A 133,507-nucleotide genomic window follows, 5' to 3' on the forward strand; every position below is an offset into this window, starting at 1 on the left:
GTCTGAGAAATCACCTGAAATATCACGCTTGACATTTGAATTCCCTGGTTACTGATCAAGAGGTAATAAGTATAATCCAAGCAATGACATTAGACTTATCATAGATCCTAGAATTTATCTTGATGTCCACCAGTAGGAATAAGACGCTGGTAGATAGTTGTTACTCTGTCTAAATCTTAGGATAGAAAACATTATAGGCAGAGACAGAAGGTAGCAGAGTGCAGTTCAATCAGAGAAGACACAAAATGATGATGATGCACAAAACCAGATGTTCATTAAAATTTATGAGACAAGAGCTCCTGTCTTGTCTTGCGTTGATGCATTCATAGGAGCTAGGAGCTTTCATAGGAGCTTAGCATAGGAGATAAAATCCTATCAAACTCTATAAATCAACTTCTGATGATGAACTTTTTCTGATGAAAGCCCCAGCTCATTGCCAAGAGTCTTCATTGGATGACAATAATGATGAGCCAGAGACCCGGTGGGCGAAAGGGATCGTCTTCCTGCTGGAACTTGCGCTGATGTGAGCGATGTGAGCATGTGAGCGACAGACAGACTGACATGAAACCTGTCAGGTGGTCCATAAAAAACCTTACGCCTGACCGAACCTGTTATGCCTCTTCCACCTGAGGGGCCCCACAGTCAGTATCTATATCCACAATACACATTCACTTCTTATGGGCAGGTTACAGCTCACCGTTCTGTACCTACAAGTCAGTTTACGCCACATCATTAATCCTGTGGAACATTCAGCTTTTTCTCAAAGCCAGTCGGGACGCATCAGGCTTATAATGTGATTGCATTTGCATATGGTGCCTCTTGAATTCTGAGTCATGCCATTGTGCAGATACCTGACTACTATATCATCCTAATCAGAATCCATTTAAGAAGTGCATTAATCTGCGTCATGCTTATACACTGGACAGACAGTCATTTCTAGTTAACCAAGGACACATAAACGCAGGCTTTATACGAACAAAACGATGTCAAATAAAATATTCAGTAGGAGCCTTTGCTATGGTGATACATTGCAGTGTAATGATATACAGCATGTGCTTGGTGTAGTCTCCGCAGTCGGCACTGTAGCTGACACATAAGCAGAGGTTTGCAATTTAGAAATACAAGGAAGTGAAAATTGCTGTTAACTTCAGTAGCGCTCTCTGTTAACTGGTAAATCTCTGAATCTCTGAAGAGCAAATTCAGCTGCACTTGGAGGCCGACGGAAGCTGGATGATGGATGGACTGTCTTTATTGGTGCAGAAAATCCAATGTGTTTCAGCAGAGAGACAAAGAGACAATGGATCTGAAATACTTGTCTAAAAATCTCCTTATGCGAACACATATTCCTCTCCTCGCTCTCTGCGTGCTTATTGGATAACGGTGAAGGACTTTTCTCTGAGGGTCCGCTATCCTGGCAAGCATTGTGAATGTCTTCACATTGCTATGCAGTAACTCCAGAGGAAGACTGTGTGGTGTCTCACTCGCTTTCCTCTACTCTCTGCTTTGCCATGTGACAGGCCCAATCTGCCAATTGAGCACCACCATGGCAACAGTCCTTTGTATACAAATGATTATCTTCTGTATAAAAAAAAGTGCTTCAAACAACTGAAAACATACAAAGTTATCACAGTGTGAATCATGGTTCATACATTATTGCTTGCTATTGCTATTGAGTTTCATATGCATCTAGGCTTTGGATGGATACTCTTTTTAATAAGACAGTTGCTGTCCAAATGATTGTATGTCATTATTACTGTGAGAATATTTTCCTCTCTGTCTGAAGGTTAGGGCGTGTCAGTGGGAGCTGGTAGAGGCATTTCATTCTGTGGTTGATTCATCGTCCCAGTCTGGCCCCGGCAGCGCTGAGGTACACTCAGAGCGTGGGCAACAAAATGCAAACCTCAATGTGAAGATGACCTTGAGAGGAAAGCCAAAACCCTTAGTCATCCACTGCCAAGTTAATTTTATCTGCGATGAAAAAGGATTTCAGAATCTTTCAGCTGTTAGAGGGCTGATAATGGGTTTCTGTCGTTTCTGCAGATTCACAGGAGCCAAACTTTGGTAATAAGAGGAAGTTGGGCTTGGAAGTTACTGTCATTGTCTAAGTGCACGCACACACACACACACACACACACACACACACACCCCCCACACACAACCAGTCATCATGCCACCAGGAATTTCAACACAATCCAATGAGGCCGATAAGCTGCGGCCAGCAGTCGGAGCTCTTCAGAGGCCGCTCCTTCATGTGGCCGAGAGCTTTCTCTCTCCTGAGCTGGATATGTGAATGTGCTGATGGCCGGCGAGCTGGCAGCGAACACTCGCCGCTCTCTGAAAGCAATCTTTGTGCTGGAGAGATTTGGCCAGATCGAGACTGGCTTCTTCTAGGTCACACTGCCGAATGATCCGTTTGGAGCACAGGAAATTATACGGCTCCGTGTGGTTCATCAAGTGCCAGCTACTACCAAAAGGCTTTGTTGCCTGTTGTAATCAAAGTTAGCATCAGAATCACCATATTCGCCAAGGACAATAGTCCAAGCAAGCATGTGCTGTGCCATGGAAGAGTCTGCAGTGTTTCAGCGGATTGCACTGGTTTCACTGGCTCCTTGTTTTGAGAATCTCAAAATTGTAAAGGTAATGATAAAAATATGTATATAGTATAATTTATCACCATATTCCTATATGAAGGGGGAAAAGGCTTAGTATGGATCCTTCGTGTTTTCCCCGGCACCCATGTGCAGGACTTAAACTTACCTGATGTTGGATTTCTCCTTAATAGGTCAGGCAAATCATATCAAGGACAGAAATGATGGACAGAATCAGCCATAATTAGGAATAAATGAATAAATAAATCTATTAAATCTCTCTAAAATACAGACATACTGTAAATAGGCCTAAATGTCAAATAGACATGCATATAAATTTTGACATAAATAAATAACAGTGAGCATAAATAAATAAATGAGTAATATAAGTAAGAAAAATAATCTATATAGTGTATAGTAAGATATTTCCCTATTTATTTATGTCTGTATATGTGTCAGTCAAACACATGTGGGTGATGTGTAACACACTGCTGGTTCATCATTGTCGTAGTGCCTTACTCGGTTGGATTTGCCTTACTTGGCTGACAACAAAACAACTTTGTCTGCTACAAAGTTCACACACAGTTAGGCAACAAGTTGGCCGCTGCTGAGAAGAATTAGGCTATAAGCTGGTTACTGCCAAGAAGCCTGGCCAGGCCAATGGGAGCCACGATTAAAGCTGCAATATCCAGATAATTAAGAGATTTGGCTGCTACTGCAGAGGAGAACGATGCTTCCCCTGATTACCTGCTTTTCCATAGAGACAATAATCAATAACTTCAGTCACAGCGGTCAGTGAACTAGTTTGATTGTTACACCTTGGAACATCTTATTAGCATATTATGATGCAGTAAATATAGAAATAAATCAGTAGAGAAATAAATAAAATAAGGAAATGTATGTATTTTATGTTGATTACACATCAGTTTACTGATTTATCTACTGAATTATTTTAACTTTTATTTTTCATTTATTTTTTGACATTGAGATTGATTCCTTGGCATATTATTTGATACATGTATTTATTTTTGTATTTATTTATAGGTTTATTTATTGAATCATTTATTTCCAATTATGGCCGATTCTGTCCTCCATAAAGGAGCCAAGTCAACCACAAGGTGGCAATACATACAAATCAGACACAGTGGAGGATGCTCATGTTAAGTGTCTGTTGGTAATGTTTTAGTCACAATGATACAAAAAACTAAAGAAACATTTTTACATCTTGTATTATCTAATCTCTCCTAAGGGGCGACACTCAAACTAAATGCTGATGCAGCCCAGACTGAAGCACCAATATCATGTTACTGCTGGAGAGGCACTTCATCCCAGCATGCACCTGCAGTAGAGCTACACTCCACTGATACACTGTGATGATATTATCAATGACATTCAGGGATACATAGGCTAAAGGGTTTATCTTTTAGAATGCTGCTTTATTAATGTTGATTTAACTGATTGATCTGACTTAGCTGTTTTGTTAGAGAAATCCAAATGTTAATAAACCTACCAACAGCTGTACATAATTATTGTTTGGATGTCAGTCACTGTCAATACAACTCTTTCTTCTCTGATAGGTGACAAAGATCTGGTGAGCTTGCATTAAAGTTATCTATACTAGTGTCCACTTGTCCTGTGCATAAAACACAGCCAACATAATTATATTTCATCTCCTCAGGATGAATCAGATGTTCCACTAACAGAGAGAGACTACGGCAGGAGAAGGCCTCATCCCAACTTCAAAAACCACAGAAATCTGGAGAAAAAAAACGGGTAGAGCTGTAATGAAGCCTCTGAACAGTTCAGTATAGACTATCTCCTACAGTATATTTTCCTCACTGGCAATGCTCTGGTCGCACTGCACCGTACAGCTTTCTGGCGGAAGACGCTGCTTGCTACCGTAGGGTGACCAGAGCATTGTCAGTGAGGAAAATATAGGAGATAATGAGGTAAATACTGGAATTTTGGACTTTTGGACCCACAGTGCAATCATTTGGCTGCAAAATACTTACAAAGAAATTTGATGGACATTTTATGTGTTTCTTGAGCTGTAAAAAGTGTAACTTAATAGTTTGTAAGAAGGCTGAGATAGAACTACTAACTGTGAACTAACTCACTCTGTGTTTGGTGATCCTACAACCTTTGGGTAAATAATGACTGAATTTTCATGTAATTTTGGGGTGACCTTTTCCTTTGAGAAGGTCATCAATACACTGGGCAGCTTTTCCAGTAACTCTGCTGGGTGAGAGTGATCAAGAGTTGTTCCAAAATTGTTGTTTCAATCTGATAGCAGCATAGGCCCACTGCTGCCAGGATCTGAATAGATTTCATCTCACTTTGCTGCCTGTTAGTGATAGTGTTGCTCATCTACAGGGTTCTAATAATTGCCTAGTGTATCACCATGTCAATAGTACCATGTTCAACACTTGCCTTATAACTCTTGCACACACTTGTTGACATCCCAGGATTTGGTAAGTGTGCTGCAACTAAGAAATATGCAACTCTAACTATGAAACTCACACATTAATAGGGCATAAAGGTTGTTTTGGGTCCAGGCCAAAACTGTCATCCATCCCGTGCTATTGGTGATGTCAGCACCTGTGCTTTCATCATACAGTAGCAGGAGTTGGCCGGGCTTGATGTGCCGGGACGGCTTGTACACAACCCAATGCTGTAATGTCTGGCCCCATGTGGAGTGGGGCTGTAATCCTTTGCTTGGAAGACCTAGGCATGGGAAGGGGACTAACAGGTCAACTCCACCCCCGACTGCTTGGGCCAATCACCCACCCAGCCGTAAACCAAGATTACTGAAACCGAAACTGGAAGCAATTATTCTCACTTGAATCAAGCAGGCCACCCTAGTAAGGGACGGATGAGATCCTTGGGCCAAACCCCTAGGGAATCCCAAGGGTGGAAAAGCCTGTTCCAGTTCAAGTCCAAGACCAGACTGGGATGCTGGAATGTGAGAACTCTATATCAGGCAGGGAAGCTAGTGCAACTAGCCAAGGAGATGAGAAGATACAATGTCAGTGTAATAGGAGTTAGCGAATGTAGGTGGAACACCTTTGGGGAAGTCACCACAGCCACAGGAGAGAGGTTTCTGTACTCGTGGAAGGAGAGAGAAGAGGATCCACATATGCAGGGTGTTGGCTTAATTCTCTCCAAAGTCACTGCCAGAAGCCTTCTTGAGTGGGAACCAGTTTCAGACAGGATCATCACTGCTAGATTTGCATCCAAGGGTCGAAATATCACCATCATCCAGTGCTACGCACCAATAAACTTGGCTGAAACTGAAGAGAAGGAGAAGTTCTACCAACAACTGCAAGCGTCAATGCAGAAGACCCCAAGGAGAGACATCCAGATAGTCATGGGAGACATGAATACCAAGGTGGGGAGGGACAACGAGAACTGGAAGGGTACCATGGGGACAGAAGGGCTTGGGGAAATTAATGAGAATGGAACTCTCTTTGCGGACTTCTGTGCCTTCAATGAACTGGTAATTGGAGGGAGCTTATTCCCACACAAGCCCACACACAAAGCCACATGGATCTCTCCCGATCTAAACACAGAGAACCAGATTGACCATATAACCATAGCAAGAAAATGGAGGAAGCTACTCCTCGATGTGAGGGTAAAGAGGGGAGCAGAAATCGACTCTGACCACCACCTGCTGATAGGGGAGTTTAGACTAAAGCTAACTGCTAAGACGAGGGCACGTAGTAGGGCACAGAGAAGGTTCAACATCAGAAAGCTAAGGGATCCACAGGTCAAGCAGGATGCGGGGCTCACACTGAAAAACAGATTTCTTGTATTAGCAGGAGCAGGAGAGGTTGAGGAAGAATGGGGGAACTGCAAGAAAGCCTTCACAGAAACATGCGAACATGTTTTGGGGTATACTAAAAGGGAAAGAAAAGACTGGATCTCGGATGACACTTGGCAATCCATAGAGGAAAGAAGGGACCTCAAGCACAAGTGCAACAAGACAAGAAGGGATAAGAGAAGACATGTTAACGAACTAGCATGTGAGGCAGAAGTGGCAGTTAGAGAGCGGAACATGAAAGAACTTTACAAGATCACGAGACAACTGGCAGGGAAGAACAGGACCGCCAGCCAACCAGTAAAAGACAAACAGGGCAAAGTCCTCACCAAGGAATTCCAACAGCTGGACCGCTGGAGAGAACACTTCGAAGAACTCCTGAACAGACCTCCCCCAGAAATAAGACCAGAGATCAGCATGGAATCAGCTGAAACCCTAAAGGTCAACTGTGGGAGGATCTCAAAGGACAAAATCACAAGAGCCATCAAAAAGCTGAAGGTGGGCAAAGCACCGGGAGCTGACAACATTCCCCCTGACATTCTGAAAGCTGACACAAAAGCAACCACTGAGGTTCTGTACCACCTCCTTAACAAGATCTGGGATACGGAAGTAATCCCGGCAGAATGGAAGACGGGCTTAATGGTCACCATTCCTAAAAGAGGAAACCTCAGTGAGAGCAACAACTGGAGAGGCATAATGCTACTGTCCATCCCCAGCAAAGTTTTCTGTAGAATCATTTTAGACAGGATATAATCGGCCCTGGACAAGCAGTTAAGGAAAGAGCAAGCTGGATTCAGGAAGGATAAATCATGCACAGATCATATTGCCACACTTAGAATCATTGTGGAACAGTGTATAGAAAGGCAAGCCCCCCTTTATGTTAATTTTGTGGACTTTGAAAAAGCCTTTGACAGCCTGGACAGGGAAACGTTGTGGAAACTCCTAGGTCACTATAGTCTACCCTCTAAAATCATAAATTTAATAAAGAACATGTACCAAGATTTCAATGGCCATGTCATCTGCAGGGGCAAGCTGTCAGACACCTTTGCCATCACAACAGGAGTATGGCAAGGTTGTCTCTTTTCTCCTATGATTTTCCTGGCCACCATTGACTGGATCATGAGGAGAACAACCCAAAACCAACAGACAGGAATCCAGTGGCCCTTGTTCACCCAGCTCGAGGACTTGGATTTTGCAGATGACCTAGCATTAGTCTCCGAAAACCACACACACATGCAGCAGAAGACAGATAGACTACAGGATAGCAGTGAGCAGCTTGGACTTAAGATCAATACGGGAAAAACTAAGACCATGAGAATAAACCCGAAAATACTCGATCCCATCACACTCAGGGGGGAGGCCATAGAGGACATGGAGCATTTCACCTACTTAGGGAGCAATATCAGCAGGGATGGAGCAGACAAGGACATAGAGCTATACGCACTGGTAAAGCACAACAGGCATTCAAGATACTACGGCCAATCTGGTTATCAAACCAGCTCTCCAACAACACCAAGCTACGTATCTTCAATACCAACGTGAAGACTGTCCTGCTCTACGGTTCTGAGTCGTGGAAAACCACCAAGGCACTCACAAGCAAGATACAGGTGTTTGTCAACAAATGCCTACGCTACATCCTAAAGCTATGGTGTCCCATCAAAATCACAAATGAGGAACCTTGGAGGAATACCATCCAGGAAAACATAGCTACCACAATCAAAAGAAGAAAGTGGAAATTGATAGGCCACACCCTTAGGAAGGACACAAATAACATCACAAGACAAGCCCTAGACTACAATCCACAGGGAAAGAGGAAACAGGGTAGGCTGAGAAACACCTGGAGACGTTCCACGCTTCAAGACTTGAAGGAAATCAAAGTAAGCTGGCAGGTAGCAAAAGAAGGTTTAAGTCAAGTAAGTCAAGTCCAAAACTGTCATTACTCATGCATAAACCACATATCTGGTTTATCTATTTATTCCTGCAGCCAATTAGAATGAGCCTCCCTGGACCTCCAGCTGTGGGTGAAACGACCGCTGTGGAGACGCTCTGCCAGCACCACCATGTGCACCACATCAAGCTCAAAGAAGTCACTGTGGAAAAGATCACACAGGCAAAGACACTCATTTACCTGCCTGATGGATTTCATTTGTCAGTCACCTGCTGTGATACAGTGGGAGAAAATGTGCTGCCCTCTTGTGGAAATATACTGCCATCTTCCTCTGTGAGGACAATGTCTATTTGGCAGAGAAGTTGTGATTAATCATAGTTCTTACCTCCTAAATGTCAATGTGGTGGAAGTTTTCTGTAATAAGAGAGACTTGGAGATGAGAAGTTGTCTTTCTGTCGTCTTTATTGCTTGCAAGCAAGGCATGATGCATTCACAACAGGTGTGATCAGCAAAGGGCGAGAAACCAAGCCTTTGTCTCTGTCTTAGGGCTGAATCCCCAGAAAGCCTGGCCCATCCCTATCTTAGGTATCTTCTGATAAGAAGTTTCGGTGCATAACAAAATCCAGTTTGTACTGGACACTCAAGGCCATCTCTGGGCAGAACTTTTGTTTATCTCAAACTGGTGGAGAATAGAAAATTACTGAAGGCAGAGACAGCATTCAACTGAGAAATGGTATCATGCTTGATACATGATGAATAGAATGGCCAGGTTTCGGAGATAAAAGATTTCCAGTGCAAACAAGGACCAATTCAACTAGCCACTGTCTTATCTGTCTCAGGTCAGGTCAAAGGCATGTGCTCAACAGCAGTTTGTAAATTTCCACACAGAGATGAGCTCTCATAATAATACAAAGAGAGTACAGTACAGATATTAAAGACATAATAGTATAATAGTGTAATTTCCTCCACAGTCAGCTTCAGTAATTCTTATTTTTCAATCCCCAAGTATTTCTCCAATAATAATGGGTTTAATGAGCTCGAGGGTCATGAAACATACATGGGCACATGAAATATGAATATGAAAAAAGTGAAAAAAAACACTACAATTTGAGATTTTCACATGACAGCAGCATGTCATGCACATTAATTGCTGAGCCCACATTCATTTTTCCAGGATCATATGCTGCAGGAGGAGATACTGAGTAGAGGTACTCTTTTTTTTTTTCTAATTACTTACTGTATTTAATTAGGTAGTAGAGGAACTATTGGCAACAGCACGAGAAAGATTGCAGGTTAGCTGTAGATCCACATGGTGATGCTGCCAGTCTCTCTTAACCATAAAATGGGGCATGTCTTTGAAAATGAAATGTCAAATGCCTTTTCAATAGCCTACAATTTTAATATTGCCTCCGAATGTGCATACAGAAATTGGATTATTGCATTTAAATGGTAATTTTGGTCCAAATAATGCATAAACAAGTGGAAAATGAGTGGAAAATGTGGGAAAACAGGTTGTGGGACTGCATTTTCATTTTCCAATTTGCATTAACATTTAAAGATTTCCATACTGAATGAGCTTCCTCATTCCATGTTCACTTTGTTTTTAAATCACTTGGACAAGTATTTTTATAATATTTTGAAATTATTTAAATTTTTCTCCTTATTTATGTTTGTCTCATTGTTCCTGTTTTATCTTTTCTATGTTCTCTCCTTGCATAAATGTATGAAGTTAGTGCTTTTTGTACTTAATTCCAATGTTACACTAGATTTTATCTTGTGGTAGGGCCACATGTGAATTTTTTTTTCTCAGAACTCAAATTTTTCACATGGCCCTTATCCTCTTCCGCATTATCTTTCATAAAAATCTGAAAATTAAAGAAAAAAAATATCTTCGTCAAACTTCCAGAGATTGCCTGGCGGTTTGGTCTTCAAAATAAAGCCGCAACAGTTGTAATTTTAAAAAAAGAATAATGAATATTGAGGTCTAGAAAACAACTTTTTGAAGAGATAAAATCAATTGTATTTGACAATATTTCAAATTTCTCCTTAAACATATTCTTCATTTTCACTGTGGTGTTTATGTAATACACGAAAACGTTGCAGCACATGCACGTTCTTAAGGGTTTTTATTTTGAAAGTTAACACAGGAAGTACAGATTTGTATTCAGTCTAGCTTGATGCTGGTAACTGGAGACGTAAAACGGGGAAAAAGTCAGTCTCGGTCTACTTTACAGGTGGAAAGGGAAGCTTGCGGAGTTTCACAGCTCTGACAACATTCACAAATATGTCCGACAAAGGGGAGATTAATCTAACTGGAATCAAACAAAGTCAAGGTGTATGGCTTGTAAAGGTTCGCCCAAAATTAACCTTCTATCCCGGTTGGTAACGTCAAGCCATTCAAGAATCTGGCAGTTTGATGGTAATGTTGCTTATCGGCAAACGCACACACCTGGTAGAATATGACTTCAGAGTTTATAAATCTTCACAGTCGTCTGGTAAATTCGGCATACATATAATCCATCAAGCAACCCTTCAGTACAGTAAAATCTACTTTTAGAAACGGTTCAGCCTGTTCGCCTCCACTCTCCACGGTGTGTTTTGGTAGAAGAAGATGGAGTGAATAGGCTAACAGCCGAACGAACTCTAAAAGTTGACATTTTATTGAAATAAGTGCTACTTGGTGTATTAGATATAGCTGTTACGTGCCGAATTGAAGATTTGCCCCAAATGATTCGTAAAAGCTCTACCAGGTGTGTTGTGTGTGCTTTTGCGATAAACAAGGCAGCATTGATTGGATTGGTTGATTTAATTTATTCGCTGTATCTTAAAAACAACTAGGCTACATGAAAATGATTCAGCCAGAAAATAAATTCACGTACAGTTAAGAAAAAAATCATCAAGTATAACACAATAAAGCTCAGGAGCTTATTTCAATTAAACTGTCAGATTTTTTAATAGAGATTGGCTTGACGCGCTCTTCATATGAGAACGGAACATGTAGGGGCTAAGGTGTGTGTGGGTGTGTGTGTAAACTACCTGTTCTATGATAATATCCCACAACTTTACCTAACCACTTTTGTGGTTTTATCTCCATCAGGTTCCCAAGTATTTATCTCAGCAATGGGAAAAAGCCACAGAAAAGGGAGAAGTTGGGAAGCTTACAATTGTAAAGTATGCATATACCTTATTCAATCTTCTTATTGAAGTGTTAAATTGAACAGCCTGCAGTTTTAAGACATGACACTGTAGCATTGTGGGAACATGCTTGAAACATCCATCTGATTATCATGAAAATTATAAATATTTTCTATCCTGTCTGGCTTGACAGGAAACAAGGCAAAGCAGAGGTGAGCCTGCTTCACCTACTGCACATAATACTTTGTAGTAGGCTACAAGTTAAAGTCTGTGGGTTAGTGGGAGTGACATTCTCCTTGCACACTTCTAATGGTGGTTAAGATCTTTCAAGCCCTTTTACATTTGATTCAGCATAAGAATTTAAGAAATTTTCACTCATTTCATACTGCATACATTCCATATTTTTTTATATATTTTCACATTTTTTTCCTGTCAGTATGTTCTTCTGCTCTTATTTTGCACATCCTCCTAATGCTGTAATTCATATTTTTTCATACTTATTATTCATACATTTCTACCTAACACATTCTAGTGTTGAAAAAATGTAGCTTTTATGTTAAATTCCACCCCATTTGTTATGTTATATTCTATTTTTATTCTTATGTATCTTATCACTGTTTGGCTGCTGCAACGACCCAATTTCCTCACAGGGATCAATAACGTTTCATCTTATCTAATTTCATTTCACCTTATCTTGACAAATGAAGTAAAGCGCAGGTTGTCTAAAGGACTGCTGTATTCCTCAGGTGTGTTTCACCCTGAAGGAGGAGCTGACCAGCCTGAGCTCTCTGGGAGAGAAGGCTGCATTGCTGAAGGTCCCTAAGGATCACCCCTTCACCATGCACACAGTGGGTGGGCAGACCCTGGCCGTCTTCACCCAGAGCAACACAGGTCAGTCTCCAAACTAGCCACTCCAGCCGTCTTCTCTGTATTTTCTCCAGTTTGAATGTAAAAGCTCAAACAGACATGGGGCCCCCAGAGCCCGTCTCCATTTATTGTCAGTGGAGGAACTCCATCCCCAGATGACTTGGCATCACAGATTAAAGTCTTAGTTCTTCTAACCTCCCTGCTTTTCTAGCTTCGGAAGAAAGTTAACATTCACCCATTGATTGTACTGTAAACTTCACGGGAATAACTTGACTGACTTCTGTTTTGCGGTGGAATTTTGCCTCAAGGCATGGTGTGTCATGCCGCTTTCTGAGCCAGAGGGATTTGCAGGGATTTGCATCAGACCCTGAGCATAAAAATAACTGTAACCGTATGGTGGGTGTCTACATGAGCTTGCCAGGGGAATTAGGCGATTGCTTTCTTTTGTGATGATTCTGTTTGATGGCATGCATGTACCAGACCGATAAAAGTAAATAATAACAAGTTTTATTTAATTAGCTCTTCAAAAACATAAGAGGAGGGGATTTGTAGAAAAAAAATATATCAGCAAGTAAGATTAAATTAAACAAAGTAGAATGGAAAAGATCAGTAGAATGGAATAAAATACAATAGATTAAGAAATGATGAAAAAACAAAAACATGATAAATATGCTAAAGTTATATAAGGTAAAACTGCCCCCATAAAGTCAATAAGAGAAGCAGGAGAGTTTTTCAAATGGCCTTAAAAGACAACACTGATTTATAGCCTTATCCAAAGCCCAGGGGGGGAAATGGAAAATGCAGAATCACTGTTAGGATTCAGTCTAAACTTTAATTTGATGAAAAGGTATGTGATATAGTCAGGGGCCGTATGAGTCAGTAAAACCTCAGAATCACTTGTGAGGATCCCAGGGAGCCGGTGCTCAAGTAAGGGTGAAATGACTGCTTCTCATCGTGCTGGTTAAAGGCTCGGCAGGATGCAAATAGCTGAGCTGCTGGCATAAAAATGAAAGTGGATGTTGTGTGTTTGAATGATGCGGGAACATGTTTAGAAAGAAAAGGACGAGGTTCAAAATTGATGCCTCGGGGGATACTGCAAATAATTTGTAATGATGATAATGACAAATGTCAAGCAAAAAGGATTAAAACCGAACATTTGTCAGTGTCTCCTGCTGAAAAGGTCAAGTGCAACGTGCCGTGCTGTGAAGTCTGCTTAGAATTTAGTTTGGACTATTAAGGATGAGTGGATTCAAGGCTGCTTTCTGTAAAACCAGTTTGGAGGTAGTCTTAAGGGTTCTCACCAAGCATGATTGAACAGAGAAAGAAAAGAACGCCACCTACAGAAAGTCACATCATCAACCGAAAATCCAAGGAAAAACAAACTCAGGAAGGCAAGCGTGCTAAACTGGAATATGACTCTCCAAGATGAGAACGGACTGAGCGACGCAGATGTGGCTCTTTTCCTTATTGGCCGCTAGGTCTCCCTATTGTTTATTGGCCATAGTCTACATTGATTAACTTTATTATCATGTTTGGCCAGTGCCTAAATTGAGTTGCAAGTTAGCCAACTTTTGAAAGTCAAAAGGGAATTTGTTGGTAGTCAAACATCTGTGAAACGTTTCACAGCTAATTGGAATAACGGCAAATTTGTCTGTTTATCTTGGTTTCGTAAGTTTTATGGTAGCTCAGTTACCAGGTTAAAAGTACTAATATAGGTCTGTTGCTAACATTACTGTGATCTTTCACTGTCTTTTGTCGATATAACATTATCAGATGAGGATTTGCTAGCGCCTATTAATGTATATGCAATAATAATATAACTAAATAGTTATAACATCATCTTATATGTGTTTGTGATACTTATGTAGTGTAGATATTACTGTCTTTGACAAAATTCAGTTGTTCCATTATTTGTAGTTGCTTGACCAGTCTCAGCAGACTAGCCAAGCTGACATTTGATATTCAAGTGCATTAAAAGCCAATACTTTGATATTTTTTACATTCATTTCATTCATGGAAACCTTGCTATGTGCACCACACTGCACGTTGAAAACGTGAACTGGGTTATCCAGAGTTATCACAGTCTGCGTTTGGTGAATGAAAAATACATCAGATTTGGAGCCACATGTTAAAGTGATTTGCATGCCATTCCTGATTGGATCTATTTGTTAATTTCTATAGTTGTTAATGTGCATTGTAGATGTTTTGCAATTACGCTTTGTTGTTAAAATGGCCAAATGCTTCTTTGACCTGGTTTGGATGATTAGATCTTCAGTGCATCTTGAGTTCATTTACACCTGGAGTTGGTTTGTTTTTTTCTCTGTCTGAATACAATGAAAAAGTACATTGATTTAAGTGGTGAGAAGCAGCTAAAAGAAACAGGAATAATTTCTTATTAAACAGTTACTCGAGCACCACAACTGGGATGAGCTGCACAGGTGGAAGGGATAGAAATTCAAGAGGTAGCTTCAGTAAAAGGGACAGCTATATGTCTGTATTCATGGAAAAATCAATTTCTTCTTCAGCAAATAATACTCTCACAGAGGTCAAAGTTAACAGTTTTTGTCAAGAACGCGGAACAAGGTGCAAGCAAACAGGAATATATGAATTAGATTATTTCTGTTACTGGATTCATTGGAGTTGAGTACAGTCACTATAAAATGTATTCACCCCCTTGACTTTTTGGTTGTAATATTCTTGTGCTGCAAAATTAGTTCAAAATACGTTGCTTTGGGATTATTGGTCTAAAATCCCTCCATCACTATACACCAAAGTACAAATGGTGCATGATCAGTGTGTTTTTTCTTCTCTAATTTTACTATGGAATTCAATGGACGGAAAAAAATGAAAACTGAAAAGTGCTCCTTATGTCCTTTATATGTAGTGATGGAAGGATGCTAGTTTATTTTTAGCCCCACGACAGCAGGGGCTCTATGGATGGCATCGTCGGTCGGTCGGTAGCCACTGTATATCCAGAAATTTAATTAGGATACGTTGAATGGTGAGTTGGACTTCTGCAACATAATAAACATGTAAGATTTCCCAGAAACAGTTTCAAGGTCCCATATCGTGTAAAACAGGATTCCCATTGCCTCTTTGGTTATAAAGGAGTTGGATGTGCTGTCTAAATATGGTGAAAGTATCAAAACGCACGGTCGCCATCTAAATCCACACAATCCATATTAGAAAAGCGAGCCTCTAAACGAGCAGCTTGGACTTCCGTAACTTTGTGGCGTCACAAAGGTTCGCTCATTATCATTTTTGTAAGAAATAATAGATGATAGATATAATAGAAATAATAGATTTTCAAAGCAGTTGAGCGGTTGTCATTGTTTATTACCGGAGAGTTTTCCCTACCTGTCGCGCTGGGCTGCAGTGTCTCACATTTCACTTTTGAAACGGTTAGCCAAGGAGAACAGAGGGGTCATTAATATTAATGAGCCTTAAAAGCACAGCAACAGAAACAGCCTGTTCTTGGTAAGGCTCAGAGAGATGCTGGGAAATGAACGTGTAAAAATGGATTGAGAGTGTTTTTGGTACATGACGCCACACAAACGGCTTTGAATGGACCTCAAGACAGAAAATAAAACACTGGAAAGTGTAGAATATGGGACCTTTAACATCTGTTTTATGTGTCAGCTTGGTTTCCACCACAGGGGTAGAAATCAACTACAGTATGCCCAAAGCTATATTTAGTCCATATCACTATGCTAATGTCTCACCACGCACCATTTAATCAGGAATGCTCAAATGGTGATTTGATTCTCTGCAGGCTACTGTCATGGCAACATTGACGTTTTCCCAGCAACTGTTGCACATCAACTACATCCCCTCTGTCGTTTGTAGCCTCCCTCCACCAAACTGTGCCAAATAACATGAAGAGAAATTTCAAATCGAAGCTTTCTGTTGATCAGGGCGCACTCTGCGGCCACAAGGCTTATTCTCTTACCACCCTCATGTACTTTCGCTGCACCCACTCTTACATGTGCATTAATACCTCCTACATGCGATAATGGATTTCTTTCTGTCTGTGTCTCTTTCGTAAGCGTTTTTTTTTCTATCATGTTAGTGTTCTCTCACCACCCAAAACCAGTTAAACCTTACAAAACATTGTTCCCAGCTCACATGTTAGGAATAAACAAATTACTTACTTACTGAAAATACTAGTATTTTTAAGTATTGGCTGTTAATGCACTTGAATATCAAATGTCAGAGTAGATGATTGGTATAACGTCTTTGTGTTTGTGTGTGTGGAAGCGTGGCATTTACGCAGCATCAAACCTCTCCTATCTTAAAGGTGTCAGCGGTCCAGTCGGTTGGCTCAACTGTGAAAGTGCGCCGGATAAATATGCTGAAATAAAAAGTCAGATAATGTCCTCGGAGGTGTAGTGGGTACTTAGTTACCATTTACCTGACAGTCGTTCAGCTCCTCCCACACTCGCCCACAGGAAGATGTACTGTATGACACCGTTTGCCCACACACTCCCATACACACACACACACACGCAGGCTCTGGCTCACTTACCTGCACTCGCATACCTGAACTCGCTTGATCTGCACTTGCACTCTCATCCTCACACACTTTTTTTTTTTCCCTGTCAAACACACACACACACACACACACACACACCTACCTCCTCACACCCACTCACATTTCACTGATTCTTGAGAACCGGGATGAAGCAGGTGTGACGTTTGAAAAAAATGAGATTTACCATATGAGGGAATTTAATCAGATGTGTTTTATAGGACGAGTTCTCAACTGTCAATCTCCCGATTTTACCTTTTTTCTTTTCCACAAAATACATCTTCTTCATGTCACTACTTGGTTTGTGTCTACATCATCAGACAGAATAAAAAACACTGTACTTTTATTTATTGTGTTTAACACAGCTTTAGAGCCTCAACATCTTCTTTCCACATCGACTTTTGTTCATTTATCATATTACCCTAAATTCCTTTTAAAAAATCTCCCCTTAATCTTCCCCTTAATTTATCTCTAGTATTAAAGGTATAAGAAGATCATTTTGGACATCAACAATCAAGTTTAGAGAAATTAATGCTTTAATAGAGCACATTTATTTAAAATCAAGGTCCATCTGCACATCTGACGGACGTGGCAGTGGGCTGTCGCATTATTTTAACCACTCAGTTGATTCTTGTTCAATCCGAAGGACTGCAAATACCTTCAAATGAAATAAACCACTTGAAAATCACCTAGAGTAGGTGAGGAGTTGACATAACAGCAGTGATAATCTTTAATATCAAGAAAATAACAATTTATATAAAAATGAAGTGAAGAGAAAAAACTGAAACTTGCATGAAAAATACATGTGCCTACATGGTGGTTTAGGAGTTAACAGCATCTACAGCAGGATGGTCTGTCTCCTGTAGACATACTGTAGTTCTTCAGTCATTTCTGCTGCTGCTCAGACAGATTTTCTGAACCATCTGAGTCACAGAGAAATCACTGTCCTTCACACAATGAACTCAACATGATGGCATACAGTACAATATTGCTACATTACTACTGCTGCTACTACTACTGTTTATACTGCTACTACTACTGCTGCTACTACTACTACTACTACTACTGTTAATACTGCTGCTACTGCTACTGTGGAAGAAAACTTTGTCTTCACCCTGTTTGTTTGGCTTTGCTATGTATCTTTATTCTTGCGAGATAGTGAGCTTACATAAACAGCAGGTAGCAGTCAGTAAGTCACAGAAGAGGAAACAAAATAGTGCAGCTTATATACTCTTTCTATGCATAGGTAATTAGTCAAGCCTTAGCAGCACATCTCGTTGGTTAGTACTCTGCTTCAAGGTTATTACTTCATTCTAAGGAGACAAGTTACATACAATATCTTCTAAAACTCATTGTCTTGTTCTGATAACTGTGGAAACAGCACAGCTGCAGTTAAAGACTACTGATTGTCTCAAGGACAAACTCTGCTACTGGGCCGCATCCCATAGCTAGTAATATTCCATTCTTCTACACTACTAGTACTACTGCTACTACTATGGGTCTATTACAGTAATACTTCGCTACTACTACTACTACTACTACACTACTACTACTAGTCCCGTGTTTCTTGATATCTAACCAAATATCCAGATCAACATTAGATTGCAGGGGTCGGTAATTCTCTGCTGGTTTTGGATTTTCACAGAATAAACTTTTTCCTTCAGGGAGCCCCAGAAAGCAAAATGGAGCTGATTCAAATCAGAAAACCCTCCTCCATATGTGTTAGGAAATGTGTAATCCAGCCAGCCACACACTGGCTCATCCTTGTGATCCAGACAGTTCTGACAGCCTGTATAATGCTTTTCTCTAACGCTCTTATACATGTATTCAATGAGCTAACAAGTGCTATGTGCTGCTAATGGTGACCGCCAGTGATTTGACGCACACATGAATGGTGCGTTGACACGGCTTTTGTAATGTAACGCTGCTAGCTAAGTCTTCCTCCATTATTTTTCCTCTCTTTGTTCTGCTTTGTCCCAGCGAGGACCAGGTATTGATTAAGAGGTTGCTAAGCAACAGGCATAGTTGCCACAGAAGCTGGCAGAGGAGAACAGAAAGCCAGATGTAATGTACTGTTCTGTTGCAGCCCATCCTTCCTCTAGCTACCTCTATGGGAGCTTTTCACAACAACTTATCCATTGAAATTACTCAAAGCTCTCATCCCTGCCTGTGTTCCTGGATTTCCTGCAGGTAAAAACACTAAAGGTGAGTCACAGAGCAAAATGTTTGGAGGTTTCAGAAAGCCAAATTTAAGACTTTTTAAAGGAAAAACCCACCTGTGGATATTCTTACACTGGTAGATATCATCATTTTGTGATGGTCAGTGCATTCCAGGAGCTATTTTGTGATGGAGTGCTGTAATGTACTTTTTGTTGTACCCACTTTTCCCTCAACCTGCCTCATCCACTTCTACTTCAGGGTATCTGAATGCCGCTAGCTAGTTAGCATACTAGTCGACCCAAAGAGCTTACACTGAAAATCATTTTTGGCCAAACTAACTGATATGTTAGCGGCTACAATATTTACACCATAATAAAGCAATGTTATTGCCAAACGACACTGCTTGCTACACCTTCTTTGATAATATAATGCTTACATGGTTGTTTGGTTGTAGTCCAAACATTGGGCCTCATGCAGCAACATTCTCTTAAATTTATCTTATATTTTCTCTTAATTTTCTGTTAAGAGAAAAAATAAGAGAAGTCAACTCCAGATGCACCAAACGTTCTTAACCATCCAAATCTGCTCTTACCCAGGTGTGCTTAATGATGAATCCCACTTGATTATAAATTGGAGGCACGAGGACAGTTGTTTGTTATTAGCATAGGTAACGCCCCCCCAAACACCATATAAGGGCAGGTGTTGTGCCGTGTGCAAATACTCTGGCACATGGACAAGAATTGGAGAGGCGCTCTTGGCAATCTGAAACGGCTCAGCAGCCATTCATCCGTCTCATCAAATAGATCTGTGCGATCTCTAAAAACACGTTCTCTGCTTAAGGCCTGGATGGCCAAAGCATCTAAGAGCAGTATGTAAGCCATTCAGAGGCTGAACACATGCAATATCATCCAAGGGTTTTTATAGTCTTAATTGGGATCAATGGACCAATAGTATTTCTTTAGCCCACAAATTTAATAATCCAATCATTATAATTACTCTAAAACATAAAATAATCTAAATTTGATCATTTTTTTATGTTCCTCAAATTTAAAACTTATGTTTCCTTGCATTGGACAAACAATTTGTGGACTGTGAAACGAGATGTTTTTTTTCTTATCTTGGTAAGAGTGCTCTCGACCACTCGTAAAATTTTCTCTTACCTAAGAGAAGAGCAAAAATAAGAAAACATTGGTGAATCCCAGAAATCAATGGGTACTAACAAAATAAGAACAAATCGTGGATACGAACAAAAATAAGAGAAAATTTGTTCGTATATCGCTTCCTGCATGAGGCCCAGTGTTTCAAATACTTTTCGCTGCCAGAGGGAGAGACAAAGCGGGGAGATCAGGGAAATCCCAGATTTCAGCTTTAAGACCAATTTAACAACCAATAAAGAAAAGAAGGCTGGAAAAAACAGGATGTTTCTAATCGAACATAGCCTTTGAAAATTCTGGATGAATGATGAAAACTTGTTTATGTTTTGCATGTTTTAACCCTGTTCTATAAGGGTCAACATACATGTGGGTCAAACTTACTGTTAAGTGCAAGTAATGTAATACAACTTGAGAAAATAAAACTGACACTACTGCCGGTCATATCTTCTGGTGAAACCATCTTCATGGCAATTGCCTTATTTAATTTGCATCTCTGCTTTGACTAGATATTATTGAATATTAAAAAATCTGTCAGTACAACTATTGAATTTCATCTTTGTATCAAAATGAAACTTAAAAAATGGTGATGGTATGTATTTAAGACATTTTGATGTTTTTAAGCCCTTAGAATTATATAATTGAAGGTGTTTTCAGACTTTTTAAGGGCTTGCAGATACCCTCCAGCAACCTGAACCATATTGCTATGCCATGTGTGGTCCTGTTCAGACACCCAGATGTAATGTACTGTACTAATAGAGCACAGTGCTCTTCTCTCGATTTTTCTCTCTGAATGCCGAGAGCTTTTCACACCAAATCATTAGGTGAAATTGCTCAGGGTCAAAGCTTATAGCTCTCTGCTCTCGTTCCGGGTTTTTTTGAAGGCAAAAACCCTTGAGGTGAGTCACAGAAAGAGGAAAATATTGAAAAGAAACCTCCTAAATTTAACCTAGTCTTCCTGAATTCAGTATCGTGTTGTTTGAAAACCTCCCTCTGAATGAAAAAATACAACATATCCTAGGAGGAAAACAAATAGTGTGCAACACTTGCAGCAAAATATGTATTAAGCTGTCACAATTTCATACAGTAGGGATGTTGACAATGGGGGGGGGGGGGGGGGATGTAGCAGATCATCATGTCCTTTGATAAATTTGTCTATTGATTGAATGATTTGATAACCATTTGTTGTTAATGTCTCATTGTCATGGCTGCTAACTGAATCTGGTTATATTGGTTGGTTTTGCTTTGGCAATAAGTACTTTTAATATTTCTGCCAATAAAGCACCTTTTAAATAGAAATAGAAAATTGAGTTAGATATCACCTGAACTGTGATGTTACTGGAGACAAACTGTGAGAGGACGGTTCTTTTTCTCACAGAGGGAAATTGTATTTAATTCAGGTAGAAAAGCGTTAAACACCTGAAAAGTGATATTTTTGAGTGGTGGTGATGATGGAAACGATCCATCTGAGGTGAGATTAGGTGTGTGTGTGTGTGTGTGTGTGTGTGTGTGTGTGTGTGTGTGTGTGTGTGTGTGTGTGTGTGTGTGTGTGTGTGTGTGTGTGTGTGTGTGTGTGTGTGTGTGTGTGTGTGTGTGTGTGTGTGTGTCAGCCTGGGTAGAAATCAGCTATGCACAGTATGGCTAACGAGGACTACGTTTGGTCCATATCGTGATGTTAATATCACACCATGCTCCAGCAGATGAATTATTGTGGGCATTAACATGCAGTAAGGTGTCACATTGGTTTTCTCATGTGTGAATAGAGATGAGGCATAGAGATGAAGCAAAGCCTAGTCAGCCCAACTGTCAGAACCAGGGTTTGACCCATATTGGTTTTTGGCTGATATTGATAGTTTTTGGATCAAAGCTGATGTTTTGTGGCGATATTCAGTATTTTTACATTTGACAATTTTCATGCCCAGAAAATTACAAAAAATGATTCAGTGTTTCCTCCAGCATTTTATTCTTGCCAGGGTGGAAAAGCCTCTGAAACACCTTTTAGACTAAGGGACACTAAAACTCTCCATTGAAACTCAGGATAATAATGATAGTAACAACAACATATTCATGTCACATTACAATCTGTTCAGCTTAAGGGCTTCCCATAGACAACCAGTGTAGTATTGATTCTACAATACATATTGCTGCATCATATCCATCATATCAGAGGTGGACGACACTGACTGGACTAGATCCTGTTCTTAATAAAGGATCCACCAAACCGATATATTGTTCTAACCCTAGTCGTAACTACGCTGTTGATTTCATAAAGGCCAGACGTGCTGTTCACGGGTGTCAGGGGCTGATTTGACAGCATGAGATTGTATTTAAACTTGTGTCGTCCTCACAATAGTGTTATTGTTTTAAATCCCCAGTGGGTAGTAGCATCATGCACAAAACCTTTAGAACTGTGCAGGCTGTGTGATGGATCCTGGGCAGACTGTCGTAGGTGTTTTATTGAAGGAGTGTGGCTGGCTCAGCTTTGTGGGCTCATTCCAAAACCGTGGCTCATGAATCGCTGAGAGTTTAAAGAGGAATATCTCTTGACTGGATGCCTCTTGAAAAGCATGACTTTCACAGTAAAACCAGACTTTGTAGTCAGAGGACGCTAACACATGTTTCCAGGACTATCAAACTTCATTCACAAGGATTCAGTAGGATTCAGTCCCACGCTGTGAAAGGGAGTCGTTGGCATTCATCTCCGGCATTCAGCAGTTCCTCTCGCCACACTGCTGTTCACTGATGAGCTTGAGCTCGGGCTATTTTCACGGCTGACGTCAAGGAGCCGTCTCGGTATTGTGCTCAGAGAGTGAAGGCAGAGACGTTGTTCTGCTACATTTACCCAGGGGCAGGCTTCAGAGTTCCTGCTGTCGGAGAGAGCCGGCCTCTTAGGCATATTTACCGTCAGAGCTGGTTGGAGCTGTCAGCTCTGTCATGTTGCAGCGCTCTCTGCTCTCACAGCACTGTCAGAAATGGCATGGAAAAATCTCAAAGTGCCTTGCTCAAGAGCTCCTTGATGATAGCTGTTGAGGATAGAGTGTTACTCACAGTTTCTACACCCGGAGACCAGCAGCACCTGTCACTTAGCATCACTGAAACACTGGAGATGTCTGGAGGTTTTTCCAGCACCCAGAGAGCCTGATTGTCTATTCAGAAAGGCCAGACGGCTGGTTTGTTGCCATTCTCCACCTCCTCTCTCGGCAGCAACACACTCTGGCTTTACACCCTTCCCATCATTAAAGGAAAAAACCTGCTGTGCTTTACCAGATCACACGAGCCTGAATTTATCGATGGAAGACTGGTGTGTGTGGGCAGACAGCCCAGGACTGCTCTGCATCAGGTTTCGAGAATCGGTTTTTGCCTTTCAGTCATTTTGATTGTGATGTTAAAGGGGATGAATTGTCTGTATCTTCTCGGAGATGCTTGGTCGTCCTGGACCAAGGTGAAAACGGAGAGAGAGCCAGCTATTTTTCAGCCGCGCTCTCATTTCTGTTTTGCTCCTTGAAACAGAGGTTTGTCCAAGCCCTGCTGTGCTCCCACAAAAGAGACACGTGACATCCAGAATAATGATAGAGGGCTGAGACATTGTGCTCTGTCTCCAATACATTCTTACTGGAGACTGTACCATCAGCCTTCATCAGAGACTGGAGAGGTTCTAGTGAAGCACAATGGAGAATATTTTCTAGATTATTGTATGAAGCGAAACTGTGATGGCAATAAGCTCTAGTAAATCATATTCTCTCTTTCAGCTATGAGACATGTCACATGTCACAAATTTCCATTGCATTCTATTCTATAAATAGAGACCAGTTTACTTTACAGGCAGTGCTTTTGTTTTTGGCTTCTTGTTTGATTGTGTATCAATTCCTATGGGTCCTTAATGCTTATAATAGAGGCACAGAGATTCCTGAAATAATAAGCAAACGATCTGCGGAAATGTCCAAATGAGAGAATGTTTTTCTCGTTCATATCTGTACCATGGGGAGATGAATACAGTCGACACCAAGCACTGTCAACTAGACAAAGACTGCTATAGAGAGTGATGAAAAGCTGTGGACATTTGCCATTTCTCTTATATTTTCTTGCATATCTCTTCTACTCGTGACCAAGCCTCTAATAGCTTTCATAGCATAGTGTTACTGGCTAATATTTAATCATTTTTGCATTAAAGTCAGAGATGGGATTTGAAGGCCTACAGGGCAGCTTGCGCTCTTTTTTTTCTCCCTTCACCATTGTGTTTCAAATGAGGAGGAATCCAATTTACTCTTAACAGCCCATTTCTGAGTTTGACATCCAGAAGCTCAGCAGGCCAGCACAGTTTGTCTCTAGATATAGATTTAAATGGGCTTGTGCATGTGTAGAGACTCTTGCACGCCAACACTCACTTGGGTACACACCAGAGTTAGACCAGTACATCATTATGCCGATAAATCAGGCTGATTTTGGACGTTTCAGAGGCGTTTCCACCCTGACAAGAGCAAAATTCTGGAGGAAACACTGAATCCTTTTCGGATTGTTTTGGTATGGAAATGGTCAAATTCAAAGATACTGGCACAAAATATCTGTTATTAGCAGCTTGAATCCAAAAATACTGGCATTGACTTTTAAAAAACTTATCTAAATGTCAAAAACAAGTTTCTACACTCACTGTTTCACTGTGCCCCCTGTGTCTCTCTCTGTCTGTATCTATGCGTCGCGTCCCTCTCGCTCTGTGGCTGTATAATTATTGCTCCTGGCTCTTTTGTCTGAGCCGAGAGTGGAAGGGCCCCAACCTCTCCGGCTCTCCTCCTCCTCCTCCCTCTCCTCTTCATCATCTTCTCCCTCCTCCCCCTCTGCCACGTCTTCTCATTCTGGAGTTTGACGGGAGAAATCTGAGGTATATTAGTCATCCGCTGGGCGAGCGGCAGCGGTACACGGCCATGGCAACATGTCAAGGAGGGGTGTGCGAGAGACAGAGAGAGTGAGCAGCTTGCAAGTGTGCGATGTAGGAGTTGAATTTGCCTGGCAACAGGTGAAGAGAGTAAGACCAATCTGAGCTTTTCTGACTGCTTTTTGCAAAATGAAATATGTTACCATATGTTACCTGTACCTCCTGCTCCCTCCCTCCCCCATTATCCCTTGCATCACTCAGAGCAAACAACTAATAAGTAAAGCAGTCCTCATCATCAAAAATGCATGGAGCTGATCTGCAATTAAAAAGGCCTCAGGTTTGATGTCGCTGACAGCAAACTATCAGCGCAAGGCGTCTCCTTTGTGTGTGTGTGTGTGTGTGTGTGTGCATGTGTTTTCTGAACAGCAGCAGGTTCAGTGAGTTTATCCCCACCCCCTCAGGTGTGTGCGTTTTTTGATTGCACAAGGTGTGCATGCGTGTGTGTGTTGTATGTTGTCTGTGTTTTTTTGTTTGTGAGAAGTGGGCTGAAGATGAGCTTTGCCCTTCTGATGTCAGGAGTGCGTGTGGGTGTATGAATCATGATGGGGGCGGGGACGGTGGTGGTGGTTGTGAGGGTAACGGGTCGACGACAGTGCCTGCTATAGCAGATGGTTTCAGTCGGCAGGGAGGGGGAATACAGAGAGAGCTACAGCGAGAGATACAGAACGTGCAGAGCTAGCCAATTGTTGCTCTCCATGTGGTTAAGCCTGGCAACTTAAAGCTGCACTAGGCAACTTTGCCCCGTCGACTTGACGCTTCCAGATGGCAGCGAGTGGTAATTGTTTGAAAGACTTGAAATCATTAAGTGTTGTCAGTAAACTGCACACAGCACGCTCATGTTTACCCACTTTTACCCATCCATGATCACTTTACACCAACTTATACCAAAGGAACCAGAGGCAAAACATGAAATGTTGGAGAGTCCAGCTTTCTCTGGACGGAGCGCTCATTCACTGCTGTTTAGTTTGTTTAGTAAATACAGTTTGTAGATGTGAGCACACCCAACACCAGAATTTCATTTCATCAAATAGGGTGAATATGGGGATGGGACATTTGTCTCTGTTGCAGCCCTACTTTGTGATTTAGACTGATAAGGCAGGTGTAATTTTACATGAAAATATTGCCTAGTGCTGCTTTATAAGTAAGGTTACATAAGCTTGCACTGATATGGGTTTTTGAAGCCTGATACTGATAATGTTTTTGGAGTGAAGCTGCCAATTTGCAATATAATTAAATTTGGCCATTCCAAACATTTAAAAGGATTCAGGTTCCCCAGAATTTTATTCTTGGCAGAGTGGAAAAGCCTCTGAAACAGCATTTAGATCATGTGACACTAAAACTCTCCTTTTGAAACCCAGGATGATAATAATATTTATAATGATAAAACATATTCATGCTTACTTGCGTTGAGTCTGATCAAAACGTCTCATTCGAATCTGTTTAGGTTGAGATCTTTCCTATAGACAACCAGTGTGGTACTGAGCAATTCTACAATAAATACGTAATCAATCAAACTGCATCATATCAGAGGTGGACGACACTGACTGGACCAGATCTGATTTTTAATTAAAGGCCAATATTGGCCCCATATCATCTTTCTAACCCCACATAAAGTTTCTATTCTGAAGCAATCCACTGTGCTGCATTGTCTAATAACTATTTTGGCATTGATGGTTAATAGTAAACTTGACAGAGAGCGGCAAAGCAATTCAAATGGGAAGAGGGAATAGCAGTTTATACTGAAATCAGACATCCTATCGTATGAAGAGAGCATTAATTAATTAGTAGTCTTTTGGAAGGAAAACACAGAACAACCTATTGTTGGCTTTGCTGATGGTGAACGGTGGTGGTGTACATTGATCAGTGTTGGGCTCGGCACTCAAAGTATTGTATTACTCATTACTCATTTCAAAAGTAATATGATTATTTTACTCATTACTCCCTGGGAGCATTATTGATTACATCACTTATTATATTATAGTATATTATTTTTGATTCCTCTTCCTTTTTTCCAGTCAAAGATTGGGATAACTCAGTTTCCTCTACTGTGATCGATCAGCAAATGAACTGTTGATGTCTGACTGTTTCCTTTTATTGGATGAAATCAAATTAGTGGGAATACTTCCACCCAGAGAAAATCAACTTCACTGCCATCCTCTCATCTAAACTAGTTCATAGAGGTGTAGCTCAGGGCATTCTTGCATCAACTAATTATGATGAAAACAAATCAGGAGAGGGGAATAATAATAGTTTTTGGATAATTCAACTTAAGTCTGATATTTGGAGAGGGTGATAACAAAAATAACTTTTTTTATTTGTAACTAATATTATTACTGAAATATAGTAAAATAGTAATTGATCACACTGCTCATTACCTAATTGTGGTGTTGATGACACACATGTGAGAGCAATGCAGAGAGATGAAAAGAGGTCCTCCTTTAGGGAAGAGGGAAGGATTTGTCTCACTGACTGGCCCACTTTTAAAATACCAAGAGTCTCGACTAGAACTGGGCGGGTAGGAGCGGGCTCCCTAAGGAGGTTCTGGAGCCGGGACTGTTGCAGTGTGGAGGCAACATGCCAGTACAACTTATCACTCTCTTTTAGCAGATGGTGGGAAAGCTGGAGTCTATCTATCCAGGGGGCTGTTTGTTACTACAGGGTATCTGAAAAGACTGGAATCACATGGAAACCACCAGCTAAGCCAAAATCAAACCCTCATGTCTTACGTGGGATTCAAACCCAGGGCTTCATTCAGAAAACCCTAGTGCCTTAAACCAGTGTGTGTAACAAAAAGAAATATACAGTATATGGTGTTACTGTTATCCCTCTGATTCCTGACTTTTTACCCTATAGAATGTTCTGCTCATAAAGAATGGTATTTAACACATATAGAGAAGTGTAAATTTAGTCATTTATTGCAAATAAAACCATCTGTTTCCTGACCAAAGCCAATGTGATTACAGTGTGAGCCAGTCCAGCATGTCTCTCCCAGCTGTTTCTATCAGAAGATTCTGGAAAGATAGCGGCTCCCTGCCTGCTTAGTGATAGCGATCTCATACAGAAGTTAGCAGCTGGGTCGGGATTTAATGGTTTTTATCTAAGAAACATTAGTGGGTGATGAAGAAGTGAGGCTTAAGCTTTTAGAGGCAAGCAAACCAGCTTTGATTCCAGTATATTACCAAGACTTAACAGAGCTTACTGAGGCTTTCTCATGTTTTATGCCATTGATGCCAAGTAGATTCTCAAGAGTTCATACAAACCATTAGTGTTCACATGATATTTGATAGATATAGAACATATAGACTTGATTAAGACATTCAGCCCATTTTTTTTAACTCACATGTGAAACACCCACATAGACTTTTGCAGATAAATTTCAAAACATTCTCCGCCATGAGTTCCACTTTCACTTTTATTTGTAAAATATTCACATTGAAAAGTAATAGGCATTGTTGTGGCACTTACTTCACAGAGGCTCACAGCACTAACAAACACACAGTGGTTCATTTAGTGCACATGCATCATGCTAGATTCAAAGCCCTTACATTGATCATGGTTCCTCAAACTCACACTGAACTTATGGGACAATCGGGCGTGATCCGAGAAGCAGTTTGTATTGTTCCTGTCTGATTTGGTGGACGCTTTATCAGTCCGTCCACTACGCCTGTAACACACACTGTGGCTTTCTCTTCAGGCTCCAGAGAGAGGCATTAGTCACGGAAATCCAAGTAGCTAATACACCAACTAAACACAATGTACACCGTGTACAGCAACATGACACACACACACACGCACACACACACACACACACACGCACACTGTAGTAAAAGCTCACTGGCACAATGGTGCACATCACGGCTGGTTGTGGAGGCTTTTGCAGCCAGGATTGACAAAGCATTAGAAGCAGTTCTTGTACAGGGACACATCCACTGGTAAAGCGGTGTGTGTTCAGTCAGAATCTTAATTTTATCCCTAGGTTTTACCTATAGCTGCTGTTGGCTTGTCTCCCATTTGACAGTATGGTACTTTTTGTGGTACTTTCTGTTTGATACCTATTCAGATACAATTTAGATACTGCTATGCTAAGTTGATCTGGATCATTCTGAGTTCTATAGATACTAGTGTACAAAATGGTGCAAAAGATTAATGCCAAAATACCAGTCTGTTGATTATAGCTGTAGAATAGCCCAAACTTATCAAAATCCTGGGTTTGTAAGCCAACATTGTGCAGTAAAGACGTGAATAGTGTCCAATCCACCTGTCCTCCTTTCCCTATCCATAATACATTACAGCTCGGCACACATTACAAGCTCTTCAAGCCAGTACCTTACGGTTAGCGATGTCGGGTTGGATTTGGAATCAGGCACTGCTCTCTCCTCCCCCCACCCCTCCCTGTCTCCCCTCTCCTCCTCTCTCCTCCCTCCTCTTCCCCTCCGTCCTACTTGACGAAGTGCAGGGCCTCGGCCGCCACCACAGAGCCCTTGCTGCTGTCCAGGCTGGTGATGAGCTTGAAGCCTCCCCGCAGCGCTAGCATCACTGTCTCCAGCTTCAGACAGTCAAGCGTGCACAGGAAGGTGCTGTCCTCCTTCAGGACGAGCCGCGAGCCCGGCTCCGACTTGATGAAGTGCCGGAACTGGATCACGTTGGACGACACCTCGAACTCCTCCGGGAAGCCGTCCAGCCGGCTCTTGGAAATCTGCACCAGCCGGCCCTTCACCTTGTCGATGAAGGCGGGGTCGCTGCAGTACACCTTGAGGCCCTGCGACCTCTCGTGGCTGTCCGTCACCTCCAGGAAGGCGGGCTCCCGCTGGGCCGCCCTCTGGCCTTCCCACTCCAGCACGGCCTCCACCAGTTCGCTCAGGCGGTAAAACTCAGCCTCCCTCCTGAGGAGCCCCGCCTCCCGGAAGTCGTCGGGCAGCTGGAGGTCTCCGGTCCGGAGGTAGTTGAGCACGTGGCGGAAAACCGGACCGTCTCTGTCGATGAAGGGGTTGCCCATGGAGTCGGTGTGCTGCACTGGCTTCTTGCCATTGGCCAGCTCTTCTAGGAAGGAGCCCTGGTGCTTGACGAGGGTGGTCCGGTGCGCCGCGTACAGGAAGCCCCCCACGTTCAGGGTAATGGTGCCCGACGAGGGCTTCTTGAAGCTCTTGCTGGGCTGCAGCAAGTCCGGGTTGATGTGCCTCAGTTCACTTTCCATCCTTCTGAGGTTCCATTCCATTCTCCGATCACCCTCTCCTGCGACAACCCAGCCTCCTCCAAGCCGGAGTGTGTGTGTGTGTTCGCGCGTGTGTCTCTGTGGGTGTGCAGCTCAAAGAAAACCTTTTTTGTTTCTTTTCACTTGTGTATGTGGTGCCGGGTGCGTGAGAGCCTTTGGTGCTGTCCAGAAAATGAAAAGGTGCTGTCAGCTGTCGCACAGTGAGAGCAAGTGTGTTGGAGAGAGTGTGTGATAGTGGTGGATGGGTGAGTGCTGTCTAGCAGACGAGCTACAGAGAGCACTGGGAGCTGAAAACAAACTGTCTCTCTGTGCTTCTCTCTGTCTGTCCCTCCCCCCTCTCTCTCTCTCTCTCTCTCTCTCTCTCTTGCTCTCTGTCTCTCTCTCTCTTTCTCTCAGGAGGGGGTGGGCGGACGCCGTCACATGGAGGGAGGAGAGAGAGGGAATGAGAGAGCAAACACCAGAATAGCATGGACTCCAGGTGCTCTCTCTCTCTCTCTCTCTCTCTCTCTTTCTCTTTCTTGCTCTCTTTCCCTAATTAGCTTTGATGAAAAAGGTATTGAGTTGAGCTTCAGCGCACACGCACACACACGCACGCACACACACCACCCCCCAGTCTCCAGATGGAGGGGGGTTGCTTCTGTAATCTTGGTGGTGTGAAAGTGTCTCAGCTAGTGTGAGTCTGAATGTGAAACTCCTTTTGCAGCCAAACCCATCTGTTTACCGCACAGAATTAGATGTGAATTGGAGTCTCAGTTTGAATAGGAATGCCTGTTTAACCCAGGCTAATTCTGGGGCTTACAGTCACGCTTTTTTTTTTTTTTTCTTTCTTTCTTTCTTTTTTCCGCATCTCATCTCTGGATATGACAGGGAGGGGAGACAGGGAGACAGGGAGACGCGGGCAATTACCCTGTACTTATGTAAATGGCAGCAACAGGGAATGCGTTTATGTAAATAGCCTGTTTCCTCTCTACCGAGGTAACAAGCAGTTGGCCAAGACCTCCATGTCATTTGAACACAAAAACGAGTTGTCTGTCTGTCTGTGCACATGTTGCATGGATTGTGTGTGTGTGTGTGTGTGTGTGTCTGCAAGTCTTTTGTGCAGGTTTTCGGGTTCTTGCCGAGGAAATGGACCAATTATAGTCAGTGGTTGGCTGGTTGTGAGGGAATGGTTTTTGAATTGGCCAGTGCTTCGCCCTCTGTCTTCCCACAGGGGGATTGCACTAGGCTGGTAATTGGGTCTGGATGCCTACTAGCTGTGCTGTAGCCTGGGGTCGGTGTGTGTGTGTGTATGTGTGTGTGTGTGTGCATGATTGTGTCTCTCCTAGTGCAACTGCTCTTGTGTAAAAATGCACAAGAGCAACCAGAGGGCGAAGAGGGTTCGATTCCCTGTGGCCATACCTGTGTCCTTGAGCAAGATGCTTAAAGGAGTTTTTGGCAGATTGTCCCAATGGTCAACTTGCCCCATAAGTGATGAGAATCCAAAGTGATAGTGATAAGGCACCAAAATGATCCAAGTGTTCAAGGTAGGTCTTTAGCCTCGGTGCTCCATGCTAACACTATGTTGAGTGATGGACTATTTTCCATGTTTCTATTGTCCTCTCAAGTGTTGTTGTCATTGCGGGCCTTTCAGATTCTTTCATGATCCAATTTTTTTTGCCTATAGTGAAAATGAATGGGATATTTGGATCATGTTTGCCAATCATTCTGTTCTTAAAATAGGTTAAATAATTAAGTTATTACATATTTTTAAAGCGTTCCAGAATTTAAAAAAAGATTTTTTGCGAACAACCACAGTGCGGATGTTGTGTTATCCTCGCTTCACAAACTACAAACAAATGAAACGCTGGAATGCTAAGCTAAGTATGGCAAAGTATTTTTCATTGCAGCTGCAAAACCCATCAGAATCCACCTCAACAAATAAAGAAATAGGGGAACCCTTGAAAGCAAAAATAGTCAATATTAGCGTGCAACATAGTTAAAGGCATTAACATCATTTTCCACATTTATTTACACCACATTTTACAAAAAGTGATGTCCCGCTTGAGAGGAAGGAATAGTAAGTGAGGGTAGTGGACCCTGGATTTTAAATCACTGAATGAATACGCGGTTGTTCACCTGAAATAGTTCCAGTGTTCTTGCTTTGGATAATGCTCATCACCTACTAGTTGGGGTTATTTCAAGTGTCCTAAGTAACCACCACTATCTATCATTTTGCCATCATTATCATTTTTAATGTCTCTGTCTTCATTTAACACTTTTGTGAACAGATTCAACAACAGATCCCGCTTTTAAGACAACAAAGCCGTCATTGGTCCGTCACCATTTTGCATTTCTATTCTTGGTTTACTCTAAAATTAGTATTTAAAAAGGAAAGTAGATCTGGTCTCCCAAACAGGAACTATCTCTCCAAAATGGTATCCCTTCGCTATGTTCTCTTCTATCAATAAAAATGCTATTTGGCAAAATTATGTTGTAAAACATTGGACCAACAGTCAGTTGAAAATCACAGCAGCAGGATCTGTTGTTGAATCTGTTCACCAATGTGTTAAATGTCAGTTTTCAGTTTATTTTCATGGCTCATTCAAATGAATGGGAAGTAAAAATCAGAATGCTACAAACTCGTCCAGCTGCATCTGATCTTGGTGAGTAGTTTATATTCTGGCTTTTATTGCAGTCTAATGCCAAATAACCCCTGTGTTAAAACGAAGTGGAATATTGCTTTAACCTCTAATGATGTCACACACACAGACACACACACACACACACACACACAGACAAATCCACAAACACTTGGGAAGATAACCCTGTCCTCTCACAACTGTCTGTTTATACTCGATTCTGTCCAGCACATTTCTGCTACAGAAATATCCCAGTCCAGACGGTTTGTAGTGTACTGTAGATGTGGGGTTTTTTTACGCCTACGGGGAGGCAAAGCCAATCAATATGCATAATTTAACAGTGCCTGTACAGAAGTCTGGCATTGACAAAATACCTGGAAGCTGGCAGCATTTGTCATTGCTGGACAGCAGACGCGGTGTGTTTGCTTTGCAGTGGTGTTTGTGTCTCCCTCTGCCCCTTCACACAGTACTGCTTATTAAAGTTAGGTGTTTCGTTGCATTCAGTATGGTGGGAGGACAGACGCAGGATGACTTGGCTGTGCTGAACACAGTAGGCAAGAGCAGCAGTGTCCTGGGATGGTGAAGTAGAGGAGATCGGATCATTATGAAAAGGTGGAGAATGACAAATATATTGTATATACTATATATAGTATGAGAAAAGACAGCATGTGGAAGATTACAGCATGTAGGACAAGTCTTCCCTGCTCTCTGTCCGTCAGTCAATGAATAAATAAGATCAAAATAAATGAAAGAGACTTTGTGGACCGCCTGCTCTTCAGTTAAAAAGTGAGCCACAGGTGTGTTGCATTTGTGCAACAGGTTATCAGCCAGTTGCAACTTGGACCTAAATGGAAGTGCAGTGCACAGAGCAAGTTAAGCATTCATTTAAACAGTGTCACTCCATTCAAATGCAGTGACAGCAATAATTGCGGTGGGGTATTGGCAGGGATTCTGAACCCTGTGTGTGTGTGGGCCTTTCCCTTCCTTCCTGTGTGTGTTTATCTGGTTAAAGATCCCAGAGTGACAGCTCTCTCTGTCTCTGCAGCGATTTTCTAATCATAACGTGATTAGCGGTATCATCATCAACAGCACTCCATTAGAATTGCAAACGAGGCCGCGATACGGCAGAGAGGATTGTGGGAGGTTTGACCTGCTTTCTGCCTCTCGATCATTAAAACCGCTTCATCAAGGATGATCATTATCTCCAAATTCAACGCAAGAGTCTGTTTCAGTTACAGCTGTTGGGTCTCATTATGAAACTGACAGCCGGGACGATTGGATTAAATTTCCCCAAATGCTGCCTGCAAGGACTCTCCTTTCCTCTTAAAGGTGTTGAATTATTCATGGAGCTGCTCTCGGAGCTTGTGGTGTAACATGGAGTCACTGACTGCTGTGAAGCTGGCATGACAACCACTTAAAATAGAGTCTTGTATGAGCGGAGAGCTGTCAATCTCTCTTCATCATGCAAGCCTATTTATGTAGTGTGTGTGTGTGTGTGTGTTGGGGCTAAAGTTAGTCTGATATGTCGGGGCGATATTGGGTTTTTATTAAAAATCTGATCTGGTCCGGTCAGTGTCATCCAGCTCTGATGTGATGCAGTTTGATTGATTTATTGTAGAATTGATCAACGCTACACTGGCTGACTATGAGAAGAGCTTAACCTGTTTTATTGGTTTCATCCTGGGTGTCATTGTAGAGTTTTAGTGTCCCATGGTCTAAATGCTGATTCAGAGGCTTTTCCACCCTGAAACGAAATCAAATTCTGTAAGAATCGCTGAATCCATTCCTATTTTTTAGTCAGTATCAGCCTTCTAAAACCCATACCGGCTCAAAACCTAGTTGGAGCATGTGGCTGGTAACATAGGTGCTAACCCATGTGAACATCACAGCCAGTGGGCCAAACAGAGTCATAGGCATTGGAAAATAATTTCCACCTTAATGAATAACATCATTAAATTGCCTTAATGAAGCCTCCCTCTGGGCTTGGTTGAGATGAGCTCTAATGGAAAATTATATTTGGAGATTCAATCAGTGAATTTTTTCCCCCTCTCCTATCCCTTCCAGTTGTAATCATGTAAGTAAAAGTTTATTTAGTATAGCACCTTTCACAGGTTCATAAATGCTTCACAAGAGTAAAATTGTTAAAATAAAAATAAGTCCATAAATACAGTAAAAAGAAACAAACAATAAAACATAACACACAAAATACAAACACTAGACAGCACGAGGCGAGACAAAGGCCAGTTTGAATAAATTAGTCTTCAGCTGCTTTTTAAAGGCATCAACAGAGACCTCAGATGGTATTTCTATAGGAAGAGCGTTCCACAGTGTCGGAGCCGCCACTTCAAAGGCACGATCACCTTTTGTTTTCAGTCGGGCACGAGGGACAGCCAGTAAGCCCTGGTCAGAGGACCTAAGTGACCTACTGGTGATATATAAATGTATAGACAAGACTCTGTCACTACTGTGTGTGTGTGTGTGTGTGTGTGTGTGTGTGTGTGTATTCACATACATGGCAGTCATATGCAAGGATTCAAATGGGGTTGTCTGGATTAGCAACAGTGATTTCCTACATTTCCCAGAATGACTTTCAACACCCACCAGAGAGGGGATGAGCTTGTTGGATTCAGATGATGGTTTTGGTGGAGAGAGCAGTAGCGATGGTGGAGCGAGAGTTTTTCCAGTCGAGAAAAGAGTGTTGTGTCCCTTCCTCAAAACACAACATGTCTTATGGCTGCATTGCATTCTGGTCTATTGAGGCTGCTGTTGGTGGAGAAATTGGTCTCTCTCCTCTTCTACAATGGATTCCTCCCTGTGTGATTGTTGAACGTTGGTGCAAAATGAGTCTAAAAAGAAGCCCTCGCTCTTTAATTCTGAGGGACTGACACCAAAACCTGATGTTTACCATTGGTGTTTTAGATTACTGAAACATTTTCTGATATCCATTTCCATGTTTGGCCAGTTATCCACAGGAATAATAACAAACAAAGCAACATGGGCAAAATGAATAAAAGCCACAGAGTAGGCTTTATGATAAAAGTTTGTTTTAAGAAGAGATTACAAAGATGATACTGACTCTGGCAGCCTCAGATCCAAAAGCCCGCTCACCTTTAGTCTTGAAACCTAAGGAAGATCTAGTATTTGCAGTGTTCCTGACATTGGAAGAGACAATATGTTTTATTGTCCAACACTTCTAGAACTTGCTGGATGTAACCTTCTCCAGGATTTCAGAGATGATGGATAATTTCCAAATTAGCCTTAAATTGTTGAGAGCAGAAGGATTTTTTTTTTTTGCAAGAAGCTTGAACACTAGTTGTCTTAAAATAGTCTGGAACACAAAGGACAGAGAGCTGTTGACGGTCAAGAGCTAAATTAAAATCTAGGATTATGCTGATTGGTAGAGATTAGCTCAGAAACATATTGTGCTCTTGCATCTTTAATTTTTGGATTATAGGACAGTAATAAACTGGATGGACCATAAGCTTAGTGCTCTTCCACTTTCATTCAGCTCTTCTACAATCCCTTTTTAGACAACGGATGCTTTCATTTATCCAAGGAGATACACCAACGAAAGATTTGGATCTCCTTTTTGGGGAGCTGTAGCATATAAGGCTGATGAGGAAAGTTTATTGAAGAAATTTGACAGATCATTAGTGGGAAAGCTGAGCCAAAATTTTACCAGAAAAAAATAGACCATTAAAGAAGCAAGAGTGAACACTTTTCTGACAACTTGAAATAGAGATCTAAAGGTCCCATATTATTCAGTTTTCATGATCTTGTTTTTCAGTCAACTTTGGCTCAGCATAAGAACAATGTTCTTCATGATGTTTTGACCAGAATATGAGGCAGATCTTCTTGAGGCAGCCATTGTGTAAATCTCCCCTTTAGTGACAATTCACCAGCACTCGGAGCCATACAGTAGGATAGACTTGACAAGGTTATTGTACAGTCATATCTCGGACCTGAGGCTATACCAGACCTCGCAGAGTTGCCCATGGCGCTGCACACTTTCCCCAGTCGTTGCTTTTTCATCCTTTTGTGCTCCATTATCTTGACTGATTAGGCTTCCCACATACACAAAGTGCTCAACAACCTCAAGTGGTTCACAATTTATGGTGATTGGTGCAGAGGAGGTGGCATTGATGCACACCATGTGGGGTTTGGTGGTGTTTATCTTGAAGCCTGTTTTGTGTATTTGTCAAGTCGTTCAGTCTTCTCATGCAGATGTTGTGTTGAGGATGAGGCAGGTAGGTCATCAGAAAAAACTAGATCTTCAAGTTGGAAAAAAGGGGTCCATTGGATGCCTCTGGGTTTGTCAGCTGTTGTTTGGTGCATGATCCAGTTGATGGTAGTCAGGAAGAGGATGGGGGAATGAATGCAGCCTTGTCTTAGACCGGACTTTACAAGGAGGATGACTCTTCACTCGAAACGTTCAGAGAACTTTCCTATTAATGTGACCATCTTAGGAGGGACTCCATAAGATAGTAAGATCTTCCATAGGATATCACGATGTACACTGCTGAAAGCCTTCTTGAAATCGATGTAGTTCATGTAGAGAGGTACATCCCATTCCAGGCACGGTTCAAAGACTGTTGCTGCTGCAGTGAGGGATCAACAGCTGTCTCTATTCAGTCCAATAGGACTCTGCAGGAAACTTTGCTGGGTGATGGAAAGGAGTGTAATTTCGTACCAGCTGTTGCATTTCTGGAGGTTGCCTTTCTTAGGGATCTGAACAATCAGGCCTGTGGTCCAGTCTTTTGGGGATGGTTTCTCTATCCCAGATACTACGGAATACTAAGGTCAGCTTTTAGCATCTCAGCATGGATGGAGTCTATGCCTGCCGCTTTGCTGGTTTTCATGGTTTTTATGGCACTTTGGACTTCTTCTATAGTAGAGGATTCCAAGTGGAGGGTAAGGATGAGTATCATTTTGTCTGTCTCCTCCCCCTCCCCCGGTCCACCATGGTTGCACCTGTCAGGAGCATAAACTCCATACAGCATAGCCTTTGAGATTGTAAAAGAACTCAAACATCCTCACCATGTTAAGGTACATACTCATGAGGAGGGGCACAATATAGTGACAATCAGAGACAAAAATGTCCTCAGTATATTTATTCCAAGGGCTAAAACTAAATCTACGATGTGGCCACAGTTATGGGCTGGATGAGACACATGCTGCTTTAAATGAAAACACTCTAATTTGAAATTCAGCAATGAGGCCGTTTCATGTATCATCATCATTTTCAGAAGCAATGAAATCATTAAAAGTGAATCATAAAAGTCTTGCTGGAGAGTGAGCTGACAATGAGAAGAGCCAGCGTCACATCAACAGTCTGAGGGACGGTAACAGAAGGGGCTTATGCAAGAGGTCGAAGGTTATAGAAAGAGGTTTATAGAAAAGGTTTTTGTAGACATTGAATGGAGTGAAAGGCCTGACACTAATAAAAACTGTAAGTTAGTGGGAAATTGAATTAACAAGAGGACTGTAAAGGGGGGAAAGTGAAGAACTACAGCCAAATCCTACCTCATGCAGCGAGGTGTTGGTGGCTCGTTGGAATATGTTGAAATGTAGATGAAGAGGGAGAGCGATCGAGAGGCGGTGATGGTGGATGGAGGCAGGGTGGGCGGTGAGCTGTTTATTGTGTTTAACATTAGGGAGGTCAGAGCTTTGAGGAAAGGGCCTCGGAGCAGATGGAGGATGAGGGGGCGGATGAGAGACCTCCTCACCCTCGCATCTCTCCTGCTCTATCGTCTTCATTTGGCCCTTTCTCTTTATCAACTGAAATTCTGAAGATTTATCTAAATTTAAAGTCTTACGAAGCCTTAAAATGTCTTCGGTACAGTTAGTCTTATTCTTATTGCCATGGAATGACAGGTTTCTTTGCACTGCATGTCCACTCTTAGATTTGTACAGAACACAGTTTGTAGTGCAATAAACTTTTTTCTTTTGGTTTTTAAATTGGTCTTAATTTCTTTCCATAGCATTAGAAAGTCTTACATATGGCTTTCTGAAACCTGATGATACCCATGATCTCTCCCTCTATTTATCTCTGGCACTCTACGAGCAGCTTCTTTACTTCCTTACTCTGCTAGTCTATTTTATGTCTAGAGATGTTACATCATGAAAGGATAAAAATGAAACAGAATTGTGTCGTTAGAGGAGAAGTATGCCCATATTGCCATAAAGTCACCCTGGGTGCTGTCCAATGGGGATATGGGTGGATTGTCTCTTTTTGACTTAACAGCACTGCATTGGAATAAAGCTCATCTGTCGTGAACAAATATTTGGCTTGAACAGATACGGCTTGACTCTTCAATCAACCTCCAATTCGTTGTCCGTGGAATATCTTTAGTTTTTTTCCTCTTGATGGCATATTGGAGAACAGATTGGGGAATTGGTTTTATGTCTTTTGGAGCCGGTTCTTCATTTTCGTAAATAATGATGCCCTAAGAGAATAGGATAATGTAGGAATAGGATTTTTTTTTTTTTTTTGCAATAAAGTGATGTTAAATCTCTTTCAATCTTTGAACTTTTCCTCCTCCGCACAGAAGCCTGGAGCTTCACTCTCTATGGTCAGTGCACATTCCATCCTGGCCTCCTGCCTCTCTCTCTGCCTCTCTCCATGTGCAGCAGGGCATTTCTCTCATACATAGGCCGATCCCTGTGGATCCCGGAGAGAGGAAATATGAAGCCTTGAGTGGCAGGAGGAAGGCGGTCCTTGCTCCCTCGTGGCCGCGAGCCTGGTTGACCGTAGCCTATAGCTACTGCATGGCGAGGATGATAGGGTAGGACTGTAAGTGTTTGAGTGTGTGTGTATGTGCGTGTGCGCGCGTGCATATGTTTGCGCACATTTTTTGTGCGTGGGTGTTTTAGTCGAGTTGCTGGCAAGTGCTCTGGCACTCATCAGCCAATAATTGCACATAATTGCATCCATTTGTGGAAAAGGCAAAGATGGACATCAGTGAGATCTATAACCTGCTTCAAAGTGTTTTTTCTATTCGACTTTGTGTTCGTGTGTGTGGTTTTACTACTTTTTATTCATTTATTTATGTATTTATTTTTTACATCTTTGATTTTACTCACTCAAACACACAACTCACACAGGGAGTTAGTGATGCACCTTTCTAATGTTTGCACCCCGTCTGGACAGACAAGTGTTCTGGTAAAATACATAGAGGATTTACTGTTCTTGCCCCTATCTCATTTTCATTGCTTACCTGCTCTGTGCAGGATTACATACCTGAGAATTCTCAACTGTTGTCTTTTGGGAAATTAGAAAAGCCTCTCTCCCACTTCCACTGGCAATCTGGGCTATGTCAGTCCATCATTATCAATGTTGTCACCCATTTGTTGACTTCTCCAGCTCCTCAAGGGCTCGGACGGAGATCTGCTCTCTCTCCGTGTCTGTTTGCCCTGTGAGCTTCTCTCTCAGTGCTTTCAGATAATGTTTTTGATAATTGATAGCTGCGAGATGGAGTGACTTCTTGGTTCTCAGACATGTTATTTTATGTGGCCAGATACAAACCCAGCCAGATCATCCAACAATGCAGAATGAAACCAAGCTGTCACCAACAAAACGCCAACACTCACCAAATGGACTCCACTGTTTCCTGGACAAAAAGGCAATGAATGCAATTCACACTGACTATCGGGGATGAAGAGAAGAGGCATAGAAATGGTTCAGAAAAAAATGTTGTGGGTTGGACAGTTGAAATTTACCAAACAACATCAATAAACAACTAGAGCACAATATGAAAAAAATATAGAACAAAAGAAATGGCTCCATACAAGGTGAATCAGAAATGTGTGAAAACGTCAAGCTGCTGGGTTGAGAGGAGTGGCAGGTTATGAATGGCTTGTGGAGTTTATTTCTGCCGTTATCTGTACTGACTTGGTCAATCTGTTTTTTTCTGATCTGATATTCAGGACCATATGAATTTTTAGAGCTGAACAGAACGAATCTGAAGAGGATTAAATAACAGCCCTATTTGTCCTCCTCTTTGCATTCAAATGTAGATTGAATTTTACACCACCATGAAAAGTTTGACATTGTTTCAGAAGAGTGTACGTGTGTATGCCATGGTCTATAATGTATACTGTATGTGCATGTGTATTCCTCTCTCTGTGTGTATGCATATCTATCTGTGTGTGTGTGTGTGTGTGTGAGAATCATGGTCTTTGTTTCAGATGAGATCAGCCTGGAGGGGATGGTGGTGCAGAGAGCTGAATGCAGACCGGCTGTCAATGACAACTACATGAAGCTGAAGAAGTGAGTGAACTTTCCAGTGGTTCAGCTTGGAAAGGCAGCAGTTTGGAGTGGCTGAGTGCACTAGACAGGCCTTTGAGCTACTTTAGATGAGATGAGATGAAGCTTTAATGATCCCTATGGGGAAGTTGGGTTGCAGTAACAGGATTCAGCAAAAGAGAGGATATGAATAAGAATAGAGCACATGGGGGATGTATAAACAAACTCAACTCACAATTCCAACACATGTATGAGTGAAAATATGAATGAAATGTGGAATGCCTGGATTCCAGCATTGGTAGCATAAGTAGCAGCAGTGGTGTCAGAAACAGAACCTACTAACTTGTGTGTGTGTGTGTGTGTGTGTGTGTGTGTGTGTGTATCACTGTTGTCATGTGAAAACCTTCTATCTGCAGTTTTGGTGATTTTCATGTTTTAACTTCAATTGAAGGATTACATGGTCTTCTTTGGGTTGATCCAGGCTTATGAAACTCTTTCAAGCTTAAAACAAGGCTCTTTTTCTTAGTTCCTGCCAAGCTGGTATTGTGGAGATAGAGGGTTTTCACCCGACAGCAATGATTATGTATGAGAAATGTATGAGTATGAGAAAAGGCAACGTGCAGGATTGCAGCGTACATACTGGGTGTGCAAAGTGTGCTGGTATTCTGTAGCTGGAGGGGCAAGTGCCACCACAGTAGACATTTCCACTACAGTAAAGGGGCTGACTGACTACTGATGAATGATTCATAAATGTTTAGGAGTGATTAATAAATGACGAGCTGCCAAATGAGTGGAAATACCAAATACACAAAGCAGCTTCCTCTATAGCAGCGATGCTAACGTCCACCAGAGAAACAGTCAAGATGTTCTCATTCTCTCTGTTAAATTTGCTTTTATCTAGGGCTGAACGATTTTGAAAAAATATCTAATTGCGATTATTTTGACTGATATTGCAATTGTGATATGATTTGCGATATTAGAGGGAATGATAATTTTTACATCATTATTCTCATTTTCATTGAAAAACGTATTAAAATGATTATGGTGTGATTTTTGTGGGGATCTGTACCAAACAAAGATGTTTTCTTAAGTCTGTAGAATATGATGTGTAGGCCAGGACATCTCTGCAGCACCACAATATTTGATTTAAAATGGTATTTTGACACACATTTAGCATTTAACAAATATTGCACCAATTGAAAATTGCAGTAGGCCATATTACAATTTTGATCAAATTTCGATTAATTGTTCAGCCCTACTTTTATCTTAGTTTTGTACATAATTAGTGACAAAATCTATACTAATGTGCTGAATTAATTCCGCTGTAGCTTCACTGTAAATGTGTATATACACATTTACAATGAAGTGTCTCCTTTTTTTTTACAGTCTGCGGTATACACTAAACACTTATATGCACTCTGCCTTGTAACTGGTTTCTGACACTGTCTCCTCTCCATTTGAATCCATGATAGCAGCCAGAGTTGAAGGATGGTATCGCTATAGCAACTGCATCCAATGTGCGCTCTGTGGCAGATGAAATGCTACGATACAACCCCAGGCAAACACACAAGACAGTTTGCATTGTACATGCACCATTTCTGTACCAACTGTCAGCAGTCATTGACATTACAGGCACACACCTCTGTGCAGACTGTCATGTAAAAGCAGTAATCCCTCCTAAATAGTTTTCTGGTGCTGGATGAAGTGGAATGGTTCAGCACTCTAGTCTTTTCAGGTTTCTGTGCTCAGATTCTCTTTAGACATGACTGGATGGTAATATTTGTGTAGAAGAATACATACTCAACACCTGTCCAATCCGGTTTCATCTCAGAATTCACAATGCGAGCCTTCTCTTTTCACTTTTCACGTTTTGTCATCTTCCATTTTTACATCCCTCCACCATGGCACCTGGTATGCGTAACATTATGTCGTCATGGTGACGTCTGTGCGTGTCTGTGTGTTTGTGACACATTCTTCAGTCAAAAGCAATACATGATAGAAACTTCATATTTACACCACAGGTTCCCCCACTATAGAGTAGATGATCTGATATAATTTTGTATAAATTTGCATATTAATGAGGAAAAACTGATTTTCTTGATTAATGTATTGCTGAGCTTCATTGATGGCCTCATTAGCATAACTGGTTATGTTTAATATATCATGGTGATTATAGTGGGACAGTAGGCAGCTCAAGTGCCTCTTGTTTAATAGTCATTCCAAGGCCTGTAACCTTCCCAGTGTAGCGAGGTCATCATTCTAACTAGGAATTTGTTCAAATTTGATCTGCCTAGTCGAATAAAGATGAGATGAAACCAACAAAGAGTAAATAAAAAGTGGAATAGCTTTGAACAAAGCAGCTGCCGTTCCTTGTTAGTTTAGTTTGACCTTGGTGTGCTGACAGCTGCTTGCATGCCAACAAAACCGTCTGTCTGCGGCGGTGAAGTTAGATCAGACAATGCACAAGAAACTTTAGAGAATAGATTGTATTTAAACTCTGTGTGTGTGTGTGTGTGTGTGTGTGTGTGTCAGACTGCAGATCGAGGAGTCCACCAGGCCTCAGCGTCTGTCACAGCAGCTGGAGAAAGCCGTCACTACCATCTTTAAACCTGTAGCCAACCACGTCGTCAATGTAAGATCTCATAACGGGAAGGCTGTCTGTGTGTGTGTGTGTGTGTGTGGGTGGGTGGATGTGTGTGTGCATGGCTGTCACTGAGAGCTTGGCATGGCCTTGTGTGCAACTAGTTTAATTCCAAAATGTGATGTCCCCCATTTGAGGAAAAGTAATATTTACTGTTACAGTGATGGATAGTACAGTACCAATTCTAGCACAGTTTTAAGTTGTTTGGCAAGACAAACACACTTTTACAGACAAAATTGTCAATATTTTGGCAATATTGATTGATGAATTTCAGGTACAGGTGTTTTTTTAATGCATGTATTGTGTTTTGGAATAGAAGTCTGTTGGTGTATTGAGCTCTGTGCACTAGTTTGACTGATATAGGTTTTTGATGGTAAAGTTGAAGGTCTTGTCAGGGTGGAAAAGCCTCCGAAGCAGCATTTAGACCATCATGGGACACTAAAACTCTCCACTGAAACCCAGAACCGAACAGAGGTGGTCTAACCCCGGTGTGCACATGCAGGTGGAGTATGAGAAGAAGAAGAAGCAGGAGGGGAAGATGGTGCGGGCTGAGCGGCAGGTCGTGTTGGACATGCTGTTCTCTGCCTTCGAGAGACACCAGTATTACAACATCAAGGACTTGGTGGACATCACCAAACAACCTGTGGTGAGCAGGAACACACACACACACGCACACACACACGCACACACACACACACACACACAGGGGAACAAAAAAACAAAACAATATACCTGCCCACTATCCACCTTGCATTGTTAAATTTGAACAAATCGCCCACAGCATGACATTCCGGCTCACACTCTCATCTTTTGTGGCTCAAATTTGGGTGCACCACACGCACGCTTACACACACACACACACACACACACACACACACACACACACACACACAAAGGGGATGGATCGATTCAGTGCAGTGGATCCGTTCCAACTAGCAGAGAACAGCAGTGTGTAGGTGCTGATGAGACCTCGAGGTCCTCCTCTCCCTCTGATTGCATCTGATTGCATAACCGTTTGGCTGAGTAGGAGTTAAACGCCGCAATACACTCCGCTGCATCATCTCTCTCCCGAAGCACTTGGCGATCGCTCAAAAAAAACTGAACTGAAGTAACCGAAATGCCCGTTGTCGAAAGTCTCCCCAACACAGCGCCCTGTTGCTATTCAGCAGGTACGGTGGCAAGCCCCAATACTGGCTCAACAGAGACCTCTAGTGGCCAGTGGAGAGCAGGAGCAGCTTCCACACACGCCTGTTGAATGCTCTGCTGTGTCGTTTCCAGAACGCCTTCCAATGCTGCGGTTCAAGTTCTAAATTTTGCACGACCGCTGTACAGAAAGGAAAGACACAGAGAAAATATGGGGGGGAAAAAAGCTGTCTGGGTGTGCCATAATAAAGCAGGGTGTGGCATCTCAGGGAAACTAAACGAGTATGAAAACTGCTCGCCACGACTTGGACTGAACCTCATGGCTCCGTTCGGAGAGCAGAGACCCCGGCACCTGGTGGCTGTTTTTGAATTGTAGAATGAAAATGTCTCGGCTTTCAAAATGTTCCTCCCTGCCTTTTCTCAGACCAACTTTCTACAGTGTTGTTAATTTTTGAAAATCATGCATTGGAATAGTAATTCTAACTATACGGTATTCACCCCCTTCAGTTGAGGGTTTGTTGCTCCTTTCTCCATTGGCCTTTCTAGTTAAACCACTCATCTATCCCGACAGCTAGTGTGTCCAACAAGAAAAACGTATTCGTATGATTCCAGACTTTTTGGACACCCTGTACATATGGGAGAACAGCAAAACAGGGTGCTTTTTAAATTTGTTTTTGAGACTCCCTGTATTTACTTCTCCCTCCTCTCGCTCCAGACCTACCTGAAGGAGATCATGAGGGAAATAGGGGTGTACAACACCCGGGGAGCCCACAAGAGCACCTGGGAGCTGAAGCCAGAGTATTGCCACTACCGGTCTGCTGACGAAGAGGAGGAGATGAAGACCGACTAGCCTCAACAAGGCCCTCCGAACCTGGGTGCTGATGCTGCACTCGCGTCACATGGGAAAGAGTAGATAGGTGAAAACATACTGCTCTCTAGTGTGGTAATGAACTTGGGTTTTTGGTGATTTCCTGAGTATTGATGTCATCAACAAGGAAAAACCTGAATACCATTGAACACACATGTACTTTATATGATGCATTTGAGTTCCTGTTTTAGTTCCCAAGTAGTCTTTACAATCTGAAAGCTGAGGTGAGCAGTAGGAAGTTTGTATCTACCGGTTTTCCCACATGACATGAATGCAGCATTGTATCTGGACCTTCTGTTGTGGCTGGACGGGCAGCGGCTATGTGTTTATTATGCTAGTGGAGTCAGATTATGTTGACAACTTTTTTGTTTTGTCCTACTTTGAGTTACTTTATCGGGGGAATGGTAATGTGATTGGCACTGCAAACCACATTTAATTGTGGTGGCGGTGCATTTCTGTGTAGGATTTAATGCTGAAGAGCTGCTGCAGTCGACAGCCAAGAGATCTGTTGGGAAGGTTGAACACTTTTGCACAAATGAATTGTACAGCAAGTATTAAAATAATATTGTCGATATGTTCTGTGCAATGTCATTTTTTTTATGTACTCCACAGAATAGACATCCTCACCTAAACTGAGGGAAATGTCAGTGAATTTCAATGGTAGAACTGATACTCTGAAGCAAAGGAATTGCGTTAAGACCAAAATTACTTGATATTGCATATATATTATTGTAGAAATCATCTCTAGTGTCACTATGGCAACTGCTCTCAGTATTTACTTGGTAAATGACAATGTGTCTGATGTTACAGTGGGATGGGTGCAGTGGATATCATCAGGGGGGGTAGAAAGGCCCTGGACAAAGGTGGAGATGGTGACAATAGGATAGTTTTGTGGAATCAGGGTATTTTCAGGTCCGGGACAGATCGAGTTCAGGGCTCCATTGTTAGTGGAGCTGGCTATACATCGACTGGATCAGATTACAAGTATCTGCAGCTTTACACGTCAGTATACCAACACCAAACTGAATAGCATTTCCCTTTAAGAAGTGCATAAAGTGTACGCTTTGGAGTAAAACAAAGTACTCACAGAATAACTGCAAAACTGGAGATGATGTTACCGGGTTTTATTTTCACAATTTAAACCAGAATCCTACACTGTCTTTTCAAGGTAGATGGAATCGTATTTAATGCAACCATAAACCACACAAAAGAGGTCTAAGAGAGTCAACCCATTGATGGATCATTGCTAAAACAGTGTCCTGATAGGAAGATAGAAATCATCTTCCTGGAGCGTTGTTGACAGAACGTGAAGAGCAGAACCGCATTCTGGAAAGGGTTAGAGTGTTCTTTCACTTTCCTTCACTTTGTTTTGTTCTTGGGGAATAATCCCTTAAACTGGCCCACCCTTGGGACAAGATAAAACATGGCAAAGAAAACAAAAGCTAATTTAAAAACTGCTTTCAGTGATCAATCATATTTGACTCAACACTTTCAGGCAGCCTCGAACTGATGTTCAGGGCCATAATGTGAATATACAATGGATTGTACAGGAATGCTCCCATTCAGGCATGATGCAGAAGAGTGTTCAGGTTTCAGTCTGTGCTCTTGGGTCCATTCAGAACCAGCAGCCAGTTGAAAAGCAGATGTGGTTCCAGGTTGTTACTAGAGGAGGAGAGGGAGGTACAAGTTAACATTCATTTACCTGGCATCAAAACTAAGCAAGTGAACAAAGACTGGTGTTTTATATCTATGAGCTGAAGTCAAGAGGGTGAGTACGCCAATTTTCATCTCGACCGACGCAAAGAACGCTATGGAACATTTGGAAAAGCCAAAGTTTTTGTAGACTTGAGCAGAGTACTTACACATTTCTCGATCTCAAGACCGTCTTTGAAGAAGATCATGTATGGCGTGATACCGTCCTCGCGAAAGTCCAGCAGGCCCACCATGCCATCGGGGTTCATGGACTCCCCCGTGAAAAACTGCAGGGAGAGAAAGACAGCGGGTTAAAAAAACAAAAAAAACAAAAGGAAAATCCCACAAAGTCTCTCTGGGAAGATTAAGTCAGCAGTACAGATCCCGCTCTGTCTCACCTGTGTCTTACAGATCTGGACCATGTTTGCTAAAAGCATCTTAAGGCTAAGATGACCCTAACATCCATCTCTTTAGTTTAGGAGGTGTTTCCGAAAAGCATCTTAAGACGCTGTTAAAATGATCACAGATAACAACTGCCTCTGTCGGATCATAGAACAGTCTTGAGAAGGGAAAAAAAAAATAAACAACTCCACTGTGTCACCTGCATTAGGCTATGTTTTTACATTATCCAAGTTACTCTCATCTTCTACATTTAATTAATGTATTAGACCTATATATTTTCCCACTAATGACCTCTGTATAAAATGGATGGGTGTGGTGAGCCCCGGGACAGGGGAAAGCTGAATTATAAAATTATATACATACAGTATATTTTTAAAAAGTCTTTGCGTGCCGAGGGAACCGTGAAAAAAAAGGAGACAAAACACAAAACGGGTGCCGTCGGCAACCGCTCACTGCAACTGGAGCACAGAGCTTCTGGATAAGGGAAGGGGGAAAATATATATTCAAAGGAAACATTCAATAACATGAAGTAAAACCGGTCATGTGTTGAGTGTCCCTTAGCTGATGCAGACCTGCCGATCTCTTGCCCTCCTCAGTCGTGTGGCGGTGCTGTCGCCCCAACAGCAATGCTGTGATAACATCTGAATAACTCTTGTAACAAAAGTCAGCACTCCTAAATCTGAGGCTAGTTCTTAATTTTTGCTTGAGGGCAAGTATCTCAAACAACAGAAAAAAAATCAATCAAAACCAACATTAAACCCAAGAAATATGCTTCTGAGACAGTTAGCTGTAAGCTCTCCACAGGTGGCGTTTCAATAATTTAGTGTCCGATGAGTCTAAGCATATATAATTGTTTTGTGCGTTTCATTTGTCCTGTAACTTAGGCAGTTAGATTAATCAGCTATTATGAAACCAAGTCAACAGACATTTCAGCAATTCAATGATATTTTTAATGCATAACTGAATGCATAACTGAAATCTGGATTTAAAAAGGGTACTGGAAAACAGGTCTGTGTGACATTCTGTAACTAATAAAAAAGACAGGTGGGCAGTGTAGATTAGGGCTGCAACTAACGATTATTTTCATTGTCAATTAATCTGTTGTTTATTTTCTCGATTAATCGATTAGTTGTTTGGTCTATAAAATGTCAGAAAATGGTGAAAAATGTCAATCAGTGTTTCCCAAAGCCCAAGATGACGTCCTCAAATGTCTTGTTTTGTCCACAACCCAAAGATATTCAGTTTACTGTCACCTGTTTTGTGCTTCGATCTGTTTTTAACTGTATCTCTGTTTGTTTGTGCGTTTTTAGTAGTACCCGTCTACCTCATATATTACCTTTTATGCCTATTTTCTTTTATTGCTGCTGTTGGATTTTATTGTATGTAAAGCACTTTGTAAACATTGTTTTTAGAAACGTGCTATACAAATAAAGTTATTATTATTATAGAGGAGTAAAGAAACCAGAAAATATTCACATTTAAGAAGCTGGAATCAGAGAATTTTGACTTATTTTTCTTAAAACAATTACTCAAATCGATTGTCAAAATAGTTGGCAATTAATTTAATAGTTGACAACTAATCGATTAATCGACAAACTGAACTCCTGTACAGTAAACCTGGGACAGAGAATGATGAGTATTGTAATACAGCTCAGGATTTTATGTTGACTGTGGTTGAGACCAGCAGTAGCCTGTTCTGATTGATGTGAAGTCCGAGCCTAGAAGTCTAGTTTCATGTTTTGCAGTAGACCGATAACTCAGGCAGTGAGTCACCACAGTGAGATGGGCGTGGCCGGGGCAGCATCATGACAGAGGTGAGAACTTGTTTAAATGATGGAAAACGCTCCAAATGAATTCAACACCAGGAAAGGTCTACATGAATAAACATGTAGACTAGACTAATCAAAGCCATGTTACTAGGCGCTGTTACACAACCAGAGCTGCGAGCAGTTGGGACAGGCCGTCCTCATGACACCGACATACAAGACAGTATGCTACAGAATGATGCAACGACTCATTCAAGGAACACATCTGTGGAAATGTCTATACACCCATTCATACCAGGTGACTCACTCAATGACGGCACAGAGTTTGGGTGCGGCAGCATTGTGGGGAATGCTTGGAATCAGTACCAGTAACAACTGCCATGCTTCAGTGCCCGTTTACAACTGAAGCAGGTTGGTAAATACTCCTGAAAGATACCAAGACCCAGAGTCTGCACGGTTTCCATTGCAACCATTAGCACAACTTGAGAAGAGACGTGTGCTTGTGTACCAAATGCGTCGTTTCTGTGTAGCTACCTGGACGTTCTTGATATTTCCCATGATTTTCTTCATCTCTGTCTGGGCATCTTTCACGAAGGCCTGCACTCTATCTGGGTTGGTCTCAGACAGCTTGGTCTTGATCCTGCAGAGACAGACACACACTCCCGTTAGCATTTGCCATTTTCTTCTACCATCCAGCATACCCCGCACACGCTTAGCTGGAGCTAGGCTGTTTCCTGAGCACAGGGCATCCGCGGGGTCATGGAAGCTGAATTACTAAAATGCTATCTGGAATTTGATTTAAGACCAATTTGACAACCTAAATAACTAAAACCAGCCTATTTCTGTTTGAACATAGGCACGTTGTGAAACTATAAATGGGCACAGAAAGAAAAAGGACACCAGGAAAATGATTAAGGGACATTAAGTCAAACTGCGTTTAACAAAGCAGATTGGTAAAAAACAATGTTTGGATACTGTACTACTAACCCTGTTCTAAGAGTGGACAGGCAGCGCAAGGAAACCTGTCATTGCATGGTGAAAATAATAAGACCTCTACCAACTAGATACTGTAATACTTTTAAAAGCCTTAAATTTAGATGCTTTCCAGACTTCTGAAGGTCCCGCAGATACCATGCGAGTCCATTTTGTCTCGCACCCACCCACCATCGTCGATACTCACGTTTTCATGTATTCCTTGATGTAGGCCCTGTACGTGTCCTTTGTGAAGGCGGTCTCCTGCAGCTTGTGGTTGAGGACGATGTCCACGCCGCTGACCGTACTGCCCTCGCAGGCCTCCGTCTGCTCCTCGGCTGAGGCGTTGGCCCCGATCAATGAACCATCAATGTCTTCCTTACGGCTGGTCATCTGGCCACACCAAGCAGGGACGGAGGGACAGGGGAGGAAAATCAGAGAGAGAAGAAAGTGGTTGTCCCGAGGTGACCGGGTGGGTCGGAGAGAGAGGACGAGAGGGCAAGAGGAGAGAGTGTAGGTGGGTAAAGGGATGGCGAGGGAGAGCCGAGGTGAGGGACAGAACGATAGGAAAAGATTGTAAAGGAGATGTGAGGACAGATTGAGTAAACCAAAGAGGATGAACAGGGAGAGGGGTTAGAAACAAAGTGAGCACTACTGCTACTGCATCTGTTCCCACTTGAATCCCATACAATTAATGCCCAAAAAGCCATAAAGTGAAAGTGCCAAATTGAAATTTACTAGCCATTGTGGACTGAAATAAAGCAGAATAAATATGTTTTCCACATTGCAGAGGTGATGGACATTAGCCCTGGATAACAGTTTGGTTACAAACTGTGCCGTCACTGAAACTGGTCTGAGGAGATTCCATCTGTTCAGAGTTTAGCTCTTGGACAGTAGTGACTGCCCTTGATCTAGACTCTGCCTCAACTAGGACTTTGTTTTGATTGTGATGTTCTTGGCTATAATTCTGTTACAAAATGTTAAATCAGCAGATAGTAAATGTTATTGCCATTTTCATTGGTCTTTAAATTGTCATTCACTAAATTACCTATACAATTACACTTCAAATCAGTATAGCTGTCAGCTGAAGGCCATCTGCATTCACTAGAATGTGGTGGTAGGGTCAGCACTACAATGAATATTTTACCTTATCAAAACAAAATGCTCACTGGATATGAATATAATACATGTTTACATTGTACCCCTGCTGTCCATGACCACCACAACCAGGATGGAGTTGGCCAGGGGCTCAAGTTGCTCAGCGGTCTCAGCTTAGTGTAGCACTGATACCATACCAAACTCCTTTCAAATTCTGTCAGTTTAATGATGCCTTGCTCATCGCTACATGTACTTATCTGGTACAACAACTTATGAGATTTTACGAATTGTTAGGGTCTTCTGGTAAATTCGGCATACATGCGATGCACAAAGCAGAACTCTATTTCAATGAAATCTAGACTTTTATAAGTGGTTAACATGTTCTCACTACCGCCCTCCGCAGTGTTTTGGTGGAACAAGATTGTGGGAATATCAAGCGAACCAAGTCTAAAAGTTCAAATCTAATGTTCAGTAGTGTTGTTTGTGTGCTGGATGTATGCCGAAATGAAAACTGGATCCTAACGTTTCATAAGTCTAAAAAAATTGTACTACCGGATATGTTGTTTTGCCGATAATCAAGGCAGCTGAATTAGCAGATTTTTTTAATTGAGTCTGGTATAACGGTCTCTCCGTACTAGCTTAGCCTAGCCTAGCCTGAGGCCAAACAGATGGGAACTCCCAGGTCTGACGCCACACACACAGATCCCATCTACCTGTACCGTTGACTCACCTTTCCTTCGACTTCGATGATGATCCCGTTTTCAGATTCTTTGATTTTGTAAATGTCCGAGAACATCTCGTCACCTGCGGAAGCAAAAGTAATGGACGGCATGTTTAGTTTCTTCACTGTGACTCAACCAGCGGAAGCCCCAGTGTAGGCTACCGGAACGGTGATGTTAACTTACCGAAAATCTGAAGTAGCGAGCTGGGCATGCGACTAAACTTTAACACCATTATAACTCTGATGCTAAGTGGTCCCTAACGTTACTCCATCATGACTAACGTTATATTTTTACCCCCCAGACCAACTTCCTGTATCAAATTATCCCGCTGCCGGCACCCTAACATGGTGCGGTGTTTAGCATATTGGTACCGCATGGTTAGCGGACTTCCCCGACATGCATTTTAACCAACAATGAAGCTAAAAAGGTAGCTGGGCTCGTCGTGGTTAGTTGGCAGGGCGGCTAACGCTAGGTAGAAAGTCAAATTAGGTTTATGTCACCATTTCACAGCCATTTAGTTAGTTAGCTCATGACTTCTTCTGCGGCTATACTAATTAGCAGGGCCTCTATTGAACAGTCTAACACGAGTTAGCCCTGGCAACTCTAAAATAACAAGATAAAAACCACCACCGCTACCACACAAACATGAAGGTCGACACAAAATATGAATCCGTACCGGTGATGATGCACTTGTAGATGATCATTTTGTCGTTTCGGTGTTAATGGTATCAGCGACAAACTGCAGGCCTCCCAACCTAACGGGACGGTAGAAGAAAAAGACTGTTCGGGCCTCGAGACGGTCCCTTTACGTGCTGATGACGTCAATACAGGGGCCTGAACCGCCTGAACGGGCCCTTTCCAGCAGACCACCGCGCCCTCTATTGGTGTGCAGTGAGACATGCTGCACGTTAGTGGCGGGTTCTCCTAGGTGTGTTTTTATATCCTGATTTAAAGTTTGAAGCCACGTCATCTGTGTCATCCAAACAAGCTTTTCTCTATCAGACAGCAAAGGTTCAGTCGTTTCTCTATCCAAGTGATACAGAAAGACCAATGCATGCTTTTATTACCAGCAGACTTGATTTTTGTCATTCTCTCCATTCTGGTCTTCCTAAGAAATCTCTCAGTATACTGCAACTTTTTTTGTATTCTGTTTGAAGTCTAGTGTTGCCATAGATTCATTTTACATCTTTCAATCAGGTGAATTCAGATTCTTCCTTTTCTCCCCAAAAGCACTGAGCCCCATCCAGTGGTGGAAAGTAACTAAGTACATTTACTCAAGTACTGTACTTAAGTACAATTTTGAGGTACTTGTACTTTACTTGAGTATTTCCATTTTATGCTACTTTGTACTTCACTACATTTTAGAGGGAAATATTGTACTTTTTACTCCATTACATTTATATTACAGCTATAGTTACTAGTTACTTTTCAGATCAATATTTTATATTTAAAACATTTGATCATCTTTATAAAATAACTATAAAATAGCATTGGTATAGATTAGACTACCCAAAAGTATAGCTAAATTGTTAAGATTAAATTCACGTTGACAACTTTAAAATGCTGCTTACATGTACATGTATGTCAATAAATCAGTATTAATATTAAAATAATTTATGAAAAATATAACTCTCTAAATGGGGACAGTTTGCATAATGAGTACGTTTACTTTGATACTCTAAGTACATTTTGCTGCCAATACTTATGTACTTTTACTTAAGTAAGATTTTGATCTCAGTACTTCTTCCACCACTGGCCCCATCTCCCCAATGTGGAGCAGGGCAGTCAATTGACTGTAAGTCAATAGGAGGATTTTGCTGTGAATCCAGTCTGATACAGGAAAGTAGAATACATTTTTGAGAGATAAAACTGGTTTCCCCCCTATTTTTTTTTTGTTTTCCCCAAATTCAAACCTGTGGAATCTTTCTAAATAAATGGTAAACAGCGGGGCTGTTTTCCACTACTTTATATACTGCTGGGTAGCTTACAGTAATCTATAATAATACATCACAATTTATTAGTTGATTATATTTTGTATTAATAATCTGAATCTGCAAAGTAACTAGTAACTTAAGTTATCAAATAAAGGTAGTGGAGTAAAAAGTACAATATTTCCCTCTGAAATGTAGTGGAGTAGAAGTATAAAGTAGCATAAAATGGAAATACTCAAGTAAAGTACAAGTACCTCAAAATTGTACTTAAGTACAGCATTCGAGTAAATGTACTTAGTTACTTTCCACCTCTGAAAATCATTAAGACATAGTTTCCTTATGTTGACTGTCAAAAAAATGCGTTTGTTGGATCATTAGCCTACTTTTGGTTTGTATTGTTTATTGGTACTTAAATGTATTATTTAAAATATTTGTCAGGTAAATGTTGTACTCATCCGGAATCCTGAAATCTTACCGGCCACATTGGCTGGCAAAAAAAATGTCTAACGGAAACCCTGGGCATGGCCTGCATTGTGTTTCCACGTATCTAGTACTCTATTTATAAAAGTAAGTAGGTTTCTGAAGGGTCTGATAGCAATGCCTATGTGCAGAAGTGTAATTTACAGAACTCTCTTGTTGTATCTTCATATATCTGCTTCACACAGGGATGGAGATTCTGCAGAGTTTGAAGAAAGTCTCACAGGGCAGTTTTCAAAACTGAGGAGGATGGAGGAGGGTTTGACCTCTTAAAATCAGTTGGTGGAAATAGTAGAGCCTTGGAAGTTGTCAGATGCCCAGACTCTTGTAGAAGTACTTGAGAGAGCAGGCTTTTGTCAGATCTGGAGTCATCTACATCCTTCCTCTTCAACAATGCATGTAGTGTGTGTGTGTGTGTGTGTGTGTGTGTGTGTGTGTGTGTGTGTGGGTGTGCATGCATGTACTGTATATGTATGCATGTTCAGGAGAGGAGTGCCAAATAGTTGCAATAGTCATGGTAGGGGTGTGTCCATATTATCACTGGACTCTCTCAGAAACCTATATCCGTTCATCTGTGATTGGATGAATATCATCATCTTTGGTTCCAGGAATAGCTCATTCCAGTGATGCCCACCCCACTAGTAAACTCAACTAACAGAGAAATTAATTATATTATAGGTTCAGACAACTTGTACAGTGAGGCGCATACATTGCATGGAATATTTCCAGAGAAATGCAATCCGCCAACATGCTTCAACTTGTCAAATGAAGCAACCAATGTATGAACAAATTTGCTTCCTCCTCAAGCCCAGCAATATTGAAATTTGATATTTGGATCAGTTAACTAATGGGTCACTGACAGTGACAACATGGACCAACAAAGCAGTGGTGAGAGGAGCTCTGGGTTAGGTCATTCAATGAGGAGTAGAAGTATTGCATGGATTTTGTGTTTTTCCAATGGTGTTGTTTAAATTATGTTAAAAGTGCCAAAGTCAAAGTACATGCTATCAACCTCAAACAATGTGTGATTAATATTGAATATTGTCAGTCTTTACAATTTGGCTGTAGTAATTAAGAACCAAATAAATAATTTGCCACATTCATCCAGTTTTGTGATTACTAACTAGAATTTGATTGTTAAACTAAACCATGCAGTTACTTTTGTTGTCATTAAGAGGCAGAAATACTGGCAGTGCCTCTACTACTATTGGGCAAATATCACTAAAATTCTCTTTTGGATGCAACAGGTACCAAAGGTCCCAGCTTGGGTTAAAGTTGAATCACTCACCCAAATTTCACTTCCCTCCCTGTCATGCTCATAACTTCCAAATTCCTCCAGTTAAATGTAGCTCCACTCCTGTTGTTCAGAGCACTTTGAAAATATGGTCTCAGTTCAGAAACCATTTTGGTTTACAGGCACCTTCCATTTACGCCCCCATATATTCTAATCATGCCTTTGCACCATCCCATTCAGATAAAGTATTTCACAAGTGGCGTAAGAGTGGGATCAAGACCATAAAAGACAAAATATTCAGCTCTTTTGAGCAACTCTCTCAAGCTTATAACTTACCTCGTTCTCATTTTTAGCGCTATTTGCAAATACATAATTTTACCCCAAAACAATTCCCCACATTTCCAAACTTACCACCATCAAATGACATTGATAGATTGCTTGTTTTTAGTCTTGGCCTTCACCCTACAAAACCACAGCAGCCATCCATTACTTATAAAGCAACTTTATTTCTCCTTTACCAGCATATTATTTTGGTACAATAAGCACCATTTCAACTTCAACTGTGATAATCTCGATTTACTATAATAGAGGGTTTCAAAGCCCAAACCAGATGCAATAATAGTATCTATCCACCCTCCCTCCATTGGACAAGGCTATATTAAGATGACTCTAAAGAGTTTATGTGGGCAAGTATAAACTCCAATTGTGAAATCCATGTACACAAAGAAAAATCACTGGGGGAAAATTACATCCACAGTAAAAGTACACAGAGGCATCATTTGGAGAGAAGGCAGGAATATGGTTACAAACTGATAGGTGCTTTCAATAAACAACCTCTCCTTTCAATTACAATTGTTTAAGACTTATTCAAAAGGAAAAACCTACTCAAGTGGAGCTTATGAAGAAGACCAGCACGTTCAATTGGAACACATGCAAGACAAAACACAAAAAAAGACATTAAAAAAAAATAGTCCATGTACAATTATACACACAAAATAAACAGTTTGAGGAAACAATGAGCATTCCTTTGAGGGTTAAAGATGTAAGTGCAATAGAGCAAGAGTAGATTGGATTTGCTCCAAATGCCTCCTCCCATATACTACATCATATTCCCTATGAAGTGCACTGCTTGAGGCCTTGTAAAAAGGATAGCAAAATAAGAATTCCCCTTCTAAGGAACCTCGAACAGGCCACCCTGAGGTCAGGTTTATACGCTCCAGTCCCTTGACCAGTGATCCTATAATCAGTGTTTAATTCTCAGATGCTTAATGTCTATGAATTCAGTTTTGGCAGAAAGCCATGCACTGCACAGGGAACAGATCATTATTGAAATGGTCTTTGTAGTCTGAACAGTCCTTTAGAACCCTATCCCAGCTGTAAGCCATGAGCTTAAAGTTTGAAAAGCTAGAGCTGTCCACAGTCCGTGATGACAATGTTCTTGCTGGGCTTGCCAGTCTTGTTGCCTAGCTCGCCCATCTGTCGCACCACATCCATGCCGTCCCGGACCCAGCCGAAGGCCACATGTTTGAAGTCCAGGTGCTCGGCCTTCTTCAACGTGATGAAGAACTGCGAGTTGTTGGTGTCGCGCCCGCGGTTGGCCATGGACAGCAGGCCTGGGCCCGTGTGGCGCACGTCAAAGTTCTCATCCTCAAACTTGCCACCGTAGATGGACTTGCCTCCTGTGCCGTCCTGGTTGGTGATGTCACCGCCCTGAAACACCAGAGAGGAGTACTTGTGACTGGTGTTGCATGGAGTTCTGCTACTGATAAAGTCCCATGAATATTGAAAATCAGGGTTTGTGATATTTTAAATAAACATTGTATGACCAACACCCCAAATTGCTGCTCGTGGCTTCAAAATCGGCTTAGAATTGGGTGAAATTTTTGACGTAAAATACATCAAGAATTATGGTAAGTGTCATTGGTTGTATTTTTGTACCACCTTTCCTAATCCCAGTAAACGCACCACCCTTGTTCTCACCGTGACCGTAACAACACAGTCTTATTTAATGTTATTTTAGGTTGTTTTATTATTTAAATTCAATACATTTTGTGGTATCGTTTTAGAATGAAAACTGTTAAAGGAACAAACTTGCACAAAATGATCATCATGTATTGGCAGAGCGATGTGGAGTTGGCCTGACATTGACAGGGTTGGGTATCGTTTTAAAAAATTACGATACCAGTACCAATACCAGTACCCTTAAAGTGATACCGATACCAATAGAGTACTTCATTCGATACCTTTTTTTTTTTTTTAATGTTTTGGTGGCATCTCGGCACGCTGAACTGCCAACTCTGTCACACACAACGTGCTCGACTTCACCACCACAGACTGTATGGGTTGTAGCTGCTGCGGTAGTGGGCCAATCACACGTCGCGTTAAATCGAAGAACGCTTGCAGTGATTGGCTGCGAGCAAAACCATACAAATAGTAATTTTTTTTCTAGATCTGTGTAGAAAAAGTATCGAATGCAGGTATCGTTTGACTGGAGAAGTTTCGATACTACTTGGTAGTGGGTTATTTCGGGCGATACCTTAAAGGTATCGAGTACCGATACCCAGCCCTGCCTATGATGGACCCAACATTAGACACAGAAGCTAGTTAGCTAACATTTTGCGTTGTTCCAATTGGTCTCAGGTAAAATATTGGCATGGTGACTATAAGCAATTAATCTAATCTCACTCTGGGACATGTGTAGAAACAAAAAGGCCATTTCACATTCCATTTTAAATTGGTCAGAATGTGCATACTAGGACAGAACATGAACAATCAAATGCAAATTGAATTACTGAAATGAAGTTTCATGATGACTCAAATTACCTACTTGTGATTTGTATTAAGATTTGAATAAAGTTAACTGTATGGTTCTACAACAATTTAGCTCTGTACAAGTTTAACATTTTAATCATTTACATCTGTGAAACTGTCATCTAATCTTGACAATAAAGTGCACCTCTCCTCCTCCTCACCTGACACATGAAGTCTGGTATGACCCTGTGGAAGATGGAGTTCCGCAGCCCAAAGCCTTTCTCGCCGGTGCAGAGGACCCGGAAGTTCTCCGCCGTCTTGGGGACGATATGGGAGAACAGCTCTATGGTGACGGTGCCCAGGGTTTCGCCGTCGGCTGCGACGGTGAGGAACACCCGGGGGTTTGATTCTCTGGAGTGCTCTTGGGCTCTGGACTTCTGTGGTGAGGAGATGGAGGCATCGTCGCTGGATTGGCCCATGTGGCTCTGACACTCGCAGAAGGTCTTCTTGAAGGCCTCGGCTAGCTCGGGGGTTTTGAACTTAGCGGCCAGCTGCTCCACTTTGCCCTCGCCCTCTGGAAAGATATGAAGAGAGGACCATTAAACAGTCAGCAAGTGGAGAGCAAAAAGCATTCGGTTCAAATCAGTATATGGGGCCTTTTATTAAAAAATTGCTATCAGTCATATTAATATGAATATTTAAAAAATATTAAATGTCAGCACAAAATATTGTCTGTCAGCAGCTTCAACACAAAAAATATCATCAGCCTTCTGTTGAACACTATCCACCACTATTAAAAAAGCTATTTGTTTGACCTTGTGCATCCAAAAAAACAAAACACACAAACAACCACTGGGTTCTCTTTTGCAATGCAGAGAATTAGTCCCCCGAAGTCTCCAGTCCATAGAAAAAACGATTCCAGTTGATGGACGTTTTGAGAAAGGTCTTAAGACTGAAACATCAACCAACAATAAAACAATGCAGACGTGATCCTGTGTGTGCATGAATTAACTTTTTGTATGGACAGTGCGCATGCCAAGTGTACCTGCGTAGTCAGTGGCGGTCCAGACCAGGGCGTTGGCTGAAGTGTTCATGGGTTTGAGCTCCATGGCCTGAGAGATGGTGTGGTTGGCACAAACCCTCAGCACCTGCTCCCTCCTCATCAGGATGCGGTAGAAGCGTTTGACTGGGTGGTAGAGGATCTTGATGTCACCAACGCCACGCTCCTTCCACTGGCCGAGGTCCCGATCCCAGCGGTAAAGCTTGGTGCGCTCCTTAAACAGGATTTCCTCGTCCTCCTCGCCTGACTTGGTCTCCACCTGACAGACAGTTAGCCAGAGAAGATGAGTGGTGTGATCCTGTAGCTCTCTCAGTTGAGCATGATCTGATAACATGCCTTCCCCTTCAGCATATCAAAACAAATAGAGATGTTCCGATACCATTTTTTCTTTCCCGATACTGATTCCGATATCTGGACTTGCGTATTGGCCAATACCGAGTACCGATCCGATACCAGCGCATTAAAAAAAAAAATATATATATATATATATATATTATTATTATTATTTTTTAATAGCTGTATACTACTAACCCTGTATGGATGTGACATGATTGCTATCATTGTTGTATGGCCTGTGTATGGCCATTGTTATAAACCCTTTGTAAAACATGAACAAATACATACAGAGAATGAATGCCATAGAACTTTATTATCTAGTTTGACAGTCAGTCATAACTGAAAAAGAACATGAATAAATAAATCTAGGAATAAATAACAATTCCTTTAAAAAACTGTTAAAGTGCAGCCACAATTTAGTAAAATAAAAGATATTTAAAATTTTAAATAGTAGAGTAACAGTATAAATTTAGTATACAAGTATAGATTTCCGGGAAAACGGACGTTTTATCCGGGTGAAACTACTTTAAAGTTGATTTTTTTCGGGGCTAATAAATTACGTGATATCGGATCGGTGCATAGACTCCGATCCGATCCAGCATTTTAGGCTGTATCGGAGGCATTTCCGATACTGGTATCGGTATCGGAACAACTCTAAAAACAAATACAGTATAATGTGTAAAAACAGACAATCAAAAGTTTGATTTCATTGTCAAAATCAACTTAGAAAGTCTCAGAAAGTGCTCCATGTCCAGGTTCACCATTTGGCCATGTTTGGACTCAAGCTGCTATAAAATACGAATGAGTAGCAGCAACATCATCAGGCCATTCCGGCTACAGCAGACAAAAGCGTCCACCAGATGGCAGATGCCATGTTAAGATGTTACGATGAGATATTTTACTCTCCCAGAAGGAGAATGGTGTCCTTCTACCTTTGATTTTGTTTATTTTATTGCACAGGAGATGACAGTGGGAGGGGCACACCCACAAGGAATTCATAGTCCTGACAAAAAGTTTGGCTGCATACATGACACTGGACCCAATGAGGGTGTCCTCCAAACTTCAGAGGGAAAATCACAGTTTTTAGAACCCTGGAGCACATTAATCTGGAAAATTTAAGTTTATGATACATTTTTAAAGGGATGGGAACTATGCTTAGTCTCGGTGATGTTTAAATGATAGATATGAAACTGTTGAAATGACAAGTCTAAAAATAGAAGTTCACCTAAGGAGACATAGCTGACGCCTGTTTCTAGACAAACCAGCCTGTCTGGCCCCGAGCAACTGGACTGGGTTTCAGCTCTGCTCAATATGAGCGGCCAATCAGCACTACGGGGCGGGTTAGCTGATGACAGAGAAAGGAACGCGCTGCAGAATTTCAACAAACAACAATGGCGGCTCTTAAGGATAGTTTAAATGATGCAGCTCTGTTAGTGTCTAACGGAGCTAATCGGGACATCGTCAAACTTTACTACGCTTACATGGTCAAGACAAAACTCTTCTGTATCTTGCACTGACATCAACCTTTGTTTTAACGTGTGAAGGACCCATCATGCTACGTTGGCTGTAATAGGCTAATGTCTTTTTTTTTTTTTATCATTTAAGTATAATAAATACAAAATATAATTTACAGATATATAAAATCTATGAATAGAAATGTTATCTATATTTATGCACCTTTATCGGGGATGCAGCCTTTGTCAATTATGCCCCAAAGCTATGGAACACACTACCCATAGATATCAGGGAAGCCAGCTCGCTAAATATTTTTTAAAAGAAAGCTAAAACTTATCTCTTCACTTTAGCCTTTAACTAGCTATGACTTTCCTGATACAGGCCTGAAACTCTTTTTTATTTTTTGCACTTGCTTCGCACTTATGCACTGCTGCACTTCTTTTAAAATGTTGTATTTTACTTGATTTTATGCATTCTATGTACTCTATTTCTTAACTTTATTTTTATTATTCAGTGGGTTTTATTTTCCATCTTATGTTATGCTCATTCTATGTCTATTTTCATGCATGTAATTTCTTTGTTGTAAAGCACTTTGAGCTGCATTTCTTGTATGAAAGGTGCTATACAAATAAAGTTTATTATTATTATTATATTTAGTTTTACAGACTAGTGTTTCCATTAACAACAGTGTTAAAAAGACTGATTGTTTCACTTTGTTTCCACTTCAGGTAATTTGGAGTTAAATTATTCACGACATGTACTCATGTAAATTCTTGTAATATGCAACTCCTCTAAGGGAAATATCAATTAAGTGGATACCTAATTTATTATTATTATTATTTAATGGCTTATTTTCCCATTTTATTAAAATCAGTAAGTTACCTCTGGTAGTGACACTATTGGCTCGAAGTGAATATCCACATTATTAGCCTCCTCTTCATCACTCCCCTCCTCCTCTCCATTGTTCTTTGGTGCTGAGCACACTGCGGGTCCAAACACTGTTGCTCCGGCGTTTGCCCACGAGAAGTTAGAGTCTACAGAAGAGGGGAAAATATGAAAATATGACATAAGAAATGTAATAAAATATAATGCTACTGCCTTGCTTGGGACATGCTAAGTCACCTGGACTTGACAAAAATGAGGATGTAAGAGCATTTCATTATTTCTATCAGTCAAGGAGACAAAGCCGACCTTTCTGTCCAAAAGCAAATTCTCCTGTGGTATTGGCCAGGTCAGCGAAGGAGAAGCCTCCTAATGAGTTGAAGCCAAAGGATGCGTCTGTAGGGAGAGGAACATGAAGCCAAAGTTATTGGTAAATAGTGAATTGTACGCAATTGATGTTATACTTCATTATTGTGCACGGGATTCCTACATTAATTTATAAAAAACAGAAAAGAAAAAAAAGAAAACAGGGATGTTTGAGCTTGTATCTCGAATTTAAAATACCCCGTGTCCCCCCACACAGAAGGGATAGCCCGTCAAGGAGGCAGAGAATGGTCTTCCTTGTGTAATAAGGGACAGGAGGTAGTGTATACCTTGACTAGTAGTTGTAGTAGTAACTGCAGCAGCAGTAGCGTTATTGGAATCAGGCTCAGGGCTCTTCTTGGTTGACAGGTCAATGGGAGAGCTGCTGCTAGGAGCTTCATTCTGGGTCTCTGATGGCTGGTCTGAGGTCTGGTCCTCTGGCGTGGAGGCGCTGCCTGCAACTTCCGCGGTGCTGGATGCCTGGTCTGAGGTCAGCTCTTCTGGAGTCTCGGCAGGGCTGCTGGAAGCTTCCACTGCTGTGTTTAACTGGGCATCCTGAAACAGTCAAGGAATCAATTCCATTTTAATAATTTGACAGTATAGAAGGTTTCAGGTGCCCTCTGGCAGCCATGTTGGAGGTCCTCAGCTCTTGGCAACAGCAGCTGAGAACAGCTGATTGCATATCGAAACTTGTGACCTGGCCATCTCAACAGTATGAAAAAGAAATGGTTAATTTCTGTGCCGGTTTTGGATTGAGGCTTGTCAATTCACCACTGACACATCTGATCTATTGTATCTAGTGTCAGCTTGTTAGCTAGCTAACCATATCCGATATCAGATACCATAACCGTATCTGGTCTTCTTGTAAGCACGTGACTTGTACAATAGTTAACGTTACATGTCTGGCTTTGTATATAGTGGCGGCAAGTAGTTAAAATTAGCTGCTTTGTTAAATTAGCGTGCTAGCTAGTTAGCTAACTAATAAAGCCAAAAAACAACTGTTGTTCAGGTTAACTGAGCTGACACTTCAAACTATATCTCAGCATGTTTTGGAGTAGATGAAGTATACCTCTGGTATGATGGATATGATGCAGTGTGTTTGATTACATATTTATTGTAGAAATGCTCAATATCAAACTGGTTGCATATGTGAAGCCTTTAACCAGAATGGATTCTAGTGCAATATTTGGATCAGATTCCAAGTATGCATGAATATCTCGTTTCAGAGGCTTTTCCACTCCGACAGGAATGCAGTTCCGGGTGAAACACTGAATACTCGGAATATTTTGGCATGAAAATTGTCAAATTTCAAGATACTGAATATTAGCACAAAATAATGTTTAACTGCAGCTTCAATCCAAAAACTGGTATCAGCCTTAAAAGCCATTTTGGTCAAACCCTAATGGGAACCCCATTTTAGATTTCAAAGTCTTGTGTCCATAACGCAAACTGCATACCAAGTCCTGCTGTGCTTTGCGGACTTCCGTGTCAAAGTCTTCAGACTTGTTGTGGTCCGGGTCGCTGTCACCGGTGCCCAGGCCACAGAAGAAGGTGGGGGGAAGCTGGAGGCTTTTGGCCTTCTCTTCCTCCTCCGGCGTGGGCTTCTTCTCCCAGACCACCTGGCAGTCTGGCTCTGAAGCTGCCTCTGCCTGGAGGGTTGAGACTGGATGGAGGACACACAAAGTTAGGGGTAGAGAATGACTGGTAGCTGAGCTGAGTGCTACTTTTAATTAACCTGATCAATAAACTGGGTAGAAGCAGTTTCACAAGCAATATGGTTGAAGAGAAAAGAGAGAAAAAGACAAGGGAATAGAGATAAAAGGAGAGAGTGGGAGGAAGGGGGGGATAAGAGTGAGAGGAGAGAAAGCAAGAGAGTGATGGGCCAGAGGAATGACAAAAATCTATCTATACATATAGAGAGGATACATCTATATCTATCTCTAGGTATAAGCACACACACACACACACACACACACACACACACACAACATAATACAGATCTCAAAATATCAAGGAGATAAATCAAACCAATATGGTAACTGTCAAAGGATAAGGGAGACGCTGAGGTATTTGTTATAATGGAATAGCAGTGTGTGACGTACCATCACCACACGCTGCAGCATTTCTCTCAGGAAGATCAGGGTAGAGCTTTCCATTCAAGGCTTTCACCGCTGACTCATAGTCCTCATCTGAAAATTCACATCAAATTCAACTTGTCTTCTTTGCCTAAATGACATTGCTTTGATTAAGGAGGATATGTTGATTGCATGGTTTCTATCTCGGGCACCAGAAGAGCTGACCTCAGCTAAATTAAACAATTTGTAAGACCTTGTTGATGCCATTGAGAATGAATGAAATGAAATAAACATGAAAATGAAAACAACTATAGACTTATCAGAATATGGATCTGTGTGATTGGGCTGATTTTGCAATGAAAAAAACAAAGAAATAAAACAGAAAGGGCAAATTTTTCAAGACTCTCTGAAACTGAAGTTACTTAAAAATTCTACATTCAGCTTTATTCAAGACCTTAAGGCCTTGAGCTTAGACAATATAATTCATATTTTAAGATTTCTTCAGGACCTGCAGACACCCTGGAAAATTCCTTGCTGCTATGTTTACCATTTTTCAGCTAAGAACAATTCTAAAGTGATAGGCTAGTTAGTATGGTTTCCAGTTACCATGACAGGGCCAAATTGTGCTAGCCAGTGACAACTTGCTCCAATCCAACAATCCAATTTCCCCATGGGTTCATTTAAGCTTCATCTTATCTTAAAAACAGAAGAGGGAAACTAGAGGGTTGTTTCTCATCTTTCTGGTCTCACCGTCAGTTTGGTCATCGCTGGTGTAGCCGGGTTCATTCTGGTAGCAGAAGAAGGTCAGGGGCAGCAGCAGTTTCCTGGCTAAAGCAGCCTGTTCGGCGGTGGGCTCCCTGACATACACAACCTCCACCTCAGAGTCCGAGTCTGAGCATGCACTGCCTTCTTCTGCCTGGGGGGGTGCTACAACACAGACATGTGGATTAAAAACAGTCAGGCTGGGAAGGGACTGCTTAAAGAAGGTAGAATAGCAGAAATGAAGTTGCTTTCTTTATACCAATGGAGTTCCCTGTATACCCAAAGGTGTTAGTTCCACACACAAAAAAAAAACACATCATGCATTGCACAAACGAATGGCATGCATTTCTCCTTGTGTAAATTACTGCAAAACTACTTAGGATGTTCACTGAAAAACCTCAATCACGCAATCAAGTATTTAATTCAAATACATAGTCTGTAAGCTAATATGCATTGAGAGAATATTTAATTCAGAATGTATTTCCTGGTGCTTTGTAATCCAATTGATAGACCGCAGTCCACTGACAACCCACATTTTCCATTTGCAACAGAGGAGCATTGTACCCGAGTTTGAACCCCAATCTCGTTTCACTGAGGTATAAATCACTGGTGAGGACCAGATTGGACAGGGAATTGCATTTCATGCTGTTGCTACACATCCTGCACTAAAAATGGCGTATGTGACGTTTGCACAGTGCATTCCTCTCAGAGGGAATGCTCTCAGAGGAATCTCCTCAGCTCACCTTTCAAAAGAGGGAGGAGAACATTGGCTGTGGCCAATGTGCCCCTTGTTGCTATCCAGAACATAGTTGTATCTTTCCTCTATCAATTCACAGGTCAATTGCCCATTCAAGGTTAGCAAACATCACTGCAGTTGTTATCACTGCATTACCACACCACAAATTTGACCATAGCTTGAGATCCTCTGGCAAGGCACTTTTGACTGTGACTCAATCTAGACTCAAGACTTAAGATGATCAGGCATCCGCCATCTGGGTGCCTACTTTGTGGAACTGGACCTGCTTGAGGTACTTAGGCTAAATCTATATCGTTTTTTAAATCTCTGCTCTAAACAAATTTTCATACACTGGCTTTCCTGTAATGATTTATTTATTTTGTTTTCTTTTTATTTCTTTTTATCTTTTTTTTTTTATTTATTTTGGTTCCTTGTTTTATTTATTTTTAATTCTATAGCTTGTACCATTTTCTCTTTTTTAGATGAAGCACGTGCTCAACTTTTTTGAGATATGTGCTATAGGCTATAAGTTGACTATTATTACAACTCTTGGTACAAGTCAAAACTGCCACCTCCATTTGGTAACACACACTGGACATGCAAGACGTTAGCTTCTTGGTTTGTATTTTCCACTCCGTGCAGCCAGGTTATGTCTTTCTGGTGGTGAGGGCCAGCCAGGTGACAGCTGAGAAGGTGACAACACACATTGCAGTGATAAGAGTACCTGGGGGCTCAAATTGGGTGGTTGATGTGCTGGTCCAAAAAGCCATTGGGTTATCTTTGAAAAGCCTAAAATCCAACCCTAAAAGATAATGGGTTGTTGGGTGAAAAGAAACTAATTGTGAGGCTGGGATTATAATCACACAAACAAGAAGGCTAAAATTATTAAAATAAGAATGTGAAATACTATACTAATGTGAGTAGATGCGGCATAGTTATGTAAAAATGTGTTTATAATGTAATCAGACAATCTCTTTGAGGGTATGCATCATTTGAATGGTCATTAAAGGGCAATTCCGGTTATATTGAACCTGGGTATTAGTGATGCGCGGATCAGGTCTGAAGCCACCCGAATCTAAAAATAAAATCTCAGATTTTTTCACACCTACATCAGATTTACGATTTTGATTGATTTTCTTTTTCTTACAAACTAAAAAAGACAAAGGCATTATTCAAATAAGGAAGTGGCTTTACAACTGAATTGTTCCCCCGAGTGCTGCTCAGTGGGTGCCCACTGCTCCTAATAGTTAGTATGGGTAAAAGTGCAAAGGATGAATTTCCCCATGGCAATCAATAAAGTGTAAACAAATAAAAATTTTTAAACATAAAATAATGATGCCGCTAATGTTACCTGCTTTTTAGCAGGCATTTGGGGGCTGCCGCTAGCTTGTGCATGTCACAGTGCCCACTCAGCTGCGTGCCTCTGTTGGAGACGCTGGAATAAATCTGTTGCGCTGCTACCTTTAGTTGCCACAGACTTTAGACAAACTTTACAACGGACAGTGGTTCGCTCGGCGTCGAAACCAAACCGCTTCCAAACGACTGAGGAGACACTGCCTTTTTTTGGAAACGAGCTCCTCACTTGTAGCGTGTGCTGCCGTCTTGATACTGTGTTTGTGTCTGAGGGGAAATCTCGGTGGGCGTTCTTGTCAACTGCAGAAGCTCAGGGAAGCGGTGGGGCTTGATTGAGAGAGAGCAGTTCCGTGCCGTATTTACCCAGGTTAAAGTGAAACTCAATTTTCATTTTTACACATCGTCCTGAACCATGAATTTGAATAAATTGATAAAATCGATTTATCGCCCAGCCCTACGATTGTTTAAAATTTTGTCACTTCACTGTAGAGCTTGATGTAGCTTCAGTTAGCGATTATAACACATCCTTTCAACACAGTAGCACTCACACTGCAATGGCACCTGCCTACATCCAATTTCTGATTATCCATTGCCTGAAAATAAGATATTAAACATGTTATTTTAACTAGCATGAGTTAGACCACAAAAGTACTCTGATGCTGCATTCAGTACATATCGGATGCTCTGTGAATTCTCCAACCTGGCATCACATAATTAAGAAGTGTGTCAACACAAGTAGTAAACATAGCAGGGAGTCCACCAAAATCGGCAGTCCAGATTAAATATCAAAATCATCAGTTATATTCACTTCCCAATACAATCACCCGTACCTAAGAAAAGCGAGAAATCTCTACTGTAGTTCTTTTATGGTTGCTTTTAAATTCTTAAAGACAAATTGAAATTTTGGATGTGGCTATTACAAACACGGCAAGAAAGCTACTAAGCTGAAGTAATCAAAGCCCGTTCTTCCAATATAACCTGAACGCAACAGAAAACCAGCAGCTAGTAAAGTAAATAAGAAAGTGTGTGAGCAACGCTAAAAAAAAGTATCAAATGCGCAATCATAACCGACATGTTGTGGTAATGGTTCAATTGCAGCTAGCCTATTTAAATATATGTTCAACTGCAGTGTGATATGTTGAAAGGACGTGTTTTAATGGCTTTTTGGTTCAACCGTTGGCCCTGTATTTGTGTGTTGGACAGCAGTGCTCCCCACGAACTGAAGCTATGATGAACTGAATCACTGAAGTGATGAAATTTTCATGATCAAAAACTAGAAAAAAAAGGCCCAGGTTGAAAATAACCAGAATTATCCTTTAAAACCCAATGTGGCTTATTTATTATTTGCATTGTTACTCAATGTATATGTTAAGTATGATTAAACATAATCTTAAGTGCTGCAAGTCACTGCAGCACAATGACTTCAATACCATTTCTGTCCTGTCAAAAAACTGTGCATAGGCTGGGTCACCTAAGGGTGCTTTCACACTGGCCTTTTAGTCAGAATTTGGGTACGGTTCGTGTCAAAAGTTGGTAATGGGGAAGCTTTTTTCGAACTCGGGTCCGGACCCAGGAACCGCACCAGAGTTCACCAGTGCGAGGCGGTTCCACGAGAACAGTGGTACGGTTCGCATCAGTGGGAACGCAGTCCATACTCATTCAGGAAATAAAAACAATGAGCACATGCGCTTCTGCTGCAATGTGATGGAAAATAAATCTGTAAAGTCTGGCCAGTAGTGAGGCTGTCGTGTTGAGGTCACCTCCGTGAGGCGAATATTTTTCTGAATTTGTGGCATTTCCACCAATAAAGTGCATCTGACGTACTCACATGATGACGAATGTTTTACGCAAACATACTGCGGTTCGGCAGAATTATAATAGTGTGAAACCAGACCAGTGACGCCTGGGGGCCTGGGAGCAATCGAACTCGGGTTCGGACTCAAGCAAATCTACCAAGTGTGAAAACGACCTAAGTAGATGATGGACTAATGAGATGCAGATGGGACAAGACAATGGGGTAAACATCAACTGATGGAGAAAAACATTGTCATGATGTTGTCAATCAAAAACAAGCATTTGAAAACAAATTGTGTCAACAGAATCAGACAAATGTGGTCTACTTGAAGAGATAGTCTTACCTTTCTCTGGGATTCTGAATGCAGGTGTTGCAGATGAAGCCTGGGAAGGCCGTCCACCATCTTTGGCTTTGAAGTTGGATGCAGAATCCTCAACCTCAGAGGAAGATTTGGGAGTGCCAAAGATCTTCTGAAGGCTATCGGTGCCAAAGACAAACTTAGGAGGTGACACCACTGCCTTGGAGGGGTTGGCTGGGCTGTGTGTCCCAGCTGCAGGGGTCTTACTGTCAGGGGGAAGCTCTGTGCATTCCCTGGTGGTCTCCTCCAGAACAGCGATGGCTTCTGTCCCACACACTGTGGTGGCTGTGGTTGCTGCAGATCCTGTGGCTACAGTGCCTTGAGGAGTAACCACCCTAGATGTTACAGGGGTCAATAGTATCCCTTTTTCTTGTGCGTTCTTGGCCTCTTCAAAGACCTCTTTGAATGTGTTAGCTACGTCCTGCAGCTTGAACCTCACAGCTAATTGTTCAACTTTACCCTCACTCCCTTCAGCAAAGTCCCAGGCGCTCCAGACCCAGGCCTTCTCAGCACCCTTCATAGGTTCCAACTTCATGGCTGTTGTGATCCAGTGGTTTGCACAGATCTTGAGTACCTGGTCTCTCCTCATAATCAACCTCACCCGTTTGGTGTCGTAATTCTGCAGGATCTTGAGGTCTCCAATGCCCCTCTCCTTCCACTGACTCAGGTCTTTATCATAGCGATACAGTTTGGCCCTGTGACTGAAGACTACCTGCTCGTTTTCCTCCCCCGTGGAAATCTCCACCAGGTCAGGCAAGGGGACGACAGGTTCAAAGTACTGGCCATCCCTTTCCTCATCCTGAGTCACATCCTGCTCGTCATCAGTACCCACTGAGGCTCTGCTCTGGTTAAGCTTAGCAGGAGACTTGGACGGACTGATGCCAGGCTGGAAACTGAAGCTGAAGCCAACAGTGGGTTCCCCAAAACGGAAAAGGTTCTTTCTAATGGGACTGCTGGCAATGGGAGAGGCATAGACAGATGTGTCAGCAGTATCATCTAAGGCCTCCTCTCTAAGGTCATAGTTGTCCCACTCCAAGGTGGGGCCAGTGCTCTCAGCATGAGGCTTGATTACCAGGCCCGAAACATTGCTGGATGCTGTGATGTCTGCCTGGCTATCATTATCCTTGATCTTTGTTTTCTCGTCTGTCAGGAAAAATTTCAGGTCTTTCAAACCAGACTTCATTTCTTCAGCTTTCTGAATGAGTTGCGCTGTTCTGCCTGAGTCAATAAGTTTGTGAGGGGTTTGCAGCGGGATATCCAAAAGAAGTCTCTGACACTCCTCAAATTTCTGCTTAAACTCCTCAGCCAGCTCTGGGGTTTTGAACTTGGCAGCCAGCTGTTCCAGTTTGGCATCTCCATCAGAGAAATCATTAGCCAGCCACATCCATGCCTTGTCGGAGCCTGCTAGGGGCTTAAGGTTCATGGTGGTGGTGATCCAGTGGTTGGCGCATACCTTTAGAACCTGCTCTCTTCTCATCAGCACCCTCAGCCTGCCATTGGTACTGTTTTTCAGGAATTTGAGGATTCCCACCCCACGCTCTTTCCACTGACTGGTGCTGGGGTCAAATCTGAACAGCTTCACACGCTGGGAGTAAAGAACCTGTTCATCCTCCTCCCCTGTCACCAAGTCCACCTTCTCAGGCATCTGGACCACTGGCTCAAACTGGATGTCATCGTTCTCCTCCGTCTTATACATATCCTCTTCCTCCTGTTCAGCTAAGCCGTCTGCCTTGTTGGGCGTTGCGTGTAATGATAAGAATAGCTGCTCACCAGCCCGAGAAAAACCTTTGAAATTGGGGTCTTTCTGGCCAAACTGGAAGTCGCCTCCAGAGGACTGGGCCAAGTCTGCAAAACTGAACGTATTGGGTTTTCCAGTAAACAGTGGATTTTGATCTTGCTCTGTTTCACCCACTGATGGTGTAGACTCATTTTCTTTCTCTCTGTGTTGATCAGCTATGCTTTTCAGGAACATGGAGGCAGACCCTGATGCAGGTGTTTGAGTGTCAGTAGAAGGAGTTTCTTTTGCAGTGTCCTGAATGCCAAACTTGAAGCCACCAGCTGGAATGGGCATTGAGAATGAGAAGCCTGAAGAACTTGTGGTACTACATGCAGATTGGGGAACCTCAAACTTGAAGGAAGCAGCAGAGCCTTTGTCTTTGTTTTGACCAAACTGAAAAGTACTGTCAGTTCCGAGGGCTGTTGTAAATCCAGTTCCAGTAGGTTCACTCGATGAACTCTTACTTCCGAAGCTAAAGCTGAAGGTGGAGGCTGAGGGAGCATTGCTGGTTGTGGTTTTAGCACTGGGGTTAGGCGTCTGACAGGACACACACTGACTGGCAGAGGCATCGTTCCTCACCAGACAAGTGTCACAGTCCCATTGTCCATCCTTCTTGGCAAACATGGCTCCTAAGGAGGGGTTGGGGCACGGGGTCTGGCAGGAAACACATTTAGAGGCTGATGCATCGTTTCTGACTAGGCATGTATCGCAGTCCCACTGCCCATCTTTCTTTGCAAAAGCAGCCCCAAAACCTGACCCAATTGACACAGTTGATTGTTTTGATGCTGCTGGAGCCTTCACTGTTGATTTAGCTGCAGGGTTGGGATTTTGACAGGAGACACAACTGTTAGCAGCAGCTTCATTTCTTACACAACATATGTCACAGTCCCACTGTCCTGGCTTCTTGCTAAACTGGGCACCAAACTCAGAGCCAAAAGCAGAATTTGAGGGCTTTGCTGCTGGTGCAGCTGCTGTGGCAGTTGTTTTAGCTGAGGGGTTAAGAGTCTGACAAGAAACACAACTGTTTGCAGAGGCCTCATTTCTCACAGAACATGTGTCACAGTCCCACTGCCCTGGCTTCTTGCTAAACTGTGCACCAAACCCAGAGCCAAAAGCAGAGGTTGAGGGCTTTGCTGCTGGTGCAGCTGCTGCAGTGGCAGTTGTTTTAGCTGAGGGGTTAAGAGCTTGACAAGAAACACAACTGTTTGCAGAAGCCTCATTTCTCACAGAACATGTGTCACAGTCCCATTGCCCTGGTTTCTTGCCAAACTGAGTTCCAAAGCCAGAACCAAATGCACTGGTTGCTGTGTTAGCAGGTGTTGTTGAAGTGCTTGTGCCAAATGTAAATGAAGATGGTATAGAAGCTCCAAATGCCCCAAATCCTGTAAATGTAGAGCCTTCATTACTGGGTTTTGATGAATCTGTCCCAAATTTGAAGGTAAAGCCACCTGCTGAAGTTGGCCCTCCAGCAAGGCCTTTGGTTTCACTACCATCTATACAATCTGGCTGTGATGAAGAATTTGGATTGGCACTCTGACAAGCGACACACTGCACAGCCGTGGCCTTATTTCTTACAGCACACACATTGCAGTCCCATTCCCCTTCTTTAATTGCAAACTGGGCTCCAAACATTGCCAGAGGTTCAGAGGGTTTTAGACTTGCTTCTTTCTTCTCCTGCTGGTCATGCTTCTCTGGTGACTTGGGCACAATTTTCTGGGCTTCCTCAAACTTGGTTTTGAAAAGTGATGCCTCATCTGCCGTTTTGAAGCGGATGGCCAGCTGCTCCGGCTTAGGCTGTTCATCTGCATAGTCAATGGCATTCCAGACCCAGGACTTGTCTGAGCCAGCATTTGGTTTCAGTAGCATATCAGCAGTGATGTAGTGGTTGGCACAGATCTTAAGGACTTGTTCCCTCCTCATCAAGAGGCGGACCTTCCCTGAAGTGCTGTGTTTTAGGATTTTAATGTTGCCGATGCCCCGCTCCTTCCATTCTTTTGTCTCTGTGTCAAATCGGAACAGCTTCGACCTGTTGCAGAACATCTCCTCCTCCTCCTCCTCACCTGTTTTCACATCTACTTTATCAGGAAGGGGTACAATGGGTTCAAAGTGAGGGCCATCCTCATCTTCCTCCACATGAGTGCTGTCATTGTCGCTCTCCACTGCCCTTTCTTCTTCTGCAGACTTGGCCATCCCAAATGCAGGCTTGGTAACATCTCCAAATTTAAAAGGCTGCTCCACTTTTCCAAACAGGCCTCCAGTGCCTGTGCTCTGTGCAGCGTCAGCAAAAGAGAAGCCAGTGACGTTTTTACTGCCAAAGGTAAAGATGCCTGTTTGGCTGGGGGTCTGCTCCTGAGCCAGAGGCTTCTGCTCAGGAACTATATCTGTTTTAGTGGGAATGTCTGACGTCAAAAGACCAAGCAGGTTCTCGCTATGCTTGGCCTGAGAGGCCGAGAAGGTGAAGTCTCCATCGTTGGATTTGAAGTTGGAGTTGAATTTAAAAGCAGCTGAAGGTGTGGGCTGGGCAACTGTCCCTGCTCCAAAACTAGGCACTTTGGGGACTTCGGCAGGTGCCTGCTGGCCGAAAGAGATCTTCCCAAAGTCCATGGGCTTCCCCTCAATGCTCTTTGGTGGCTGAACAGGGACTACAGATGGCTTGGTGAAATAGCCAGGCTCAGGCAGGGGAGGGTTGGTGGTTGGTTGAGTGACGCTATGTCCATAATATTCCTCACTGTATGGGGAAAGGAGGCTAGTGGCTGGTGACTCAAAGCGGAGAGGGGTACCAAAGACTTGGTCTTGAGGAGGATAGATGCAGGCTGGAGCCGTCTGCAAGGGAGGTGTATGAGTGGGCTGCTGGTAGGCATACATATGCTGCTGTGGTGGCATACGGTTCATGCCATACATTGGGCCCTGTAAAAAAAGAAACAAATCAAGATTCACTCATTAACATTAAGGCCTGTTGACAAAAATACCCATTAAAAATCTCTTAGAAGTAATAATTACCTTGGTAGGGGTTACATTTGCTGCTGTGCGAAGGAGATATTGAGAGTTATAAGCAGGAGATTGGTTGTAGTATACAGATGGACCTGTGGTGGAAACTGAAAGTAAAAATATAAAAACTGTTAATTTATAAATTATATTTTCATTCATAAGATCTTTTAACAAAATCTGGCACAACACATTTTTTGGTAGAAACAGTCATAGGGTTCTATGTGGTATGCTGACCTGTTAGGGGGGCCCCATGGAAGGACTGGACTGGGGTGAAGGGCTCCTGTAGGCCCTCCGCCCCATAGCTCTCCCCATACATCCTGTGGTGAGGAGAGCCCGTGTTCCCAGTGGAGTTGTGTCTCAGATCATGGACCTCATTCTAAAAAACAAAGCTTAGTGAGAACTAACTCCAGTTACTACGACCATATAGAGCATTTTATCAGATTCTAAAAATACACATAACATTGATTTAACTATACAGTTCAGTATACCCAAAATGTGCAAAGGTAAAGAATAAAGACGATTTTATTTGGAGTTGTTTGAACTCTAAGCCTGACCTTGAGGGCCTCTACTTGCTGGCAGAGCATCTGGAGGAGGGTTTTTTGGTCCTCCACCCAATGGGGTGGTGTCTTGGGAGAAATCTGGATGACAGGAGAAAAAAAATTGTGAAAAAGTCAATCACTTATGATTGATGATTTTTTGTGATAAATATAATCAAATGCACTTCTGCAGCCATAAAACCATGTCAATTGGCCTTCTGAATAACCAACCTACCAAGTGTCTTTTGGAAGGAGAGACAATGCTTTTGTTAGGGGAGGGAGTGGAGAACTTGATGTGGGATATGGTGGCGGCAGTTTCAGTGAGACGAGCAGGGCTGGAGTGGGCTGGTCCTCCTCGGCCCTCCTCCTCCTCCTCATCCATGGCCTCGCCGCTCTCCCCCAGCTGCTGGTTCACCTCATTCAGGAGGTCCATAACCTCCTCCATGGACACAGGCAGCTAGGGCAGAAAATACAGTCAATGGTTTGATAGTTATGAAGTCATTAACATTTACAAACAAATAAGAACATGTTTTCTCTGAGCCCAGAGGGTCCCTGTTGTCTCATCTGTGAAGTTTCCTTTTTCTTCCGTTTTACTGTGTCTGTGAAACACTTTGTGTTACATTTGTTTGTATGAAAAGTGCTATACAAATAAAGTCTGGTTGATTGATTGATTAGTAAGGGATGCAAATGTGCAAAACAGATTTATTAAGGGTTCTAGAGTAGTAAACTGTCATCTCCCCCATGATACCTCATGTTGGCTGTCACGTGTCACTGTCATTAAAAAGAGTGAAATAAGCAACTTGTTTTGCTTTGGATGTTTTGGAAGTCAGCTGGCTTAGAGCTATGAGAAACAGGACTCACCTTCTCTATATCATCTGCATTGGCATTGTAGATCTTGGACAGGTAGGTCCTGAACTTCCTGAGGAACATGATGCACCTGTCCTGGGTCTCCTCAACCCCGTTGCCTGCCTCCTCAGACAGCCGCTGGTAGATCTGCCATGAAAATCCATTATAGCAAACCACCACCAACAATAATTAAATGCGTTGGAACATCTACCAATAGCATAATCTATTATTACCTATTTTATTTGTTATTATCATTTAGCATTTTTTTTTCTTTTATTTGATTAAGGATTGTTAAAATGGTCAGTGCATAAATTGATCAAAATAGTAAACAAAGACACTTGTTCCTTTAATTATTTTATAATAGGCCAATACTAGGTGGCATGAATGACAGTTTATTAAGTAGTACTTAGACTGGTACTTGTGTTGGTACAGAAAAAAATGGCACTGGTACATTTCTATGAAGATGATAAAAATAGACAGCCATTGTCGAAGTCAGATGCTGAAAGAGGAACGTGTTGTGAATCCCATCCCAGCCCCTGACCTACCCGGGCCAGATGCCAGATGGATGACATGTTATTGATAGTTTCAAGAGTAGCAATGGCCTCCTCCGTCTTGCCTTCGATGTCAAGGAGATCAGCAAACACTATCATGGCTTCCTCTTCATAGCCCTTCACTGCTGAGATCTGAAAATGGACACACACACACACACACACACACATATTTAAGTACATCATAAGCCTACATGCGGCAACGTACATCTGCAATTTGGCAAATACTTTCATCCAAAACACACGTTTTGCATGGGTGGCCCCTGTGGGAATCAAACCCCTAACCCTGGCAGTGGCATGCAGATGCCATGCTCTACCCTTTGAGGTACAGAAGCACACAATATACATAATAGTGCGAAGCACATTTTAGAAAAGTTTACAAAGTTATTTAACAATCAAATAAAGTAAAACATCATAGTTGTAAAATGAATTAAAAAGACAATACCACAAGATAAAAGGATAACAATAGAGAGTCTGAACGGTAGTAAAGGTAAAGTAAATAGGATAAAACACATGACTGCAAATCTATAAAAAAAAATAGGTTTTAAGAGGTGATTTCAAAGATGATAGTGATTCCCCTAGTCTACCCTCCTCAGGCAGGTCATTCCAGAACCAAAAGCTCGGTCACCTACAGTCTTAGGACTGCCTGAGGATCAAGGCTACAAACTAACAGAAGAACAATGAATACCACTGAAGTCTTAACTTTCATTGATAACAAAATAAGAAATGAAATTCTGACAGCAGTATTGACCTGGATATCTTTGGAGGGGAAGTGCATGAAGAGGGGGTCAAGGGGCTCGGGGATACTGCGCCTGTTTTTGATCTTGTCCAAAAGCGGAAGGGCAACTTTCCAGTAGTGGACGCTGCGGCCGATGTACTCCTTCTGGTCATAGTATGAGTTCACTCCAACCCCCTGAATTATTCAACATACAAACACAGCTGAATGTCAAGGAGAATAGGTGTGCCACGTTAGTTTAGGGCAGGGATGACATACACCCTGTATATACTCTTTTGTAAGACAGCAATAATCACTTCAGTTCAAATCGTTAATGATTCGAATATGACAGCTATTAAAAAACAGATGGACAACAACATATGGCTGTTTTGGAGCTGACACTAATATTGATATCACAGAAAATTGGAGTTATAATTGTCGTACACTAAAACTGTCAGTGTGTAGGGGCGGGCAATTATATCAGACCTTGACCCTATCATATTTAGCAGTTGTGAAGTGAGTGACAGAAAGGGGCAGGTGTAAAGGCATGTGTGTCTACACAGTGTCTGGCTAAGGTGCTGAGTAAGTGCTGCCTATCTGTGCACTTATTAATCTAGGCCTGCGTGCATGTGTGTGCACATGACCACCAGCCAGATAGGGGATTACTTACTCTTTTCCAGCCAGCTACCTTAGTAACAGTAATTTTTGTTTTTAATGTGGGATATTCTCTTGAGTTTGACCGTCATATTGCTGGTCACGCATCAGATGGATCTATCGATCTCCACACTTGGCTTCACTTTGGTTTAGTGCTGTGCCAGTGCTGGAGAATGGAGCTTCTGATCTTGCTGCATCTCATTCAATCTGACAGAGTCTCTTACTATATACCAATTCTCAATGCTCCACACCACAATTCCTAGTTAAACTGGAACTAAAACCGTACAATTTTGGTGTCACAATGCATTTAAAGACATCAAAATAAAGCTTGTTCATTGAAAAGAACCTTTTTCCTTGGACTCAGCTGGCTACATTTTCTCTTTGGTTGGCTCACTGAGCTTGTGGAAAACACTGTGTGTGTGTGTGTGTGTGTGTGTGTGTGTGTGTGTGTGTGTGTGTGTGTGTGTGTGTACCGTCTGGCTGAGATATTGAGCCCAGTGGATGGGCAGTGCTGGTTGGAGACCATGTTTCTCTCCAGCTCTCAGAGTATTCAGTCCATGCTGCACAATCATCCGCAGTTTGGCAGACATGCCAGGCCTGCAAACAGACATACACCAAATACCGAGTAACATTCAATATTTAATCATGCACCTTAAAAACACATGCCGAATGCTGCCAACACAAAACTCTGTATCGGCCTGCTCATACCACAGAACAGGACAACAGACAGACAATGAAAAGAAGACTAAGGTTGAATACTGAAGTTAAATAGTTAAGTCTAGTGACTCAGTAATTTATAAATGAGAGAGAAGGCACAGACCTCCAACAATTCTCCAACTTACTCTTACACCTATCATCATTCCTATCACTTAAATAAATTTATTGACCCTGCAAACATATCCTTAGGATTTGGAATAAAGTCTGCAGCGTCATTAGTTTTTGAAATATCCTGCTGAAAGACAGACAAAACTGGGGCGAAAACATAATCTCCTTGGCAGAGATAATAAATAAGTAATCAAACTGCATCACATCCGATTTTTAATTAAAGGCCAATATCAGCAAACCCATATATTGGCCTAACGCTAGTTTTGCTATGGGATTCCTGAAGGTGTTTTTGAACTACTAAGGCATCATCATCTTTTATCTGGATCCCAACGGTTGTCCCCGGACTCACGCAGCTTGTTTGTGGATGAGGCTGTAGATGGCGTCCCACCACTCCCTCTGTCTGTCGGTGGACAGGAGGCGCAGGAGGGGAAGGGGGAGGCAGCGAGGCTCATAGAGCTGCTGCTGTTGTTGCTGCTGCTGGACTCCACTGCTGATCCTCGCTGTCTCCTGGAGCTGACTGTGGCTGCAGAACACCACACCACATACAAACACCTGGAGGGAGTGAACAAGACAAGAAATAGATACGTTTACATATGGGCTGAAAATCAGAGGTGCAATGATACCAATATTTTAGAAGCAAGTACTGAGTAGTGAGTGTGTTGTTTATTAAGTAGATGGACTGATACGAGTACCAATCCAAGCACTACTTAATTTAGTCATTCACACACCTAGTATTGGCCTAGTATAAAATCATTTCAAGAATAAGTGTATGTCCATGAATTGCATTTATTCATTTTAGCAAATTATGCCATGACCATTGTAAAACAACTCTCAATCAAATACATGAGTAATATGAAAAATAGAAAAAAGGCTACACAAGACAGGCTGGAAGCTCTAGCTTCTCTTGTTCTAACAGCTCATTCAAAATTGTTTAACAGATAAAACCCACTTATTCAGAATAGAGCAGAATAGAATAGAACAGATAAAGAACAGTGTGGTAGGTTAGGTCTAATAAAGCAGAAGGCATTCATCCTGCATAGCCTAGGCTCCTCTTCTAAACAATATGTGTTTGCCTATCAACTTCACAAATAGCACCATTTCAGCATTTTCACTTTAGCAGTCATTTTTCCACCTGCTGGAAAATGTTGATGTTGCATCAAAGTGCATTGTCATTAGAGCATGCATATTAGGACAGCTTCATTTGTCAATCCAAGCACAATTTAGTATTTGAGAACTGGATTTGTGCCCGACACCACAGATACCATTGGTGCACCTCTGCCAATAATCTATTAGGACTGATTTCGGTGGGTGCATTTTTCCTTTAAACTTCCATCTTTATCTACCCACCAGCCCAGACAGTCCCACCTACCTCCATGTCCAACAGGCAGATGGACTCAGGTGCATTGGTGTCCAGCTTGGATGTTTCCAGGGAGAGCCTGGGGAAGAGCTGCTTCAGCCAGTCCCGCAGGGCCGGCTTCTGGGCCAGCAGGGCCCACTGCAGCCCCAGCCAGCTCAGATGCTGCAAGTCGCCTCCATGCAGCAGGATGGAGCCTGCAGAGGATGCACAAAAGCCGTTAGTGTTTTTGTTTTTAGCTGCGACAGGTACCTAGCATAAAATCACAATGTCAGTTGTCACGCAGCCATGTTATAGAGTGTTGCTGTGTGCACTGGGAGCGGCGCGGGAGCCAGACGGGAGGCGCGCAGCGTTTTCTGCCATTTTCTATGTTTCATATCTATTTTTGCCAGAGCTGCTTGTGTCTGTGAAGCGTGGAAAAACACTATTTTTGACTTGTGGGTCTCTCTACACACAATAAAGAAATAGAAAAAAATATATATATATAATAAATATATAAAAATATCTCTTTAATTATTGCACCAAAATTCCCTGAAGTAAAACTATAGGGATATTGGTTATTTTAGCTGTGTTTTTAGGCTGAATTGTACCTTTTTTTTCTGGGTTTGATTGCTCTATAGCCTAGTTTATTATCTGTCTTGTCAGCTCTGTGCCTATAAATGAATATATAACCTAAAGTAACCTTTTTATTGTGCCAGGAGTTCAGCTTCCTGATTGAGGCCACTGACTGAAATGAAAAAATGTGACATGACCGCCACACCTTCTCAAAGCGGCAAGCTGGTATCATGCTGCAGTATCATAAATATGAGTTAACATCTCTCATTGTCTTGTTGCTAAACAGTGGTGCAGTGGTCTACTAGAAATCAATTATTAGAATTAATCTACCAGTATCAACTAAGTATATAAAAATATTTTTAAAAGTTGATTTAGTGGCTGTAACACTCAACTGCTGAAAAATACAGCCATCATATAACACAAACAATATAACAAAAATTAGGTATTTAGAACAGCTATACCTCTAATAAATGCAATATTAGTAATAATTACCATTTATAAATATATTTTTTACAAGGTATTGTATTTTTTTTGTACTTGATCAATATTGTCCATGTTGATATCACAATTTCAATATCAAATCCATTAATGGTACAGCCCTGGAAGGCATAAGACCAGGATGTGAATGCCCATTTAACACATGGACCTAACGAATGGCAGTCAGCAGCTTAATGGCCATACTCAGCAAGTCAACTTTAGGACTATTATTATTATTATTATATTATTGGTTTCATACCATTATCCCACTTGGCCAGGTGGGAGAGCTCTGGAGCCAGTGTGTTGATGGAGCGAATGTCATCATTGGCAATGAAGGAGGCTCCAGTGGAGGCCCGCGGTCCAAACAGGACTTCAAACAGAGAGCCCTGACCGCTACGGTTCCCAAACGCCTCCACCACCTACACACACACATCCACAAAATTAAGGTTAGACCAGTATAATCACTTTGTTGACATATGGGTCCAATATTGACCTTTTACAAAAAATCTAATATCTGATATGATGTAGTATGCATGAAAAGGTTTTATGTTAGTCTTAGGGCTTTAATAGAGTTTTAGTGTCCCATGGTCTGAAAGCTATGAATAGCTTTGAATATAGGCAAAAGAAAATGAAGCTATTGGTAGTTGGACTTCAAAAATGGGCCCATCGGTCAACCCACTGACAAACCACCTAAGACTTTGTGCAATTTTGATTCTAGGGTCAAATCGGCAAACTTCTATCAACTCTCAGAGAACAACAATAAGTCCGTTCAGACTGCATGGACGGACCTCTCTGATGAAGGTGTGTGTGTCGGTGCTGAGGTTGAGCAGCATGTGGCCGGCCTGGCTCTGCCGGTCGTTGGCCAGCAGCTCTAGCAGCTGGGGGGCCGACTGGTCTCCTTTGGTCACCTTAGCCTTTGGTCTGGGGACCTGGTGGAAGGACAAAAAAAACACATATACAATTTAAAAAGCTGTAAAACTGAATGATCATTGGATTTTTTAAATGCCTCTACTGATTCTGTTTTTAATTCCTAGATTGATATCGTTACTAAGCAATTTTATCCAAAACTCCTGCTTATTGGCTGAAATTGTATTTGCTGTCTGACAATATCAATTCATACGTAAGCACTGAGAATGCCAGGAACCTTGCTGATTTCAATGACAGAACTTTTTCTACATAGATACTAGCAAAACGTATAAAAAGGGGAAGATAATGAATTGCACATTTCTCGCTATGTGACTTTAAAGCTGAATCCCTACATTTTTAATCGAGAAGCACTGAGGACAGATTAATGATAGAAGACATAGATAGATGATACGTGATGATACTTGCAAAAACTACCTCACCCCTGTACAAAAATGACAGCACTGTGTGATAACAATCATTTTCTGCTCTGTGAAATCCTGGAGGGCTGTAATATGTTCCAAGCTATGGTTCTTGATGTCACTGTATTCTGCATGGAAGAGATTAAGGCAGCTGTCCAACTAGGGAGCCAGAGAGCTGAGATCACCTTCGAATAAACTGATCACTAATTTATCAAATTAATTCATCAGGTCTACATGTCATGGTGGGACTGAACAGGTACTGGTTATATTTGTGTTAGTTGCTGTGCAAGTACCTGGTATGCCAGCAGGTAGCAGAGTGCAGCCAGGTCGATGATGGCCCTCCAGGTCTGTTGGCGTTCCTGGGCCAGCTTTAACAGCAGGGCGGCGGTATGCAGGTAGAGGTGACCTCGCATCTCCACAAACACCTCACACAGATCGTCTGTCTGGCTGCCCGCCACGCTGCTCAGCGCCTGCATAGCCTGGTCAAAACTATGTACACACACACACACGTGAAGTTAAACATACAGTTTCCCACAGGTTGGCAGGTTGCTTTGACAGGTAGGGGGTGCTCTGTGCAAAAGGTCCTCCTGCACTGGTTGGCACCCAGGAGAACAGTACCGCTGTGCACAACTTCTACTTTTATTTACTCAAGGAGTGTTTTTACATGCACACAAATAATTTGATCTTAACCTGATGGCAATACTCTGAATATTGAAATTGTCATGTAAAACACCTTTATCCGATTGCCTTAATAAGAGTACGGTCATAATCAGAGTAAGGATAATCCAGTTAACACACCTAGATTTTTGCTCAATCTTTCAATTTACAACAAACAACAAAATTGGAATTATGGGTATTATCAAGTATAAAAATAAAAATATAAAACCCTGAATCAGGGGGAAAATCCAAATCCAAACATGAGAAAAAAATAAACCGGAATTTGGGATTAAATTTGGGGCCTTGTTACAGTCTTACACATAACCCCAACACCACACTCACCCACCCTACCACCCTACCTTCTAAGGGCATCAAGGCTGGGCTGCACTCCACTCCCAGACAGAGTGATTCTCAGCAGGCTGCAGTGGGCCAATAGCAGCTCTCTCTGCAGACGTCGACACATCTTCTCATTGCTGGAGACGCGGGGCTGGGCCAGGTACTCCTGAAACACATGACAGCCAGGGGTCAACAGACAACTTTATACAGGACTGGTTCACAAAACTGAACTCTCTCTGGGTGGACACTGGTTAGGTTGATCACAGAACAAAAACTTTATATAGAATCCCTACAAAGTATACGCTACTGCCCTTCTACAGAATCCATGCTGACCTGCAGGGTGTGCACCACCACGGTGTACCAGTCCAGGCTGTGGCGCAGCATGCCCCTTCGCTCTGCAGCCAGACAGTGATTGACAGCCTCGTCCAACCGGCCATCCTGAGAGTATAGCTGTACCAGCTTCACATTGACATGGGCATCAGCCGGCCTTGCTACCAGCTCGGCCTGGAGGAGATCAAACAGCCGGTTCCAACCCTGCTGACCCTGACGACTCAACAAACGCTCCTGGATGGGGGGGGGCAGAGATGGACAAGGAAGTGTCAGTATGGCCTTTCCACCTGACATCAACATGCATCTCCTGCCTGGATTGTGTTTAGATATGATTTAGCTGGGTTACAATTACCACAGAAATGGAAAGAGTCTTTCAAGAATTGGTTAGTATTGGGCAAACTGTTCTTTAGTGTCAGCTAATGTCATTGAAAATGAAATGGCAATATTCTAATGTATCATCTAATGGTTATACAAGCACGACAGGGCAGCTTATATATGGGAAAGACAGCACATATGACATTTCTGGAAGGGTGTGATAGACAGATATTTTACAGGGTTTGTCCTGCATTGTATAATCTTGAGCAGGCCACTTAAGGAAAATGTTGAATTTAAATTGGATCAGAAGTTGCATTTGAATAAAAGCCCATTTAAGAGGGGCGCAAGGGTGAATTATGATGTGAAGTCGTCCACTGACAGAGGGCACATGTCATTCTATCAGTACTGACGAGAGGGGAAGCCAGTTGGAGCGACAGGTGGCTGGTGGAGTGAGTCCAAGTCAAGTGTGTGTAGAACAGGGTTCCCACACCTTCTTAAACATCAAATTCAATGACTTTTCAAGGACTTTCCAGGCCCAATTCCCTCAAATTCAAGGACTAAACACGGCATAGTTTGAGACACGGATCAAGGTTAGTTACTGTTACAACACTGAGAATATTCGACTTCAATCACTCATCACTCGTGACCGTCGCACTTTCTCAAGGCAGGTGGCGCGTGAAACAAGGACGCACAGGCGGCAGGAGACACACATATGCAGACAGCGGAACGTAGCCTATTTACTAACGTTAAGTAAAAAAATATAAAAAGAACTTCAATTTCTATTCTTGCACAAAATATATAAATTCAAGCACTTTCAATGACCCATGTCTATTTATGTCTATTTTCTAGAAGTGTACGATTTACAACCTATTTCAACCTTTGAAGAAACGAGTGGTGAATGAAAGTGAAAAGCCAAGGTAATGTTGGAAGTGCCAAGATAACATCTGTAAGGTTACGGGCAGACATCATCCTGTGTCTGCTGTAACAAGCTCCCACTACACAGTCAGGAGAAAACACACTGACCAAATTAAAACACAACAGCAGCTACGCCATCAGCTTAGCTCTTTGGATGAGCAAGGTTACGATCTTACTTGCACACATCGGGCACAAGTTTTCCTGAAAATAATTGATTCCATTACTTTCTGTATTTCTGTTTATCACAATGACATTGAGGAGTCACTTTTCACTGCTCCATATAGGTTACATGTGTCCCAGTTCACCTGAGTAAATAATTAGACGCTGAAGAATTTCTATTATGCATTCATTGTTTCCCAAATGAGTCAAAAGAAAAAGAAAAAAATTAGTAAAAAGGATTTTCTACAAGTCTGATTTATCATAGCGTAATGAGATCTGATTCAATTTTAAAATTTGTAGGCCTATTAATCATAATACAAAATTGGACTAATCTTGTCATAACAGTAAATGCTTGAAATTGTGAAGGCAATAACAATAATTTTTCATGGAATCAAAGCATGATATTGCAGTCACTTATAAAGATCCCTGTTAGGAACAAATGGAGTGATTAATTAATACTGACAAACTTATGCATCTGTTGCCTGTTGTCCTATTAACCACAGAAATATTAATAAAATTGGATTTCTAAAGCTGAAGAATGCCTCAACTAGGACAGTGTTATGCAAGTCTATGCCGAAAACGTGTGTCTATAAAAGCCTAAAATTGGAATAGAAGGGATTTTGGTGTTCAACTGGCCACAATGACAAAGCCTGACTGGCCATGCTGAGGCACAACCTAAGCCTCTTTTTGAACCAGGAAAACCCCTGCTTGCAGAATACCCAAAGTCATTTTTTAACTGTTTTGCAATGAGATTGAACAAACCTACGTCATTATTTATTCAACAAACTACATACTTTCTTAAATCAACAAAAAACTTTTGCAATATTGAGAACATATTATCAATATTTTATGTTTCCGTCTAGCTTTTATAATTCAATACACTGTAATTTGCATTAAAATTCTTGGATGGGAACCCAGCTAGTGAAAGACGACCAGAGGAGAAAACTGAAGTTATGCACAACAGATAAAGCCAATGAGAGCCAGAGAATCAAATGGACTGTGGAGACAGAGATAGTGGGAGGGACAGGGTGGGCTGTGATCCAGGCAGCTGTTGGTTCAACACATGGTAAAGTAGCATGTGTTGTTATGAGGTGGGGGGTGTGGGGGTAAGTATACACATGCAGTATGTAAACACTCTTGAACCCTGATAAACACCACGCTGGCTAGTCTACAGTGTTGGATGGCAATGTATTACAGAAACGTTATTACTCGCAGTAAAACGTACAAATTACTATTTAAACTGAAGTAATAATATTAGTTACAAATACAAAAATAAGTTGTTAGTTTTGTTATCACCCCGGCTAAATATCAGATTGAAGTTGAATTATCCAAAACTATATCCCATTTTGGTTTTGGGGGTAAAAGTAAAAAAAGAGGCATGAGAAAACAGGGGTCTTAATGATGGAGATTCCAAAGGAGTCAGTCTGACCTTAAGGTTGAAGACGGCTGGGTTTCCAGGCAGCAGCTTGGCAGCCTTCTCCACCCAGAAGTCTGCCCTGCTGTCATTTTCCTCCTTACTGACCAGCAACTCGGCCACCTTCAGCACCAGGTCCCTCTGGGCTGGGTTCAAGTCCACCGACCGCTACACACACAAACACACACACACACACACACACACACACACACAGAGACACTGCTGTCAACCTCCAGACAGGTGATCAAAAGACAAGAGCCTAGTATGATCTGAATGTGTGACGTAATGTGTCTAAGCAGGGATGCAGAAATGATGCTCTTTGACAGGGAATCCAAAAAATGAAAAATGTAGAAAAAGACACTGTTGCTGAAACAGTGGTAGTATGGCGAAGACAGGCTTTTGGCACAGCTACAACGCACTCCCTTGTAAGATGGGAGAAGTCCATGACAGAGCGTAATGTCAAAGAAAAGTCAAATCAAGTGTGGGTAAACAAAAACACTGATGTGATTCAGCCTTCTTGGCCTTCATCAGGGCACATCCCCACACTTCATTTGACTTTACTTTAAATAAGACTCACAGATTTACCTATCTTCTCCTTGATGTCTTGAAAAACCCAACCTCACCACACCATGCACTCTTTCAGGTACAAAGGCTTCCGTTTCCATGTCTTTCAGGAGCCACATTCACTTCATACCTTATAACATCCTACTGCCTTGTTGATTTCCCCATCTCTCTCATAGAGCTGGCCAAGGAATTTGTGTGCTTTGGGATCCCTCTCCTGGACTTTGAGATATTCTGATACATGTCTAGAAAGAGCAGGATACAAAGCATGTTGTGCATGAGTACTGTTAATATAATGGAGATGTTCTGAGAAGCAAAATTTTAATAACACAATGTCGACCATGTGGAAGCTCCTGATTTTACCTTTTTGCAAGTTCATACTCCTTTGCTTCAAAGTACAGTTTAGCAAATAAAAATCCTTTGATTGGCTTCTGTGGAAAGAGAAAATTTACAGTACAGGGTGATTAACCAGAGAGTGCTTCTACGTTTTGAGACATTTTAAGCTTTGGACTGGCTGAGCAACATTAATTTTGATAATGGCAGATGCTCATCAGGAGGATCTGGCAGTATAATGTTGCTAAACGTTGGATGTGATTAGTTAACGAGACGACTTACTGACTGGGTAGGGATAATGTTAGCACCAATACAAATTATCCCACAGCCCTGGTGTGTTGATGTGCACAAAATATTAACACACCACCAGCACAGTGTTGTATGAAGAGAACAGTACAGCACACCAAAACTTTCAAACTTTGGCCAAGTTAATGTTGCCTTGCTTATTGTTTAATAGATAACTGGTACAACATGACTTAATACCTTTTATGAAGCCTTAGAAGCCACTCCTCAATTCTGTATACTTCCCATACATCAAGCGGCACTTATGTCTACAGAATTTCAACTTTTAGAAACGACAGACCGCTTATTCCCCCAGTCTTCTTCCAACTACATAGTTTCACCGTGGTGGCGGCAGTGTGAACAAATTATCAAATTTGAAATTTATTTGCAATAAAGAGCGTCTTGGTGGAACCAATGGATGCCGAACTTACCAGTAGATTCTAACGATTCAGAAAACGTGTAAAGTCATATTCTACCAGGTGTGAACGTTTGCCGAAAAACAAGTTAACATTAAACTTCCAGATTGTTGAATGGAGTCTGCGTGACGTTCTCTCCGTACAAGTGAACCGGACGTAATACCTAGGCTAGGATAACTTAGCACACAGTAGAACAACGTTCCACTTCCATCTCTGGGCTATCGTTCAAATTCAAATGTGTAAAACCAGCGTTAGCTTTGGAAGTTGGCTAAGCTAACTAGCAGTGTGGGTGTTACCCTGCTAGCACGGCTAAAATACGCTGGCGCTGCCTTAACATGTCGCTGCCGCGCATTTTCCCAGCATAGGGGGAGGACACGACGAAGTGTCATCATGCCGGCAAGCTAATGTTAGCATAGCCAGCCTGGATAATGAACAGGGGTTTCACAGAGCGCAAGATTTAAGCCAACGTTACACATATCGGCTTAACTAAATCTAACGGTCATCTGGTCATAGTGTTCAGGTTCCCTCACTCATACCGGCTGACACATGCTGGTCTGACATGATGGCAGCAGGCTAACGTTAGCCGCTGGCTCAACTTACCTCTTTGAGTGAAGGAGACGAACTCTGCACTGAGGAAATGTAGCGATCCACTTCGGCCTTACTTCGCCGCATGGCTTCAAAAAGCGAGTGTTTCTTCTAAAATGTATAAACAGTAGTTGCATAGAATACAAGAAATTAACTAAAATTTACAAACTGACGTTAGTCTCAGCTCGTCAGTTGCTCTGTGGCTCTGCCATGGTGACAGTGCGCAGTCTCATAGCATCAAATGGCAGTGTTGGTCACGTGGGTCCAAGCGTTCTTGAATAACGTACTGTGAGTGGCTTGTGTGAAAAAACCAAGACTCCTTATCCAATGGCAATTGAGAATTCAGTCTTGACGCACAACTGACGCACTTTTATTTTGAAGAAGGGGCGGTGTGAATCTAGTTCTCTGTTGATGATTGTATCTTCGACAATATAGACGATCTTCGGTTGTACTGTAAAGACTTCTTGTTTTACGAGTATGGCGCCGTACGAGGGACAAATCTCAACAAGATTGTGATATTGAATTACCAACCTATACTGGCCGTTACAGGACACTTCTTAATGGATAGCAGAGGTCCTTGGTACCATGAATACCATGTAATACTAACACTGACAGGCCAGCTATTTAGCTGGACTAATGTTTGTGGTTAGAGTGAAACTAGGACTGGACTGAAAAGTAATTGAGGACTTGGAATGCAACGTTGGAGCAGCATTAGATTCAGATTCAGAAAAAGCGTTATTGGCAGAAACCACACAGTATTGAGTGTTGCCAAGGCATATTTCAATAGTACAGGATAAAATAAGGTACAATGTAGATGAATATAGGAATTATAGGAAATATATTATATCTAGTTATATAGCATATAAAAATGTATTGTTGACTAACTTATTATTGACTTGTTCCAATTAAGGTCATGATGTGACTCCAGGATGAGGTAAATGTAGAGTAGTGTAGCAGCTCCACTTCCATTTCTGAGTTCGACAACAGCATTTACCTTGCAGAACCACACAAACAATTCATACTTTAAAAACATAAAGACAACTATAGCTCCAACACAGCTTTTATATCTTCTCTACAACACTGTCTCTGCCCAATCGTCTTAAATGCTCTGCATACAATGTTGACTGCAGTGGCACTATCTTCTATTGAGGAAGGTAAAGGAGGGCGGGGTGTTGGGTGGTGGGTTGTAAACGGGTGTTAGGGTGTGTGTGTGGGGATGGTGGGTTGAAAGTGGGTGTTAGAGTGTAGGGTAAGGGTGTGTAAGGGCAAATGTTGGAAAATGATAAATGTGCACATTTACAGGTGTGTGTGCATATTTACCAAAGTTTGTAAGTTTGTGTGTGTGTGGGAGAGCACAGGTGTCAATGTGCGCAGGTTCATGGCTTCAAGTAATTCAGGAAAAGTCAAATATTAAAGTCATTGTTGTAAGACGACTCCATCTTCTCTTGTTTCTTCTGCTTCTTCTTTTGGGGTCAGGAGCTTTACGAATCTTCTGAGCATGGAAGGCTTATTCATATGGGAACAATGATCAGTAAAACAGCTCCATTTTCACACATATAAACTTACGTGAAAAGACTTCAATATAATTTAGTTCACATCATTCGGAGAGTAGCAGTGCAAATTCTGATGTTGCCTCAGATAGATTGAAACCGGTGATGAACTCTATTGAAATGTGGATGAAGTGAGTTTCGGTGGCCGGAGCCACACAGCAGCAGGAGCAGGACACCTGTTGACAGACGCTGAAGTTTTATTTCCCTTCAATAAAACCAAACATCCACCTGCAGCATGTGGACTTCTCACGTCCAGGTTGGTTGGTGCTTTTAAATTCACCTCCAAAGGGCCCCACAAGCCAAACTGTGCTATCAAAATCCATCCAAAAAGATCCAAATTCTGCCAAAACTGCAGCAAAAATGGTAAACGTTGAGGTTTTAATGTTAGAAATGTTCCATTTCCGAATGAAAGAAAAGCCACTAATGAAGGGCAACCAGGTTCCTACAGAGTTACCTTGTCAACTGGAGGTTAGACTATTTTTTGGGGCGATGAACACACACACACACACACACACACAGTCTTGTGCTGTTTGCTGTGTCTGACTAATTAGTGTGCAAACAGTGCAGTACAATGCGGCCCAATGACTTTTCCGTTCACACAAACAAATCAGTTTGTTTGACATGGGTGAAGTGCAAACCCTGCAGCCACAAGAGAAAAACATGAATTATTATTTGGAATGAAATGATATAATACAGAATTATATAATACAGATAAGTTTGCCATTTCTTCTATTAATAAAAATGCTATGTAACGAAATTATGTTCTAAAACACTGGACCAACAGTCAATTGAAAATCACAGCAGCAGGATCTGTTGTTGAATCTGTTCACAAACGTGTTAAATGTCAGTTTTCAGTCTATTTTCATGGCTCATTCAACTGAAGTAACAATCTGAACTCTACAAACTCATCCAGCTGCATCTGATCTTGGTGATTAGTTTATATTATGGTTTTCATGGCAGTCAAGTGCCGAATAACCCCCATGTTAAAACTAAGTGGAATATTGCTGTAAGGTACTTCAAACAAGTACAAACAATAAAAGCATTTATTTATTGGTTTTACTTATAAATCTCAGTTTGAAGTACTTTAAGTGTTGCTGGAATCCCCTCTTTACCAGTGTTACCTGTCCATCCCACGCTCCTTGTTAGTGTGTGAAGTTTAAGTAAGTCCAAACAGTTTCTATCATTAGAACAGAGAGCAAAGATCAAGCCAAAACTGTCAGAAAACTATTTGTAAGCCATATCTTTAGAAAAAGTAAAAAAAAAAATATATATAAGAAATAAAAAATAGAAAGGAGAGTATTCAGGACCAGTGTTCCCTCTAAGCTGATAGACTGGTGAACTATGTCTAATCATTTATCACACTGACCAAATAATATCTTGTCAGTTAAATTTCAGTGGCAAATTATATTAAAGCGCTGGAATTTGCCATGGGGTTTAGTGAATTGATGCTTCTGAATCCTAAACCTGCTGGTGTCATGTTACTAAAATGAAGACATGAGACGTGTTAAATTAAGGACATTAACACATGCAGAGTGGTGGCATCAACAGATACGTGTTTATTCAGAGAAATCTACTGAATTATATTAGATATGGTGAAAAAAAAACAACTTTCCATTTCAGCCTAAAACATGCATTTTGGTGTGTTTACATGAATAAGTATTTCCTTTCGTCAAGCATGGTGAAGTTACAGTATATGAGAAGTGTAGTGGCACAGTTAACTCAGAAGAGCCACACAGGCTCTGCGATTCCATAAAACAGTGGAATGTGTCGTTCTATTAAACTACTACGTAAAACATAAGCTTTCCGTGGTCAAATACTGCTCAAGTGAAATGGTTCCAGGGTGGAAATGATTCAACAACTGGGTTTCTTTCCTAAGAGGGTCTGAGCCCAGAGGAAGTCAGCACACCTCCCTAAGAGGATCGCTTTGCTTGGATTACAAACCGGGGAGACACATGTTCCCCCATCTAACAGCATTCCCACATCCGCCCTCTGTACATGCCACAAGACATTACGTTATAACATGAGTACCAGTTTGCACAGGGCTTGTTTCACACATACAATAGATGGCACATAGCAAGACAACCCACCATGCTGCCAAGACTTGGTTGATTCCATTACTGTAGCAGAAGAGAAGATATATCGTCAACAAAAGCCCTACGCAAAAACAAATTCAGTACACTTCATAAAGCTGAATATAAACGGACTTTGTATAATATTAAAGCAAACAAAAATGAATATTACATCAAAGCAAAACAAAATGGTCGTAACACAGGGCATACGGGTGATATTACATACACATTCAATAAGATCTATCATTTTTATTGCATATTTGTCAGCTTTCTTTGGCTTTGCTCTATTACATAAGAGCATCAGTAACATAACCCAGGCAGCAGACTGATTGTTTGGCATCAAAATGACAGAGGAGTTGGTAAACGACTGAACAGCCATATCATTCCCCAGCTTTTTGTTTTCTTTAAATCGTATATTTCTTGAAATACAGGACCATCACAAAGTGTGTTCGGCTTCAATAAGCACGGCGGTGAAATAAGGCAAGCGTCTGAGAGATATACAGTATTTCGGCAAAAAGGCACTGGACAGGTTAATGTTGAGCAGTGAGCAGTGACGGCTATTGACCGACTGACCGGCTGACCGACCGACCGACTGACTGTCTGTCTGTGGGTCAGTTTCAGGCTCATGAACTGACTCTCCGTCCGCTCCGCTGCGTGTTTTACTTCCGTGCCACGGTCTCGGACAGCTTCTTCAGCCTCTTCTTCAGCTCCAGGGGGAATTTCTCGTAGCACTTCTTGCACACCGGCTTCATGTCAAACTCCACAAACTTGTTCCTGTGGAGAGGAGAGGAACAGCAAACTGCAGGTCAAGGTCTGTCACCCGTGCAACATGCACTAGCACTGGTGATGTGTCGTTAAATAAAAAGGTGGTTGAACTCTAACCTCCAGTCAGTGGGCAAATAACTACCAGTATAGACAAAAGCCATTTATATTTTCAGAAAAGCTTTATTTTTTGGTTTATTTCCCCTTTAAAGACCCTATCCTCATAACTTACATTTTTATATTTGTAATGCTCAACATAGTCTGTAACAATGTGCAATACCACATATTGAACTCTGTCCTCTTATCCTTTTTGCAGTGCATGGGAAAGATCATATGGAACAGTGGATTTTTCTTTTAAGTCAGTGAGTAAATTTTATTGGATTTTAAACAAGCTTCTTTCTTTCTACTTGAGTACAATATTTTGGTGACACACCCCCACCGTAGTAAGTTAGTCCTCTGTTTTCTGTATAAAACACCTTTCACTCCACTAACACAGGCCAGCTCCTCAAACCTCAACCCCCCCCCCCCCCCCCCCCCCCCCCCCCCGCTCCTGGACAGCATTCCTTCCCAAAGCAGATTAAAGCTGCTAGTGGATCAGCGGGCCAGCGCACGTGTGGCACCCAGTGGGACCTCCGCAGCTCCCTGCCGGAAGCGATTAGGGCTTTAGGGCTTTACCCCACACACCCAGACGGAGCGAGAGGCCGGGGAAACAAAGCCCTCCCTTCACCATGCGGTTGACTGATGTGAAGAAACACCAGCCTGTCTACATACAGAGTATACTAGAGGTAACCAACAGTAACAGGCCAAATCCCTACTAGTGCGTCTGGCGCAGAAATGGTCATGTGCTGAAACATTTCCGGTAAACATGCACAACAGCGGTGATGTAACACCCGCTTTAGGTCATTCAAATGCCTCCAGAAAACTCTACTGTATATTTACCTGCCTAATCTCTGCTTCCGATGTTTGGCTTCAGTCTACAAACTAACATGGTGAGGTATAAATGTGATATGACAAATAAATCAAATGGTATGGAGCATGGTTGAAACATGAAATATCTCACCAGCAATGAGCGAACGGACGGACGGCAATGAAACGGCAAAAGAGCAGAAATCAGAAAAGAAGGAAGATGGAAACTAACCAAAGGAAGGACAGTGGAAGCGAGGAGAAAGGAGGAAGAGAGGATTACAGACACATGGGTATCAATATTTTCTTCTTCTTCTCCTTCAAGTCGCGCTCGCGCCTGGCCAGCCGGCGCTTCATGTCGTCCGGCAGCCGTTCGTAGCAGTGCTTACACACCGGCTTCAGATCCACCTCCACAAACTTATCCCTGACAGAGCAGGGGGGGCGGGATGGTGGGAGGAGAGAGAGGGAGGAGATGTAGACAGACAAGGAGGGAAACAGAAAGGAAGGCGGAGGGTGAGATGAGGGAACGTGGAGAAAGAGATGCAGACGAGAGGGAAGACGAAAGGGAGCGGAGGTGGAGAAACAAGCCAACAGAGACACAGGGTTATGAGAGAAAGCGCAGAGAGAAGGGTGAAATATATGAGGGATGACAAGATTGAAAATCAGACAGTCAGATGTGCAGTAGATAAGCAGACAGTCACAGATGCAGGATAGATGTACGAGAGAAAAATGACGGAGAGAGAGAAGGAAGAACTTGACCAATTTACACTTAGTCCTAAAGTTCTCTTCTGAGATAGAATGCGCAATTTCAAAGAAATACTAAAATTTCAATGAATATATTGACATCAAGGTTATTGACATCAATAATTTTTGGAATTTATCCAATTCCACAGAAAGATCTTATGTGATGGTCCTCAGAGTCTTGCATTACTTACTTGAGGGTGAGCTTGGTGTTGCAGGTAGAGCAGGCAAAGCAGTTGACACACCAGGCCTTGTTTAGGGCAGACACCACTGAAGGAAGAAACAATCAGATTAAGCAACGTCCCAGATTACCATTATGTCACTAACACATGTGTTCATTTTATTTTGTTTTATTTAACCAGGTTAGTCCCACTGAGATTGAGATTCTCATTTTCAAGGAAGAACTGGCCAAAAAGGCAGCATCAAGACAAACAGAAAAGTTGCATATAATACAAAAAGTCAGAATGTTCCAAAAGAGTCCGATATCAAACCAACAGGTTCACAGGGTCAAACCCCATTTCAATGTTGACTAAAGAAAGCAACAGCACCTAAGTATTGACTCTGTCCAATTATCATCTTAAACTCACCATGAGATGGCAGCTATTTCAACTTTAAATCCATAAAACACTATGAAATTAACATATATTTGAATTCATGACAAGCTATCTCACCGTCGCCTTCAATCACACGGTTGCAGTGGTAGCAAACATCTCCAAACAGCTGTGTGTGTGGAAGAGAGACGGAGAAGGTTGTTAGCAATGAGGTCAGACCTTTTATGAGTTGTAAAACATAATGCAGTACTGGCAGTCTTAACATGCTGCGTCCAGGAGCCATGCAAACAAGCACAGGCTACAAAGGCTTTTTACAATTTCTCTGAAAGAATGTACACAGCATCAGGACCATGTGCGTATCAAATTCCAACACTAGGTGGAGTCATTGCACCGGCTATACACGGTGGTCTTTCAGATCCAGATCAGTTCAGATTCAGAGCTGTCCAGAACAGACTCATTCAGTCTCTTCAGACTCATTAGGCTTTATTAGGTACTTATTGAGGATTCAAAACAATAAAGCATGTGAAAAGATATCAACCATAAGATCAGTATGATTTTTATTCTACTCATGTCTGGACCCCAACTTAGCAAAGGCCCATAAATATGAAGAGTATAGTGCTGAACCAAGATATCAGAACAGCCTGACCCTCCCATTCACCATAATATGAAAGCTACTATTCATAGATCAGCCTCAAAGCCCTACTATATTACCTGTCAAATTACATAGGGATCTTTCAAAACTGTCCATGTCCATGACAACTATTTTTTGCAGCAATGCACTAAAATGCCTGACTTTCTCACTGGTACTTTGGAAGTTTTGGAAACTATACAATGGGTTACATGGGCCAAAGAGTAATGAAACTCACTTAACAGGTAAAATTGCATTTCAAGTGAGGAAAAAGACACCAACACTTAACAGCAGTGATGGGTAGAGGTTCAGAGATCTCATGACAGAGACTAGCTGTCCCAGCAGAAAATAACAACAGCATACTTCACTTACTTTCACTGCCTTATGTTTTGGTGCGTTTTACAAGCTTACTACATTACCTGTCAGAGACGTTGGACCTGTCAGTCATGCAGTAGTTGAGTGTTACCTGGTTGTAGTGGGTTTCGCAGTAGGCCAGGCCCTTGCGTTCGTAGTGACGGTGTCCCAGGAACGGTTTCTCACACTTAGCACACACAAAATGCTGCAAACAAACCCAAGGCCAAGCACAAATGGTTAGCACAGCCATCACAGTCAGTCTGTGATCAGATCCAGACCGCGCTACAGCGGCACAGTCCGGTTTAGACACTCTCAGGTCAGACCAAAACCAGATCAGTTCAGTTCAGTCCAGCTCTGTGCTATTAGTGTCTGAACTGGATACAGCGAGTAGGGAAGCTGGACAGAATCGCGAGCCCTGGAGGGTGTACTCATCCTCTCCAAACAGACACGTGAGGTATTTATATTATGATATGGGAAAAAATGAAATGTATGTGATGTATGTGAAATGTGATTCTGCAGAGACATTCCTATGATTCAAATAGAGGATAAACTGATAAGGCCCAGAAATGTTTTTTAGAGCCTTCACAAATACATCATTTCTGGTACTGGGGAGCTCATGTGTCTGTCTGTGCAGGATAACATGAGTACCATGAAGTAGGGTTAGACCGATATGGGTTTTTGAAGGCCGAAACCAATCCCGATACTTTTGATGAAAGCTGTTGCTAGCCGATATTTTGCGCCGATATTCAAAGTCTTGAAATTTGACAATTTTGCTGCCCAAAAAATTCAAAAAAATTCCAAGTATTTAGTGTTTTCCCCAAGAATTGTATTCTTGTCAGGGTGGAAAAGCCTCTGAAACAGCATTTAGACCATCATGGGACACTAAAACATCGATATAATAATAATAGTTAAAACATACTGTATTCGTTAACTCCTCCATCGCATCACAGGAGGACAACAACGACCAGCCAGTGTCCGATCTTTAATAAAAGACCAATCGGCAAGCGAATATATCGGTGTAACCCTATCATGGAGGGCCAGCAGACTGTAGCCAGGCGGGAATGGGGGGGGGGACTCGGGGCAGCAGTCAGGGTCAGGCCGAGCCTTGACCCCTCACCATGTCAAAGTGTCTCTCACAGTAGGCATGACCACCTCGCTCAAAGTACGGGTGGCCCTGAAATGGGCGCTCGCACACAGCGCACACATGATGCTACGCGTGGGGGGGGGATGGAAGACAGGAAAATGGCCACAGAAGAGGAAAGACACACAAGAAAGAGGAGGAGAAATTAGAGAAGACAGGTGGAATGATGCTGGGGAGGAAATAGGAAGGAGAAACAGTGCAGATATCAATGGAGAAATGATGAGTGTGAGATAGAGTCGACTGAACACAGCTGTGGAGATGAGGCTGGCGACAGGATGAGACGCAAATATTACATAATAAACATCGAACAAAAAGTTCGGAACTTTGTGTTTGGTAGATTATTTCTCTGTTGTAACAATGCTTCTTGGCAATACATTTTATACCGTTGGAAAGCCTGTTTATTTCCCTTTTAAATGGTGCCTCATTTGTAAGGAACATGCATTTGTGGGATGAGCAGCACAGCTGAGTATGTGGGTTGCGCTCATGAAAAATTTGCCAAATCTTCTCTGCCAATGCCAAACAGCTTATTCTGCTGTTGCTATTGACTCTTGTTTTGAGCTTCCGGTCCCCCAGGTGCTGACAATCAGGTACCTGATTGGCACCTGCACTGGAACCTGAACATGTGGAGGAACGTTATGTTCAGCGATGAGTCCAGATTCTGCCTACGGAAGTTGGATCGTAGGGTCAAAGTGTGGAGAAGATGGGGAGAACGCTATGCTGATTGCTGCACCGATAGAGTAACACCTTTTGGTGGAGGCAGTGTGACGGTGTGGGGCGGCATCTCCATCACTGGAAAAACGAGGCTTGTCATCATTGGAGGCGATCTCAATGTAGAGAGATATCGAGATGAGATTCCGCAACCAGTGGCAATCCCGTATCTCCACAGTCTGGGACCGAACTCCATCCTCCAAGATGACAACGCTCGCCCCCACAGAGCGGGGTTTATCAGAGACTACCTCCAGAATTTGGGAGTAGAGAGAATGGAATGGCCTACCAACAGTCCTGACCTCAACCCAATTGAACACTTATGGGATCAGCTTGGGCGTGCTGTTCGTGCTAGAGTGACCGACACAACCACGTTGGCTGACTTGCGACAAATCCCGGTTGAGGAGTGGAATGCCATCCCACAGCAGTGTGTGACCAGGCTGGTGACCAGCATGAGGAGGAGGTGCCAGGCTGTTGTGGCTGTGTATGGTTCTTCCACACGCTACTGAGGCTCCTGACTGTTTGTTAAATTAATAAATTGTAAAATTGCCAATATGTCTTGTTTCTTCCTTGTTACTGATAGACTTCAATCATCCAATCCACCAAACAACACCAAACAAGAGTCAATAGCAACAGCAGAATAAGCTGTTTGGCATTGGCAGAGAGAAGATTTGGCAAATTTTACATGAGCGCAACCCACATACTCAGCTGTGCTGCTCATCCCACAGATGCATGTTCCTTACAAATGAGGCACCATTTAAAAGGGAAATAAACAGGCTTTCCAACGGTATAAAATGTATTGCCAAGAAGCATTGTTACAACAGAGAAATAATCTACCAAACACAAAGTTCCGAACTTTTTGTGAGATGTTTACATACAGTAAGTGGATCATTGGAATAAAATGAACAGAAAAGAACTGCAGATATAACACAACAATGGCCACATCCAGACACACACTCTTTAAAATATGAAAAGAGTTTTTTTTAGCTTCTCAAATATATATAAATTCACGTCGCTTGCCTTCCAGCAGGAAATTCTTAAAAAAAAATCATACTAAATTATTATAGTTCTTTACTCACATAGGCTACATTACATTTGTATGTGTTTATCAGTCATGATAACACAGCACTGTAAATGATAGTAAGCTGGGGACACACTAGACGACTTCTAGGCCACCTTTAGCCACGATTTGGCATCAAAATTGAACAGATAATTAAATAATCTGTGAATGCCAGCCATTAAGAGTGTGATGTCAAGTCTTTTCAGTCATGTAGTGTCTCCCCAGCTTAAAGTAATGAATAATACACTTATTCCGAAAGGTGTACAGTATAACATCGTACCTCCACGTGCCACTGCTTGCCCATGGCGTTGACCACACGGCCCTCGATGGGTCTCCTGCAGGCCCCGCAGATCGGGACGCCCATCTTGTCATGGCAGGGCAGGCAGTAGAGCTCCCCCTTCAGCTCCCTGGCATCAGCAGTCAGCTCCTTACTACAGAGAGAGAGACAGACAGAAACATAACTACTACTGGAAAGGATATAGACTCAGGAGACACACATTAAGAGTAGAAATTCCATGGGGATTTTTCAAAGCGCGGAACAGTTAATGGACATAAACAAGTTTCAAGTTAAATTTAAACTTCATGGGCCCAAGTGCAGAGAAGAAAAAAGGAAAAACAGTGTTTGCATGGTATTTGCCATGGTAAATGGTACAAAAACTGGAGTAACAAGAGTTTTACTAAACAGCAGTTTTGGGTAGATATTGTAAAATAATAAAATATAAGTGGGGGTGAGAGGATCAAGAGAGATCTCATGACAGAGACTACTAGTAGCTCTCTCAGCAGACACAAAACGATGGCTATTGTTAAAATCATAACAGCATACTTCACTTATATTCTACTTTGTGTTCTGCTGTGTTTTACAGCACTCATTACAATACCAGTGGATAGAGCGTAAAGCAGGTAAATGCTGAGCAGGGTTGAAGTTGTGGTTAGAATGGAATTACTGACCACACCCTTATTTCACACTTATCATATGACCAGTCATGAGACAAAACTGAGTCAGATCATGACTGGTGTGTGTGTGTGTGTGTGTGTGTGTGTGTGTGTGCGTTTGCATGGGTGTGTGTTGTTCCATTCTTTCAAAGTTCCATGCTGCAATACTTCCTTTTGCTATTGCACAGTGTTTGTGTGTGTGTGTGTGTGCATTTGTATGAGTGTATGTGTGTGTGTGTGTGTGTGTTTTGCTTGGAAACTTGCCAACAGCCACAGATGCATGGCATTGCGATGAAGGCGTTGCATTGGATTTATTCTACTTTTGCATAGATTATGCAAATTTCGACAGTGAATCAGAGTTGCAACAAAAATTTATGTTGTACTATTATACTCGATAATCACATCTGATCGATTTTATCTTTACCTAGCTGAACCACTTTGTTTGAGTGTGTGTGTGTGTGTGTGTGTGTGTGTGTGTGTGTGTGTGTGTGTGTGTGTGTGTGTGTGTGTTTGTGTGTGTGAGTGTGTTTGTACCCGCAGTTGTTGCAGTTGAAGTGGTCGGGGTGGTAGGGGTCGTTCTTGAACAGCAGAGGCTGCTCCTCGATGATGGCGTGACACTTCTGACAGATGTACTTGCCGAGGCCTCGAGCCTTCTCTCGGTTATGGCATGGACGGCACAGGTGCCTGATGGGAGGGAGAGATGGAGAGACAAGAGAAAGAAATGATGACAGAGAGAGAGACAGACGGAGAAGAGAGTTACTTGATAAGATATAGAGATATACAGAGAAACTGTATGATATACAGTATGCATAGATTGTCAATGAGTGCGCAAAAGGGAGATGACCAGTAAAGAGTATCCTCCAGAAACCACAACCACACGCTCTAAGATCTCAGAACCTGTAGAGCTGGTATTCCTAACATCACCAAAGGTTCAGGAAGTAGTGTGGCCATTCATTTGTAGCATAGAGATTTCTAAATAGCTGGTTCCTATGTGGCTTCACTTAGTGAATCGGTCCCAGAATGTACCAGGCAAGAGAAATGGCTAAACAAAATTCATCTGCATTTTGAAATTTAAGAAAAATATGAAAAAGTCAAAGGTTTGAGGTCCCAGAAGTGGACTACAAGTTCCTTAATTTATTAAGCCACAGATCAGTTACTGCGGTGAATGTTTTGTACGGGACTGCAAGTTCTGAAGTTATTTTTGGCTTGACCCGACAAACCAGGCTAGTTTGTTCATTATCTAGCCTCTACACAGCATATAATATAGCATGGCAAGCATATTTTTACAGTAAAAATAAAACAGAGTATAAAGACAAGCTAGAAAACAAGCTTAACTCTAAGGACAGCAGAGGGCTATGGCAGGGCTTTCAGTTAATAACTAATTATAAAACAAATCATGTCACCTTAGATACTGAACCTAGCCTCCCTGATGAGTTGAATAACTTCTATTGCAGGTTTGATACTAAAGCAGACTCACAGCCCTGTTCTGTTAGTGTGTCTGTGCCTGCTGCTCCACCATTTTTAATCAGGGATCATGAGGTAAGAAACCTGCTGCACAGGCAAAACAGTAGGGGGGCTGCTGGCCCCGATCTGGTATCATCTGCTACCCTGAAATACTGTACATATGAACTTGCCCCTATTTTAACTGAGATTTTTAACTGGTCCCTTGCACGACAGAAGGTCCCAATATGTTTTAAGTCAGCTGTGATTGTGCCCGTGCCTAAGAAACCCAACCCAAGCTGTCTGAATGACTACAGACCTGTTGCTTTGACATGTAAGCATGTATGTAACCATCTTTCCAGTGTTGTCCTAGAGCCTTATCAGTTTGCAAATAAAGCAAACAGGTCTGTTGATGATGCAGTTTCATTGTGCCTGCACTCTATTTATAATAAAGTTTATTATTATTTTATAACACCTAGAGGCCTCTGGTACCTATGCAAGGGTTCTGCTTGTCGATTACAGTTCAGCTTTTAATACTATTCTCCCATCCCGGCTGTATGACAAACTCTTTCATATGGGAGTTGAACAGACCCTGTGTCAGTGAGTGCTTGACTTTTTGTCGGAGAGGATACAGGTGGTCAGAATTAACAACAAACTCTCTAAACCCTTAACCATCAGCACTGGGGCCCCACAGGGGTGTGTACTGTCCCCACTCCTGTACTCCTGTACTCCTGTACTGACTGTATTTCCCACTCCCAGTCTGTTAGGATGTTTAAATTCACTGATGACACCACAGTAGTGGGTTTGATCTCCAACAATAACGAAACTGCCTACAGAAGTGAGATTTCGTCACTAGTGGACTGGTGCAACGCAAACAACCTGGAATTAAATGTTTCTAAAACCAAGGAATTAGTAGTGGACTCAACAAGTGGACAGCTACAAATTCCTGGGAGTGACAATCTCCCCCACCTTGAAATGGGGGGATAATACCACTACTATTCTCAAGAAAGCACACCAGAGACTTTTCTTTTTAAGACAACTGAGAAAATGTGGTATATCCAGGAATGGTATGGTGCAGTTTTATAGAGCAGCAGTGAAGAGCATCCTTACCTACGCAATAACTGTATGGTTTGGCAACATGTCAGCTGAGGACAGGAGACAGTTGGACAAAGTTGTACGCACTGCATCCAGAATTATCGGATGCGATCTCCCACCCCTAGCGGAAATCTATAAGGCCAGACTACAAAAGAAGGGCCTAAAAGTTTTAAAGGACCCCTCTCACCCGGCTAACAACCTTTTTAATCTTCTGCCTTCTCAAAAAAGACTTAGAAGTGTTAAGACCAGAACATCCAGATTCCAGAATAGCACATATCCAGAAGCAGTCTGCCTCCTTAACACTCTAAACTTAGCAGTGCAGGCCACTCGGTAGGTTTAAATAACTGTGCAATTAGGCAGATGTTTTTTTTATTTATTTATTATGCACTTACGCACTTGAAGCACTGTATCTAGTGGGTTGTTTGATGTTGCTGCCAATTCCCCTACAGGTGCTAGTTTGTTTACCCATGGTGTTCTTATGTGTTGGAGTTTATTTTAGTCTACCCATTTGTTTTATGCTTTTATGATTATTTTATGGCTTGGATGTTATCTATCTGTTTTATACTTTCTTTTTTGAATGTATTATGTGGTTTATACGTGAGTGGTTCTATGTGTTTGTCTGTGTTTAAGTGAGCTCGCTAAGACAAATTCCAATCAACTCTGTTGATATGGCAATAAAGTATTAAAGTTTATTTAAGTAAAAGTATTAAAGTTAGTCAACATGGAAAAAAGTCTGACCTGCCAGCATTCTTAACAAATCCCACGTCGGCCAGCACGGCCTGGCAGATATCACAGCAGAAACAGTCTGGATGCCAACTGTTGTTCATGGCCTTGATCACACGGCCAATGATGAACTCACCTGGGAGAGGGACAGCAGTTTATGACCAAACTGTCACATGCAAACTCATCGTTCAGTTGGATATGGTGAATCATGGGGTTCAACCTGTATGGGCTTTTGAAGGCCGATACTGATATCTGTGATGTTTTGAAGCTGCTGATGATATTATGTGCCAATATATTTATTTCATATCATTTCTTGAGGAGAACATGTGTGAAATCTGAGACTTAATATGGGAACAAAACACAAAATGATGTCTTTGGTTCAGTGTGAAACATGAGGTCTTCTCAAAGGCTTGTCAAGAGAAAAATGGCCTATGTCAGAAGTACAAACTTTGGATCTTGATTTGTGTTGAGGGTGATAGTATAGTATAGTATAGTATAGTATAGTATAGTATAGTATACATAGTAGTATAGTATCAACAGGGTATTCATGTCCTGCAGTTCCTGTACTCACCACACTGGTGGCAGCAGGGAGCGAACAGCATCTGGAAGTCATGCTCACAGTACTTCCTGCCTTCAAACTGCAGAAGAAGTCAATAGGATTAGAACAAATTTGACACAATTAATAACAGTACAATACAGTACATTCCATACACTCAAATGCAATAATAATATCCAAAGAGTCAATATACAGTATATTCCTACAGACCAGTTATCATCTTTAATCACTACATGCAGAGAGAATTCCCTTCTTAAATCGGTTACTCCAGTAAACTGGTTTTGTGTTGACACATGTAAACGTCATAACTCGGTTAGAGTAACCTGGTTAAGATCATACTCCAGTTATGAGAAACCTGGTTAAGATGCCTTACTCCCATATTAACCATCTTACTCCTTTATAGGAGCCACTATAGCCTTTTAACAAGCATTTTATCTGTGCTCCCATTTAATTTAGTTTTGACAGTTGGGGGCGGGGTCAGTACTGGGCCACTGTGTCCATAAATTTCATTACTGACTGTAAAGTCCCCACCCTTGTCCAAAACTGTGTTGTGATTGGCTGTCTGTTACCCTCTGAAGCAGAAGACATGGCAGCAACTTTCTAGCAGCAGACCCACTGTTTACAATAAAGATCTGCATCTACCCGTCTCTTCTTCGTCTTCTTCTTAATCTGTAATCAATTCTCTTGCTTGCAAGTTCTCACTTAATGAGTTTTCACTTTTGTTTTTTGCTGTCTGCACAAACTCAGACTCACACTGAGTGTCATTATGAGCTCCGTAATGTCCCGCAACTTGACAAATGAGGCCTGTGATGTTTTCTTTCCATTCTACATCTGTGAAGTCCAGTATAACCACCCTCTCCCACCAGACTCCCAACTCCCATCCGCATTTGTTGGGTATTCCCTGCTGACATCATCAGTACATTTCTGGAGTGAGTGCATTTCCAGAAGCAAGTAAGAGCCTGTAACATCGGGTCATTTAGACGTCAAGAAGATCACACAGATTACTAATGGGATCATCATTTCTTTCTCCTTTATTAAAAGTAAGCCAATCACAGTGTATCAAAGGTTCATGTAAACAGCTTAACCTGAATGAGACCTGTGTATGGCCATTAGCCAGGCTACTGGAAACATAGCCAGTGATGCATGAGAGATTTCCCCGTTTCACTTCACTTGGCTTTAATCTGTGTGTGTGTATGGTGTGTGTTCTAGCTTTGATCAGAGCTATAGAGGCACCTTGCCTTTGATACACCGACGGACAGAAGAGCGTCAGGTTCCCAGGGGCCTGCTGGCCTTGTGTCTGGGCCGCTGGCTGTTGATCGGCAACAATTTACTGGAACCAGGCCTCTAATAGTCCGATAATGCATTAAGGCAGCCTCTCTTTATTTACCTCAACAGGACCAAGTGTTTAAATTCCCTGTTCAAGGGGAATGCTGGTTATTTTTATTCAGTCCAACATTAATAAGTGCTCTAACTGCCCTTAAAACATGGAAGTTAATGTCACTTTATGTCACCACAGTAGATGGTGATAGCAAGCAAGTAACCAGACAGACAAACAGACTGAGGGAGTGTAGAAGAAGAGAGTGGTACCTCGTAGAAGAGTCCCTCGGGGAACTGCTGGAAGCACTGGGCGCAGACGAAGCACTGCTCATGGTAAAGTTCTCCATTGCTGTTCACGATCTTCTCAGCCGGGGCGAAGCCACTCTTACAGCGCTCGCACATGGCATTGGCCAGAGCATTGGCCATGTTGCTGAGGAGAGAGAGAGAGAATGTCGTGTTCAGAATTAGTGTCTTTATAAGCGTGAGCAGTATGCTTGTGTCGCCAAAGCACTCACGGATGGTAATAAAAATGTATACAAAATGTACACAACAAAAACGAGGCATCTACATGGATACTATATTTACAGATATACTTAAACGGAACAGAATGAATCAGAAACAATACAATAAAACAACTTCGGGAATACAGGAGCTTTTTTCAGCAGTACTCTATTTAATTGTTCAGTATTCATCTGAATGAGTCCAGGAATTGTGACAGAAATGTACATTTGCAGCGATATCAGTTGTTTGGCTGTTGTCTGTTCATCTTTTCTTTATCTGTTAGGGCTTGGAAGCCATTGATTGTACCACTGAACATGATGGGAAAATACTTAGGATCTCATCTTCAATTTCATTTTGTTTGCAGTCTGAACAGAGACGTTTAATTGTATGACAACCTTTCTCAATTGCCTAGTCAGCAAGTTATTTTGATTTCTTCAAGCAAATGTCAAGTATATCTGGTTTTATTTTTATTATGAATTTGATTGTATATACTTTTAGGAATTTGTCTTTATTTTCAATGTCAGTGAATCGCAATGCATACACTGTGGAAGCTTCTGGGCAAGACATTAACCAGAGCCATGCCATGACACACCTAACACCAATATTTTAACATCTATCACATGTTTTCCCTTGTCAAGAAAACAGCTGGAAGATGTACTCACGATAGGGTGTGGAAAATGTGAGGTGAGAGGTGATTATCTCACACACACACACACACAGGCGCGCGCGCACGCGCGCGCACCCACCCACACACAATATCAGGATTCTTGGTTCCCACAACAATTCACTTTGGCCTGGCTTATCAGGGCGTTGGGTTGAGAGAGGTGGAAAACCTAGATGTTGTCTTTTGAGAAACAGGCTGGAGTGTCCACCCATCTGTGCTGAATTACTACCACTGTATCAGCTGTGTGTGTGGGTGTGTGTGAGAGTGTGTGTGAGTGTGTGTGTGTGCGCATATGGGCCAATATCCTATGACAACCTGCCAAAGAACACTGTAGTCCAATAACTCTTTCAACAAGAACTTGTGAATAAATCAGAGTAGTGAGAAGTAGGGCTAGAACAATATATGGGACCACTTTTTATAACAAATCGTATACGGTCCAGTCAGTATCTCATATGATGGATATGATGCAGTTTGTTTGATTACATATTTATAGTAGAATTGATGAGTACTACACTGGTTGACTATGAGAAGACCTTAACCTGAACTGATTCTAATGTGACATTTTGATTATACACAAATACAAACACACAAAATATGAATTAATTATTATTATTAGTAGTAGTAGGATTAGTAGTAGCCTGGGTTTCCATGGAGAGTTTTAGTGTCCCATGGTCTAAATGCAACAAGAAAATAGAAGAATAAAATCCTAGGGGAAATACTGAGTGCATTCATTTTCTGAATTTTTGGCATGAAAATGGAAAGATATTGAATATGAACACAAAATATCAGTTCTCTGTAACTTAACTCTCTAATTCGGTAAACACTGTCTACGTCTGTGTGCAGTATAGTAGAAATTGAGTTCAAAAAAGGACATGGGTTTTCTTAGAAAAATGAGCACACAGTGGGCCTGTAAGTCATTTACATACCTGCCATGAGAGTGACAACAATTTGGTAAAATACTGGAAGTCCAATAAAAAGTTTTATGTGCATGGACAGAAGAGTTTCTTGTGAGCGCGAATGGAAATTTGCACCTTCTCTGTTTAGTGTAGAATGTTTACCCGTTAAAGAACTTCAAATCTGCCAAACCAAAGTTTATTCATGAACCAAATCCAATAAATTCTTGAATGAGACACTCCGGTTGCCCAAATGAAAAGCTGATTGATGGAACTTAATAACTACAACTTGTGAAACGTTCACAGTAAGTGGCAAATGAGACGTAAATGATTTACTGAATGAAATAACCAAAATGCCAGGTGGTTAGGAGAGAGAGAGAGAGAGAGAGAGAGAGAGGGGAAAGAAAGGGAAGGGTGGAAGGTATCCTGGTTTGTCTGCTTTGTTTAAAAAGGTCAGAATACCAAAGTGTGTCCAGGCAACTATGACACACACACACACACACACACACACACACACACACCACAGACCATGTAAGGTCTTCTTGGAGCGATGCCATCCGCCCATACTAACTTGGTTACATCACCTCAGGAACGAACATGAACTACCGAGACTCCTCCTCATCTCTCTCTCCTCCACTCTCTCCTCATCACTGCTCATTCTTTCAGGCCTAATTCTTCCTAATTCTTCCAGTTCACATCTCAGTTTTGCATGATATCTTTTTAGAATCTGCACGACAAAAAAAAAAAAAAAAATAGTTGGCCACGATGACCCTTTCAAACACACCGACCACATGGAACCAATATGTAGGATCAATGCACGGCTTCCATCTGGATCCACTATTCAGGCCCTATTCTTATCAAATGCATATTGTTCTATATACCCAGTCTGGCCTGATATCACACACGCTGACAGCCCTGCCCTGTCTCAAGGATTTGTGGGAGGAAGTGATACATCCCTTCGGCATTTCCACCCTCCTATCTGCCCCTGTCACCCTCTGTGAGCCAGAGACAAAACCTACAAGGAGAAAACAAAATAGGTTTTCTTCATAAAATTGCATCAGTTTGTGTTTTTTGCAGCATCATCACCTCCTTTCTGTCATTTGCATGTCCTGCAAGCAATTCACAAAAGCACAAAATACCCCCCAAAAAATACCTTCAAAAACAAGGACTGTAACCAAACTTCAGGCTTATGAATTGAGCAAAACGAACAAGTGGCATAAGTAGGATGGAGGACAGGTTTCTGAGAAGTGCAGGTATGACCCTCCTCCCACCCCGTCCATCCCATCACACTGGTCTGTGACTATAAATGGAGACCAGTTGTCAGCACTGCAGACCCTCACTTCTGTTACGAATACCTTCTGTTCCCTCCATCCTTCCTCCTCTTGTCCGTCGTCTTCAACTCTTCTCTTTTGCATCTCTTCTACGTTCTCCTCTCTTCCTCTACTCTCTGTCTTCTGCAAACCTCTGCAGCCATTGACTATATTGACATGCAGTCTAATAATCCATCAAAAAGATTAATTTATATGCTGTCTTTCGCAGTTTGCGAACCGAACATTAGTTTCCTCTGTTATGCTGATCATAAAGCAGTGGTCGAGAAGTTGGCCACTTTACATGACTCTTTTCTGAATATTCAAAACCTGATGTCTTTTGATTTCTTACAACTGACATTTCTGACTCCAGTCTAAACCTGGACAAACATGTTGACAAAGTTGTGTTTTCTACAACTCAAAAGACTTTCAATTATACAATAAAAATTAACACCTGTGAAGCGCCAAATGCCGGTTAAAAGGGTCAGTAGCTACACTGATTCTTAATAATTTTATTTGAATGGCTCAGTTCTAGCTTTGGTCTTAGCCTGCTCTCAAACCTTGTCCCAGATGGTCACTGTACGCTTTCTCTGATTGGGAGCCAATCAAAGCAGTATCTGATTCTGTACACAAAATAGCATTGAGTATGGGCAGGGTGACATATTTCTATGAAAAATGAAGGGTAAAAACTATTCTTGGCAGGTATTTTTGTTTTTAGTTTACTAGCCCTTGGTAAGTGAGCCAAAAATTTAACACTTAATTTTTAATTTGACACTTCGGAGCCACTATATCACCCATATCCCAACACGTAAAATACAAAATCTGCGCTTGAGGCGAACAATGTTGTCATGATACATTCAGCACTTGATCACATGATCACTCAGCGAGGAGCCGGATCGATCGGAGGTATGTATATTTAGCCTTCCTGTCTCTCATGTACACATACTTGGCATGCCAGTTGGCATATTCTACTTTGCATAACAAACTCCCCCCTTGGCACTAAAATAGCCCTCCCTGTGTCCTCCCTCCTGCCGGGCTATAGGAGCTATCCCTGCATAAACATGGCACCAAGGACAGCTTAAGCAAATCAAACTGGCTGGTAAGCCCCAGCTACTGGAATAGACAGAATTCTTCACATTCTGTAACACTACAGTAAGCCCAGAGAATACAGACCAAGAGGACGTCGGCGTTGAAAAGCCTTTGAACGGGCCAAACGTCTGACTTCGCCTCGAGAGAAAGCCTGATCTACTCTGTCTGCATTTGATCTCAGTCAAAGCGAGTTCAGTCTAAGTCAGTGGTGTGGAGTACATTCTATCTTGCATGGATCTAAAGGGATCAAATTTATCTTGTAATTGATTGTACAAGACTCAGTTATAGACCCACACACACACCATTTTTTCCTGCAGTGTCATTAGTTAGTTTGCTATGTCAGTTACCAAAATGTATTATTATTATTATCTGTGATTATAAGGTGTTGATACTCCAAGGATTCAGGATGGAAAAGCCTCTGAAGCAGCATTTAGACCATCATGGGACACTAAAACTCTCCATTGAAAACCATTCTACTGAAATTCTTTTAGGTGTGTTAGCAGCTCCATAAGGCAGGGTGAGGCAGGTTTCACTGCAGGTTTTACAGACTGAAGCTAGGGAGTAAAATCCTTAATGCTTTCTCTGGTCAGCCGATATAAAAATGATAAAAGATATTCACTAGCTGTGGTAAGGGAGGAACCCCTACCTCCATCAATGTTGGTGCAGGATGACACCGACTGGCTGATAATACAATTCTTAATAAAAGCTCAGTATATCAAACCAAACTAACCACGATGCTCCATTCCTCTGATCTGTGTACTTACAAGCGGGCGTAAAAATCACAGAACTCCTTATAGACTTTGACGTCGCTCTTCCGCCTCTGGGACTTGGAGACGGGCACCTCGGCCTCCCCCCCGTCCCCATCCCGGGGAAACCGGTGGCACCCGTTCATCTCCCCGTGAAGAAAGTCCGGGGCCTCCCCGTTCTCAGGTATCGACGGAGGCAGGGCGCGACCGTTCATCTCCATGCTAATCCACGATGGTCCAAATGAACTGCCAAAGCCCCAACTACCACCTGTCTTAAAATAGCTGCTGTCCAAATACCCAGATAGTCACCGTCCACCAAAAAATCCTCCGTGCCGGTCTAATGTGTCATCTAGTTGGTGATTTCCTGTTATTTTCCAGTGATTCCCAGTGATTTCCAGCCAGCCTGCCCAGAACTGAGAGTGGGATTCCAGTACGGGACGGGAGCTGTAATCCAAACAGCAAGCAGGAGAGCGAAACACTGATCTGACTTCACTGGGTGTACACTCTCTGCCTCTCTCTCTCTCTCTCTCTCTCTCTCTCTCTCACACACACACACACACACACACACACACCCTCTCCCTCACACACACACTCCCCCTTCCTCTCGCACTCACATATCTACTCTCTCTCTCTCTCTCTCGTCTCTCACACACACACACACACACACACACACACACACACACACTCCATCTCCCCTCCTGTCACACTCGCTGTCTATTCTTGGGTGGGTTACTGAAATTAAAGAGCCCACCCTGACGCCTGTCCAGACAGAGGTCACTGTGCCATGACACACACACACACACACACACACACACACACACATACAAACCTTACGAGAACTCGTAAGGTTTTTCCTTTTAACTTGATGTTGTGATTCCCGGAGATCTAGAACTTGGCCATCACACCAATCTGCGTACACGAGCGTGTGTATGTGTGTGTGTGTGTGTGTGAGCGTGTGTGTATGTGAAACAGCTGGAGCTCTCAGCTTTCTGGGATATATAACAGCGTGGCTCCAACTCAGTATTGCGCAAACTGGGGATGTTGCACTGGAGAGAAGAGGAGCTAAACAGTGAGACAGCAGTACAATGGAAACAGAGCGAATAATAAATGTTTATCTCAACGGAGCAGTCTCATCCCTTCGTGTCCGACATCATCGAATAAACAAAGTGGAGGAACAAGTCAAACAACGGGTTACTGGGTTTAGACTGATATACGGAAGCCAATATTGGACTTTTATTAAAAATCAGCTATCGTCCAGTCAGTGTCGTCCACCTCTGGATATGATGGATATGATGCAGTTTGTATGATTACATATTTATTGTCAATACTACACTGGTTGTCTATGGGAAGTCCTTAACCTGAACTGATTCTAATGTGACATTTTGAACAGATTCCACACAAGTATGTATGAATATGTTACTTTTATTGTTATTATTATTATTATTAGTAGTAGTATTATTAGTGTTATTATTATTAGTAGTAATAGTAGTAGCATTGTCCTGGGTTTCAATGGAGAGTTTTAGTGTCTTTAGTGTCCAAGGTCTAAATGCTGTTTCAGAAGCTTTTCCACCCTGGCAAGAATAAAATCCTGGGGGAAACACATTAAATTAAAATTAAAAATGCATAAAAAAAAAAAAAAAAAGTCAATTTTTCTTTTATTTGGCAGTAGAGAGAGACAGGAAAGACTGGGAGAGAGAGAGGGAGATGAAGTGATAAAGGTCCCAGGCTCGATTCCAACTTGTTGTGTGTACATGGAAAGCGCCGTCGCCAACTGAGCCTCCAGGACGTCCTGAAAACGGTCAAATTTAAAGAAACTGAATATCGTCATTAAAAATCTATAGCTATCTGCAGCATCAATACAAAAATATCCGTATCGCCCTTCAAAATCCCACATGGGTCTAACCCTAGCGATTACTATAAACCCACGAAGCTGCGTCCCATCCGGGTAAATGATAGCTGTTTATGTGCCTGAACTCAGCCAGCCTCTTAAATTAATGACCGCTTCCCAAACCATCAAAAGCAGCGAGATCAACAGCCAAATCCGGAAATACACTTCTGTGAGAAAAACATGTCTGATGCTGCCTCGGAGAACGTAGTTACCTAGCTGCTGAGTTCATCCTGCAATGTTGATCTTCAAAATGCTTTAGAAGTGAGAGAGGAGAGACGAGTGTTCAAGTCTATATAGAGAGCAAAACACAATGTTCTAGTGCTGTGTGTGTGTGTGTGTGTGTGTATGCGTGTGTGTGTGTGTGTGTGTGTGTGTGTGTGTGTGTGTGTGTGTGTGTGTGTGTGTGTGCCAGGGTGGAATATATCTCCCAGTCCTTCAGTGTAACAGTCTTCTACATGACTCCATCATTCCACAAATAGACGCCCAGCAGAGCCTCAACTCCAAACTAGGTGCTGGCAGCTGCTGTGCCTGTGTGTTTATGTGTGTGTGTGTGTGTGTGTGTGTGTGTGTGTGTGTGTGTGTGTACAGATAGGGGCCAACTCTACCTCCTGCCACATTGCAAAAAAGGTCCACATTAACAAATCATTTAGCCTCATATTAGGTCATAAACTCCTAGACTTTTTTTTTTCTACAAAATCCTAATCAAAATCCTAATCTAAATACTGCCAATGGGTGTGAGATAATTCAACGTGTCTTCCAATGTAGTTTCGGAATCAAGTATATCTCAAAATAAGGGAGATCACTCCACTAGTATCAAGACAATTTTAGTTAAGAAATTTCTTGACACAAGCTGATTTGCACTGGAAACAAATGGAATTAACTCACCCCATTTTTTCATTTAAGAAAAATAAGATTGTACTCAATACTAGATTAAATGTTAAGATGTTTTTTGCAGTGCAGCATCACACTGGGGAAGGACTTTCTCGCTCCAAATACCCTCACATTTCAATTCTATCTCTAACAAGGCAGGCCCTGGATTCTAAAATGGCTGACATAATGAGTCAAACCCCGTCGCCGGGCTCCACCTAAAGCTCTCAGAGGTTTCTGGTGACCCAAAACTGAACAATATCTGCACACCCGTCACCGCTCCTTAGCTGGGAGTCTATAGGGAATCTCATCTACTGGGAACAAGTGTTGAGTGACAGGGGGACAATGGGCAGAGGGCGGGAGCTAAACAGGAAACACACACAAGCCTTTCCTCCTGATTATAGTCTGCTGATTGCCATATTCCAGAGTGTTCCACCCAGAGCTAGACTCCCTGCTCAGGAACTACTCCGTTCCCTGAAGTCCAGACTCCACTGTGACCCAGGAGCCAGTTTGTTTTGTTCATACAAGACTTACATCAAACTATGGAGGGAAACCCTACCTGAAAGAGAGCAAAGATCTAAACACATACACCAAAATCACCCTTCAGTATGGTGGTCTGTCTGCATCATTACACTCACTGCCTGTCTGCTGTCTGTATGAGTGTGTATGTGGCTGAACATGTCTGCTTCGAGTGTGTAGGGCGTGCTTAGTACAGCTGAGTGTGTGTGTGTGTGTTTGTCTTTCCTCTCTTTCAGACAGCTGTCGCACACACTGATTTTACCTGTCAGTGACGCCAGCTGACTGAGTTCTCTTTTATCTGCCTGATCAAGTTTCTCTTCATCTTATTTTTTTCTTATCTCTCATGTCTTTTCCATATTATTGTCCATTTCATTGTTTGTTCCGGCACCTACTCAGCTGTCCCGGTGGGGGATCCCTCTTTGACTTGGCCCACCCAAGATTTCTTTAATTTCTTGTCCTTATAAGGTTTTCTTAGGAGTTTTTCCTTGTCTTCACTGAGGGTCTAAGGCTAGGCTCAGCTATAGGTGGGTTAGATAGGCCTGTTATGTCTTTTCAACTTGCTATTTTGTGTCTTGTGCTTTGTTTTGTTTCCTTGTGTTTCATTTTGTTGCTTATTGTATTAAATCATTTTGTTCTGTAGTTGACTGTTGATTAGTTAGATCTAGGGTCATTCTCTGTCAAGTCCTTTAAGACATGCTTGTGATGAAGGGCTGTAGAAATAAACTTGACTTGACTTGGAGCAGAGCTGGAGGTCAAATTACCCATGAAGGTCCACATCCAAAAGGTCCAAAAGGCTACAGCAACTGGGTTGAAAGGAAGGGAACATGTTGAAGATAAGACCTGCTCTCACCAGTGGTTCCATAATGTTAGCTAATGTTAGCAGTCAAGTACTTTGTATTGTTAATGTGGTATTCATCTCCAAACCAACCAAGTTTTAGCTGACGTCATCTATGTTTGGCCAGTTATCCACAGGAATAAGAAAAATACACCACCAAGATGGACCCAGAAATGCAAGGTGCGTCGCCAATAGCTATTTTTAACAGTGTTAAAGTGTTTTAGGCTGGATTTTTCCTTTAACAACATGAAGTAGCCGACATTAGCTAAGAGAGCTAACATTAGCTAATCAACACCATGGATGTTCCTTCAGTCCAGCTGCTGTAGCCTTTGATTTGGATCTTCGTGTGTAATTTGGCTTCCAGCTCTGCTCATCTGTCAACGATATCTGAGGATAATTTTGATGGATATTTTCAATGTTTGTCCAAAGACCGACTGAGTCTGCCTCTGTTTACATCTGCTTCACTGTCTTCCAGGTAAGGTTTCCCACCCTGAGTATGATGTAAATCATATGTGGCAGGCTGCCATGTTTCTCAATCTGCATTCTTGTCCATTTTGTGCTTCCATGAGGCATTTGATGTTACTATCTAACGGCCAAAGTACAATTGCAAAACAAAAGAACGCAGATGTAGAAGGAAGGATAAAGATCCCAGAAGTTTACTTGCCAACCGCAAAATATAGAGGATGCATCAGATGGTGACTTTACCGACTAGAAAGAATGGGAAGCACCAACATGAATGCAAGAATGACGTTCAAACTAGCTGGCATAAACAAACACATATACTATAACACACTATAACACACTATAACACACCCTATAGAAATGACATGAATGTCAATCTTAGCGTAAAAATGGCCACAGCAACTGTCAGCAGTCGACAGAGTGTCTGTGGTGTGTTCCCTTTGCTGGATAGGATGGTGGGACTTCCTCATGGGGTCATTAAAGGTCACTAGTGAGGTCAGAGGTCAGGTCACACATACCAAAGACCTGGAAAAAGTAGTAGGAAGTATAACATACCAAATGAATACCCTTGTTCTATGGGAGCCAAAGCCATTAGATCTTTTACAGAAGGCAAATTGTTAATGAAACTGCATATACTCTATTAAACTTATCTTCTTTTTTTTATATCATAGATAGCTGACGTTAACCTTTCATGACCTTGGGGACTACCCACACCATTGAGTATGTGTTAATAAATGTAAAATCTGGGCCAAAAGAGGAAGAATCAACTAGATTTCCTCAATTCCTATGAAGTTGGCAATTTGGAAGTACAAGGTTCTGCCAGACACTGATGATACACAAATTATAATCAGCGGTTCAGAATCAGAATATTTTCTCTGTTGTTTTTGGCTTTCCTCTGATGCCAGTCTAAACGCTGCTGCTTTTGAGACCTTTAGTGATTCCATCGTTTAACTTTCCATCTCTTAATATTGCACAGGCCTGCCTCAGGACAGAAAAGGATTTGTGCAGAGACTATCCGGCTCCATACAACTGCTCTACCCTCAGGGCATGTTCACACCTAGTTGCTGAAGAGCAGTCGTTTCCAACCCTGAAGTGGTTTTCCCCCTCAGTTCACTTAGTTGGTCCACATGAGAACACAGCAATCGGACTAAGATGATATTGAGAGGGAAGATTCTCGGTCCGTTTCCAAACCAGCCCTGGAGCTTAGTTTAGAGAGAGAAACACCCAGCTACAGGAAGCACCGTGCATTATGGGTTTAAGTCCTTTCTTGAACCAAACTTCTGTCCAATGAAGGAAACGACTGCTGCCATGTGGCTTTTGTTGATAAATTATAGCTTGCTGGAAATTTTGCCACGTGAAACAGAATCGAACCAAAGTGTAGACTAAACGCAGCAAACAACTCATTCCCTGAGTCGGACAAAGCAAATGGCCTATTGGGTTTGTCCTAAGCCACCTCCAGACAGAGTAGTCCACCTACTGACTCACACTGCTATAAAGGATCTGAACCAGCACACTGAAGAGACAGGCTCCAAGATGATTTACTGACAAAGAGCAAACCCTCAGACAGGGCTAATGTTGAGATATGGCGAAATCATGTTGGACAGCATCTAAGTGCATGAGCAATCGACCCAAGCATGCAGCATTTATTTAGTTTGTGATTAGGAGATGTTTAACAGCTTTGCACCAGTACTGACATGTGAGGGGAGACAGAGTTATGTGTTGTCAGCAGTGGTGGAAGAAGTACTGAGATCTTTTACTTCAGTAAAAGTAGCAATAAAACAATGTAAAGATACTCCATTACAAGTAAAAGTCCTGCATTCAAAATCATACTTAAGTAAAAGTACATTACACAAGTATTGGCAGCAAAATGTACTTAGAGTATCAAAGTAAACATACTCATTATGCAAACTGTCCCCATTTAGAGTTATATTTTTCATAAATTATTGGAATATTAGTACTGATTTATTGACATACATGTACATGTAAGCAGCATTTTAAAGTTGTCAACGTGAAGCTAATCTTAACAATTTAGCTATACTTTTGGGTAGTCTAATCTATAACAATGCTATTTTATAGTTATTTTATAAAGATGATCAAATGTTTTAAATATAAAATATTGATCTGAAAAGTAACTAGTAACTACAGCTGTGAAATAAATGTAATGGAGTAAAAAGTACAATATTTCCCTCTAAAATGTAGTGGAGTATAAGTACAAAGTAGCATAAAATGAAAATACTCAAGTAAAGTACAAGTACCACAAAATTGTACTTAAGTACAGTACTTGAGTAAGTTACTTTCCACCACTGGTTGTCAGTCAGCTGAGTACCAAAGTAAAGCTTCGACTTCAACTCTCTTGTGGTCATTCCAGTACCGTGTATGGAAGATGTGCTTGGAGAGTTTTGGTGTGTTGGTTGATTATAACCATATAGCCTATACAGATGTCTCACATCCTGTCACACTACTATAGAGGACTATATACTGTACATCTGAGACAAGAAGATACACTTAATTTCAACTGCATTTCAGCATTTGAGAAAAACTGGCTGATTTTCACAACAAAATGTTTATGAAAAATATACAGTGGGGTTGCAATGGGTTTTATGGTCCTGTGAAGCTTATTCTGCTCTTGAACTGCCATCTAAACTCTTATAGGTCAAGTAAATAAAAACCAGAAAAACACCTGAAGTATATCAGAGTTGCATAATTTGCAGGAGACAATAGCGGCATTGTGCTTTAACTTGAAAACATCAAGCTGCTACAAGCAATGCCAGGCATGCATGAAACAAACAACAGAAATCACTACTATTAATATGGACAAATTTACAGCTACACACAGGTGATTGGTGCTTATTCCAAAACATAACTTTTTTTTTTTAGCTGTGCCAATTTGAATAATTCAGATAAAAGTAAAAAATAGTCTGTTTCAAGTTTTCAGATCAGCAAGAATTTCAAATCCCACTATTCTCACACTAATGGAAAAAACATGGTAATCCTCTAACAAATCATACAAGAATCATAAACAAAAGTCACAGAAAAACTATCAGTTCCACTGGCAATATTATAGGATTATTATGATTACATTGATACTATAGGTAATAGGTACTACAGGTAAACACCATTATGTACCATAAGGTCATAAACTCATTATTGAGGAAAGGATAAGACGATAATGAAATATAGGAATATTACAGGCTTTTTGCAGTGGTTTTTTCTCTAGAGAAGACAGTATTTGAGTGTTATGTACACTCACAGTTAAGGACTGTTAAAGACTGATCTGGGATGGGAGTGGACATCTCTATTACCTCAAAGACAAACCCAGTCCATCCAGTCTTACCCCAATTTTTCCTCTAAAATCAAAGCCAGGTTTCAACATGCTTAAATAGCAGAGGGAATAGTTAAATCAGATTAGAAGATGTAGTAGCAATTATACTGGTTGAAAACATTTGAAAATCGACCTGGGATAGTTAAATCACATCTTAGTAAAATGCAATTAAACTGGTTGAAAACATTTGAAAATGCACTTGGGATCATTAAATCAGATCTTAGTAAAATGCAATCATTCTTCGCATGCAGGCCTCATTTGTATTTTTCAGAGTAAACAGAGGAGACACAAGCAATAACCCTGATGTTAACTCTCAGCCGGTGCTAGACAACCAGACTCGGGCCGAGCAAACGAACCAAACACACCCGCTCGCCCACACCCACACACACACATACAGACACACACACACACACACACACACATACTGTGTCAACAGCAACCATGGCAACACAGACATGAGGGCTGCTTGGGCCAAAACATCTTTCCTTTGGAAAGGCAGGGAGTGTGTACACACTAACACACGCACACATGCAACGCACACTTAAATGACTAAATGAGTGTGCAAACATAATTCATGACTAACATTTCCTTTGTTTTGCTCTTTTTGTTCCCTACGCCCCCTTTGCCCTTTACAAACGCCCTGACCTCATGTTCCACTTCCTGCTGCTGGAGGATGTGACGGCTGTTAGAGGTCTAGTCCCACTCATCACTACTGGACCCACCAGACCACAGAGACCTACAGTACATGGGTAACACATTATAATTACTCTTATTGCTGTAATTGAGTAGCTGTTCTGTGTTTTGTATGGTTTTTATGAAGTCAGTAATTTAACTTGTACTTAAAGCTCATTAGGCAAGACTTGTATGTAAAAATACACCTGTCTCATCAACCTAAATCTAACGAAAGACCTTTTTTTCTTTCAAAGGGAAGCAGGTAGAGATAGCCCTCCACTATAAATACCTGGTAGAGTATATTAGCTAGTGTTTTGTTTTTAGCTGTTGTCTTTTGGGCGAGCTGTATCACAGCCGAGGGGACAGGGACAGGATCTGCAAACTGATTAATACCCTGCAGGTTTTCATAGAGCAGTGGACCAGGAAGAGGGCATAATATATGTTGCAATATGATGGTCATCCACTGTAAGAAGCAGCTTCAGTGTGCATGCAGCATTTATTGCTGTCCTCTGTATTCCTCTTCTTTGTGTGCAGTATAACTATTTCAATTTCCCCCAAGGGGGATTAATAAAGTGCATCTAATATAATCTAAAATCAGTTACCACTCACTGCCATTTGGGGTCGCCAACAGGCAAAGTTGCTGAGTGTGGCTTTAAGTATGTTTTGACTGACGTACTTCACTACATTTTGAATTTCATCTGTTACAGAGTGCATTGCATCAAAGAACCTGGTTTGACATTTGCCGTCTGATTCTTTTTGCATTGCGTGGGAAAGGTCATATGTAACAACATGTGAATTTTAAAGTCACTCTGTAACTTTTACTCTGAGAAAATTGTACATGAGCTACTTTTTAACTTAGTCAGTAAAATGTCAGCAGATTAACATTACTTGTATTTTAGCAGGATGCTGTGGTATTCTTTCCAGCGCGGAACAGTCCAGTGTGGGAGAACATGCATTTCACTGATGAGAGAATCAGAGTTGATGAGGGAAAGGTGTGGGTGTGTGTGTGTGTGTGTGTGTGTGAGAGAGAGAGGAAGGGGAGGGAGGGGGCAGTGTGTATCCTCCACTCTGCGACAGTTTCTCGGGTTTGGTCGGGGTCACCTCTAAAGAGAGAGCTCCCTCTCTTTGTCTGCATTCCTCACATTACACAGCCCTGTAATCACTGCAGGATCTCTCACACACACACACACACACACACACACACACACACACACACACACACACACAGGATAGTGTGTTTGTATGAGTTTGGGAAAGGCAGGAAAAGACACTCCAAAACTCAATGATGTTACGTGTTGTGAACGCCATATTGCAAAACACTGTACATCTTGCACAGTTCTATTGCTGCAGGCCATGCGACAGAGAGAAATTCAGCATCAACTGCTGAAATATTTGCTGAGCAAATACTCCACCACATCTCTCCTTATCTCTCCTTGTCTCTACACTACACCCAGAGAAAGGAGCGTTCTTTGGTTAGGATAATGGTTCTGTAATGACTCAAACAACCCTCCTGTGATTTGCTAAAATACACAAATGAAACCTAGCTTAGTGCTAGTTCCATGGTTACCAGCTGTTCGCGCCTTGGCTAACAAGCCGTCCAGATTGCTACAAAGCAAAGACAGCCAACAATGGTGACCGGCTGCAGCTGAACACTAACAAACAAAAACACATAAAGCAACAGTTGCCACATTTTCAAGTCTTGAATAGCCACCTGAAAATTTAATAATGAAAAATACAATAAAATCACCAATAATAGCACACTATTACAACTTAACAACTAACAATACTGCTAGCACACATTTAGCAAGGCATACTGCATTAATGTTCCATCCTCAACAAAGTATTAAGCCAACTTTCAACAAAGAAGTCCAGCAAACAATATTCAAAATCTCACCTTTGGAAAAACAAATCAACTTTCTAGCGCAAACACAGTGAAAACTCGGAGAGCGCAGACGTCCGCCAAGGTTCGTGCTATTATTACTTGTTCGTGAGTCGGATCCGGATCCGCTCCAAAATTTTATGGGTTCTTCCTTGGCCCATGCTACACCCTTCCACGAAGTTTCATGAAAATCGGGCCAGTAGTTTTTCCGTAATCCTGCTAACAGACAAACAAACGGCACCGAAAACATAACCTCCTTGGTGGAGGTAACTAGCGCCAGCAGGATCAGTAACTTACAGGACATCAGCTGGTCTATAAAGGTCACTACCACAGGCATTTCAGACCTGGCAGTTCAACAAGGACCTAATGAAAATACTACAGGCTCTTAGACACATCAGCACATGGACATGCTGGCCCCTCTGACAGGCATAAAAAACTGGCAAATCACAATAAAGAACCAAGCGCAGTCCAAGTTATTTTAATGCTGCTGATTTGGAACATTTTATACATTCTTAAATGTTTCTTCACAGTGCCATAAAGGTTGTGAAGGTAGAACCATTTGAGCACAGTGCAACAGAGAACCTTTCTAAAAAGGTTCTTTACAGCACCAAAAAGCGGTCTGCTGTGGTACAACTCTAAAGAAGCATTTTCTGGTACTGTATATCACCCTTTTTGCTAGGAGTCTACAATGTCTGGTACAAACTGACAAAATAAGACTCATGTATATCTCCACAGAGTGAGAGGTAGAGAGTCATAGAAACAGACTTACCTGAGGCTGTCCCTAGCCAGACTTCCATAGCTGTCTGGTCTCTCCTGTCTTCGTCTGTACAGGTCTGAGTTTGACAACTCCTTCAGCCTCAGAGAGTTCATCTCTCCTTCTCCTCTCTCCTTCTCTACCTCCCTCCCTCCCTTCCTTCCTTCCTTCCTCCTCTCTGCTGAAAGAACTCAGTCCACAGCAGCAGGAATAATCCAAAGAGAGTCTGTCCGTGAACGTTCGATCCAAATGAAAGTTTAGTCGAGTGCCTCTCTTTGACTATCTCTCTCTCTCTCTCTCTCTAATACACCTCCAGGGCACACACCCCAGAGGAAGGACACACACACACACACACACACACACGCAAAGGTGTGGTTTCACAGTCAGCACACCTATCAGCTGCGTCTCGCTCCTCCTCCCTCTCCCCAGGCAGGTAGAGAGAGAATGCCTCAGAGAGAACGAGAGAGAGAGAAGCAATACATTGCCCTTTTTGTCCTTTACCTCCCCCTCTCTGTCTCTATTTGCCACCTACTTCTCTCTGGCTCATTCCTTCGCTGTTTACAAAGACAGCATGAGAAAGAAAAGTGAGAGCACAAACAAGTGTGAGAAAGAGAGTGATAGGAAGAGAAGGAGAAAGGTTTTTCCCCCTTTTCCAGAAAGAGATATAGATAGATAGACATAGATATAGATATTTATAGATAAAGCTATAGAGCTATAGAAGTACAAATACATGATCAGTCACCCATTGATCATAATTGGGCGTTAGATGTTCTACATAGGCCATCAGTGATCAGCCAAGCACCATTGCACCTGTGAAAGAATATGTACTAAACATGCTTCTAATATATGATTTGAAGCAGTTTCATGTATTGGAGTTCTGCTTCAATTAAAACCTTTTTCATACCCTACTGGAGGCATCAAGCACACAATAACATATGATAACAATGTTTGGATAAAAACTATGATTTATTTCCACACACCAAGGTCATGCAGCCATTAGAACAACCTGTTAAACACAGTAAACACGGTGCTACACTGGCACCGGAACGGGGCCCACATTACTTTTTTCAATTTCAGATTCACAACTATTACCGTCATTACGGTAATTAAAAATCGATATAATCACACATTAGAGTCAAGATGTTAGCCTAAGTGCAAGCGCAACTCAAGCAATGATTTTGAGTTGGAGACTTGATGAACGTTGAGTTGAGTTATTAACAACCAGGCTAGAAAACAAGTTTCATCTGAAAAAGAGAGTGGTGGTTTGGCTGTAGGTCCCTTTAGTAACACTGAAAGTAAAAGTAAATGGTCTGATTAGGTAGATTTGTTTACAAATGTAGGTTAATGTGAGACAGTAAACTATTTTGTCTTTTGCCCTAGTCCATTTAGCCCAAGTCCCTTTAGCCCTAGTCATTTAGCTCTAGTCCCTTAAACCCTGGTCCATTTAGCTCTAGTCCCTTAAACCCTAGTCATTTAGCTCTAGTCCCTTAAACCCTAGTCCATTTAGCCCTGGTCCCTTTAGCCCTGGTGCCTTTAGCCCTGGTCCCTTTAGTTTATAGATATTGTGCTGTTGTAACCTGCAATATAAATTTGACAGACACCTGAGCCAGCGAGGAAAGATAGAAACTAGTGATTGGTCGATTAATTGTTAATGCTTAATCGTTCAACTGAATAATACTTAATAAAGCGAAACAGTCAAATCAGTATCTGTGGCTAGACTGCGCTCTATAAGTTCTAAGCGAGCACAAATGTTGCTGACAAAGACAATTGTTACCTTAGTTGGCAATGACTTCAATGCTGTCTGGTTTCTCTCTAAATTAACCACAGTCACTACGCGACAGCCAGTCACCATGTTACTTCATGTTACTTAGTTCAGCTTGTTTGGCAGTTCAGCTGTTAGTGTATTGGTTAGTAGTTCAGTTACTGGATCAACATCTTCTTTCGGACTGAATGAACCAGGCTGTGCCACCTTTTGGTGAAAAGACACTGCTCAGTTGTTAGTGTGTGGGTTTGTAGCTCACTTGCTGTACTGGACAAACCATTCAGTCGCTACTGTCATTTTTACAAAGGTGAAGCAAATTAACTGGTTCTACGTTGATTCACTACTCTCAGACAGCCCACTCACTACTTCAGTCACTGATTGCATGTGCAACTGAAAAAAGGCCATATCACATGACTTTGCAATATATTTGTATTCTTGCATATCACATGAATTTGACCAATTTTTCAGGCCTACACACACGCAGAAATACACACATGCCTATTCAGTGCATTTTAAACTTGGAAGACAGTGTCTCCAGTCTCCCTCTCCACCACCAATAGTCCAACAACAAGCTATTGAGAAACAGCAAAATGTGAATATATGAATAATGCATTGCTTCGTGGGAACAAGAGATCCGCACTGTGTTTTACTGAGAAAGGGACTAGTAAAGAATCCAGTCCGCCCCCACACACCCACACCCCCACACACACACACACACATAAAACACAGCAGATGCACACTTGTCTCTTCCAGACCTAAATGATAAAAGATGAGAACCTGTGATGTCATCAAAGCAGACACGCGGGATCGGTCAGAAGACTGGAGACAAAACAAAGTCAACAAGCAGCTGAAGAAGAAACAGATGTTAACAGAGCTGAACAATTTGGCTTATTTCTGTCTTGTTTCAACTTGATTAATGCAAACAAAAAAAAATAACCATAATAAAGTAAAAAAAAAAAAGTCTGATTAATTAATTTGTATGCATGTATGTGTGTGTGTCTCATATTAATCAGGCATATTATACATGCCTGATAAATAGTTCATTCTGCTCTGAGTACACACACATACACACACCATCATTCATCTTCTTCTTCAATTGCTTGCCTTAACCTGTTCAGCATTCCACATCAATTTGACTAACACACACACACACACACACACACACAAACGAATGCTGAACTACAACTTCAACACCAAATTCTTGTTCAAACACACTTCAGGTTATACTGTGGAGCACCTGCAACAGGGACACAGTGATTCACACAGCTTTCACAACAACAGCAGAGGCATGAAATGTATTCCTAGATAGGCCAATATTTCTTGTCGTGACAAGAATGAGAGAGAGTTTTAGATTTTTCATGTCTCATGCAAGGCTGCTTCTTCATAACAGCTTTGGTTTGTAGACTCCTGAAGAATCTCTACCCCCTTTGAGCTCAATTCAATTTCAATTCAATCCATTCAGGATGTACATTTCTCTCAAAATTAAAAAAAAATAGAAATCCTTTGTCATAAAACAGTTAAAATCTAGACTGAAAAGGCTAGGCCTGTATCACAATGTGTGTTTTACCTTACATATTGAATTGAGAGGATTGAAATTGATTAATCCCTAACACTGATCTATATTATATTGTGAGTTTGTGCAATGTGTGCGATGATAGCAGTAGGGTTCAACCAATGTGGATTGCTGAAGGCCGATACCAAGTCTGGGACTGAAGTTTCCAATAGCCAAAGTATCTTTAAATGTGACCATTTTCATGCCAAAAATTTTCAAAAACTTTTAAATAATTCAACTTTTCCCACAGAATTTTGTTCTTCTTGGGTGGAAAAGCATCTGAAACAGCATTTAGAAAATTATGGGACACTAAAACTCTCCGCTGAAACCCATATTACAAAATTATATGTCTGTCTGATCTCATCAGATTGCTATAAATGTGTTTATTCTTCAGTGCAGAATGCAGGAATGTGCTGAGTAGCTGAGGCAGAGAGATCTGTCTGGTCGTAAACACTCAAAATGATGCATATGTGCGTGCACACACACGCACACACACCCTTCCATCCAACTGAAACTGAGCAGAAAACATTTCCCACTGATCCTACTCAATCCAGTACCAACTTCTATGCCACATGAATACACTGCCACTCTGTGGACAACACAGGTACAACAGCTAGTCTGTCAACTGCAGTCTGCAACTCAGTCATTGCAAACACTCTGCATTAATTACCTCCGCCAAGGAGGTTATGTTTTCGGTGCTGTTTGTTTGTTTGTTTGTCTGTTTGTCTGTTAGCAGGATTACGGAAAAACTACTGGCCCGGTTTTCAAGGAAGGGCCAAGGAAGAACCCATTAAATTTTGGAGCGGATCAGGATCCGACTCACGAACAAGCAATAATAGCACGAACCTTGGCGGACGTCTGCGCTCTCCGAGTGCCCTTCTAGTTGTAAATGGTTTGAAATTTAGGGCACATAATGAATATTTGGTTGTTGAATTGCTGTTTCTTGGATACCTGGAAATACTTCCCCAACATTTTCAAAACAAGGAAGTCAACATTCATTACTTCTGCTTCTAGTGTTAGAGTTGTGTTGTCTTAACCCTCAATTGCTCTATTCTTATTTATCTTCTATTTTAATTTGAAGCATCCTATTTTGCTGCTGAAATGACCCGAGTTTTCCCACAGGAATCATTTGAGTTTCATTTGATCTACTTCACAGGAAGCTCTCTCTCAAAATATTAAAGAGGAAGTCTCTATAAACATACAAAAAGACCTCACATGAATTACTGAGCTGTTCAGTATGATTTTCATCCTTGTTTCATGAGACACAGCTGCCCCAATACTGAGCCACAGTCCAGACCAGATCTATTTACCCAACAGTATCACAGAGATTAAGCCTCAGTCCTAATGTCAGCTACACTGTCAGGCAGCAAAAGGTCATCATGTTGAGTGGAAATCACCCAAAAAGGAAAATTACCTACACAATCTAATAGGTGGAATATAGTCAAGAGTATTTATGTAAGGTGATCATCTATGAGATCCCCATTTGTTTTTGATTTTGTCTTCATCTTTGTTGCTAAGCGCTCATTGCTGTGGTGTTTCTGCACTGAGATCACCTGTCAATCAAACAGTGTGGGCGGAGCTTGAATTTTCTGTTGGTGAAGCTTGAGTTTCTGTAGGTGGCGCACTTTTCTGTGTCTGTTCAGCCATGGTGGCTATCACTGCTCATGATAACTACCCAGTTCTTCTTCTATTTTTTTTTTTTTTACAAACAAACCAAAAACATAAAACGCATCACTTCCTGTACACCAGAGGATTTTTTTCCCAGGAAAGAGCTACCCAACATTTAGAACAGCAAATGTAAATCTTTCATGAACTGGGCATAGGTTCAATCACTATTGTGCTGTATCAACCGGTAATAGTGAGTGGCAAAACGTACATTCATTTATAGGAAAATGTCACACAGTATTACAAGTTCAGCAGACAAAAAATACCAAGCAAATAACAAAAAGAGTTTAAAACAGCAATGGATTCTGCTAACCTACTTCCACAGTCCAGCTGTGCCAATAGCAAAAATATGATTACCCTTGATCAGAGCACCTAAGGGACCTATTTAGTTCAGACAAATACTGAGGTGCAAGACCATGCAAGTCTTTACAAACATCAATCTGTTACAGTGGATTGTATATCTGACAGGGAGCCAGTGCAGGAGCCTAGCTGCTGCCATGAAAAGGCCCTACAGCTGATGCCACAATACAACCAGTTACAACGGCAGCGATACTAACAGAAATAATATAAACCCAGCTCACCAAACCGTTGGGTCAAACAGTAGCGAGGCAGTTACTGGTGTGGCTCAAGTCCCTTTGCTGTCACTGCAAACACTCCTACTGCTGCTATCTCTGTCTGCATGGCCACATCACTTCCTGTGTGCTGTGGTGTGTGTGTGTGTGTGTGTGTGTGTGTGTGTGTGTGAGGGTGTGAATGTTTGTGTCCACTTGTGCCTATGAGCCAATGTGTGTTTGTGATAGACGAGTGTATGTAAAGCCAAAACACCAAGTTCTAATCCTGTGTGTGTGTGTGTGTGTGTGTGTGTGTGTGTGTGTGTGTGTGTGTTTGCGGCTCAGGCTGTTTACTCCCAGGCTGGCATTAGGGTGGAAGGAGTTGTATGGAGGTATAGGAAGGAGTAAGGAGGTGGAGGGAGGTGGAGGGTTAACCCTGCCACACTGACCACACATTATAGTGTTTGTATGGAAAGTCAGCCATTATCATAGGCCTGCTGCCTGTCTGTCTCACTGCAGTAAAAAAATACTTTTCTTCAGCTGTTTTGCAACCATTTTATAGTGTTACCTTATTTTAACAGCAGAAGTAAGATAAATAAGAGTAGATGAAAGTTTAATGGAAATAAGAATAATGCAAAATGTAAACATACTCAATTCATACTTCCACACTAGAGCATGTGGAGTAGGAATGCATGGATGGCATTGTGAAAAAGTATGGATTACAGCATTAAGAAAGTGTGCAATATGATATGCATGATGTGCAATGTGTTTTTAATATGTACATTATGTCATTGATAGGCTTGAAATGGGAGTACATATAACACTATAGAGGGTTTCAAAGTAACCATGCATGTATACACACACACACACACACACACACACACACACACACAGAGAGACACAGTACACTTCCATGGAGGAACAGCTGTGGACAGAGGAAGGCCATTGCACATCCTGTTGCTTTGTACTTCCCTCTGTGACAGGCAGACAGACTTGTTTCTGTACTGTAGAGAGAAACTGGAGCAAAAACACTGACTCTATTTTTCTGATGACCACCATCACAACCAACCCTGCAGAAACTCTACATGGAAACAGAAAAACATCATATTACATGTGATTTTCACTCTGCTGACTGAGAAGAACTTTTCCACAGTGCACACAGGCTACAAAGCCATATTTGGCAACACCTCAGGAGAAAAACCACACACTGGGGTTCAACCGATACAGGTTTTTGAAGGCCGATACTGATACTGATATTTTTGGATCGAAGCTGCCAAGCCGATATTTTATGCCAATAGTCAATATGTTTAAATTTGACCATTGTCATGCCAAAAAAAAGACATGAAATGACAAATATTCAATGTTTTCCCCAGAATTTTCTTCTTGTCAGGGTGGAAAAGCCTCTGAAACAGCATTTAGACCATCATGGGACACTAAAACTCTCCACTGAAACCTTACTACAACTCAAACTACTGTAGAAACCCCTTGTCCCTCGTCTGTAAAGTTCACAATTCTTTTCTGATCTTTTGTTAATGTCTCAATAAATGATTGCATCGGAGCTATTTTTATGCTCGTTTTCGCTGGCCGGCACCTCATCACTACAGGTGTGCGTTTCACCTACTTCGACTCTGCAAAGTTCACAATTCAACACTATATTGCTATATAATGAGTCATTTATTGTTTGGGTACATCTCACAATTAGCACTACAACATATTGCATGTCATAGCTGTCCATACATCTCATGCATCCTGTCAGTACACATACAGTACAGATCCCACATCATGTAAGTTCAGTACAATCCCAAACAAGGACAATTCCTCAGCATGGAGACTGGACCATTCCTCTAAAGCTCTAGTTGTATCAACACAGTGTGGACACAGATAAAAATGTAATGCACTGGGAATGCAGTGATCCTCAGGCCATTAAAAGACGTGTACTCTGCCAGGTTGCAGTGTCCAGAGTGCTTTATACAAACCAGATTCATCCCAGGCCATAATTAACTGCTGAGGGCTTCACATAAACTGAGCCCAACACACAGTAGCATTCACCCTGGTGGGGGAAAAACACCAGCTCTGCATAGCGGTCCCGCGGTAATGAGCGGTCAGGAAACGGTTTAGAGAGCAGCAGCTACTGTCCAGTGTGGTTGTGTGTTTGGGTGGACATTCCTGGTCAGGGAGGAGCTCGGTCTTTGGAGACTGGAGGGGCATCCACTTTCCTGCTTTAAACCTTCCCTCAGGCTGTTCTTCTCTTATATCTGTCCATCTTCATATCTTTTTGCATGTATATGTGTAGGGTTAGAGTGATATATTAGCTTTCCTATATATGAGACCGATTTTGGTCTTTTATTAAAATCAGATTTTTGCCAGTCAGTGTCGTCCACCTCTGATATGATGGAGGCTCCTCTTTCTTTTTAACTCTGTAAAACTGTCCTGTCTGTAAAACCTGCAGTGAAACCTGCCTCACCCTGCCTTAAGGAGCTGCTAACCCACCTAAAAGAATTTCATTAATCTGGTTTTTAGTGTCCCATGATGGTCTGAATGCTGTTTCAGTGACTTTTCCACTGGGAGAGCACCACAGGTCATCACTCCACTATCACTTTCTTTTCCATCAGCCTTTTGTGTGAGAGGTCAGTCTCCAGAAAACTCTCATATATTGCTGTTATCAGGCCAAAGCCTCGCTAAAGCAAGATCATATTATTATATCTGCTGATACACCTACAGTATTCTTATAGAACTTGTGTGTGCATGTGTGTGTGTGTGTGTGTATGTGTGTGCGTGTGTGTGTGTGTGTGTGTGTGTGTGGCCTAGTTAGCACCATTATAAAAAGCAGTTTCCTTCCTGACAGGAGCAGTGATTTCTGCGCTGATAGCCTCAAAAGTCTAACAAGCTCATAAGCAACACACACACACACACACAAACACACAGAGAGAGAGACACACACACACACACACACATAATTATGGCAGGAAGCAGGTCCAGTGGGATGGAGCTCAAGGGAACAACTAGAGACTGGAAAAGCAGGATTATATTTCAGATGTCTCCTGCCTGCTGTGATTAAAGCCTATCGGCAAAACAGGATGATACCTATTCATAAAGGACTTGTAGGACTGAACCTGTATCACTCTCTGTAGGGAAACTCTTTTCTCTTCCCCCTCCACAGGGAGGTCAAAGGTCAGAGGTCAGCTACAGAACAGCAGAGTTTGAACTTGGGTTGGACCAATATATCTGGCTGATATTGGCCTTTTATTAAATATCGGATATCAGCCAGTCAGTGTCAGCTGTAATTTTCTTTTCTTTTCTTTTCTTTTCTTTATTGTTTCTTTATTTATTTAATTGTTTAATAATCCTTCCTGCAAATGAATTATTCACTTAAAAGCTGAATCTATCCTAGTGCTAGGGCTAGGTAATAATCCAATATCATTGTTTATTGTCTGTCAGTACAATCATATTATGATTAAATAATGATGCAGAGTTATCATGTCGCACGATTCTGCTGTCTAAATTAATGATAAAAGCAAATACTAAAAAATCTCTCACAAAATGAGATCAAATTAGGGAATATTATATGACAATGACAGGTTTTGTATCATATTTTATGTTACCATGCAGTTCAATGCAATATGTTAACAGATATTGTTGTATATCAATATCAAAATAACATCTTATGATTATTGTGATATTAATTGTGTCCGTATCACGCAGCCCTACCCACTGAATAATGCTTCTTTAGAGGCTTTTCCACCCTGACAAGAATACAATTATAAGTGATACATGACCGCACCCATGATAATTTTCCATTTTTTCCATTTTCTGGTTTACAGCTGACATCGCTGATGGAATATAAATGCTAATTGGATATAAAAGTACAGACAAATATTTCATGAGCCCACAAAGTCAGTCCCCTACTCACTGTCAACAGGTAAACTATTCATAAGGCTGCACATCTGTATAACCACAGATTTAGAGTCCTGCTTCTCTGGTTTCTCTGGGAGAGACATGTACGTGTTCACAAGTTTCAATTAGGCTGTCCTCGACAATTTTGAAAGCATTTGAACTTTTAAACACAGCTGTATTGCTGTTTATCAGTATCCATATACCCTCATCTTGGTATGTGGATAAATGGTACATGGACGTCATGGTAGTAAAGTCAGGAGGCGGTTTTCAGACAATACTGCCAATTAGCAATGGAAACAAGAGTATGCTGACAATAAGCATCGCTCTGTACAAGCTACAACTTGCCTTATTGTGACGTGTCTGAAGACACAAATGGTACCCAGTACAACCCCACTATAACCCCATGCCTCTCCACTGCTGCAATCACTACAATGCTCCTTTGGCCTAAAGGTTAGACAAACAGGCTTGTGGCTGCAGGGTTGCCAGTTTGAATCCCCCTGTATGTTCCACTTAACCCCCAGCTGCTCCAGTGGAACCACTCAGTGTCTAAGAGTAGACTGTGGTTTTGGGCAGCTCCCAATGGCCAACAGTAGAGGACTGTGGATTTACTGGGCAGCTACCAGCATGAATGTGTGACACCATATGTGAAGCAGAGTGTTGGTGGAAAAGAGCATGGAGCTCAGTCAACTATTAACTCTCATTATATATATATTCAAGTAACTTCCTGTCCCCGCTGACAACTCATTAGTCCTTGGAAGTTTGGACTGGACTGATGCTCATTCAATTCTTCTCATAAAATATGATCCATATAATGCTGCAGTAAGTGGACATTTTGAGGGTGATTTCATTAAAGTTTCACATTGTCTTCTGATGCTGTGTAAGTTCTTATTTGCACAACATTAGTGCTTTTCTCTAGGCCTAAGCTGTTAGTGGTATCCTGTACTTCATTCAATGTCCGTTCTCGTTGCATAACTTTGTGACTCTACATCCTTACTTAACTAACATTACTCCATTCCATAACAGCCCTTCATATGGAGTTTGTTGCTTTGTCACAACAATAATGTAAATCACACATTGCTGCTTTCTGAGCTCCGAGACAACACAGACAGACGAGGAAATCGCTCATTAACGTTACAACAGGCCAACACTTTTCACGCCAAACTCCATTCCGAAAATCTGTCAGTTTAGTGCTGCCTTGCTTATCAACAAACTGGGAGGACAGACTGACGACTTTTTTTTTTACGACTCGTTAGGGTCCTCTTCGCTTCGGCATCAAGCAGCACATGTTTAAATAACATTTAAACGTCTCGAAATGGTTCGCCCGTCATTCCCACGGTCGTCCACCAAAATCACAGTGGAGGGCGGTAGCGAACAGTGTGAACCAATTCTAAAAGTTGAGATTTTAGTGAAAGAAAGTGCTGCTTGGTAGATCACGTATATGCCGAATTTACCAGTGGACACTAATATTTCCTAAAAACGTCGTAAGTCATGTTCTATGATGTATGCATGTTTAGCTATTAGCAAGGCAACATTAAACCGTCAGATTTTTAATGGGTTTGTCGTACGGTTCTCTCCATAGAGAGAACGGAACGTACCGGGGCTGCGGTTTTTCCTGCGAAAAACTGTCAGCTTCCCAACTCTGAGGAAAATACAAAAAAAATTAAACTTGCTAACTTACCCGTTGGTCATTTCTGTAATGCCGAGCATCCCTCCTCTCTCTCGAACCAGACTGAGGATTTCCGTCTCCAGATGCAGATATCCAGATGTTGTAGTGTCTGGGATGTAGTTAGTATTGGCTGTCCACAGTGGGCAGAATGGCGATTGGTGAAGCAGCCTCGCCTCGGTTCACAACCGCCATCACGCTCCCAATAAAACATGTAAACGTCCGGTCACAATTTTCAAAATAAAATCCTTTTTTGACGAACATCTGTTGCAAAGCTACATGTATTTGAAGACCAATAGAGGGCTTTCAGGTGACGTAAGGCGCCCTCTGGCGGCCATATTGGAGCCCCACATCTCTTAACACTAGCTGTGAACAGCCGACTGTGTTAAATGTAGCCTACAACTTGGCTGTCTCAACAGAATTCAACAGACATGGTTAATATCTGCACCGTTTTGACTGGGAGCTGATCATTTCAACACTAATAAATCTGATCGAGGGTTGGCAGCTCCTCAAAGCAGGGTGACCCACCTATTCAATGGTAGGGGGAACTCTGGGATATATGAGTGCCTTTAAATGAAGA

The 133,507-nt window shown here is 41.8% G+C and overlaps 5 protein-coding genes across 12 annotated transcripts; 1 reads left to right on the forward strand and 4 right to left on the reverse strand.

Moving 5' to 3' along the window:
* Positions 1-10,577: 10,577 nt before the first annotated feature.
* On the forward strand, positions 10,578-46,277 carry LOC139653533 (general transcription factor IIF subunit 2-like). Its single transcript, XM_071530395.1, has 8 exons — positions 10,578-10,643; positions 11,391-11,464; positions 11,622-11,640; positions 12,175-12,319; positions 41,082-41,163; positions 43,672-43,771; positions 44,283-44,426; positions 45,639-46,277. Exons 1-8 carry the CDS (start codon positions 10,578-10,580, stop codon positions 45,771-45,773), a joined length of 765 nt encoding a protein of 254 aa, XP_071386496.1. The 3' UTR covers positions 45,774-46,277.
* kctd4 (potassium channel tetramerization domain containing 4) lies at positions 29,503-30,279 on the reverse strand. The gene has a single exon (XM_071530394.1). It carries the CDS (start codon positions 30,277-30,279, stop codon positions 29,503-29,505), a length of 777 nt encoding a protein of 258 aa, XP_071386495.1.
* Positions 46,278-46,900: 623 nt separating the features above from the next.
* tpt1 (tumor protein, translationally-controlled 1) lies at positions 46,901-53,258 on the reverse strand. Its single transcript, XM_071530385.1, has 6 exons — positions 53,120-53,258; positions 52,452-52,525; positions 50,832-51,016; positions 50,186-50,291; positions 47,654-47,770; positions 46,901-47,453 (listed from the first exon to the last, which is right to left on the reverse strand). Exons 1-6 carry the CDS (start codon positions 53,145-53,147, stop codon positions 47,451-47,453), a joined length of 513 nt encoding a protein of 170 aa, XP_071386486.1. The 5' UTR covers positions 53,148-53,258; the 3' UTR covers positions 46,901-47,450.
* Positions 53,259-56,588: 3,330 nt separating this feature from the next.
* Positions 56,589-89,126, reverse strand: ranbp2 (RAN binding protein 2). 6 transcript variants are annotated; one of them, XM_071530392.1, is made up of 31 exons: positions 88,930-89,126; positions 87,662-87,729; positions 87,432-87,543; positions 86,753-86,905; positions 83,938-84,168; positions 83,628-83,770; positions 82,905-83,100; positions 82,075-82,215; positions 81,546-81,705; positions 80,270-80,451; positions 79,250-79,452; positions 78,549-78,672; positions 77,458-77,619; positions 76,704-76,841; positions 76,174-76,305; positions 75,548-75,769; positions 75,331-75,414; positions 75,011-75,152; positions 74,789-74,883; positions 73,276-74,695; positions 69,997-72,936; positions 67,230-67,307; positions 65,758-65,934; positions 65,035-65,121; positions 64,390-64,595; positions 63,223-63,487; positions 62,879-62,965; positions 62,570-62,721; positions 59,882-60,155; positions 59,058-59,410; positions 56,589-57,795 (listed from the first exon to the last, which is right to left on the reverse strand). In XM_071530392.1, the coding sequence occupies exons 1-31, from the start codon at positions 88,999-89,001 to the stop codon at positions 57,490-57,492; spliced, it is 9,105 nt and encodes a 3,034-aa protein (XP_071386493.1). In that variant the 5' UTR covers positions 89,002-89,126; the 3' UTR covers positions 56,589-57,489. The 6 variants fall into 6 exon arrangements, with proteins under 6 accessions (XP_071386493.1, XP_071386491.1, XP_071386489.1 ...); XM_071530390.1 differs by lacking the exon at positions 67,230-67,307 and adding an exon at positions 69,753-69,769 and having other exon boundaries at positions 64,390-64,571; positions 65,041-65,121; positions 65,758-65,923; positions 69,997-72,754; positions 72,917-74,695; XM_071530388.1 differs by having other exon boundaries at positions 64,390-64,565; positions 69,997-72,583; positions 72,761-74,695.
* Positions 89,127-91,994: 2,868 nt separating this feature from the next.
* On the reverse strand, positions 91,995-114,192 carry lims2 (LIM and senescent cell antigen-like domains 2). Of its 3 annotated transcripts, none has more exons than XM_071530384.1 (10): positions 114,179-114,192; positions 105,713-105,872; positions 104,141-104,207; positions 103,585-103,705; positions 100,846-100,995; positions 99,659-99,809; positions 96,585-96,677; positions 95,611-95,659; positions 95,134-95,209; positions 91,995-93,307 (listed from the first exon to the last, which is right to left on the reverse strand). In XM_071530384.1, exons 2-10 carry the CDS (start codon positions 105,866-105,868, stop codon positions 93,193-93,195), a joined length of 978 nt encoding a protein of 325 aa, XP_071386485.1. In that variant the 5' UTR covers positions 105,869-105,872; positions 114,179-114,192; the 3' UTR covers positions 91,995-93,192. The 3 variants fall into 3 exon arrangements, with proteins under 3 accessions (XP_071386485.1, XP_071386483.1, XP_071386484.1); XM_071530382.1 differs by lacking the exon at positions 114,179-114,192 and adding an exon at positions 94,488-94,622; XM_071530383.1 differs by lacking the exon at positions 114,179-114,192.
* Between the last annotated feature and the right edge of the window lie 19,315 nt (positions 114,193-133,507).

Source organism: Centroberyx affinis, unplaced genomic scaffold (genome assembly GCF_046629955.1).
Source record: "Centroberyx affinis isolate AG114_WGS23_722 - 3 ecotype Tasmania unplaced genomic scaffold, CSIRO-AGI_Caff_v1 ptg001925l_1, whole genome shotgun sequence".
NCBI classification, from domain to species: Eukaryota; Metazoa; Chordata; class Actinopteri; order Beryciformes; family Berycidae; genus Centroberyx; species Centroberyx affinis.

Bases quoted from the DNA above. Each gene is read 5' to 3' on its own strand.
- LOC139653533 (XM_071530395.1), top strand. From the start codon at position 10,578: ATGTCCGACAAAGGGGAGATTAATCTAACTGGAATCAAACAAAGTCAA. The intron at 41,164-43,671 runs GTGAGTGAACTT...TGTGTGTGTCAG, and splicing joins AACTACATGAAGCTGAAGAA to ACTGCAGATCGAGGAGTCCA. The intron at 43,772-44,282 runs GTAAGATCTCAT...GTGCACATGCAG, and splicing joins TAGCCAACCACGTCGTCAAT to GTGGAGTATGAGAAGAAGAA.
- kctd4 (XM_071530394.1), bottom strand. From the start codon at position 30,279: ATGGAATGGAACCTCAGAAGGATGGAAAGTGAACTGAGGCACATCAAC.
- tpt1 (XM_071530385.1), bottom strand. From the start codon at position 53,147: ATGATCATCTACAAGTGCATCATCACCG. The intron at 52,526-53,119 runs GTACGGATTCAT...TTGCTTCCGCAG, and splicing joins CTACAAGTGCATCATCACCG to GTGACGAGATGTTCTCGGAC. The intron at 50,292-50,831 runs GTGAGTATCGAC...CTGTCTCTGCAG, and splicing joins ATCAAGGAATACATGAAAAC to GATCAAGACCAAGCTGTCTG.
- ranbp2 (XM_071530386.1), bottom strand. From the start codon at position 89,001: ATGCGGCGAAGTAAGGCCGAAGTGGATCGCTACATTTCCTCAGTGCAG. The intron at 87,544-87,661 runs GTAAAATCAGGA...TGCTCTTTCTAG, and splicing joins GAGTATGAACTTGCAAAAAG to ACATGTATCAGAATATCTCA. The intron at 80,452-81,545 runs GTATGAAACCAA...CATCCTCTGCAG, and splicing joins CCTGGCCAAGTGGGATAATG to GCTCCATCCTGCTGCATGGA.
- lims2 (XM_071530382.1), bottom strand. From the start codon at position 105,868: ATGGCCAATGCTCTGGCCAATGCCATGTGCGAGCGCTGTAAGAGTGGC. The intron at 95,210-95,610 runs GTGAGATAGCTT...TTCTTCCTTCAG, and splicing joins CCGTGTGATTGAAGGCGACG to TGGTGTCTGCCCTAAACAAG. The intron at 94,623-95,133 runs GTAAGTAATGCA...CTGCTCTGTCAG, and splicing joins AACACCAAGCTCACCCTCAA to GGATAAGTTTGTGGAGGTGG.